General features: G+C 35.9%; 4 protein-coding genes across 5 annotated transcripts; 2 read left to right on the top strand and 2 right to left on the bottom strand.

Annotated features, from left to right (window-relative positions):
* The first annotated feature begins 283 nt into the window (after positions 1-283).
* arhgef16 (Rho guanine nucleotide exchange factor (GEF) 16) lies at positions 284-49,672 on the top strand. Of its 2 annotated transcripts, XM_056463114.1 has the most exons (16): positions 284-451; positions 3,041-3,098; positions 3,190-3,771; positions 11,439-11,490; positions 12,872-13,032; positions 14,895-14,951; positions 24,539-24,699; positions 33,794-33,946; positions 34,047-34,176; positions 35,357-35,431; positions 36,119-36,211; positions 39,749-39,903; positions 41,529-41,678; positions 45,070-45,137; positions 47,193-47,294; positions 49,359-49,672. In XM_056463114.1, exons 3-16 carry the CDS (start codon positions 3,280-3,282, stop codon positions 49,496-49,498), a joined length of 1,989 nt encoding a protein of 662 aa, XP_056319089.1. In that variant the 5' UTR covers positions 284-451; positions 3,041-3,098; positions 3,190-3,279; the 3' UTR covers positions 49,499-49,672. The 2 variants fall into 2 exon arrangements, with proteins under 2 accessions (XP_056319089.1, XP_056319088.1); XM_056463113.1 differs by lacking the exon at positions 3,041-3,098.
* On the bottom strand, positions 49,592-56,913 carry ybx1 (Y box binding protein 1). The gene is given in 9 exon segments (XM_056463115.1): positions 49,592-49,937; positions 50,535-50,803; positions 52,212-52,297; positions 52,416-52,736; positions 53,973-54,062; positions 54,171-54,204; positions 54,417-54,480; positions 56,534-56,555; positions 56,557-56,913. Coding segments are annotated over 8 exon segments (1,200 nt in total). The 5' UTR covers positions 56,908-56,913; the 3' UTR covers positions 49,592-49,937; positions 50,535-50,571.
* A 10,023-nt stretch (positions 56,914-66,936) lies between these two features.
* Positions 66,937-117,524, bottom strand: ppih (peptidylprolyl isomerase H (cyclophilin H)). The gene is made up of 9 exons (XM_056463112.1): positions 117,353-117,524; positions 82,955-83,019; positions 79,425-79,448; positions 78,854-78,898; positions 73,787-73,829; positions 69,505-69,597; positions 68,443-68,530; positions 68,290-68,330; positions 66,937-67,296 (listed from the first exon to the last, which is right to left on the bottom strand). The coding sequence occupies exons 1-9, from the start codon at positions 117,416-117,418 to the stop codon at positions 67,228-67,230; spliced, it is 534 nt and encodes a 177-aa protein (XP_056319087.1). The 5' UTR covers positions 117,419-117,524; the 3' UTR covers positions 66,937-67,227.
* Positions 91,916-102,066, top strand: si:dkeyp-100a1.6 (probable G-protein coupled receptor 160). Its single transcript, XM_056463111.1, has 2 exons — positions 91,916-92,007; positions 100,525-102,066. The coding sequence occupies exon 2, from the start codon at positions 100,541-100,543 to the stop codon at positions 101,579-101,581; it is 1,041 nt and encodes a 346-aa protein (XP_056319086.1). The 5' UTR covers positions 91,916-92,007; positions 100,525-100,540; the 3' UTR covers positions 101,582-102,066.
* Positions 117,525-121,979: the final 4,455 nt, after the last annotated feature.

Genomic DNA, 121,979 nt, shown 5'->3' with positions numbered 1-121,979 from the left:
AAAGTTTGGGAGTAAATGGGTTCAAGTTTAAAAGATTTAACAGTTAGTAACTGTACATAAAGTGTCAAAACTCACCAGCAGATGGCGCAAACTGCACAAATCTCACAATGTCAATACTTAACAACAGTGAAAACTATAACAAAATAGACCTATATCCTCTCGTTTGGTCACTACTGCAAAAATCAACATAGCCTAACATTTGCATGACAGAAAACCGAAATGTTTACAAGAACGCGTCAGAGTTTGAGGAAGTAGTAAAAGCGTAATCACCGGTGGGTGTGGCTCCGCTCACCTGGAGTGACGTGTGGCGCTGAGGTACAGAAGCGGCGAAGGTGCAGGAATGTTTTGAAGTTTTGCTTAAAACTGTATTTGTGTAATATGTTTAGCGTCCGTGCAGGGAAATCTGAGGCCGGCACACTTTCAGAATCACAGTGCACGTGAAACTAACAGGGTAAGTCGACCCCAGTGTTTGTTTAACCTTTGGACGGACTGAAAATGCTGTTGTTTTGATCGCTAGTCAATCTGGGCGTGAAATGCTGTTACTGTAAATTGTTTATTCCACCTGACTGGAATTATTGTTGGCATGTTATTATGTTTTCACGGTGTGTAGGCGATGTACAACAGTTGTATGTCAAGAAAAACGAAAGTAGCTTTACACAAAATATGAATTTCTTATATTAAATGGTTCTTTTTAATAACTATTCGCGCTAAAACATACTTTGGGGAACTCAAAATGACTGTTCAGTGAAATTCCCTTTTGGAATCTTCGATGAGATGACTGTTAATCAAAGTTTACTATTGTTTTCCGTGATTTGTGAATGATTGCACCTGCTTCTGTGATCAAGGGTCAATCCACTGAGCTTCTGGAAAATGACTAGCAATTGTTATTTGCTGAATGCTGCTGAAATATGCATTACAGGAACCTAAAATACTTACCATAAAAATGGACACTTTTATGTGTTAACGTTATTAATAACTAAAATTACTAAATATATAATTCAATAAGTAATATAATTAGTCATATAAATAATAACATTAGATTAGGTTTAACTTTATTGTCATTACACATGTACAAGGCAACGAATATAGGCAATGTATTTTGGTGCATTTAAACAAAACAGATTTATTAAACTGATGTATTTATTAAAGTAATATTTTAGTCACCATATTTAGAAATTGAAAGCTAATGCGATTAACTTCAAGCTAAATATTGCAAAACAATTACAACCTACAAAATTTCAACTAAAATGTTCAATATTTTTGCTCTTCAATTTTGTGTTTAATATTTTTCTATAACATTTTAATTTGGGTGTACTAGCTTTTGGACCGTTATCATAAGTTATTTTGTTGGATAAGCTCCAGATTTGGCTTCAGTACTGACTAATCTTAAGTATTTGCACAAATATAATATTGTATAGCTTCCTATTATAAAAATGAATTTAAAAGATAGATTTGTGAGGGGTGTACTTACAGTTGAAGTCAGAATTATTAGCCCCGTTTATTTTTTTCCCCCCAATTTCTGTTTAACAGAGAGAGATTTTTTTTCAACACTTTTCTAAACATAATAGTTTTAATAACTCCATTCTAAAACAGATTTATTTCATCTTCACCATGATGACAGGAAATAATATTTTACTAGATATTTTTTAAGACACTTCTGTGCAGCTTAAAGTGACCTTTAAAGGCTTAACTAGATTAATTAGGTTAACTAAGCAGATTAGGGTAATTAGGCAAGTTATTGTATAATGATGGTTTGTTCTGTAGACTATCGAAAAAAATATAGCCTAAAGGGGCTAATAATTTTGACTTTTAAAATGTTTTTTAAAAGATTAAAAACTGCTTTTATTCTAGCCGAAATAAAACAAATAAGACTTTCTCCAGAAGAAAAAATATTATCAGACATACTGTGAAAATTTCCTTACTCTGTTAAACAACATTTGGGAATTATTTAAAAAGAAAGTAAAATCAAAGGGGGGCTAATGATTCTGACTTCAACTGTATATGCTGAGCACTGTAATTAATTAAATAATATAATATAGTTATTTTTTATTAATTTAAATGTTAATTAAGTTATATTTAATACATTTTAATAATTGATACTTTAAAAAAATGCTAATTTACATTTTTAGATGAAAACAACATTTGAAGCTGGATAATGATATTATTAGAGCTTTCTGTATGTATACTTTTCAGCTGAAATGTAATCATTTATAGCTGAATAATAACATTAACATTGCATAAAGCACTGCATAAATATATGTTGCTAAATGTATACAGTTACGGTGCTGTTTATGATTTATAATCATTTTAATTTAAAAATGTGCATCCAATGTAAAAAGTATTGCATGCAAATCAACAAACTGATGTCTTCAAGTGCAAATACAGTAAATAAATACTCTGATACAGTAATGGGAATCTAATAACAGTGCCTATTGGAAATACAGGTATTCAGCTGACACAAGAAAACAACGTATTTTATTGTTAATAAACAAATCATTTTTATTTTTTGTGTAATAAAAAAAAACCTTAAAATTCTGTCAGAAGTGTCAATTTTACAACTAATCTAAAAATCTGGCATGTGAGGTTTCAAAAAAATAAAATCTAAATAATGAGAATGTGACAAAAATGAAATAAAAATAGTCAAAATTAAGTTCTCAGTAGTTCACATTGCCAATCAAAAATGTTGTATCATGGAACATGATCATTACTTTATATTCAGATGATGTTTGACATAAAAGAAAAATCTACAATTTTGACCCATACAGTGTCAATATAATTAGCCCCCTTAAGCAACAGTTTTCGATTGTCTACAGAACAAACCATCGTTATACAATAACTCGCTTAATTACCCTAACCTGCCTATTTAACCTAGTTCAGCCATTAAATGTCACTTTAAGCTGGAAACAAGTGTCTAGAAAATATCTAATAAAATATTATGTTCTGTCATCATGGCAAAGAAAAAACAAGTCAGTTGTTAGAAATTAGTTATTAAACCTATTGTTTAAAATTTTGTTGAATATACTGTGTGTTTTTTCCACAGTAGAACAATATACAGGGAGGCTAAAAATTCAGGAGGGCTAATAATTCTGACTTCAACTGTATGTTACATTTACTATTATCATGATAACGATAAATTAACAATATATTGTAGCAAGATATTGACAATCATCTACCCTAACGTCTCTACAGGTTAAAGCGGGGGTCTGCTGGTGACCCTAATCAGATGTTCAACAAGTGACGCGCACTTCACCAGCCAATCAGAAAACCAATAAAACTGCCATGTCTCACAGAAAGTCTGATGGCTCCACATATGACCAGTCTCTTCTTGTTCCGGAGAGCCGATTCAACACAGTCCTTCAGCTGGACCAGTCGTCAGGAAAGTCAGCGTCCAGCATCAACCTGTCCAGATTGGATTCTCCAGAGGATGAGCGCAGGACGGTAGTGCTCAGCACCCAGAGCGAAGCGGCCCGAAAACGGGGCACTCAGCAACTCATTCCAAAGAGCTTGGCTGTGACCAGCCGCCCCAAAAACCGCCACCACACCACTGTAGTGACACTACCCGTGCCCCTACAGGCCTCGGAAATTGCCTGGGAGGACTATGACAGTGATGCTGGCGATGGCGTTTCACTCAGGAGAAATCGCAGGAATAAATCATATCGTGCTGCGATCACTAGTCTGCATCTTGACGGTGATTTTCAACCGGAAAGTCTGTCGCCGGTCAGCGACGAGAAAGTGGTCAGCCCAAAGCAAGCGAACAAATCAGGACGCAAGGCAAGTGATTTAATAGTTTTTGACAAATGCACAATTTTGATAGAAGGTAAACTCTGCTTTGGGATATTTATTATGTTTTTAATTTGCGGACCTAAAAATCACTTCAAGTGCTATAATGCCATTTAGGGATGCTCCAATCAGGATTTTCACAGCCGATATAGAATACCGGTTCCTTGTCATGGTGATCGGTCGATACTAAGTACCGATTCTGATGCTTCAAGCTTTATAATGCATTCAGCACATTTTCCCTCAAAGTATGATACTTAAAGCCCTGGTTAGATCACATGAATTTGTCACGATTTCGGGACAATTTCTTTGATGTAGGGTGTCGTGGGGATTCGTAAATGACAAATGGGTGTCGTGAAAAGATTCAATCGTTTCTTCTCGTGTAATGTGGCGTAGTTCACAACAACCAATACTATGTCTGCGACGCCTCACAACACCATCGCAGAAAGTCTAGCATGTTTACATTTTTTTTCTCGTACTTCACGATGAGTTCGTCACGTGGGTGACACTATGCAATAGGAGCACATCATTTCTCTGTTATATCAGTGGGCAATGGCGTTTCACTCAGGAGAAATCGCTGGAATAAATCATATAGTGCTGCGATCACTAGTCTGCATCTTGATGGTGAACTTCAACCGGAAAGTCTGTCACCGGTCAGCGACGAGAAAGTGGTTTTGTCCAAAGCAAGCAAACAAATCAGGACGCAAGGCAAGTGATTTAATAGTTTTTGACAAATGTACAATATTGATAGAAGGTAAACTCTGCTTTGGGGTATTTATTATGTTTTAATAAGCGGGCCTAGAAATCACCTCAAGTGCTATAATGCCATTTAGGAATGCTCCAATCAGAATTTTGCAGCCGATATAGAATACCGATTCCTTGTCATGGTGATCGGTCGATACCAAGTACCGATTCTGATGCTTCAAGCTTTATAATGCATTAAGCACATTTCCCGCAAAGTATGATACTTAAAGCCCAGGGGTCTCATGTATCATCACTTCGTACGCACAAAAACTTTGCGTACGCCAGATTTCACGCTTAGATTGACTAACGATGAAATGAACGTGAGAATGTGTGTTGGTCCACGCCAACTTTATGCCTGGCGTACGTGCATTTCTTGTGTGTGTTTGTTTTATTTCCATTGGCGACTCCTAGAGGCAATTATGTTAAATTACACACTACAAAGTATCTTTGAGCCGTGCAATGGCAGCTGCATGGGACGGGATCATCCACATGTCTAGCAGGTAAATAAGGTTTCCATAACATGCAGTTGACCAGCCAAATATTTAAGTGCAATTTGCAGCTATCGCCGGTTTTCCCAATGGATAGGAGCGATCGACTGCACACACATTGCTATAAAGGCACCATCTGAAGACGAATTTGCATACATGAATCAGAAACATTTCCATTCAATAAATGTGCAAATAAAATATGACGCTCAAATGCGCGTAACATAATACACACACTTCTTAATGATTCCTACTTTTTTTCCTCGTGATGAAGAGTATGCAAAATCTGATATGTAGTGGGGGAGTTCATCAGATGCTGGATTCGAACCGAGTTCATGCTCGAACGCGTCAAAACATGTTGCCATGCGCTTTATGAGCTACGCTACAATAGACACTACAAAATTTTACACCTTTACATGGGACCATTTCTTTTTTTATTTTCACTCACAGTGCAATGTTCAGAACCCACTTAGTTAACAACGTCAGCTAAACTCCCACTCTATTTTTTTCTTTTCTTATTAATTCCATATGACAAACTTGCAAATAACACAGTTTTTCTCCAGTCTACCTCCGAAAGGAGCACCTCCAATTCACATTCTGTTCAAAGTTTCTCTTCTTGTTTGCTTGCTTTTGCCATTTCTTTTCATTTGGTTTTGCCAAAGTAGAGTCATTACCATATTCATACGGGGGAGGTGGCAGGGAGGGGTTTTGCGCTCGTGCATGTGCGCTCAGTTTCACGTGAATTCTGATGTACAAAGAGAATATGCTTGGGATTCGGCGCACAAATAAATGTGCTGTAAATAAATTTAAATGCTGTAGATGTGCGTACGCAGTAAAAAATTCAGATGTATGAAACACTGCGTACGCACATCTACAGCATTTAAATTTATTTACAGCACATTTATTTGTGCGTACGCAATGTTTTAGTATGATTTCAACGCAAGTCTTCGTACTTGAGGCCCCTGGTCAGATCACATGAATTTGTCACTATTTTGGCACAATTTCTTTGATGTAGGGTGTTTTGTGGATTCGTAAATGACAAATGGGTGTTGCGAAAAGATTCAATCGTTTCTTCTTGTGTAATGTGGCATTGTTCATGACAACCAATACCATGCCTGCGACGCCTCATGACACAATTGCAGAAAGTCTAGCATGTTTTATTATTTTTTTTTTTCTGAGTTCTCTCATCCTTCCAACAGAGTTTGTTCTTCTGAGGTAATCTGGAAACACGTTCAGTGCTGCGAATACATTGGAAAAGCATGTTCTGCTTATTCAAATTTGTCATTATTAGTAAAAACAGTTTAATATAGGCTTCTCTGAAACTGTGAATATTTCACTTTAATTTTATTTAGGCTAGATTATTATTTTATTTAACAAACCAACACAATCCCACAGCAATTTGTGTTTTGGTGCATATAGCGGAATTGTTTTGAAGCGCTTCACTTGAAATGTTATTCGTTATTCTTGTTTATAGATAACTGACCAACAAAAGAAACATTAACATTAAGATAAGAATTATAGCAAATGAAATCCATGCATCCTCTCGGTAGTAAACAAACAGTGTGTCAACTTATGTGTGATTTCGCGGTCGTGGATACATCCTTACATTAAGACAGAAATTAAATTTTTGGGTGAATTATACCTTATAAATACAGTATGTGACACTTTTAACACCATTTGGAGGTGTCCATATTGCTGAGCAACGAATATAAAACGTGAAGACTTGTGCATCTGTATTTACGTTTCTTTCCTTACCCTGAAAATATAATCGGCTGAATAGTAGAAAAGCTGAATTAAGATTGTGTGTAGGGTTGAATCAATATTGCAATCTTTTTTTTCATTAATCATGCAGCCCTACTTATAGCAACACTTGTGACTGCTTTGGGAAATAACACTCGTCGTAGATGTCACAGGATGACTGATCGTGAAGGAACGTGTAGTCTGGCACATTTGTTACCCATGACAAGTTAAGATTTTATCCCCCCAAAAATTTGCATAATCTGACATAGTGATTTTCGTACGCGACAATAAAAATCGTGTGATCTGACCGTGGCTTAAGTGGAGATCTCTCCTTACCGAAGAGAACAAATGAAGGATGTTGCATATAATCCCCTATGTCTCTCTTATATCCATTTAGTGTGAACGTATCACAGTCAGAGGCAGCTTTACAGAAAAAAAAAAATTAATTAAAAGATTGGTAAGAAAAGTTGCTAACAAAGCAATTTAGAAACACTGCAAATGATGGAAAAAAGAATTAAACATCTCAATCAAGAAAAAGTTTGCAGCGCATATTTGCAAACGAAGTTAAAATGCACAGCTTTAAATCCATATTTTTTTTATTGCAATGAAAAGATTACAAAATGGTATATTATTAAATATTTATATTAAATGTAAAGTAAAAAAATATTTCAATTTTTTTTTTTTATTTATTTAATTAAAATGTTCAGCCAGGATTTAGTGAACTTGCAATATTGTCAAAAAACACAGAACTTTCAGTTCTTTTACATGTAAAAAGGCCTAAAAAAATTATCACAATATAATTTTTTATATCATTCAGTATCGATAATTATTGAATATTTTTTAACAATCCATTTAGAAATATTAAGATTTTTTTTTTATTTAACCACTTTATTTTAATTTACCAACATTACTTAGACAAATAGTTTTAATAGTCAAAAAAAATGTGTAAACTAAAATCTCATCTCTTATTTCTTATAATAAGATAAACGTGTTAAAGAGACTCTTAAACTTGATAAAATATTTAATAAGTGTAAACGCTGAACAATCAAAACAAACTTCTAGGTGTCAATAGCCATTTTTATGCACATTTTGCATATGTGAATAAAAAACGGTTGATAGAAACACCAAGATGCGCATAAATTTTGAAAATGCGCATAAAAAAACATGCGCATAACTGAGTAGGATAAGCTTTTTATTTGATAAGAAAAGATGCACATAAACAACAATGGAAACACTTTTACCAAACAAATTCCAGTGTGCACATGAAAGTCATGTAATTTTTTTTTTTTTTTTTTTTTTATAAGAGATCATGTGATAAATTAAATTCATCTTTATTTGTATAGCACTTTTGCAATGTAGATTGTGTCAAAGCAGCTTCACATTGAAGATTATAGTGAAATGAAACTGTGTCAGTTCAGTTTTAAGAGTTGAAGTTCAGTTTAGATTAGTTCAGTTCAGTGTGGTTTAATATTCACTGTTGAGAGTCTAAACACTGAAGAGCAATCCATCGATCGAAGTCCTGAACTATGCAAGCCAGTGGCAACAGCGGCGAGGAAAAACTTCACCAATTGGCGAAAGTGAAGGATAAAAAACCTAGAGAGAAACTGGGCTCAGTTGGGCATGACCATTTCTCCTATGGCTAAACGTCTTGTGCAGAGCTGCTGTCTAGGCGCCTGAGGCTAGAGAACGCTGGGCGTCAGCGAAGACTTCTTTGTCCCTGGAGTCTCACAGGAGTCAGATGCATGCTCTCTACTCCTCCATGACCACCACAGCAGCTGCTCAGGATACAGCCTGGTCCGGGATTGTGGAAACCTTGGGATCAAGGTCTTTGATCGCATCAGTGGCACTGCATAATCTCTGGTGGAAATAGAGGATGAAGAGAATAATTAGCGTAGCTGCTGTTCATAGTGTACATAAACGAGATGCGTGGAGCTCATTGATTCGTTGAGTGTATGCTTTACTAATAAAAATGTGTGAGAATGGAGAAAGCAGCAGGCTGAGCACATTGTAAAACATCTGAAATGTTGTTTTGGTCATTCTAAAACACCTTAACCGTTTTCGTATTAGTGTTATTATACTATTAATGACCTCCAAAATCAAGAGCATCTGTGCTCCGCGTCTCACGACTTCAAACGCCACCGCACGTTCACCGTGTGTCAAGATTGTCTTCTGAGGCGCAAATCATTTATTAAATAAAGAAAAGATTCACACAGCTTCTCCTACCACAGCAAATTCAAATTCACTGTTGCTATTTGGCACCAATTAATCAGGAAATGACGATTTTGTTGGCTTTGACTCGTTAGACGCTGCTTTATTCGCACGTCTTTTATGCGATATTCCAGTTTTGTGCGTGAAGTTAATTCGCATTTTGGATGAAAACATTGCTAGTAATAATGATAAAGTAAACCTCAAACTCTGTAAACAAAACAAATTATGATAATCAAATCTGAGCTTTCAAGTAAAAGAACTAATCATCATTATTCGAATACATACTGCAACATTACAAATTGTGAAGTTGGATGACGACATTACCCCTTTGCTAAGAAATCTTTCAGATGGGGTGCTGGTGGCTGAGATGCACAAGAAAAGAAACCAAAATCCACTCTGGAGACATCCTTGCATCCTTTTTTATTTACAATCTCCTCACTGCTGCTCTATGGCACTCATTTTCGCATGTGTTGTTCTGACCTGAAGTGGCAATGACAAAACCCAAAACTCACACGAGAAAAGTGTGTCTGTAACTAGGTGACCATCAACCGTTTTCTCAGAGAATGACAAACGGACCATTGCTGCAGTCCTTATACAAGTTTATGAAGACAATAAAAAAAACTGCAGTGTTTGTGTGCGCTGTGTTCGTCTACCGTTATTAATGAAATCTGTATATTCCATACAAAATGTGAAGCAGATTGGTTAGTTCTACTTGCATAAATCACGTTGTGCTTGCGGCATTTGGAATAGTTTAGCTTATTGGCACTGCTTTCAAGGCACGCTTTCAGCAGCCACATTTTAATAAAACTAAAGCGCATCGTAGCGAAGCTTAATACCAAACTTTTTTTTTATTGTTATTTACAGTGATGTTCAATCATAAAATACTGATAACGTTTTTATCGCCCAGCCCTCACAGCAGCTCAATCGCTCTGAGAGAGACTGGAATGTGCACTTGAGATATCGTTACTGTGCTATTTATTCATATTTTATTAAATATAAATAATTGTATTAAATAAATTTTTATTAATTTGTGCAATTTTTATTTATTCATCAGAACTATTTATTTATTTATTTATTTATTTAACGATGCAAGTGTTACCAAATCTCTTATTTCTTGAAGCTCAAAAATGTTGTTGTTGGCTTTTAAATGAACATTATGTCCGATTTTTTTTTCTTCTTTAAAATATCTAAAGAATCACTACATTATATATTTTGCTGATTTATGTACATTATCCCAAAAGATTCATGACGTCACAAGCCCTCAATTTCTAGTTTGGTATTTTAGAAAACAGTAAAACGCCAAAGACCGTTTGACTGTGAAGTGTATTTTACTACACAGAGCAGCACTATAGCCGCCACGGTGGCTCAGTGTAGCCTGTCTTTTAGCAAAAAGGTCACTGGTTCGATTCCCAGCCTGGTCAGTTGGCATTTCTGTGTGGAGTTTGCATGTTCTCCCTGTGTTAGCGTGGGTTTCCTCTGGGTGCTCCGGTTTCCCCCACAGTCCAAAGACAAGCGCTATAGGTGAATTGAATAAACTAAATTGTTCGTAGTATATGAGTGTGTGTGTGAATGAGAGTGTGTATGGGTGTACATGGGAGTTTCAAGCGGACTTTAACCATTAAAAACAATTGCAAATAAATACAATACTGATTATGCTGTTTTTCGTAGGCCACTATTCTGAAGTTTAAAACCTAATGTAAACCAACATTATATTTGTTTGAGTATTATAAAGGGTTCTTTAGGAAGGAAAAAAATTGTGATTTAATTTATACTTGGATGTTCATGAGCAAAATAAGCAAGCTAACATACTATAAAATCAATTTATTAACTTCTAAACATAGATTAATTCTGCTTCTCTTAGTTCAAGTGAATCATTATATAATTAAAGCACTGATTTAGAGTGTTGCTGGGAAAATTGGAAGTGATGTATAGTGGAAGCCACATAAGATAGCAAATTAGCAAAGAACAAAAATAGTTTAGCAGATTTACCGTAATACGTCACAACTAAATAGTTTTTCAACAGTGTATTAAAATGAATGGTAGTTTAGCAGTGAGTTACATCATTGGGGAAACATGAGCCAGAACAACAGTGGCAAACTACAGGACAGCTCTGCTCACGATTCTATGACATTGCCATCTACTGGTGTGGCATGCATGATGCATGGTTCATAGTTGTTTTTTCGTAGATCTAGGTGATTGGGGTTCATTTTGACAACATTGTCCTCTTTATGCAAAAGTTAATACACTGTTTTCCAATAAATACCCTTAAACAGCATTATAACAATCTGAAATATTTCTTTAAATGCATTTATGTAAATCCATCAGTAATAGAGAAGCTGGGTATTCATTGCATATTCCAGTATTATGTTGATTCGTGACCCTAATCGCGCATGATGGGGTATTTAAAAAAAATATTAAGTGCTCACATATAAACTCTGTCATCTTTCATGTTGCTAATTGTGTTTAATCTCGTTTTCTTTTCAGAGAACATTGGGAAGGATCAGGAACAGGAAACACGCCGGCTCTTTTAAAGATGGTAAAGATTTACTAGTCAACCAAAATAAAGTTGTCAAAGCAACATTCCAGATTTTCCTTGGCTTCAACTATCTTGTTGAACTGTAAATGAAGTTGTGAGCTCTACATTACATTTTTACTTTCATTTAATTTAATGAGCTAATTTAGTAGCTAACATGTATTCACAAAGAGCATTTTATTATTATTATTGTTTGTTAACATTAACTAGAAAGTTCACCAAGTTTAACTTGCATTTCTTACATTATTTAAAGGTCCCATGAAATTTAAAAAAAGAGTTTTTTAGATGTTAGTATTAGTATTGCTAGTTTATTTGGATATCAATGAGCTAGTGTGCTCTAAAACGGTGACAATTCAAGACTAAAAGAAATAAAACTGATATAAACAGCTAAAACTTGTAGTTTGACACTTCCAACTAAATGGATCAATGGTAGATAGAGATAGATGAGATAGACGAGATAACACATTACTGTTGTGGTTTCCAAATCAAGTTTTACAGCTGGAAAAACACTGCGCTGCCAATAGCTAAAAATGCTTTGGTGGACACATTTAACAAATATTTATGTTGAGTATTTATGGGACACTATAGGACCATGCTTGCGTCACTTCATACTTCAGTTTCTCATCAAGTCATGACCAATCAAATGCTCTCTAGTGTCTCACATGCCCCGCCCCCTTCAAGATGCTTTACATTTGATGCGCTTGAGCTCAGCCACTCACACTGGCAGAGTGGTGATAAAACAAAACGCTATTGGCTGTTTTTCAAAAAAAAAATACAGTAATTGAATAATCAAATATAAAATAATGTTGTTGTATAAAAAAATCTAAATAATTATTTATGTTCAGTATTTATGGGACACTATAGGACCATGCTTGCGTCACTTCATACTTCAGTTTCTCATCAAGTCATGACCAATCAAATGCTCTCTAGTGTCTCACATGCCCCACCCCCTTCAAGATGCTTTACATTTGATGCGCTTGAGCTCAACCACTCACACTGGCAGAGTGGTGATAAAACAAAACGCTATTGGCTGTTTTTCAAAAAAAAAATACAGTAATTGAATAATCAAATATAAAATAATGTTGTATAAAAAAATCTAAATAATTAATTATTATTGAAGTTAAAAACTGTACAATTTCCTATGCATGAATGCTTTTAAATTCATCATACAGTCAAAGGCCTTAAAAAAACTACAAATAATACAATTATAATCCAGCCTCAACATCGCTTATGCTCGTGATGTGACTAGTAAATGTTCATATTTCATTATCGATGCTGAAATCATATATTGTGTAGCCCTAATGCCAACTAATGGTAATAAAACCACAGTTTTAAAGTGTTTTGCTAAGTTTTGAGTTGTAAGTTATACACAATCTACTTCCAGAGCCGAGGTTTTATCAGGAAATAAAGGAGCGAGGCCTTAACGCCAGCAGCCTGAGCACAGAGGAAGAGGAGCTTTCACCGGTGGGGCCACCAGGGGAAGATCAGGGCATAGTGGTGAAGAACTACAGGGCAGCGTACATCACATGGAGTCAACTACCACAGGTAATGCTGCCACTCTTTGGATCATGTTGTGGTTGATGCCTCTGTCAGAGGAGAAACATCAGATTTGAAATACTCCTAATAACATACTAAACTTTAAGACTGCTTTGAAGGGCACCTATTTTACCCCTTTTACGAGACACGAGATAAGCCTTCGGTTTCTACAGAATGTCTCTGTAAAGTTGCAGCTCAAAATACCCTTTATATTATTTATTATAGCCTCCTTTTTGTAGCCTGTGGCTTTAAATGTAAATGAGCTGCTTCTCCCCGCCCACTGTTCCCTTGTTCGTGTCTGCTTCTCCAGCCTTACATCAGATAAACAGCAGTCAGGGATAGACACAAACTATACAGCCCTTTAGTCAAAAATACCAAGTTTATTTTATGTATTTGTGGTGGAGGTTATTCAAGCCTTTCTGAAATAATGAGTTACACACAAATGCCGTTTGCAGTACACACACACACACATATATTAGCATTTACTGACACCATGCGGCTGTGGTAACTATAGCAGTTAAGATTTACAGCAATTTTACCGTCTTTATTACAAACAGGCTGTGTTTTAAAAACGTTTTAAACCTATATAAATGTTCTGTGGACTATGCTTAGGCGGTAATATGGTATACCGCGGGATCTAAAAATAGCAACGGTATCAGTTTCAATACTGTTATATCATCATAAAAAACAATGCACTTATATAGGAGACAAGTATTAATTATCATTTATTTAATGCCTAAAAATGCGCATGCGTGATTGTCATCATGGGACAGTGTGGAGAAGAGCGAGAGGTGAGGTAAGATGGCGAAAATAAAGTTTTTTCAAAAAAAAAGTGACCTGGTCTCGAAAAAAAAAACGCAACCTCTTCAGTTTGGCAGTATTTCGGGTTTCGACCGAACGAGAAGGGGGATGTGGTAAATGCAAACTAGAGGTCTGCACTCCCACGGCACCTGACCAGATTTCCTGCGGTACAGGAATAAACTTCCGAATAAAGCGCGGAAGCGGTCAGTAACTCCGGTGTAATTTGAACGGGAGCGGGAGGTCGCGTGCGTGTGTGCGTGCGTGCGTGTGTGTGTCAGTATGTATGTGTGAATTAGAGAATGAGTGATGCTGTGTGTCGCTTGTTTGGTACTGTGTATGTATGTATGGGAATGAGAGAGAGAGTGTGGTGCTGTGTGTCTACATGTGTATGTGTGTTTTTATACAGACAGCTTGTTATAGGATGTCTGGACTCTGTATCATCTAGCTGGGTGTTTTTTGGTTGTGCTCTTCTGTTCACGAAAACATCATCCCCCCCAAAAAAAATTTAGTCCCGCGCAGATCTCTAATACGAATAAGACAAACAGGTGACCATGGACCTAAAATCGCATATACGTTATTCAGTTTCTGAATGATTTAGGCACAAGCCAACAGTTTGGTAACGCTGTCTGAGCGAAAAAATTTGGATACCGCCCAAGCCTACTGTGGACATGTGTTTACATGTTATTATAGAAACATGGCACTTGTCAATCAATTCGGTGGGTGGGGAAAGCTGCATTTCTACGTCAAGTTTGTTGTGGGCCTCAAAATGACTGGGATTTGGATCCTATTTTAACGACAGGAAATTAAAAAAAAAGAGACTTATTGTATTTATATCACTCCAATATGACAGTTGACACACTATACCCACACACAGTTCTGTCCTAACAGCTTACAAAAGTTATAGGCGTCATAGGTGCCCTTTAATGGATTTTTAATGTGTGTCTTTTATTACTTTAATATGTATTTTGTGAACTTTGCTGCTTTTGTTTGTAATGAGGCAACTAAGTAAAATTTCTGTTTGTAGGTTTTACCGATTCTTAAGTACTTTCACTGTTTTATTTCATACTTAGGTGAAGGATTTGGGTATTTTGGATTTCATCACACCCGAAGAACGCAAAAGACAAGAAGTGAGTCTGTTAAAATACTACTACTCCTGAGGTGATTTATTTTTCATTTATTTTTTATTATGTTATTGAAACAAGTCTCTTATTCTCACCAAAGCTGCATTTACAAAAGTATTTTTGATAAAAACAGAACACTATTGGCTGTTTTTAAAAAAGAGGAGGGGCTACACTATGTCCCACCCTTTCCTCGTGTTACGGTTGAGATATCGTCAAACATCGAATAAAAATGCATAGTTAGAAATAATTTTTGGATGTATATACATTTTAATTGTAATATTTCACAATATTACAGATTTTTTAATTAAATATTTAAAGAAAATCAGGTCCAGTTTTACTAAAAGATTGCACCAGCACAAACATTCTTTTGGTGTGAACCTTGTTTACTCTTGAGGACACTGATGTGTGCTTCACCAGGGAGCTGACGGGGATTAAACAACATGCATAAATACTCAAAAATAGAGCTATGATGCTGTGTTCGCACCAGACGTAGAAGACGCGTCAAGCACGAGTGATTTACATGTTAAGTCAATGCAGGGTGGATAATACATTTCCATGTACACAAACACGTGCTCTTTGTCCGCAAAGTCCATGCGGTCACTCATCCATCGATGTAGAAAAGTGATGTAAAATGATAATTTTCGAAATGTTAAAAAAATATTTGCATATACTGACACCCGGAAAAACTCCCGATCATACACTGTTAAACCCAAAAAGTAAAGGTAACTCAAACCGTTTAAGGAAACCGATTGCAACAAACCATTTAAGTTCAAAAACTAATCCTAATGAGTACTGTGAACTTGCTCTGAGTAAATGAAGCAATTTGAGCACAGTTAAACCCAATAAATGAAGAGAACTCAAACCAACTGAGTACTGTAAAACCCAATAAGTTAAGGCAACTCAAACCGTTTAAGGAAACCTATAGCTACAAACCATTTCAGTTAAAAAAATAATCTAGATGTGTACTGTGAACTTACTCCATTTATGTTGAAGTAATGAAGTATTTAATTAACTCATTACCTTCAACACTGAGTTCAAAACTCTTTTCAAATGAGTAGAATTAACTTTCAGTACATTTTGAGTTAACTACACTCATTTCATTGGATAAAGTTGACTGTTGGGTTTTACAGTGTAGATATATGCATATATGTGTATATATCTCTGGCTCCGGATGGCCAGTTTTCAACTGCACCTTGGTTCCACATTCATTTTAAAGGAGCACTACCCTGTACCAAAATGGTGGCTCTATTGACTCATTCCTTCCAATAGACAACAATAGCGTAGGCAACATCTAATGTAAATATCTATGAATGATTAGTACTCAAGTTGATACTATTGACAACCCTACCCTAAACCCCCTGTACTTCGCACCCTGGTCTTAACCCATTTTGACATGGAGGAAGTAGCTGTTGGCATGGAGGAGTCACCACACACAACAAAGAATTTCACAACCAATCTCTCAGGAAATCCTAACTATTTTAAGCTCTTGCAAAATAGTGGCTTGTAGTGATTTATATAAATGTCACTTGTACGAAATATTCTAAAGAAATGGCACTACGGACTTGGTAGACATCTCTGAAACATTCTTTAATTATACAAATGAGATCATACAAGTTCTTACGAGTATTCAACAAAAACATAAAATCATTACCATGAATGATAAATTGTTGTGATTTCTCGACTTAACTTCATGTATTTGAACATCTAGATAAACAAACTACATTATTTGTAATTTGCTCAGCTAGTAGTGTTCTTCAGTCATTATGGAAATGAGCTAGCTGTGTCTGTGTTCTTTAAAGTCTGTGTGAAGTTCTGTTCCTGGTGATTTTACTACAGTATTAGGAAGTATTTCGAACTGAGGGCAGTTTTATTTATTATCTCACTCACAGCAGTCTAGCAATCTATCAGAAATTGAATGGCTCTTAATTTTCAGATTTTGATCAAAGTTGACCAAAACAACCCCCCCCCCCCACACCCCCCACCCCCGAGTGATTTATTTTTAAGATTAATAGTTCATCTCAAGAACAGCAGCATGTGCTAACAAAGTAGTTTCACTTTTGTTTTCATGACAGTTGTTATTTGCACGCTCGCAGAACTCTACACTCCTATCTGTGCTTTTATGGGATTATCTATATTACATAATGCAATAAAAAATTACAAGTGAAATGATAAACCATCAATATTTTAAATTATTTTAATACTTTGCTTGTCAAATAATGTGAACAATCAATGTAAAGTAATTTAATTAGTTCCAAGAAGCTCAATTTATAGTATTTTATTATAAAATACTAAATATATATAGCTTTGCTGTACTGATAAGCAGATCTTAAAAGGTTGGTTCACCCAAAAATGAGTTTACTCACTAATTTCTCGCCCTCAAGTGGTTCCAAACCTTTGAGTGTTGAACACAAGAGAAGATATTTTAAAGAATGCTGAAAGCCTGTGACCATTGACTTCCATCAACAAATACCATGAAAGTCAATAGTTACAGGTTTCCAGCATTCTTCAATATAACTTATTTTGTGTTCAAAAAAAGGAAAAAACCCATAAAGGTTTGGAACAAGTACACTACCTGACAAAAGTTGTCGTGGAACCCAGTTGTAAGAGCAACAAATAATAACTTGACTTCTAGTTGATCATTTGGAAAAGCAGCAGATGGTCGAATTTTTTATTTTATTTATTTATTTTTTACCCCCCCCCACACACACACACTAAATCATCTGTTGAACTGCATCCCAGTCATCACAAATACTGCAGAAGATCTATTGGAACCCGCATGGACCCAATATTCTCAAAGAAATCAGTCAGGTTTGGTGAAGGAAAAATCATGGTTTGGGGTAACATTCAGTATGAGGGCGTGAGAGAGATCTGCGAAGTGGATGGCAACATTAACAGCTTGAGGTATCAAGACATTTGTGCTGCCCATTACATTACAAACCACAGGAGAGGGCAAATTCTTCAGCAGGATAGCACTTCCTTCTCATATTTTAGCCTCCACAAGTTCTTGAAAGCAAAGAAGGTCAAGGTGCTCCAGGATTGGCCAGCCCAGTCACCAGAAATGAACATTATTGAGCATGGAAAAAAATAAAGGAGAAGGCATTGAAGATTAATCCAAAGAATCTTGATGAAGTCATACACAATATTAATTATTTTTCCACTGCACCATGACTTTATATTCTATATTTTATACTCAGCAAAGTCAGACCTTACTGTCCTAATTAAATAATTAAAAATCAAGGCATGATCATATTTTATTTTGGTAAAATAAGCGTTATCTAGAGTCATTTGCCTTTCATATAAGCCACCTCTCATTCCAAATGATCAACTAGAAGTCAAGTTATTATTTGTTGTTCCTAAAGCTTGGATAGGCGACAAGACTTTTGTCAGGTAGTGTGAAGGGTGAGTAAATAACAGAATAAAATTTTTGGCTGTAATACTATGACACATTTTAGTGTTTACATATATTATGGCAACAATATATGTCAAATTAGCACAAGTACATTATGATGTCCTTTCATGTAGTCATTGTTGGTTGGCTGTTGTGTTTATATGAGTTCACCCACTTGGCTCTGTGTACATACTAAAGTTCACTTGGTGTGCTCAACACAGACACACCCAGACACCTGACTCTTACCTATACACTTTTGTTCCACCTGCTGCTTAAAACGAGGCAGTATTGTGATTTCTTTTCTCTTTCAGTCCTTTTTGGGCATGTTTGGGCCAGGAACCACGTGAAACCTGCTTTACTGACACAGAATACGTCGTTTTTGTATGTAATGATTAGCCCTCCTGTGAATTGTTTTTCCTTTTCAAATGTTTTCCAAATTATGTAGATTGAAATGACAGTATTTCCTATAATATTTTTACTTCTGGAGAAAGTCTTATTTGTTTGATTTCAGCTAGAATAAAAGCAGTTTTTAATTGGTTAAATTTTAATTAAAAATAAATGTAAAATATCTGTTTAAGGTAAAATTATTAGCCACCTTAAGCAATATTTTTTCGGTTGTCTACAGAACAAACCACCGTTATACAATGATTTGCTTATAATTACACTAACTTGCCTAATTATCCTAGTTAAGCCTTTAAATGTCACTTTAAGCTGAATACTAATATTTTATTAATAAACTGAATATTTTTCCCTCTCTTGAAAAATATCTAATAAAATATTATGTGCTGTCATCATGGCAAATGTAAAAGAAATCAGATATTAGAAATGAGTTAATAAAATATTATGTTTAGAAATGTGTTAAAAAAAATCTTCATTCCGGGGAATGAAATATACAGGGGGGCTAATAATCTAGGTGGGCTAATAATTCTGACTTCAGCTGTATGGTTATGTATGATTCTGATTGGCTGCAAGATGTACAATGAATTTGATTAATGGACATGTAGTTCTAGTCAATTTTGATCACAGTTCAAAATAAATGTGCTTCTCTCAAACATTGGTTGTAACCGTAGCAGTGGCAAATGACGGAATCTTCACATCGATCACATTTAATCTCGAGGACACTGATATGCGTTTCAACAGGGAGTTAACCAACACTCAAAAGTACTTCAACAAAATTGCGAAGAGGTAGCTAACGCATGTTACTATGAGCTATTAGATTAACCCATGTCATTCACACGCTATCTCTCTCTTCAAGTTTAAGTTCAATTTGCTTTATTGGAATGACATTTTGTACAGTATTGGCAAGCATTTATAGGTAATATATTAATATCAAATTAATTAAATATACTGTAAATAAACAAAATTAAAACTAGAATTTTAAAAAGTGTAGATTATTTAAATAAGATACATGGATTTAGATTAACTATCTAACTATTTATTACGGTGTGGATGGTATATGTATATTTTGCAGCCAGTTTAGATGTCACTTCATCCTCTCTGAGTACATGGTAAAGCCATTTTAATTAAAACAAATGAATTAAAGTTTCAAATTGGGGAAAAAAAATGTTCTCTAGTTCTGGTGTATTTGGGGCAGAAAATAAGGAAGTGTGTCTCATCCTCTATTTGAATTGTCACAAAAAAAAAATAAAACACTCCCTTTCTCTCTTTGAATTCAGGTCAATTCAATAATTGCTTTTGCATTTATAAGTGTTATAAATGTATTGCCAAAGCATTCAGAAAGTTTACATTAAAAAGAACATGCATATACATGTATATATTAAAAAAAAATATTGTAAACAGAGTAATAGTAAACAAAGAACTTACCATGGAATAAGCAGGATAATCAACAGCTTAAGTTGTAAGTATTTAAAATATAGTCATTTTATGTATTATTTAATTAAGTTTTTACATTTTATATATATATACAGCACATAATATTGTCAGAATACAGTATAGTTGGGTTCTTCCTACATAAATCTGATTGTTAAGTAACAGCACTTCACCTTAAGACACATGACCCGAGGTGCATTGAAGTCTGCAGCACAAATGAAGTGGAACTGGTTACATGCCAAATATTAACTGTTTAAATAGCTAACGTTATGCATGGGGAGGAATGGTAATAGTTGCTTTGGAAAGCACCTCTAATGTAACCGCACATTAGCACAATCTTATCCTAAGTTTTGGAAATAAACAGGTGGGACTTTTTTTATTTATCTCTGCATTTAAAGTTGGGAGGCTTCAAATATCAAATTTGACTGCGTAATGTTGATTTGTTTTTGTTTCGAGTCAGATTATTGTATATTCAAATCTGTTGCTGCAGTTTCAGTACATACTTTGTTTGTGTGAATTTGAGTACTTTAAATAATAGACTACATAATAAAATAAAAATGTAAATAAACATAAAAATACAGAATACATATAATATATGCATTTGCAAAATAGTGGAGAATAATATACATTTGGACAGAAGAAGTTTGTTTTTTCCCCCAATGACTTCAGTTTATTCCAGGTTTAGCATAACAAATGTAAAACAAAGAAACAAACAAATAAATTAATTAATTAATTTAATTAAATAACTTTTGAACAACCCCCGTTCTTGTTTTAAGACAATTTTATTAACTTTTTTTGATCCACTTCAAATGTTGGCTGCTGCAGTGTTTCTCAACCACCTTCCTGGAGGACCACCAACACTGCATGTTTTGGATGTCTCCTTTGTCTGTCACACCCATTACAAGTCTTTTAGTCTCTGCTAATGAGCTGATGATCTGAATCAGGTGTGTTTGGTTAGGGAGACATGGAAATGTCCAGAGCTGGCAGTCCTCCTGGAACATGGTTGAGAAACTCTGGGCTACTGTATACTGTGATACAAAAATGATTCAAACACCAGATATAATTTTTAATCATTATTTTTATTAGTCAGTGTCCTGTCACTGTAGTTCATTTATGTAAATGAAAATAGCAGAATACTGTAATTTGTGGCATATTATACCGAAAAAAAGTCTTCATACTTTGTACTAGAACCCAGCAGGAATTGAAGATTCTGTAATCCAGCCTAATTCAGAGGTTTGGCTATCATCAGAGACTGCTGGCTAATGTTAAGGATAAGGTTGGACAACTAAGTATTGATAGTTGTGTAAATATTGACATACTAACAGTTGTCTGTATGTTTTTTGGTTGATTTTAATACATGCCGTACCATTCCATTTAAAGCATAGGTCTCAAACTCGATTCCTGGATAGCCGCAGCTCTGAACAGTTATGCTCCAACCCTGATGAAACACAGCTGATCTAACCAATGAAGGTGTTCATGACTCTTTTGAACACTGATTATTTGGATCAGCCTTGTTTGATAGGGTTGGAGCTAAACTGTGCAGAGCTGCGGCTATCCAGGAATCAAGCTTGAGACCTATGCTTTAAGGCAAGTAATTTCACTCGGCGGACATATTCGAAAGACCTCTCGGGCAGTATGCTCAGGCATCAAATTTTCCTGTTAGCTAAGCTTACGATTGCATTACATATTTGGAATCACCAATGAAATTAGACAACTGTCTCATGAGTTTTGTTTCTAAAAGTCTGAATCAAACAAAATCAGCAATTTTTTCAGGTTGTGTGAGCTAATGCGCATCCGCACTCGAAAGGAACGAGATCACGACACCAACCTCATTTATCGTCAGATCGCATTGGTCTTCTGAAGTAATTCACAGCTTGGTCTTGATGGCGAATCTCCTTTAGAAATGACAACGACTCTGTGTTTACAATTTTGTGGGTGTTTGAGTAGTTCTTTCATGTGATGTGTGTTTAAAAGGACAGACTGTACCTCACATTCATTTCATACGTATTACAAAACCAAAAAACTTTTGTTTTCAAGTGTAGTTGGTTCATTTAAAAGTAGAGATTTCAAGCTTTATGTGGATATATTTCTTATGTCTGTGAAGCAAGTATTCACTTCCAGATTCCAGTGTGTTTGTTGACCACAAAAACTGTCATCAAACCACACGTCTGGTCTGAGCTTCTTCCCCCGGAGGAACATCAGTCTATAGCAGGGGTGGGCAAACTCGCTCCTGGAGGGCCGGTGTCCTGCATAGTTTAGCTGCAACTCTAATCAAACACACCTGAACATGCTAATCAGTGTCTTCAAGATCACTAGAAATCTATAAACAGGTGTGTGTGATTAGAGTTGAAGCTAAACTGTGCAGGACACCGGCCCTCCTGGACCGAGTTTGCCCACCCCTGGTCTATAGGGATTGATGATTGGCTCCTGTACTAGTAGGCAGGGCTTCATTTGCCATATAGGTTGGTTGCAATCACGTGGTTCTGGTGATGCGCGAAATTCTAATCGAGGGCGAAGTAAAAGACACAATTTGAGACATAGAAGAAAGTCTGTATTTTTGCGATTTAAACCAAATTTCAAAAGAGATATAAAAAGAAAATAACCACTTATGTTGGGCATGATCCTTATATCTTGAAGAGGACCGAGTTTTCTACTGAACTAAACTATATTTGCTTGCCATCGAGGCAGTAGATAGCTATTATAGTAAGTACTATAGTGTTTTGAAGCATACTCTAATTAAACTGTCGTAGCAATTATATTGTTATGGCACAACACCACTGCAGTAATAAATTACCCAATAAGCTACATTTTTAATAATAATAATAATAATAATAATAATAATCTAATTATAAACCATCACAATACACCATTTTTTACACTAATGTTACAGTATTTATTACAGTTGATCAGTTTACCAGTATTCTGTAGCGTTCGTTAACAATGAGCTGTACTATACATTATACACTTTACTATAGTGTGGTTCAAAAACATATTATAAATTACTATAGTTTTTTTCCATGCGGTTAACGTTATATCATCCAAACATATACACGAAAAACCAGCATACAAAAGCATTGAAGCATAGTCATCATTATTAATTTTATCATCCTTGTTATATATGTATTTATTTTTTAGTGGGTGGTAAACGATGCTCCACAATAATAGCAGTCTATTTTGCTCACAAGAGTTGCATTTCTTTTTTTTTGTTCGGTCGATGAACTTGCCATCAAACATTCAACGCTGCTGCACATGTAGATGTTAACGTTGCGGTTGTTTATTACGCCAAAATGCCATTAAAGACATGGATTATTGCAAAAAAATACAGAGATTTCATTGCAGCGATTACATGGCAGGGTACATTATTTATGTTCTTCTGGATTTTGTATATGTGTGGTGGTGTTTGTATCTGATTTTATATAACACTATAACACATTAATATATTTATACACATAGCCAGGCCTGTATATAATCTTTATTAGTGTTGTCAAACAAATTATCGCGTTCAAAAAAAGTTTGTACACATGGTATGTACTGTATTAAATGAATGTCCATTACATGCCGCCTTTTCTTCCGTTTTTCAGCCAGTTTCTTGGACTTTCCCCTGCTTTATGAGCAAAAACTTTTGGAAGTCTGTAAAAGCTGTTCGGCATTTGTTATTTTGACCGATTTAAACAATTATAAACAAAGTAAAACATAAACATTTCGGTGTTCTGATAGAATCACTTCCTGAGTTCTTGTCATATTTTAGTACCATTTTCTAAACTATTATAAATAAACTGATAATGTGAGAAATGTTGACGTTGTCTGAATAATTTAAGCGTTTTTAGCTGTTTAGGCTTTTTAAGTTACTGTATTGGGGCAGCATGGTGGCGCAGCGGGTAGTACTTTCATCTTAGCAAGAAGGTCGCTGGTTCGTGCCTCGGTCAGTTGGCGTTTCTGTGGGGAGTTTGCATGTTCTCCCCGTGTTCGTGTGGGTTTCCTCCGGGTGCTCCGGTTTCCCCCACAAGTCCAAAAACATGTGGTATTGGTGAATTGGGTAAGCTAAATTACCCGTGAATGAGTGTGTATGGGTGTTTCCCATTAATGGGTTGCAGCTGAAAGGGGATCCGCTGTGTAAAACATATGCTGGATAAGTTGGCGGTTCATTCCGCTGTGGCGACCCCAGATTATTAAAGGGACTAACCCAAAAAGAAAATGAATGAATGAATGAATGAATGAGTTGCTGTATTTTCATTTTTTTGTATGCTACTAGAAAAGTTCTCGATGTTGCTACAACCTCTGTGTATCTGGCATCCTTTTTTGTAGTTGAATGAATAATATGTTGCTAGAAATGAATATAAATGAAGTAATTCGTTGCAATTTTGTATTTGTGCAGGTCATCTTTGAAATTATCACATCAGAATATTCCTACCAGCACAGTTTGAGCATCCTGGTGCGTCATTTTAAAGACAGCGTGGATTTGAGAAAGACCATGACAGCAACAGAACACCATCACCTGTTCTCCAACATATCCGTGATCCAGGATGTCAGCAAACGGTACAGGCATCCTCTTATGTTCTCGTCCCCCTTTTTTTTTTTTTTTTAATAAATGTAAATAAAGAAATTGGGTTTAATCAGGACAAGACACTACTGAATTTGTCTAAAATAGATTTAAACAATGACTCTTTCCAGAATTGCAGGTACGTTTTGAGCATTTTTTCATTCATTTATCCTTGAACTGGAATGATATACAACCAGTGTATCATTTACAGTAAGCTCAATCCATTATTAATGTAAAATTAAGATGCGGTGTGATGGAGAACATTCGATTCTGTTACTAAGTGTTGTTTTACTTGTTGTTAAACTTGAAGGGCATCCGCTGCATAAAGCATATGCTGGAATAGTTGGAGGTTTATTCTGCTGTGGTGACCTCTGAAGTAAAGACTAAGCCGAAGCAAAATTAATGAATTAATTAGTGTATCCTAAACATTTCGTACAAATTATTGAGAGAACTATGATGCCGCAATGCCTTCCAGAGTTTCCCGCCAGAAGAAGTGACACTACTTGGAGAAAGTTGCATGCTTTTTTCTGTCAGTGCTTTACATATTGTTCTGCCTTTTTATAACTGATGTAACAGTTGACCAGAACATAAGGACAGACAAAGAAATTACAAATAATACACACATTAAAGGTTTCATTTAAATGTATATTTAACCTTCTAGAGTAAACACAAAAATATTATGACAATCAGACTATTTCATGCTAATTAAAGCTTAATTTATGATTCGGCATGCAGCGATAGTCAAAAATAGTTATAGTGTGTGTGAGTCTATATATTAATATTTTCCCCATTTGCATGCAAGTGTATATATATGAATACATACAGACCGGTCACTTTATTAGGTACACCTTACTAGTACCGGGTTGGACCCCCTTCACTGCAGAGATTCAACAAGGTGCTGGAAATATTCCTCAGCGATTTTGGTCCATATTGACATGATAGCATCATGCAGTTGCTGCAGATTTGTCGGCTGCACATACATAATGCGAATCTCCCGTTCCACCACATCCCAAAGGTGCTCTATTGGATTGAGATCTGGTGACTGTGGAGGCCATTTGAGTACAGTGAACTCATTGTCATGTTCAAGAAACGAGTCTAAGATGATTCACGCTTTATGACATGGGACATTATCTTGCTGGAAGTAACCATCAGAAGATGTGTACACTATGGTCATAAAGGGATGGACCTGGTCAGCAACAATACTCAGGTAGGCTGTGGCGTTGACACAATGCTCAATGAGTACTAGTGGGCCCAAAGTGTGCCAAGAAAATATCCCCCACACCATTACACCAACACCGCCGCAAGCCTGATCCGTTGATACAAGGCAAAATGGATCCTTTAATGTTGTTGTCCAAAATTCTGACCCTACAATGTTGCAGCAGAAATCGAGACTCATTAGACCAGGCAACGTTTTTCCAATCATCTATTGTCCAATTTTAGTGAGCCTGTGAGAATTGTAGCCTCAGTTTCCTGTCGTTAGCTTACAGGAGTGGCACCCTATGTGGTCTTCTGCTGCTGTAGCCCATCCGCCTGAAAGTTGGACGTGTTGTGCATTCAGAGATGCTCTTCTGCATACCTTGATTGTAACGAGTGGTTATTTAAGTTACTGTTGCCTTTCTATCAGCTGGAACCAGTCTGGCCATTCTCCTCTGACCTCTGGCATCAACAAGGCATTTGCGCCCACAGAACTGCCACTCACTGGATATCTTCTCTTTTTCAGACCATTCTCTGTAAACCCTAGAGATGGTTGTGCGTGTAAAGTAGATTATCAGTAGATTATCAGTTTCTGAAATACTCAGATCAGCCCATCTGGCACCAATAATCATACCACGTTCAAAATCACCTTTCTTCCTCATTCTGATGCTCGGTTTGAACTGCAGCAGATCGTGTTGACCATGTCTACATGCTTAAATGCATTGAGTTGCTGCCATGTGATTGGCTGATTAGAAATTTGCGTTAACCAGCTGTTGGACAGGCGTACCTAATAAAATGGCCAGTGAGTGTATTATTGAAGAAAACTGGAAACATTAGCTTCCATAGTAGAAAAAAAGGTTACAGATTTCCAACATTTTTCAAAATAACTTCTTTTTTGTTTAACAGAAGAAATAAAGGATTAAGGTTTGAAACAAGTAGATGGTTTGTAAACCATGACCGAATTTTTCTTTTTGGGTGAACTATCCCCTTAATCGTTCATGATCACACAAAACTACCGTATTATATACTTTGTGATTACTAGTGGAATATCCGGATTTTAATCTGGGTTTTTAAAAAAGCTGGATGCAGGGGTTGAGTTCAGTGGACGTGTTTCAACATGCTGGTTTAACTGGTTAAGCAGCTTGTCGCCGCCTGGATTCATGTTTCTAAAAACAGGGTCTTTCACACATTCACAATGAAACGTAATACCCGTTTCACAGAAACTCTGTGTGTGTGTGTGTGAACCATTCTGCTTTAGACACTGAATGCTGCAGCTCTGAAGCAGCGACTATCATATATGCTAAAGCTTTCGAGACATGTTTCATCACGTTGTTTGCTCCTGTTTATGAAAGAAGCACACTCAATTAGTTGGACTGTGGGAGTGAGAGGTTCCAGTCTGGGAGTTGCCTTTCAGGTTGGGAAAGAAAAGGCTAAAGATGTTTTGTTTGTATACAGCTGTAAGTTATTTAGCATAATGAAACATGGAGGATCACAACTGCGTTGTGGTTCATGTTTTGGATGATGCCTCTAGCGCTAATCCAGGAAATGATAGATTATTTGCTTACTGATATGTATCTGTTTATTACTTTTACATTAAAAAATACAAAAAAATAATCAGGGTTCCTACGCTTTTTGAAAGTACTTGAGTTTCAGACATGAATTTAAGCCCTGGAAAGTGCTTAAAAACAAACACAAGTCCTTGGAAGTGCTTGAATTGAAGGTTTACAGTGTTATTTCAACCATTATGCTGTGCTGTGGTCAAAAACTGAATGAAAAAACTAAGAAATTCTGAATTTAAAACACTTAAATTAAAATCTTAAACAAGAACTATGACCAAAAATGCATGTTTGATAAATATTTCAGGAGACCAGTATTGAATTCAACAAATTGTATTCACCTTCTGTAAACATGACATGACAATTTCTGACATTTTAATATAAATATTAAATGTAAGTGAAATGTTAAGTACAAGAAGGCAGTGGTTCCCAAAGTGGGGGTAGGGAGACAATTGCCCCTTTCACACATACAGACCTTTCCGGAAAAATACCGGTAATTTTCCAGAAAGGTCTGTATGTGTGAACAGGCCCTTTTTGAAAACATTTCATTCGATTGAGGTCATTATCGACCTAAACAGAAATCGAATTAAAACATGAGGAGTATTTTGGTCGTGTTATTGAAGTGCAGTACAAACCTAATCAAACTGTTACTCTCTTGTAGGGTTTTTGTTGCATATTGCGACAGGATAGTCTAAACATACATTGCTGTTTGACACTATTTTGTGACACTATACCTGTACATATTCACTATTCTACACCTACTGAGTCAGAGAAGGACCACAGACGGTTGAACATTTATAAACACCTTGGGGGTTGCGAGTCATTGGCATTGTAATTTTTGGGGTCATAGGCTAAAAAGTTTGGGAACCTCTGCAATAAGGATTTTCATGGGGGTGAGAGTTACAAAGGTGCTTGATTTAAATTAATTAGTGATTTTAAAAGTTCTTGAATTTGGTCTCCATGAAAGAGTGGGAACCCTGAAATAATATAAAAATGAAGTTTTTGGCTTATTAGCTTAATATAATAACATTTGTAAAATGTGGAACTCCTACTTGAAATATAAACCCCAATCGCTAGTTTTATTTTAAGGCTTCAAAAAACATGCAATAAGGTGTAGTTAATTAGATTGTAAACAGATTGTGAAGAAATAAAAAAAATGTTTATATTATGCAATTAGTTCAACTGTAAATTGTTTGACGTTTAGCCAAATCTCTAAACAAACAGAATGTGAGAAGTTAGATGATGGTTAGATGATGTATTTGCGCCGCCTGGTGGTTAAATTGTAGACACGCCGGAATTATGACCCTCAATTTAATATTTCATAAAGACTTGTATTCTATATATTTTTTATATTTTCTATATTATATTCTATATTATATTTAAAAATAATAATAACTTTAGTAACCAAGGGCCACTCCAGGCCTTTTGTGCAAATTCTGTTGACCCATCTTACGCCAAAGGTTGATGTTTTTTTTTTCTGCAATCAAACAAACAATTTAATAAAACAAGATTGTCTCAAATAAATATTTACTTAGTCTTTTTCTGTTTTTTTTTATATGTTTGTAATGTAATTAATAGAAATATGTAACATTAACCATGTTGATTATAGCAAATATTGCATGTATAAAACAATAACTTTAGTAACATAGTGCCACTCCAGGCCTTCTATACAAATTCTGGTGACCCATCTTACCCCTAAGATTGATTTATATATATTTTTTACTATATAAACAAACAAGCAAATAAATAAAACTACATTGTTATGCATTCCCTTTTTTAACACTGCATAATCACAGTTAAATCCTATATTTTAAATTTGCGATTAATCTACATTAATCTCATGACTATGAATCAATGCGTATATGTTTTTAATTGATCAACAGCCCACACACATATTTAGGATTTGCATGTAGTTACTCATGATTACAAATTCCATGACAAAAATTATAGTCCGTTAAATAATCACTATAGATTACACACTTAGGTAATTTGGAAATATGGAAATATGACTACATTTAGATTACATTACATTTTAATACTTGTGCTATTTTGACATATATCCATTCTTTATTATCAACAGGAACCTCAACATCTTCCTTTTAAAGTGCAATAATGAGCAGTTATTACTTCAAATTCAAAATACTAACACCAATATACCTTTATATTGCAATTAGACAATCAACTTGATTTTTGGGAACTGGAATATTACTGAAAAGCTGTATGGAGAGAGAGAGAATTTTTTTTTTGTTAGTCATTTATTTTGTAACCTCGCTTGTTTTATATGCTCTTTTCCTGTAAATTATTAAATTTTGTGTGTTTAGAATTTAGTAATCTGTGAGTAATCTGTGAGTAATCTCACAGTGTCAGTACTCAGTACACTGCTTCAGTCTTTCGCTTTCAAGCTACTTAGTCATTTTATTGAAAACCTCAGATACTGTTGGTTGGTTCCTGTTGTTTCTGCACTTTTTTTACCAACCAAGTTTGTCGACGCCATTATAAGGACACAGATCACTCTGCCTATTCATGCCAGAGTCCTGCGGAAAAAGTAATTGACGGGTGGTAATTTGTGTGTAACTTATCTTTATTTATTTATGATTTGGTTATGGTAAAACAAAGACCATGTGGGTCAGGTAGTTGAAATGGTAGGCTCCAAATAATTAATTTGTTATGAATTAACTAATTATTTATAAATAATTAATTCTCCGCCACCTACGACAATGATGCCATCGTCGATCGCGATGTTTCACGTTAGACATCTTACGATGCCAAATTGGTCGACATCGCCCAACCCTATTATTGATATGTTTTTAATATTTGGAACGTTATTGCTAGTGATATTATTTTGATTGTAATTAGCAAGAAGAATTAACAATGGTTATTATTCAGAATGGCGGTTCATTCCGCTGTGGCGACCCCAGCTAATTAAAGTGACTAAACCGAAAAGAAAAGAATGAATGAATTATTCAGAATTCCCATTACTTACTTGTACATTTTAGATTTCTTTTTCATTTGGTTTGATTGTTCTGCTATTAAGATGTTAAGATTTCCTTCAGCTAAAGCATGGTCCATTAAATATATCAATATTCATCTCTTTTAAATGCAATTCAGCTTTTTTCCTGACATCGATTATTAATCGTGCCTCTAAAATGCCAAAAGCTGAATTTTAAATAGAATATCTGATTTGGTACAGTGCAATAATGACATGCATAAAGGAATTTCTAATTTCTCCAAAACGGTTTGCCAAGTGTACAATTAAATTTCATATTAGAAATCACCAATAAAATTAAACGAGTGTCTCTTTAGTTTCATTTCGAAACATTCGAATCACACAAAATCTGCAGCAAATCACGTTTGATCAGATCGCCTCCCCCGGAGAAACGTCAGTCTATAGTAATGGCTGATTGGCTCCTGTACTAGAAGCTTCATTCGCCATATTGACCGTTCCCCATTCAAAACTATACAAGTGACCCGTCTTGTGTATTCTATAGAATTTGCTGATACTCAGACTCTATCATCGCATTTGGGGAAACTAAAATTGCAACAAGGTGCCATAACACAGGCCAAGTTTCATGTACTCATTACTGCGTTTTTACTATAAAACACAATAAATTCATTATCAGATACTTTTCCTTCTTTGCTGGACTCATTTAATAACCTAAAGGTAAATCAATGGTAACCATAATAAAAGAATTTCTAATTCTATTTATCCTGCATATACTTACTTACTTCCTCCCAGGGCCATCTATATTTAGCCGCACCATGTTGGTGTTTCGTAACATCTCGTTGCATCGTAACATCCCCCAACCTGGAAGACCAGGACATACACACATACACTACGGACAATTTAGCTTACCCACTTCACCTATAGCGCATGTCTTTGGACTTTGGACACTGAAGCACCTGCAGGAAACCCACGCGAGCATGGGGAGAACATGCAAACTCCATACAGAAATGCCAACTGACCCAGACAGGGCTCAAACCAGCGACCTTCTTGCTGTGAGGTGGCAGCTCTAATCACAGTGCCAACTTGCCGCCCTGTCCTACATATAGGAACTCTAAAACGACGTCCTGATGGCAACAACAGAAACACAGAATACAACTGGGGTGCATAAGATAACCTGGGCTCTCTTTAAGATATAATTTTGGTAAATTACTATTGGCCCAATTTGGTTAAAACCAGTAATCTTAGCTGCCACCTTCCCAAGGCTGCTCATCCTGTTTTTTTGATAGACTGTACTAAGATTATTGTACTAAGTTACAATGCAGAAAGATAAAACCGATTCAATAAATTTCACTCTGAGGTGTTGTGTGCGTCTGTGGTGTTTACTGACGCGGTAGGTGCAGAGAATCCGCTTGTTAAGTCGTGATGTATGGAATACTGTTTCCGGGTCCAAGCCGCTACTCATTTGAATTGAGAAAATGTTTGTTTATAATCACGTTTTAGTCATATCACACATTACAGTGAATTTTATATAAAAATCATGGTGTATTCAACAGTCCCTGGGCTTGCTGCATCACAAATACCAACATTTTTACAATTTCTAAAAAAATTGTCTCTTTCTTTCCATTGGATATTAGGCATGGATATATATATATATATATATATATATATGGGTCATATATGTGTATATATTGCGATCATAATTTTCGAAAGTATTTCAGTGTTCTCATTTATTCATTTTCTTTTCGGTTTAGTCCCTTTATTAATCTGGGGTTGCCACAGGGGAATGAACCACCAACTTATCCAGCATATTTTTTAGCCAGCGCATGTTCTTCTAGCTGAAACCTATCAGTGGGAAACACCCATACACTCCCATTCACACACAAACACTAGGGGTAATTTAGCTAACCCAATTCACTTATACCACATGTTTTTGGACATGTGGGGGAAACCGGAGCACCCGGAGGAAACCCAAGCGATCATGGGGAGAACATGCAAACTACACACAGAAATGCCAACTGACCCAACCGAGGCTCGAACCAGCGTCCTTCTTGCTGTGAGGTGATCGTGCTACCCACTGTGCCACCGTGACGCCCATTTCATCGCTTTGTAAACGTTTATTATTGCCATTTGATGAGTCTCCCCATACAGTTTGATATAGCTCTTGGACCCATGACGCTTCACGTGACGTAACACTTAACAAGAGGATAGTGTCAAACAGCCATGCGTGTATGGCTTATTCTGTCGTAAAATGCGGCTCAAAGTCCTACACGATGGTAATAGTTTGATTACAGCGCTTGCATGTCTGTACAGCACTTTGATAATGCGACTAAAATAGGAATTTTTCATGTCTTAATTTGATTTGTGTTTACGACGACTATGGTTTTAAGCATATCTAAAGTGCTATTCCATTGCATGGTTAATTTGTGTGATGGCAGTTGGAGCAGCCTTTGCATTTGGACACAGCAACCTTTGAACTCCGGTGAAAAAAACGGTTATGTCACACACGCCCAAGCAAATGAGTGACACACAACACTAAAGCAGCCTGGGTTTCCAGGTGTGTGCAAAGCACTTGTTTTGTAGTTCTAGTGCAATCCTGCCTCCAATCTTCAGTGCTAAATTCACCCGACACTCCATCATAACATCACAACTCATGAGACAACTTTACACCTCGATGAGAAATCTTGTTGCAATTTAGTCTCGTGAGATCTCGTAACACAAGATCTCGTCACACTCCTACTATAAAGTATATTTTGTTATGTGATGATGAGTAAATAAGAAACTGCTTCTACTATCAGTTAGAAAATGTATTACTCACAATTATATCCACAAAGGGGCAACATTCAAATATAAACTAAAGTTAACATTTTGATCTTGCCCTTTTTATGTTAATAATCCAGAAAGTAGATTGAGGAAAACATTGGTCAGCATTATCTAATATGAGGATGTGCAGTGCAGGAGATTTTATATAAACAGGTTTCATGTTGTATTTGTTAAGTCAGTGAGGCTGCCACTGCAAACATTAACTCAGGGTTTATAACACGCAGTGTAAGACGTTAACAGATGATGAATATTAAGTATTAACACTATGCACTGTTAACCATGAAGCAAGATAACCCAGTATTTAGGTTTTTAATAACTTTTTTTTGTGGGGGGGGGGGGGGGGGGGGGGTTCACCTTTAATGTATAGGACAGTAGAGATTATTGACAGGAAAGCATTGGGAGCAGAGAGAGGGGAAGAATCGGCATAGGACCACAAGGCGGGAATCGAACTCTGGTCGCCGTGAGCACCGCAGTGCACGTGTCGACACACTAACCACTACAACACTGCCGCCAACGTATTTTTGTTTTGTAAATGTAAATGGCCTTATCTTCTCTACTATGTCTGTTGCTTCTCAGGTTTTTTGAAGATCTGGATAAGCGTCACCAAGCAAACCCTGTGATCGAGCGAATCAGTGATATAGTGGCAACTTACGCGACTAAGCACTTTGAACCATACATCGTGTACTGCTCCAACGAGACCTTCCAGCAGAGAACCCTCCAGAAACTACTGTAAGCACCAGTGCCATGTAGAAAACGATGAGTGTTTCTGATATGGAAACAACATTCACAAGGAGTTCGACCTGCCATGTGGTGTGTTTTTGGGTTTCAGGTCGAGTAACAGTGCGTTTCGAGAGACTCTGAAGCAGATCGAAACCAGTGAGGATTGTGGAGGTTTACCCATGCTCTCCTTCCTCATCTTACCCATGCAGAGAGTCACCCGTCTCCCGCTTCTGATGGATGTAAGTATACAGTCCTTTTGTTACCTACAGCTTTCTGTTGAACATCATTGGCATGAGGGCTTATGCCTGACCCAGAGAAATTAGGAATGGCGAGATGCTAATGGTCTAATCAGATACAATGATTTATGCTAAGCTAAGCTAAAAATGCACCCTCCAGGCCCATCGATGGGCTAAATGGATTTAAACTGGTTTAACTCTTGGTGTTGTATACATTACCTGACAAAAGTCTTGTCATGGATCCCAGTTGTAAGAGCAACAAATAATAACTTGACTTCTAGTTGATCATTTGGAAAAGTGGCAGAAGTAGATTTTTCTGACGAATCATCTGTTGAACTGCATCCCAATCATCACAAATACTGCAGAAGACCTACTGAAACCAGCATGGACCAAGATTCTTACAGAAATTAGTCAAGTTTGGGGAAGGAAAAATCATGGTTTGGGGTTACATTCAGTATGGGGGCATGTGGATGGCAGCATCAACAGCCTAAGGTATCAAGACATATGTGCTGCCCATTACATTACAAACCACAGGAGAGGGCAAAATCTTCAGCAGGATAGTGCTCCTTCTCATACTTCAGCCTCCACATCAAAGTTCCTGCAAATAAAGAAGGTCAAGGTGCTCCAGGATTGGCCAGTCCTGTCACCAGATATGAACCTTATTAAGCATGTCTGGGGTAAGATGGAGGAGGCATTGAAGATGAATCCAAAGAATCTTGATGAACTCTGGGAGTCCTGCAAGAACGCTTTCTTTGTCATTCCAGATGACTTTATTAATAAGTGATTTGAGTCATTGGAGAAATGTAGGGATGCAGTCCTTCCAAGCTCATGGGAGTCAAACACAATATTAATTCTTTTTCCATTGCAACATTGCAAAGTCAGACCTTACTGTCCTAATTAAATAATTAAAAATCAAGGCATGATCATATTTTATTTTGGTATAATAAGCATAATCTAGAGGCCTTCGCCTTTCATATAAGCCACTTCTGATTCCAAATGATCAACTAAAAGTCAAGTTATTATTTGTTGTTCCTAAAACTTGGGTAGGCGGTGACAAGATTTTTGTCAGGTAGAGTATATGCCAAAAAAAAGTGTTTGAGCAGAGTTGGAGCTAAAATAAGCATCTTGGAAACTGATTTTCAGAACTTATATTGAACTTGTTTGTCTTTCCATATCTCCACAGACCATCTGTGAGAAGACCACTAAAGAGACGGCTGAATATTATAAAGCCTGCTGGGCTTTTAAAGCTATCAGTAAGGTACAGTCTTACTCTATTTACATCAAGTGTTAATGTGAGAATCCACCTTAATGTGAGAATATCCACCAAAATTGTAATAGCTGTGTATTTGGTAAGTGTTAAAACCCTGCAAGTAGTTTTGCTTAGTTTTTAGTCATGTTCACAAGATAAATTACATAAAAGAAGTACTACATTGAGACACAATCTATTATAAGTGCAAGTTGTGGCAAGTTTGTATTATAATTGCCTTAAATATGACAGTATTTCATGCGGCTAGGTGGCACAATGGTTACCACTGTTGCCTCGCAGCAAGAGGGTTGCTGATTTGAGTCCTGACTGGACCAGTTGGCATTTCTGTGAGAAGTTTGCATGTTCTCCTCATGTTTGCATGGGTTCCTTCCAGGTGCTCCGGTTTCCCCCACAGTTCAAAGACATGCACTATAAGTGAATTGAATAAACTAATGTGTACGTAGTGTAAATGAGTGTGTATGGGTGTTTCCCATTACTGGGTTGCGGCTGGAAGAGCATCCGCTACATAAAACATATGCCGGAATAGTTGGCGGTACTTTCCGCTGTGGCGACCTCTGAAAAAGAGACTGAAGGAAAATGAATGACTGACTGAATGAATGAATGAATGAATGAATGAATGAATGAATGCAGTATTTCAGAAATGTAATCATAGCACAACCTCTGTACTTCTCTTTTCAGCTGGTGAAGAGCTGTAATGATGGAGCTCGGCGGATGGAGCGGACGGAGCAGATGTACACCATCCAGAAACAGATGGAGTTTGGCAAAATCAAGGTACATGTTTGCATAGGTAGCTGAGAAAGGATTCAGGTTACTTTCAAGAGGAAAGACTTTTTTTAAAAAGGCAAAGGCAAAAATACACACACTAGTGTTTACACAGTTACCAGATTTAAGATATGCCACAGTAAATAGTGTGACTGTTAGTATTGCCATTTCAAATGTTCGTTGTAATTAAAACTGTCGTTGATTATCGCTGTTTTGAAAACTAACTGTAAATTCTGCTAATGGTCTAATCTGATTCAATGATTTATGCTAAGCTAAGCTAAAAGTGAGACTGCCAGACCCAGAGATTGGCTGAATGGATAAAAAAATGGTCAAACTCAACTGTTTAACTCCAGGGGGTCTGCATGTTTATATACTGTATATTAAAATATGTTGTATTGCTTTCATTTAAATTTTATTGAGATAAATGAGCTAAATCAAATCGCAAAATCAGTCAGAGAAATCGCAATGGATTAAAAAATGGTAAAACTCAACTCTTTAACTCGGGTGTCTCAAACTCAGGTACTGACAAATTATAGGAGGGCCGTTTAAGCATTCAAGCACAAGAAAAAAGTGGAAACCTGACATAATTGATGCAATTTAGGACAACAGATATGACATTTATATTTCAAGCATTACCTATCACCAGTGATACCGTTTATCGTGTCACATCAGCTGCTGAAATATATCTGTGGTTGTGTGTATTGCCGACACACTCAGTCCAAGCCGACTCAGTCAGCTTTTTGTTTCTTGTTGTACATATTGAGGGGGGGGGGGGGGTTAAATTGCTATGAAAATACTACAAAATAATAATTATTATTCTGTCCCAACCGGTTGTATTGTCCCAATAATGTAAAAACAGCACAGCAGTTTGGGTAACTTTAGTGACTTTATTGGCAATTGTTCTTCTCAATATCTTTCTTTTTTTGTAAAACTACAACAAAGAGGGTAAAAGTATGTACATATTCACGTTTACTTACCCAAGTTAAATTCAACCAGCAGTGCATTTTTTTATATATATATATATATAATTGTTTTTATATGGAGTTTTCACCTTTATTTGATAGGACAGTGGAGATTTTACAGACAGGAAAGTATGGTGAGCAGAGAGAGGGGAAGGTTCGGCAAAGGGCCTCGAGTCGGGAATCGAACTCGGGTTGCCGCGAGCACCTGGGTGCTATATGTCGACGCACTAACCACTAGGCTATAGGCGCCGACAGCAGTGCAATTTTACTAATGTACATAGTTTTTATGCAGATCTTAATAAACATATGAGGAAAATCTATTAATGAGACCATTTGAATCCAATATTAGCAAAATTATCTAACGCCACCAGCATAACGTGTAAGGCATGAAGATGTATTTGTTCAACAAAATACAAGTGGAATAAAACTGATAATAATCCAACAACCACCGAAATCCACACCGAAAGCGGTGAGAGCTTCCAAGGTCACTCTAGCCGCCTTGTCGACAACGCTGTCTGCCTTCAGCTCCGGCGGCGAGAGCGTCAAAATTGTTCAACATTGTCTACAGCGTCAACATTGATCTCGTATTTAAAGGGGCCGTTGCAGCATTTCAGTAACATTCCTGCATAAAACATGCTTTCTAGCGTGAAAATGTTGCGCACTTCTTATCAAACTCATTTAACAATGAAATATCAAGTTGCATGTGGTGTAGCTTTATTCAACTTATTTATCCAATGTATGTCTGAAATATCCTGACGCAGCAATACGATTTTGTACTGTCGCATGAGATTTCCGCTTTTTAAAGATAAGTATGTACAACATTAAAGCACATCAGTAACTTATTTAATGCATGTTCCTGTAAGAAAACATTGTAAATAATTGAAAATCCGTCGACCGTAATAATCAAACCCTTGGAGACAACTGTGTTACCATAAAGTTGACTTGATTTCAACTCTCCTCGACGCTCACACACGCAAATATGCGCCGCGCTGCTCCTCGCCGCATATCGCCGCAGGCTCTCATTGAAAATGAATGACTTCCGACGACTTTGACGCTCTCGCCACTTTCGGTGTCAACGCATGGTTAGATTTATTAATCCAAAAGGGAAATTCACGTCACAGCAGAGCTCTCCATACTAAAGATAGATCAAATAAATGACATGTATATGTACAGTCATACTGCACACCTTAGTTTCAAACAACGGGTAGACATCTTGTCCATATCTAATACTATTGCAATTCAGCATACTTCATCTTTTATGACTGTGGTTATACAATCTGATCACCGCTGGTAAAAATGATTCCTGTATCTTTAAGTTATTCTTGCACTAAAAGAGCTTGCACACGCTTAAACTGTATCAAAAAGGGGTCGACTATCACGGTTCATCATACTGACAAATTTGTCCAACATTCGATCATCTGCAATCTCTTCTATAGTGGGTAGTACACACCCCACAACACAACCTGCCCTTTTTATAAGCTTATTTAGTTTGTTTTTCTCCTTCTCCAACAGTCCCCCTCCCCAGCAGGTTACAGCATACAGGATCATAGAAGACACCATAGAATCATAAAACATCTTTAACAGTGATCATTTGATTAACAGTTAATATTTTGTTAATATTCTGAATTCCAATTTTATTGTTTTGTTTTTTTTTAAATAAAATGTTTAAAGAATTTTTTTTTTAAGTGTTTAAAGGGACAGCCCATGTTAAATTGGTTGTAAATCATGCTTAGTGATTTTACTAGAAGTTGATCAATATTACTTTAATAATATATTAAATATGATCAAAAACTGTTATTATACACTGAAGCTTTAAAGAGGTTTCCTTTAAGGGCTTTTTGTAAGGGCTTGTTTCCCTCCTCTTCTTTGTTTTACAGATGATTTCAGGATATTTATGTTACTGTGCATTAGAGGACAACTCAATATGATAAAACTGAATTTACTTATTTTTTTATTTTATTTTTTACATTTACTCAAGTATATTTCCCGCCAAAAACTTTCAAATGTTTCAAATGTTCACTCTGAATCTGTACTTTTACTTTGGTGTCTTATTTTTTGCTACTTTCCATTCCTCTGTATTCTCAATTCAATTCAATTCACCTTTATTTGTATAGCGCTTTTACAATTTAGATTGTGTCAAAGCAGCTTAACATAGAAGTTCTAGTAAATTGAAACTGTGTCAGTCCAGTTTTCAGAGTTGAAGTTCAGTTTAGATTAGTTCAGTTCAGTGTGGTTTAATTTTCACTGCTGAAAGTCCAAACACTGAAGAGCAAATCCATCGATGCACAGCTCCACAAGTCCCAAACCAAGCAAGACAGTGGCGACAGTGGCGAGGAACAAACTTCACCAATTGACGAAAGTGGAGGAAAAAATAAATGTACTTAAAGCACAATCCACTACTCCGGAATGATTTTAAAAAAGCCATTACAATCTAAGAGTGTTGGAAAAGTAAGGGTTTAATAATTAAGTTTGAGATCAGCTGGAAAAGAAAAGCATTTCTGAAGGAGTGTCATTGATGACATCCTCATAAGAAAACAAGGAGTGTTCTGAATAAACCACACTGTGTTTTTACGCATGTGTTTAGCCTTTCCCTCTGGTGTCGTCTTCTCGCTGGCTGAAGAAAAGCGGTGAGCTGGCTGTGTACACCGACGATCTCAGCATTTTCCGGAAGGCATTCAGCTTCAAGAGCTACTACCTGTTCCTCTTCAATGATGTGCTCATCGTCACCAAGAAAAAGAGGTGCTGATTCTGTAAAGTCTGATTCTGTACCTGCTGATTCTGTACAGTCCTGTAACAAATCACTTCACTTTCATAGCACTTCACCACACTGTTTACTAGTGCTGCGTCTCAATCAGCACCCTAGTTCCCTTGTTCATTTAACAGAATATTTTTAGAAAAACTTTTCTCGTTTCTCACACGTGATTCATATTTTGCGCTTCCGAACGTCCGCATATCGATATATAAGGGTCACGCTACTCGTAATTGACACAAAAATCGTTACAAAATTTACAATAAATACATTATTTTTAGGAAAACTTCTCGTCATTACACTTAGTCATAATCACAAAATTGATACACAAATTGTTAGAAAATGTACAAAAAATAAGTAAACAACATTATTTTTAGAAAAACTTCTATCGTTTGTCATTCCGCTTGATGATTTAGGTGACGTAATTCAAATTTCACACTTACGAACTTTCGCATAGTGCACACTGATTTATAAATGTGCCGCGCTACTTGTGATCATCACAAAATTGACACACAAGTTGTTAGAAAATGTACAAAAAATAAGTAAATAACATTATTTTTAGAAAAACTTCTCTCGTTTGTCATTCCGCTTGATGATTTAGGTCACGTGATTCATATTTCGTGCTTCCGAACTTTCGCATAGTGCGTATCAATAGATAAATGTGTCACGCTACTCGTAATCATCACACAATTGACACAAAATCTTTACAAAATGTACAATAAATAAGTAACATTATTTTTAGAAAAACTTTTCTTGTTTGTTATTCCGCTTGATGATTTGGGTCACATGATTTCGCGCTTCTGTGCGCTTCCGTATGCACAGTGCGTATCAATGTATAAATGCATCATGCTACCAGTAATCATAAAATTTACACAATTTGCACAAAAATTGTTACGAAATGTACAAAAAATAAATAAATAACAGATTATTTTTAGAAAAACCTTTCTTGTTAGTCATTACGCTTGATGATTTGGGTCACGTTATTCATATAATACGTATTGATGTATAAATGTGTCGCGCTACTCACAATCGTCAAGGACCAATTATAGCTCAAAGTTGTTTAGACGTAAAACAAAAAAAAATCTGAATTTCCGCATAGTTTGTGGTGCATTGTGGGACATTTTTTAGGGTGTGAACGTTTCAGTACACTGGAAGAATTTTGCACTAGAAATGGCTGGTCGACCTGATTAGTGCACTGACTAGTGAACATGGGGCTGATTGAGATGCATCCCTAGGTATTAATGGTAAATTAGGGAGTTTTAAAACCATTCTCTGAGACCTTCGTTAATCTTTGAAACACAAATGAAGATATTTTAGATGAAATCCTGGAGGTCTTTGACCCTTCAAAGACCACAATCGTCCTGAGAAGTTCAAAAAAGGAACCAAATCATTGTCAAAACATCCCATGTGACTTCAATGGTTCATTTGTAATCAAAAAAAGCACTAAGAACAATTTTATGCACATTCACCTGTGTCTTCCGCATCAGATCAGTGTGTTGTGCATTTACTACCCTTATATTAGTCTGGTCATCATGTCAATGTTGTGATATCAAAGGTTGTGGTTAGGTGATGCTGGTCTGTCAGTAACACTAAAATTTGTGCTAACTTTGTCCAGTGAGGAGAGTTATGTGGTGTTGGACTACGCCACTGTGGAGAAGGTGGAGGTGGAGGAAGAAATAAGTGACTCCAAACTCAATCTCAAACTGATGATGAATCCCAACAGTGATGGCCGGAGTGAACAGTTGGTACTAGTTGCAGAAAACAAGTAAGTTGCATGTTTGTCAGCATTAGAGCTCTCCAACATCAGTTTAAAGGAAAGTTCCATGTGTTTTTTTCTTAAGGCGAAAGTTTCTTACAATGGTTTCACATGGAGTAGCAGGGTGACTAATGGCATAGTTTCAATAGAGAACCAACAATGTATGTGATATTAATATTAAACATGGTAAACCCACCCAATGAAGCATGATAGAATTTTAGAATTTAAAAGTTTCTTAAACTTAAATAACTTAATAGCTTAAATTATTTATTTATTTATATATATATAAATACACACTAATAATATTTTATCTTACGTTTTATCTCACAGTAAAATGACTTGGCAATATAATGTTACTCATTTAGTTTTATGATCAAATGTTTGTATGTATTTTTTATTAAAGAGCCCATATTATGGGTTTTTGAAAATGCCCTTCCATGTAGTGTGTAACACAGCTCTAAGTGAAGTGAAATATCCAGCTAAGGCTTAAATCTGTAAGTGTACAGTGTTTAAAACTATTGATTCATCTATAAAAGAGTCGACTCATAGTGCTTCAAACGAGTCGCCTTGATAACGAGTCATTAGGTGTTTCGCGATGACGCAGCCACGAAACACAAGCCTCGCCAGTAGTTACGCGCGCAAACCAGGGAGATTTGAAACCTACGGCCCCGCCCACTAACACAGAAAAAACACTAGACACACACACACAGACGCCGCCGGTCGAATGAAGTCACGCTGTGCTCAGATGGATAATATTGACAGTCTCTACCCAAAGATGAGTTGTTAACCTGGTACAGTACACGCGGTTACTCTTTATATTCTCTTATCACGTGTAAGCCACGTTAAAAACGCGACGCGTGCCGCTTTGTTTACGGGTTTAACGTTAAAGGCTTTTGTGAGCTCGCGTTCCACTGCCGTTTGTCGTTGCTATGGCGACCGATCGTAAGCTAGGAGACAGGAGACTTGTGTCACTTTCCCTAGTTCTTCTGAGGAGCGTTGTGTGTGTGTTGTGTGTGTGTGTGTGTGTGTGTGTGTGAGAGAGAGAGAGACTCGCGTCGCTTTCCCTAGTTCTCCTGAGGAGCGTTGTGTGTGTGTGTGAGAGAGAGAGAGAGAGAGAGAGAGACTCGCGTCGCTTTCCCTAGTTCTTCTGAGGAGCGTTGTGTGTGTGTGTGTGAGAGAGAGAGAGAGAGAGAGAGAGAGAGACTCGCGTCGCTTTCCCTAGTTCTTCTGAGGAGCGTTGTGTGTGTGTGTGTGAGAGAGAGAGAGAGAGAGAGAGAGAGGGAGAGAGAGACTCGCGTCGCTTTCCCTAGTTTTTCTGAGGAGCGTTGTGTGTGTGTGTGTGTGTGTGTGTGTGTGTGTGTGTGTGTGTGTGTGTGTGTGTGTGTGTGTGTGTGTGTGTGTGTGTGTGTGTGTGTGTGTGTGTGTGTGTGAGAGAGAGAGAGAGAGAGAGAGAGAGACTCGCGTCGCTTTCCCTAGTTCTTCTGAGGAGCGTTGTGTGTGTGTGTGAGAGAGAGAGAGAGAGAGGGAGGGAGAGGGAGAGGGAGAGAGAGAGACTCGCGTCGATCTCCCCAGTTCTTCTGAGGAGGGTTGTGTGTGTGTGTGAAAAAAGCCTTACACTATGAAGCGCGTGTGCACTGTGACTACTTTTATATAGTTGATTACCAGCTGGGCATTTCACTCTGTCTCGTGCTGAAGCCTGTCACTGTCGACCAATCGCAGCAGGCTGTCATCGGTCCAATCAGCGCAGATTAGCTTCGCGCTGAGGAGGGGGTTGGGAACAAATGAATCGCTGAACGATTCATATGGGAGTCGTTGGGATAATTAGGTAAAAATAAATGCAGGTTATAAGACCATCAAAGTGTTTTATGACCTTGCATGCATATTAGACTGTTGTTGGAGACCCTTACAACCTAAATATGACCCTATTTCATGTATAATATGGGCTCTTTAATGTGGGCTTTTATTCAGTAAATGCACACAATTCTTGATATTAATAATTACTAATAATACAAAAAAAAACTCCCATTATATCAATATCACTAATGCTTTCACAATTAAATGTGTGCCGCAACCTGATGAGGGACATTTTTTGATCAAACTAAAAGGCATTTAAGTGTAAATTAACAATCAGATAAGAGAAGGAATGTGGAAGATTATGTACAACAGGTTTTTTAACAGCTTCAGAAGCCTTAGAAATTTGATACAGTAGTATTGGGTTGATCATATGACAAAAAACTGATGCAATATAACTCTTTTGTAAGGATGTGGTTATGATTTCATGACCATATACAGTCAAAATTATTAACCCTCCTGTGAAATTCTTCATTAATTCTTTTATTCTTTTGGAAATATTTCAGAAATGCTGTTAACAGAAATTTTTTCAACATTTTTTTAAACAGCAGATTTAATGACTGATTTGTAGTCTTGTGTAGTCTTTGCCATTATCAAACTGCAGAATATTTCACTAGATATTTTTCAAGATACTAATTTTCTGCTTAAAGTGCAAGTTAAAGGCTTTACTAGATTAATTAGGTTAACTAGGCATGTTGGGCTCATTAGGCATTATTGCAGTGGTTCTCAAGCTTTTCTTACCAAGTACCACCTCAGAAAAAAAATGTCTCTCCAAATGTCTCTCCAAGTACCACTATAATGACGAGGCAGATGAATTCCTATTATTGAGAATAGTTGTTATTGTCAGCCTCTTTAAACATTATAAATAGTTTGAACATTAACACTGTACTGTGCTTATAGGTAAATAAAATTAAAAGTCAAGATTTAAAATGTGCTTTTAAAAATAGTTGGCCACTGTTCTGGAAGTAAAAAGAAAACTGCTGTAAATGTAAAGTATTAACAAATAGCAACCTATTCATCAAAACCTGGAAATGGACCTCTTGGACTTAATATAGGGTATATGTAGGCCCACACTGTTTATTTACTTGTGTAAATGTGTGTACATTTATATTTATTCAGTTTTTAAATTAATTTCAGTAATATTATTGACTAATGTGAAAATGTTCATCTGATTTATGTACAATGCAGTTTGTATGTTAATGTTCTCTGTCTTTTAGTAGAGATCTTATATGAGAGACTTGTTTTGTTTACCAAATAAAGTGAATCTAATTGGATTTGCATTTTAAACATTAAATAAAAGATATTATCTTTTATTTCACATATTGAGGTTTTAGTTATGATACTCCCAAAATAATTCTCAGCAGAAATAGCAAAAAACGTCCGCAGATCCTGTCTGGCCCTAGCTATATGTCATTATATTCATGTATAAACCATTTTGCATACATTTTGAAATATGTTGCATGTACACATGACATATTTGTAAATCTCTTTACCTTTACAGTAAGTTGTAGTTTTTTGACCTAATTACTGGATTATGAAATGTGTTCAGGCTGGTCAGAGCGCAGTGGGTCACAGCTCTCCGTGATGTCAAGCAAACCAGCAGCATCGATAATGATGGTGAGTCTGATTATTAAAACTAATGTAACATTGTTGACCACTTAAAAAAAATGTTGCTTCATCTCAGCATGCTGACAAAAGAGAATGGGAATCTACATCATGGCAAGTTGTGGTCCGCCATGTTCTTTAACCCGGTGAAGAGCGCACAATGTAAACCAATACAGAAAAAGCTGTTTTTTACCATAATACCTTTTGAAAAACATCTTGCAAACACTCAAAATGAAATGGACTAACATGTAGATACCTTTATAAATGCTCTTTGAGTGTCTAACACCTACATGCGGTGCCATGACATGCAATAGATGCTATCTTTTTCATGTTAATAGTAGTACAGAAATAATGTTCAGTATAGAATATAAAGTCATGCTGCAGTGGAAAATATATGAATATTGTGTATGACTCCCATGAGCTTGGAGGACTGCATCCATACATCTCTGCAATGACTCAAATAAATTATTAATAAAGTCATCTGGAATGGCAAAGAAAGCGTTCTTGCAAAACTCCCAGAGTTCAAGATCCTTTGGAATCTCCCTTCATCGTACTACAGACATGCTCAATAATGTTCATCTCTGGTGACTGGTCTGGCCAATCCTGGAGCACCTTGACTTGCTTTGCTTTCAGGAACTTTGATGTGGAGGCTGGAGTATGAGAAGGAGTGCTATCCTGCTGAAGAATTTGCCCTCTCCTGTGGTTTGCAATGTAATGGGCAGCACAAATGTCTTGATACCTCAGGCTGTTGATGTTGCCATCCACTCTGCAGATCTCTCGCACGTCCCCATACTGAATGTAACCCCAAACCATGATTTTTCCTTTACCAAACTTGACTGATTTCTGTGAGAATCTTGGGTCCATGCTGGTTCCAATAGGTCTTCTGCAGTATTTGTGATGATTGAGATGCAGTTCAAAATTGACCTTCTGCCATTTTTCCAAATGGGTTGATCAATGAGATGTTTCTAGAGAAGTTATTATTTGTTGCTCTTACAACTGGGATCGATGACAAGACTTTTGTCAGGTAGAGTTAGAGAATAATAGTTATAAGATACGTGTTTAAGAGATTATATGCAACATCATTTGTTCTCTTAGGTAAGGAGAAATCTCCACTTAAGTATCATACTTAAAGGGAATATGTGCTTTACGCAATGGCATATTTATATAAGCTTGAAGCATCATAATCGGTACTGGGTATCGGCCGATCACCCTGACAAGAAACCGGTAATTAGTATCACAGCCATATCACCCTGCAGCCCAAGACCGCTTACTCACTGAAGCTAAGCAGGGCTGAGCCTGGTCACTACATGGATGGGAGACCACATGGGAAAACTAGGTTGCTGTTGGAAGTGGTGTTAGTGAGGCCACACAGTGTCTGTGTGAGTCCTAATGCCCCAGTATAGTGATGGGGACACTATACTGGCAGTGGATGAGATGTTAATCTGAGGTCCTGACTCTCTGTGGTCATTAAAAATCACATGGCAAGAGTAGGGGTGTAACCCCGGTGTCCTGGCCAAATTCCCTCCATCGGCCCATACCCATCATAGCGTCTGAATCATCCCCATCCACTGAATTGGCTCTATCACTGACTCTATACTCCACCAATAGCTGGTGTGTGGTGAGCGCACTGGCGCCGTTGTCCTGTGGCTGCCGTCGTATCATGCAATCGGATGCTGCACACTGGTGGTGGTGTGGAAAGACCCCCCTCATGACTGTGAAGTGCTTTGGGTGTATGGCCATACACAATAAATGCACTATATAAATACACTTGACATTACATCAGCTGCAGAAATCCTGATCTGAACATCCCTAATTTCCATATATGTTTTTGTTATTTCTATAATGAGTGTATATATATATATATATATATATATATATATATATATATATATATATATATATATATATATATATATATATATATATATATATACAGTAAATCAGTAGAGATCAATAAAATTCACGATTCTGTATCCTAAATACCCAGAATGCTTTGCGCTGTGACAACACATTCTCATTCTCTGTCTAATCCTCTAATCTGATCTCTTTGGCTTTTTATATTGAAAGATTTGCCTCAGTATGAAGCTACCAAAGCCTACCTGCCAAAAGCACCAGACGAGCTGAGCCTGCAGCAGGCCGAAGTGGTCATCGTTTTACAGGAAGTGGAAGGTAATCATGAACTGTCTTGATGTCATGTAATATAGACTAAGCAGACCACTATGATAGGAGAAACGGTTTTCAAAGCTTCAACAATTCAAAAATGCTGTGGTCAATTGTGAATGCAAAAAAAAAAGCTCCCGAAAAACGTGCATTAGAATTAATTTTTTACATTTTATTCACTCAAATGTTTTAATGAATCTTAATTTTGTTTCTTTTGCTAACCTAATTATTTTATTCTATTGTTTAATATAACTACTGTTATTATTTCTGTGTTTTTTTCCCTGACTTTTGCTGCTAGTTCAAACTACTTATTTAAAGTTGAGTTGAAGAAACACATTTCCTAGGTTTTTTTCCCCTAGGTTTTCTAACGAATTAATAGTTAGGTTGTTCAATCCACTTAAATCTGTGCGGTTTGTGTTGGGACAGCATTAAGGAGCTGTGTGGAACTCCGCATTTTTTTTTTTTTACTGTATCTGCTAATTCTTAAGCATAGAAATGCAGATATTGGTGCGTGCTATTTTATGTGGTAATGATATGGACCCTTTCCATACGACTGTTATGACACGTTCACGGTCATCATAATCTTAAATCCTTTATCGTTTTTAATATTATGATTTATGAATGTATTCTAGCATCTTTGCGTCAAAACGAATTATCGCTTATGCGAGGTGTTCGTAACGCAGTTATTGGGGCCGAGAGTAAATTTGACGTTAGTCTCTCAGTATTTGTTCCTTTTCTGAAAGTCTTGATAACGCCATCGTGGAGTTTTTCTTTTATTATTAAAGCAAATAGGATTGTAAAAAAATAAATAATACATTTGTTGTACTCTCTCATTCACTGCACTTTACGTCTACCCAACTATAACAACTGCTGCTGAGAAACCTGAAAATGTGATAAGGGTCTATTAATAAGGGGGCGTTTACAAAATGGAGATCTGACATCTTCCTCCGAAATTGCCTACTCAGTAGATTTTACATTTGAATATACTACACCACCGTTCTCACATTCTATATAGTATGAAAGGAACTCATCCGCTATTTGTCATCATCACGTTACCTACCCACATCAGTTGCGTCGCTTCAGTCTCATTCATGAATTCTCTCCTGTGGCATCATAGGAAATTGTAGTGATAGGGCTGGGCCGATAAACGATATATCGTATCGCGATAAAACTGTCAATAACAATGATAAGCACTGGATTTTTTTGCTCTATATTGATCTAAGAGCTAATCACGCAGCAGAAATATACAACAATGGGAATCTAAGTGTCTAATTAGAGATTAATTGAATTTTCAGTCGCCGAAAAGTATGTTACTTTATTTAATGAGCCCTCTAATTTTTGTGGCTTCATTATTGGGGTACACTTATAAATCTGGAACTGGAAGCATCAACCGCTAATATGGAAATATATATCATTATGGTTCAATATGGAAAATAATTGATTATCGAGGTTGCATTTTTTCATATCACCCAGCGTAAGCGTGCATTGGACACACACACACACTTCAGAATCTTGACAGAAATGGTAGGTGATCCAGGTACCTCTCGCATACTTTTTTAAATTTAGACATGCATGTATGTTTTTTGTATTCGGACATAGCTCACATACTGTTTTCAGTGTATAGTATGGAAGTATACGATTTTGAGCACAGCACAGATCATTTACAGTTCACTTTCTCTTAAGCGCAGTTTTGCAAAATGATCTTAGATTAAATTTAGAATAATTTCTTCATGTTTTATAAATAAGGCCCATGATCAAAGTTCAGGAAAAATGGCTAAACTGGTTCAGTGATTCACCATTGAGGGGCATTCTGAGCGAATCATGCAGATTTTATGGTACTCGGACCACTACAAGCCACAAATCATGTGACTGATAATTTGATAAGCCAATCAAATCAAAGGATTTAGAAATGTTTCAAAGGTTCATGAAGCACCACCCTCATCCTGCAAATACCCCATTTGTGTGTCATGGTAACAAATAGGATATGATGACATCCTCTGACTCAGTGTTCCCACATCAACTCCCATAATGCTTTGGAATGGAGATTCAAATGTTTGTATGACTCTGTTGTAGATTGGTGTTATGGAGAGCGCATGAGAGATGGCGAGAGAGGCTGGTTTCCTGCTAGTTGTGCCACTCAGATCACCAACCGCACCGCCATGGAGAACAACATCCAGCGCATGGAGCGACTCCGCAAAGAGACCAACGTTTAAACCGAACACCAGCCGCAGGACAGCGTTTGTAGAGCTGAATCTTTAGACTAGCGTGAATCATGAATTGTTAACAAACACCACTCGTACGACATGAACTGTTTCTGGTTTTATTTCAGCTTGCCTTTTGTTAAAATTCATGTTTGGATACATAAAAAGTTATTTAAAAATGTCAAACTGACCAGATATCAAATTACATTTAAAAACCATTTGGTGTAAAAACTTAAGACCGATTTAGAAAAACATCTGCTGTTTCCCCAAAAGTTTTAGCTGTCACAAAAATAATGGAAAAACAAAACAAACAAAAAAAAAAGGTCTGCATAGAGTCTGCAGGCAATCGGTGGTAATCTGGTCGAAATGCATTTTTGCAAGCTTTAGACGATCGATCGAAGTCATATCTGTTTCTTATTGCTCAGATCTTGGATGATGTTTCTTGACAAAACTGTAAAAGCAAAACACACACACATACAAAAAGTCAGCATGCTTGTAGCAACTCAGTAACAGCACAAAAGTGTGTCTATGTATCAGGACAAAAGCAGACAGTCTGCTAAATCAAATCCACTCCATTATCATCAGCCTTCCCTCAATGAAAAGTGCAAGCTAAAGCTAAATCATCATCTGTTATCTGGAGTTTATCCGTCCAGGCTACTGGAGCTAGTAAAACATTAAGTCAGTCCCACACCACTTTCATGACATTTAAGCACAAATCACAAGAAAATGACAACACATTTTAGAATCAGCTTGGCCAAGATTGCAGCTAAAGTATTTAAAACATTTTCCAAAAGAAGTTATGCTTAATTGTCATGAAATAACACAAACATCTTTCTGCTTCAAATATTCTTTATTTCCTTTAGGCAACAACATAACATTTATTAAGCAAAAGGTGCCTTTTAGAGCTTTCATGAGATTCTTTCCCAACAAAAACAATCTTAAGAAAAAACAAAACAAAAGAATGCTACTGTACAAATTACAACACACTTGAAGATCAAGTATGTTCAAGTACATGCAGTACTAGCTGAATTGAAACGGCGTCACCCACCCGGCCGGATGGTCTGGATGTTTAAGCCGGTGGCGGTTTAATCTGCTCCGCCCTGTTCGGCTTCGGGAGCGGCTGATTTGTCGGCTGATGCGTCGGCTGCCTTGCTGTCCTTGCCGTCCTGAGGCTTGGTTGTCTGGGGGCGTCTGCGGCGGTAGTTGAAGTTGCGGCGGTAGCGGCGCTGACGAGGTTCCTGGTTCTGTCCGCTCTCACTCTGGTTCTCCTTATCCTCCTCTCCGTCCCGCACCGGCCGGGGACGTGGGGGACCCCTGCTGGAAACAAAAACAGTGATGCTAGAAACCTGGTGAACACTGATCATCTAAGACAGTTTCTCAACCACGTTCCTGGAGGACCTCCAGCTCTGCACATGATCCATGTCTCCTTAACCAAATACCTGATTCAGATTATCAGCACAAAGTAAAGACTGAAATGGGTTTGACAGTATAAGGAGACTTCTAAAACATGCAGTGCTGGTGGTCCTTTAGGACTGTGGTTGGGAAACACTGATCTAAGGCACTTTAAAATGCTCAAACTACTTTGCAGTTCCAACCAATGTAAAAGCACCAGAGCAGCTATAGGTTTTATGGTAACACTTTACAATAGAAGACACGGTACATGTTAGTAAATAGATTAATAATTGTTTAGTTCATAGTTGGTGTGTTTGTTAGCAGTTAAATGAAAATAGAGGTTATGGTTAACTTGAAGTGGATTAAAAAGTTAACAGTTCTTTTAGTTAAAGAACATTACAAATGTACATTGTTAGTTTAAGAGAGTAAATACACCAACATTAACACGTAGTTAAGTTTTACAATGGGAAGTCTATTTAAAGATCAATAGAAGAAAGTTTAATGAATATTTTAGGAGATGGGAGGTAAAGACTTTAATATAAAGATATTGCATTACACTGATTCATTTCAAGCTTATTCTGTGTAACTTCCAGTATTATTCAGCATGTCTCCTGCAGAGTTTAGCTTTGGCTCTGCAGGATGATATGTAAACAGGCCTGATATAAAAATTCACACAAAATTTAGCTAAAAAGGAGAAAGAAAAAAAAACAAAAGATACCAAGTCATCTACATCTTGGATGTAGTCCTGTCACAATATCTATTTTTTTTTAAGAACACAATATTTTATTCTTAAATGTTAAAATGACTAAATAAATCTTAAGAATTGGCACTGGAATCAAAATGTGAAAACGCATATCTTAGATGTTAACAAAAGTGCAAGGTAATAAACGGAGGCTGCGACATCAGCTACCAGATCTATTTTCAGTCACACACACGCATGAAAATAAACTGTAGTAATTTATAGTAAATACTAGTGTTTTTAACCATACTGACACCTCCAACAGAGATAGAGGTTGCAGTCAGTTAAAATGTTGCTAGAATTAGTTATGTATGGGTGATATATAATGACCTCAATCGGTTTTGATGATGCATGTACATGTGTTGTGCGAGAAGTCTATATATTGATTGTGACAAGCCTACTTGGATGACCTAGTGATTCCCCTCAAACAGAGTTGGACCATCCCATAAAAAAAAAAAAAAAAAAAAAAAAAAAAAAAAAAAAACTACATTATAAATACTGTAAAGTAATAAAAACATTAACAACAGAAGTTATGAATATCTGAAAGATCTCTCAAATCCAGCAACAGTATTGTTCCTCTTTCCACATACAAACCTTGGTCGGAAGCCTCTGTAGTAGTTCTGCCTCATTGGTTTGTTGCCCTGGTCTGGACCACCTTGGTTCTCCTCACCTTCACCACCCTAAAATTCAAAGAAAAAGCATCAAAATCAGTCAAAAAAAAAAAAAAAAAAAAAAACCACCCTTTTAATTCTATTTACAGAGTGATGCACAAAGTCATGTTCATCACCAAAAGCATACCTCTGTCATTTCTCCTCTCTGTGTGTTGGTGTAGGGGGGGCGTCTGCCATAACGCCTCCGCACGAAGTATGGTGGGTAGCGCCGTCTGCCGGGATAAGTGGGTCTGCGCTGCTGCTGCTGCATCTCACCCTCGGGGGCGCTCTCTGCCCCCTCTCTCTTCTCCCGGGGCTCTGCCTCAGGGTCGCTCTGATAGTTGTCCTGGTAGTCGCGAGGTGGGGCCCTCCTGCGTGGGTACCGCCTGTAGCGGTTCCTGTCAGCTGCATACTTACTACCCTGCACAGGAACGCCACCCGGGCCGGTAACATTTGCTGCCTCAGCCCCCTAACAGAATGAAGACAATATAGATCAAATGTCTGCTAATTTAATAGATGTGCTGTTGGTTTAGATAATGGATGCAGAATTTTCCAGTAAGTCATTCTGAACTGCACTGTAGTCTGGCCAGAAATATGATACTTAATCAATATCAGCTTCAAAGCATTTTTATTCAGGATGCGCAGAGATTTTAGTACTTCTGATGACATTACCTCCTGCTCAATTAGAGTTCTGCATTTTTTTTTAATTAGTTCTTATTTGATCTTTTCAATTTTAACTCATTTCAGTTTAGTTTGTCATTTTCATTAACGGCTGTTAGGTTTTACTGTGGGTTTTTATTAATTTTGTGAACATTTCATTATTATACATTTAGTTTCAGTTTTAGTAATTCTAACACACTAAAATAAAAAAAAAAACAGCTGGTGTCAAGCAAATGCTTACATTAGTAAAGTTTGATTATTAAAATCAAACTTTAATAAAATGATGTTTCACACTTTCATGTCAACATGTATAGTTTAAAAATTGGCAGATGAAAAATTTAATCGGTTGTATTCGTTTGTTTTTAATACACCATGCACTTGACAATCATCTACAGGTATTTCACTAAATAGCTGCAGCTCAGACACACTTCACCAAAAAAAACGAATGATTAGTTCTGAAAAATAAAAATCAATTTTTCCGAATTATTTTCAGTTTCCGTTAGTTTTAGTGACTTAAATGTTATTTAGTTTTACTTTCATTTATAGTGAAAAACGTACTTCAGTCAAATCAAAATAGGTTTACCCAATAGCTTTGGTCTTTGTTGGAAGCAGTTATTTTAGTAAACAAACTGAGTATAAAACTAACAGGGTTTAAAATTATGAAGTGCTCTAGTAAATGTCTCATAAATAACTGCTTGAGTGAACATTTATGAAATGGCGACTGACCAAATATTATAACAAAGACTCCGCTTACAGTCAAGAAGATTCCACATTTTCAGTTAAGATTCTAAAGAAATTCAGATTAGACTGTGCAGTGCTGCAACCCTCCATGAATTGAGTCTGACCTGTTTTAAGCTAGGAGTTTAGATCAAAATGCATTAAACTACACAAAATAATGACTGGTACTACATAAAAGCAAGAAAGAAATAAAACATCAAGTCATTAGTACTTGATGTTTGATTAAATAAAGTCCTCAACCCTAATATTTCCAACTGTATGGTGAAACTTTCATTTCAGTGAAACTAAACCAAGACTAAAAGCTCACCTTCTCCCCTTCTACCACGTCGAACTCCACAGTCTCTCCGTCCCCAACACTACGGAGATATTTCCTGGGGTTGTTCTTTTTAATGGCGGTCTAGAGAGACAAAAAAAAAAAAAGTGATCAGGGGGAGAGGAAAAAAAAAAATAAATAAACCACCATCTACACAAACAAATATAGCAAAAAACTGGAGCAAATAATCACCTGGTGCACAAAGACATCTTCCTTTGTGTCATTCCTGCAAAAATACAGAAAGTGAAAACATTAATAACTGAGGACAGAGTATACACAAGCATGTTTGGTTGAGCAGCAAGTTAAATATTTGAATAAATATTAACATGCTAGTGCATGCCAGGTCTTGCTTTGTAAGCAAGGCTGTAATAGGATTGTGAATGTTCCCTGACCCACATATTATACTAGATAGCTCTTCAGAAGCTGAATGTCATTTACCTGTTGATGAAACCATAGCCGTTCCTTACATTGAACCATTTCACTGTCCCCAAAACTTTTGTTGCTGCAAAGAAAAAAGAAAAAAGTTGGAAACAAATTCAACATTTAACAATTTGTAGTTTTAAAAACATTATTTTCAAGAGCCAAGTTAATGTCACCTGATAACGAAAGATGCATTAAAGAAGCAAAGCGGTTTATTTTACCGCCATCCTGTCTAGTTGAGTTCATTTTGTGTGCTCTATTTATAGCCTCCAACTGTAGAGCTTTTAATAGACTGTGATGCAAAGGCAGCTGTTCTTATCACAAGAGCCTCCATCACCATGAAAGGCCCTGACCCATGCAGTTCAAATTATTACCTCTTATTTTTGTGTTTAGATCACTTTTGGGTGATAATTCAAATCAAGTCAGGTTACAGTCTAAACTCTAATGGAATCAAAACAATGATAATTCTTTAAAAACCTCACACCTTTCCCCCAGGAGAGACGTCCCAAGGATTAGTGGAAAAGTTACTTAATATAGAAATAAAAAAAAATTAATAAAACTTCTAACGGTTGGAGTGAGCGAGATGAAGGGTTTAGAAGCCAAAACTGACGCATTGTGTAAACTGGGTTTTTGTAGACAAATACGCAAGTACCTTTAAATTTGACAACAGGGAAGTCCACGTGAAGGGGATCGGGGATCAATGTTAAAGTTTGGAAGAAATGCTTGTTCTTAGAGGTAGACTCATAGAAAGACTTTTAAAAGAGGTTTGTTTCTTTAAAAGGCCAAATAAGATTAATAAGATTTTGCTTAGTGGCATAACGACAAACTTGAAACACTAACGTTCACAAAAAAAAAATAAACGAGAATACAATAAAACATACTTATTAATAACAAAACTGTCGAAATAAAAATTTAAATGGATATTACATTTTAGATTTGCCTAAACAGAAATAACGCAATACATTTCGCGAAATGTGGTTTTGAAGTAGGAAGTGATGCTTAAAATGCTAACTGCAGTTAGCACACTAGCCTCAGCCATGTGGCCGGACCGAAGCCAAACATTACCGACACGGCATCCTCGCTTAAGGACACGATGTTACCCAACATAATATATTTGTGTCGGGATCGCGACAAACAAACGCCGTGGGCTCGTAGTTAAAGGCCCGAGGCGCTCTGTGCTTGTAGCAGGAGAGCAGACAAAAGAACCGTCCATCATCCAAACACCGTGGCGGACATTTTCTAAAGGGGTGGCGAGACACGGCAGCTTATCTTTATCTATGCGGCTCTTATACAATCTGCGCTATAAACCGTACGTACTTTGGATGATAAAATCTTGAATAAGCGACGTTTCTGCGGTTAATGGAGATGAGGACACGTATGCGCGACGCGTCAATCTCATCAAGCGAACAAAGAGAAAGAGCTTAGCATGGCTAGTTTTCGCTTTCACAAGAAACTGGCTATCAAAGTTAGCGATTGTGTTTTAAACCGACTCTGTTCGCGCTGATCACTACAATTAGAAACGTATAATCGGAAGGTTTGCGCGTTTCACGCGAACAGCTATGGTCAATGATCTGGGTCATCATGTCACGATCAAGGCCAAGCTCAAAGATCTGCTTCACACCGAGTCAACATCGACCAGTAAACAAATAAGCGCAGTGATATTGTACAAGAAAACGATAAAGGTTTCTGGTGCTGTTATTAACGACAATTAGCATGTAAATGCAAGCAACACGCCGTAGCTGGTGTTTGCTGAAGCAGGCCGCGGGCTCGAGCACGCGTCATGGCGGTCTTCAATCCGCACGCGGATGTGATGGAACGCGACACGCGAGTTAACATTCAAACGGAGTGAAACCGTTTAACGTCTCGAGTGTAACGTGCATAAATCTTAACATGGAGTAAATAAACGGACAGCTCCAAAACAAAAACACTAGGCAGACCGCCATGGGGACAGAACAAAAATAAAGTTGGTGACGGAATAACGACAGCACACAGTCGCAGACAGCGTGGCCTTTCTTGAACGCAAGTAAAAATTGCAACATAACTATAATAAACACTGAAGCGTTTAAGAAAATATATTATTCCGAAACAAACACGACCGCAGGCCAAAGGAGCCGAGGTTCCGCCGACAAGCTTACCGATGACCTTCTTATCCCCCGCGGTAGCTGCGGCTGCCGGGCTGGACGGGCTCTCCGCGTCGGCGGCAGGCTGCGGCGGCTGTTGTGTCTCGGCCTCGCTGCTCATGTTGTTTTCTTGTTGGTAAAGCCGGCGGTGGCTCTCTAGTGTGTTTTCCCGGTGCTAGATGGTAACCTGGGCCGGCGGTGGTGGGGGCTGCTGCCTTCGGGCTCTCCGCTTTCCTTTCTCCGCTCCCGTTGCCGATCGAACTGGACGGACTGAGTAAAAATGCCGGACGATATTCTGTCACATCTCTCCACCCATCCCCCAATCTAATTGGTCGGCGAACTTGCGATAAGTCAACGTCTGCTTTTTCGCCGACGCCCATTGGACACATTTGCTGCCAATCACATGAGAATAATTGTAGGTCTGACCGGGATTGGTTAAACAAATAATTAGCACCGCCTGCAAATCAAGACCCCATTTAACCTTCCAGACATACCGGCAGATATATAATACACGCTTAGTGGAAACAAACATTGACCAGAACAAGAGCTTGGGTTCCAGATTTATTACAGACGCACATTTATATGTGTCTAAGGGTAGGCTTATGCATGTAAAATAAAGCGAAATATACATGTAAATATAAATTAGATATATAGAAAGTCAGTAATTTGTGTGTATACTTGATAGATAGATGGATAGTTAGAATTTTACCTCAGATAGATACTATTTAGCTATATATAATTACTTCTATACATCGTGCGTGTCTTGAACAAATATTCATCAAAGTATCATATAATAAACATTGTCTCCCCCGCACTATTATAAAGCAGAACAAATTATTAATGGAAATTATAATATAAATGATTGACTATCAATTAAGAGCAGAAATCATATTAGCATCATTTCTGAATTATCATGTGGCACTGAAGACTGGAGTAACGGATTGAGGTAAAGTTAGTTTTATATTTAGCAAATTCATTCACTGACAACTTGTAACATGCTCCCTATATTGTTTACCATGGTACTTTGAATATTCGGTCTGAAATCACATTTAAGCATGACTTGAACACAACATTTGCACTATTTATTTGACTGTCAACAATGTTGTGCTTTGATAGTCAATGGCTGCTAACAAGATTTCACTATTTAGAATGTGCAAATAATGCTTTTCTGAAATTATATTAGTAAGGAGAAAATTTGATTGTGTAAATATAAAACCAATTTGACCTCAATGAGTAAAATATGTAAAAAATTCAACTTTGAATCACTAAAATATTGAAAAATATTGGTATTAGAAAACATTTTCATAATACAATATATATTTCACAACATTACACAATGTGTTCTGATCAAACAGATGCAGCCTTGGTGAACACGTTTGACTAGTAGTGTAGGTTATTAAAATACTTTTCCATCACGTAACACTACGTAACAATGCTTTGCTGGTTTTAGTTATTACAACCCCTGGCAAAACGTATGGAATCACAACTCTTGGAATATGTCCATTCAAATGTTTCATTGTGTAGAAAAAAAAACCCAAACACATACATGCCACAAAACTGTTTCCATTCAACAATCCAACCTTCTGGCTGTATGAAACACTTAACAAAAGAAAGGAAAGAACACTAGTCAATTACAACTGTCTTTACAGATCAAACAGAGGAACAAGTTATGAAATCACACAAACTCTGAGGAAAATTGTATGGAATCACCAAATAAAAACACCGCTAGTACTTTATTGCACCATTACAGAATAATCTGAGGCATGGATTAACAGTATTCTTCATCGATCTGTCTCCAACTTTGTCTTATTGCAGTTGCCAGATTAGCTTTGCAGGTTGGAGCTTTGTCATGGACCCCTTTCTTTAATTTCCACCACAGATTTTCAATTGGGTTGAGGTCTGGACTACTTGCTGGACATTCCATTGACATTATATGTCTTTCCTGTAGGAAAGATTTTACAGACTTTGCCCTATGCACGATGCATTAGCGAGCAAAATGATGTCATTATCACCAAACATGCTCTAAGTTGATGGAATAAGAAAATGTATTTGCATTTTTAAAACAAACAACTGTATCTGATTACAACTGCTAATTAGTCTGCAGTTAAAATAAAGAGTGCTTGCACACCTCAGTGAGGTGTTGAACCAAGCTGATTGACATAACACGAAAGATGTCAGTTGAAACAAAGGAGAGGATTATCAAACTTCTCAAAGGTAAATCTTTACAGAATGCTGCAAAAGATGTTGGTTGTTCCCCGTCAGCTGTGTCTAAAATCTGTACAAATCAAATGGGAAGGTTATAGAAGAAGCGTACTTGTGGACGAAGACAGACATCAAAGCATCAAGACAGAAAACTTAAAGCAAATGCCCTTAAAAACAGAAACAGCACAACAAAGCAAATGAGAAACGAGTCAATGAGTCGATGTCTGTGACCAGACTGTAAGAAATCGCCTAAAAGAAATGGGATTTACATACAGAAAGTCAAGCGAAAACCATCACTAACATGTAAACAGAAAAGTTCAAGGTTTCAGTGGGGTAAAGAAAGACAATCGGACTGTGGATGACTGGACATGAGTGATATTCAGTGATGAATCAGAAATCTGCATTGCGCAGGGTGATGAAGCTGAAACTTTTGTTTGGTGCTGTTCCAGTTAAGTTTATGAACTGCCTGAAGAAAATATGCACTTTCCACAATTGTTAATGATATGACGTTGTATGTCAGGTAAAGGTATGGGAAAAATGACAGTCATTACATCCTTTATGAATACACACGTTTATATTGAGATTTTGTACACTTTTCTTATTTCTTATAAGTTGAGAGGATGTTTAGTGATGATGACGACCTAATTTCTCAGTATGATAATGCATCATGCCATAGGGCAAAATCTATAAAAACTTTCCAACAGGAAAGACTTATAATATTAATGGAATGGCCTGCAAATAGTCCAGACCTCAATCCAATTGAAAATCTGTGGTGGAAATGAAAAAGTAGTTCATGACGAGGCTCCAACCTGCAAAGCTGATCTGGCAACTGCAATAAGACAAAGTTGGAGACAGATTGATGAAGAATACTTGGGATGTGACGTTTTGCGCAGAGGCTTCGAAGCATCAATAAAAAAACGATACATCTCGCAGGGAAGCAGTGTACCAGAGCTTGATTCTTTTAGCCATCATCACGTGATCAATGACGTCTGAAGCTTCACTTTCACCTATACCCAAGGATTAAACACCCCATGGGTTAGTAAAGTGTATAGCGAGAGATTAGGCGTAGATTACATACGTTTCTACTGTTTCAAAGCACTGCATCTGTCCCACACACAAGTAATTAAACTAAAATACAAATGTAATTTATAGTAAAAAGGTTTTGAATCATACTAAAGTGTATTAGCATATTTTTTACAACTATCTTTAAAGAAAACCACCGCATATCGTAGTATAGTGTTTAACCGAGACCAGCTGGCGAGCGCAGCCCGAAAGCTTCCCTTACACAGCCTCCTCCTTAGGGCATTCGCCTCCCATGCAGGCAGTTCGATCCCCGGTTGGAACGAGTGGGTGGGTGAATGACTAGTTGGAATAAGATGTAAATGCTTTTGAATACCTTGGATTTTACTACAGTCATCTGTGGTGTAATGTAATATACCCTATGTGTAAAAACTACAGTAATTGAGTTATTTGTTTATATTACTGTTGTTGTATTACTACATGAATGAGTTAGTTGTGAACATTTGACATTATTGCAACACAGTGCTTTCCCACACTTTAAACAGAAGAGGTCCTCATCGAGCTCTGATTTAGAAAGCTTCGAGTAACGAACCTTTTTCCAATAAAATTGAGTCGAGCGCTTCACTGGTTCAGAAAGCTTCATTTCACCATCACTAAAGAATACTGTTAAAAGAGTGGTCCACAGTCTATTTTTAAGGCTTGGTTGTGTTTATAAACAAAGCAATATGTGCTAATGCTTCATCTGTAGAAAACCACTGTCATATTTCCTAGTTTCCACCCTCAAGAGGCTCTGATTGGTCAGCTAACTTAATGTGCTCCACATCACGCCCCTAAAAGCACACACTTTTGCGCTGTATAAACAGTCCAGGCAGAGCAGCTGTTAGCTGCCTCAATCAGACAGAAAATGAAGAGCACACGGCTAAACCTCACGTCTGCTCTCTAAAATATAATCTGACAAGCGTCTTTCACATATATTTGGAATAAGCATGTGTAAGTAATATGAAACCTTCACATTTCTTTTGCGAGTTTGTTATTTAAGATGTAGAACACAGGGAAAGCGTCCCCATAGAGAGACACTGCAGCGCTGGTAAAGATTGTGGGTGTTTCACAGATACATATGAATTTGTAGCTAAATTGTTAGCTCTGCCAAACAGCATTTCCTGTTGTTGACATCCTTGTTTACATCCTCGCTACAAAATACTGTTAACGCTAGAAACTGTGCATGTAGTTGATAAATTTAAACAAATAAAAATACTTCCAGGTTGTGGCTCACAATCTACAGCTTCGTCAAATGGAGAAGTTTTTAACCGAATCCAGCGCTGAACTGGGAGAGATTCTGTAAGCTGTCCTTTGTCAAATGCTAGATATATCTTTTTTTATATAATTCTCTGGAACATAATTAAAATTAAACTGTAAGCACTTCTCTCTTTGTGTCTTCTGGAAGCTCGGTGCAAATAGCAGCGTTTGGACGGCATTTTAGCTTTCTCTGCGATAACATTACAGCGTCTCTGGCCACGCCCCTTTGCTGCGCAAGATGTGCGTGGTGAATGCGAGTAACCAGAAGCCCTTGTGATCTCACTAGCCCGAATGTTTTATTTGTAGTCCCCAAACTTCGTTCATTGTAGGCTTTACTAAAATCTTTTAAGCTTTTGCATTGAACTTTGAGCATATTTGTTTATGTTCACACAGCTACATTACACACCAACTAAAGTTTAAAGTATGATATCGTAGTGTACCACCCCTTTAAAACCATGCTTCAGATAATTCAAGCTGTTAAAAGCCAGAGGTGGCGTTTTAATTTGGTGATTCCATATTTTTCCCCCCTGTTTGATCTGTAAATACAGTTGTAATTGACCACAGTGTTATTTCTTTTATTAAGTGTTTGGTACAGCCAGAAAGTTGGATTGCTAAACAGAAATAGTTTTGTGGCATGTATACATTTGTTTTTTTTCCATGTGAATGAACATCTTCCAAGAGTGATGAGTCCATACTTCTTTACCAGGGGTAGTACAATACATTTGTCAGTATTTGTTGTATATTTCGCCGTAATGTACTTAAAAAATTGAGAAATGATTAAAACCAGTTGTAGGGAATTGGTTTATACGCAAATAAAAAGCATATCCATTAGCCTTTAAATATCCAATAATGTACAGACACCATTTTAGATTAGCTGTCCCTCCAGATCATCTCTCATAGAAATGATATAACCAATACTAAACGGACAATCGACAAACAGCAGGATATAGATATCACTAGTTTCAGTGAGAAAATCCCATCATTGACTTCTCCCACAGCATTATAAAAAGCAAGCACTCACCGACCAGAGACGAGACAGACCCAAACGACCCCCTTTTTCCCTCCTCTCCCTTTTGTCATGTAAATATGTTTTTGGCACTGTGGAGGAGACCTGGTTGAAGTGTGATTTTATTGTTAATGGTGGTCCCTGTTGTCCCACACAAAGACGGGCTTTAACATTGACCCCAGAAGCCTCCCGCCGAGCCCAAAACTCTTCCTGCACTTCAGCTGAAAGAGGCCTTTTGTGTGCGCGGGACATCATCCAAGAGCGGGAGGGGGTGGGGAGGGGTTTCTGGGTTAGGATGTGGGTTTGAGTAAAAGACAAAGGGAGATCAGCTCATAAGGAATTTGCATTGAGTGGCGAGGGATTGAAGGTGTTGGTTTAGTATCGTCAACTCAAAGCCATTGATGAGTCAGGAAATGTCTCTCGATTTCAATTCTCCGCCAATCTGAAGGGTAATAAAGAGGGTTGCCAAATGCATGAAAAAAATTGGGTCAATATTTATTCAAGTTTAAAAAAACCAAATGTAATTAGGAATTTAAGTCAGGAAATATCTTTTGATTTCAATTTTCCATCAAACTAAAAGTTATTAAAGAAGGTTGCCAAATGTTTAAAAATGGGTCATTATTTATTTAAGTATAAAAAAACACAATAGAATGTATTTAAGTATACAAGTGAGAAAATGTCTCTTGATTTCAATTCTTCGTCAATGTAAAGGGTTATAAATAGGGTTGCCAAATGCTTAAAAAACGAGTCAATATTTATTTAAGTATTTAGAAACAACTTTGTTTAGGAATGTAAGTCAGCAAATGTCTCTTGATTTCAATTCTCCGTCAGTCTGAAGGTCAATAAAGAGGGTTGCCAAATGATTAAAAACCGGGTCAATATTTATTTGAGTATAAAAGAACATATTTGGGAATGTAAGTCGTGAAATATCTCTCGATTTTAATTCTCCGTCAATCTGAAGGGTAATAAAGAGGGTTGCCAAATGCTTAAAAACCAGGTCAATATTTATTTGAGTATAAAAGAATGTATTTAGGAAAGTCAGGAAAAATCTCTCGATTACAATTCTCAATCTGAAGTCAATCTGAAGGGTAATAAAGAGGGTTGCCAAATGCTTAAAAACTGGGTCAATTATTATTTGAGTATAAAAGAACATATTTAGGAATGTAAGTCGTGAAATATCTCTCGATTTTAATTCTCCATCAATCTGAAGAGTAATGAATAAGGTTGCCAAATGCTTGAATAAATATTGACCCTTTTTTGAGTATAAAAACAACAACAAAATTAGGAACACAAGTCAGATAATGTCCCTCGATTTTAATTCACCATTAATCTGAAGAGTAATAAGAGGGTTGCCAAATGCTTAAAAAAATGGGTAAATATTTATTCAAGTATTTAAAAAACCACCCAACAAACTATATTTAGGCACGTAAATCGGGAAATTTCTGTCGACTTCAATTCTCTGTAAATCTGAAGGGTAATAAAGAGGGTTGCCAAACGCTTAAAAAAACGGGTCAATATTTATTCGAGTATTTGCAAAAAATCTATTTAGGAGTGTAAGTCAGGAAATGTCTCTCGATTTCAATTCTCCGTCAATCTAAAGGGTAATAAAGAAGGTTGCCAAATGTTTAAAAACCGGGTCAATATTTATTTGGGTATAAAAGAATGTATTTAGGAATGTAAATCAGGAAAAATCTCAATTACAATTCTCAAGCTGAAGTCAATCTGAAGGGTAATAAAGAGGGTTTCCAAATGCTTAAAAACCGGGTCAATATTTATTTGAGTATAAAAGAACATATTTAGGAATGTAAGTCGTGAAATATCTCTCGATTTTAATTCTCCATCAATCTGAAGAGTAATGAAGAAGGTTGCCAAATGCTTGAATAAATATTGACCCTTTTTTGAGTATAAAAACAACAACAAAATTAGGAACACAAGTCAGATAATGTCCCTCGATTTTAATTCACCATTAATCTGAAGAGTAATAAGAGGGTTGCCAAATGCATAAAAAATGGGTCAATATTTAATCAAGTATTTAAAAAACCACCCAACAAACTATATTTAGGCACGTAAATCAGGAAATTTCTGTCGACTTCAATTCTCTGTAAATCTGAAGGGTAATAAAGAGGGTTGCCAAACGCTTAAAAAAACGGGTCAATATTTATTCGAGTATTTGCAAAAAATCTATTTAGGAGTGTAAGTCAGGAAATGTCTCTCGATTTCAATTCTCCGTCAATCTAAAGGGTAATAAAGAAGGTTGCCAAATGTTTAAAAACCGGGTCAATATTTATTTGAGTATAAAAGAACATATTTGGAAATGTAAGTTGTGAAATATCTCTCAATTTTAATTCTCCGTCAATCTGAAGGGTATTAAAGAGGGTTGCCAAATGCTTAAAAACCAGGTCAATATTTATTTGAGTATAAAAGAATGTATTTAGGAATGTAAGTCAGGAAAAATCTCTCGATTACAATTCTCAATCTGAAGTCAATCTGAAGGGTAATAAAGAGGGTTGCCAAATGCTTAAAAACTGGGTCAATATTTATTTGAGTTTAAAAGAACATATTTAGGAATATAAGTCGTGAAATATCTCTCGATTTTAATTCTCCGTCAATCTGAAGAGTAATAAAGAGGGTTGCCAAATGTATAAAAAAAGGGTTAATATTTACATGAGTATTTAAAAAAAAATTTACTTAGGAATTTAAACCAGGAAATTTCAATTTTAATTCTCTGTCAATCTAAAGAGTAATGAAGAAGGTTGCCAAATGCTTGAATAAATATGGACCCTTTTTTTGAGTATAAAAACCACAACAAAATTAGGAACGCAAGTCAGATAATGTCCTTCGATTTTAATTCATCATTAATCTAAAGAGTAATAAGAGGGTTGCCAAATGTTAAAAAAATTAGTCAATCTTTATTTGAGTATAAAAAAAGCCCAATAAAATGTAATTAGGATTGTAACTCTGGAAGTATTACTCAATTTTAATTCTCTGTCAATCTAAACAGTAATGATGGGGGTTGCCGAATGCTTAAAAAATAGGTCAATATTTATCAGAGTATAAAACCCCCCCAACAATATGTATATAGGAATATAAGAAGGTTGCCAAATGCTTAACAAATTGTGTCAATATTTATTAGAGTATTTAAAAAACAAAATGTATTTTGGAAAGTCAATAATTGTTTCTCGATTTCAATTCTCCGCCAATCTGAAGGGTAAAAATGAGGGTGTGCCAAATGCTTAAAAAATAGGTAAATATTTATTAGAGTATTAATAAAAATAATTTAGGGATGTAAGTCAGGAAATGTCTCTTGATTTCAATTCTCGGTCAATTTGAAAAGTAATAAAGAAGGTTGCCAAATGCTTAAAAATCTATATTTATTCAAGTATAAAAAAAACACACCCAACAAAATGCATATAAGAATGCAAGTCAGGAAATGCCACTCGATCTAAATTCACCATTAATCTGAAGGTTCATTAAAAGAGTTGCCAAATGCTTAAAATGGGTCAATATTTATTGAAGTATATAAAAAAATATATTTAGGAATTAAATCAGGAAATGTCTCTCGATTTCATTAATCTGAAGGGTAATAAGGGTTGCCAAATGCTTAAAAAAATGGGTCAATATTTATTCAAGTATTTAAAAAACGACAACAAAATTAGGAATGTAATGCTTTAAAAATGGGTCAATATTTATTCAAGTATTTAAAAAAACACCCAACAAAATATAATTAGGCACATAAATCAGGAAATGTCTATCGACTTCTCTGTAAGTCTGAAGGGTAATAAAGAAGGTTGCCAAACGCTTTAAAAAACTGGTCAATATTTATTCGAGTATTTGAAAAAAATCTATTTAGGAGTATAAGTCAGGAAATGTCTCTCGATTTCAATTCTCCTTCAATCTGAAGGGGTAATAAAGAAGGTTGCCAAATGCTTCAAAACCGGGTCAATATTTATTAGAGTATTTAAAAAAAAACTGTTTAGGAATTTAGGTCAGCAAATTTCTCTTGATTTCAATTTTATAGTAAATTAAGAAAATATAGTAAAAAATAGTAAATATAGTAAAAAAAAGTTTAAAAATATGGTAAATTTAATTTGTAATAAAGAGGGTTGCCAAATGCTTAAAAACCAGGTCAATATTTGAGTATATAAGAACATATTTGATAATGTAAGTCGTGAAATATCTCTTGATTTTAATTCTTCGTCAATCTGAAGGGTAATAAAGAGAGTTGCCAAATGCTTAAAAAGATGGGTAAATATTTATTTGTGTATAAAAAATGTATTTAGGAATGTAAGCCAGGAACAGTCTCTTGATTTCAATTCTTAATCTGAAGTCAATCTGAAGGGTAATAAAGAGGGTTGCCAAATGCTTGAAAACCAGGTCAATATCTATTTGAGTATAAAAGAACATATTTATGAATGTAAGTCGTGAAATATCTCTCGATTTTAATTCTCCGTCAATCTGAAGGGTAATAAAGAGGGTTGCCAAATGCTTAAAAACCAGGTCAATATTTATTTGAGTATAAAAGAACATATTTAGGAATGTAAGTCAGGAACAGTCTCTTGATTTCAATTCTCAGTCAATCTAAAGGGTAATAAAGAGGGTTGCCAAATGCTTAAAAAATGAGTCAATATATATTTTTATATAAAAAACCAACAACAAAATTCGAAACGCAAGTCATGGAAATGCAATTCAGATGAGTTAACCATGAAACGCTTTTGAAGCGGAAAATGTATCTTCAGTGTCACATCATTCTTCAGAACTTTTTCAGAGTGATCATTTGTAGCTGAAGAAACATTTCTTATTATTATTACAAATGTTGAAAACCGTTGTGCTGCTAATCCTATAAAACAAATGAACATTTTCCCATTTTCATAAAGATGAAGAGAGTTCCATGAGCTTAAAAAATGGGTCAATATTTATTTGAATATAAAAAAAACAAAACAAAATGTGTTTCTGATCAAAATAAAAGGCCTTGACTTTCAGAATGTACATTGAATGCTTGTTGGTTTGTAAATATGGAAATGTGGGTCAGATCATCTAATTATCAAATGCTTTTGAAGCAGAAAATATGTATTAATAAGAATTTTACGTTTGAAAATGATGCGATTTTCAACGGAAGTGAGTAGTAGTTAGCCATTCAAAATGAATTGTAAAGGTCGTTTTTTGTTTAAACACATCATAAAAGACGTCACATTTCCCCACACTGGGACACGACGATGGGCAGCTTCGGCTTGTTGTTGGGTCCTGTAGGTACATTCTGTATAAGAGATTTGAAAAGAATTAAAAATAACATCTGGGGGGAGGAGTGTATACAGAATCTAACATTACATATTTATTTGATTCAGTCTTTCATCAGAAATGCAGAATACCCCATAATCTACTCACCCTCAAGCCATCCTCTGTGTATTTGAGTTTATAATTTAAAAATTAGAAATAGTTTTGATACAGAAACATATTTATTTCAGTTTTAAGACAGATTTATGCGCCTTTGGAAGCCACTGCCCGACACCATTAAAGAGCCAGGACTAAATGTAAAACGGTTCCGACTGTTTTCATCTGACAGAAGAGTCAAAAGTCTAAATTATTATTAAAATATACAATTTTGTTTTCTTTTTCAAATATTTGCAAAATGATGTTTAACAGAGCAAGGAATTCTTCACAGTATTTCCTATAATATTTCTTCTTCCGGAGAAAGTCTTATTTGTTTTATTTTGGCTACAATAAAAGCAGTTTTAACAATTGTATGGTCAATATTATTAGCCCCCTCAAAAAAAAATGTTTTTTCGACGGTCTACAGAACAAACCATTGTTATACAGTGACATGACGAATTACCATATCTTGCCTAATTACCTAGTTACGCCTTCAATTGTCAATTTAAGCTGAATGCTAGTGTCTTGAAAATATCTAGTCAAATGTTTTTTACTGTCATCATGGCAAAAATAAAATAAATCAGTTATTAGAAATGAGTTATTAAAACTATTATGTTTAGAAATGTGTTAAAAAATCTGTTAAACAAAAACCGGAGTGCTAATAATTCTGACTTTAACTGTATATACCGAGGATGGCTTGAAGCTATGAATACTGGGTAATTTTCATTTTCGGGTGAACTGTTCCTTTAAGGGAAGTACTACAAATACAAAATTTCAAACACTGCCTATAATATAAAGTGCACAACATCTTCAGCTTTCCACATTTGAAACTGAGGGATTATCAGTAATGTCAGAAATAAATGTACTTTTAAAAGCTCACCTCAATTTTTCGCATGACAAGTAAACCGTCTACTACTTTTCCTGGAAAATAAATAAATAAATAAATAAATAAATAAATAAATAAATAAATAAAGTGAAGGATCTATTTGGTATCTGGCAGTACAGAATGAATACAGGATTTCGTCAGCCTTACCAAATACCACATGTTTTCCATCCAACCAGTCACACTTTGTGCAGGTAATAAAAAACTGACAGCCATTTGTTCCTGGTCCACTGTTGGCCTGTTGGGGGAAAAACACATTTCGTTTTTGTTTTATTATTTATTTATTGTATCAAGAACAAAGAATAAACATCTAATAGCCAGATAATCAAATGCCAGAAATCAACATGACAATCAACATCAACATCAAATCAACATGATCCCAAAACAAAAATAAATAAATAAATAAAACAAATAAATAAAATCACAATTTCAAAAGTCAAAAAGTAAAAAAAATAAAATAAAATTACTTTTTTAATTAACAAAACAGAATAAACTATAAACATCTAATGTGCAAATGAAGTGGGCATGACCCCAAAACAAAACAGAACAAAATAAAGAACATAAAATAAAAAATTCTAAAGTTTGAAAAAAATAAATGAATAAATACAACTTTATTTTAATCAACAACAAAGAATAAACATCTAATGGGCAAATAAAGTGAGCATGACTCCAAAATTAAATTAAATTAAATTAAATTAAATTAAATTAAATTAAATTAAATTAAATTAAATTAAATTAAATTAAATTAAATTAAATTAAATTAAATTAAATTAAATTAAATTAAATTAAATTAAATTGTGTTCTAAAGTTTAAAAACAAACATTAATATTAATGTTTTAAAAGAAGACTCTCCCGCATTTATCTGAACAAAAGTATAATAAAAAAGTTACAAAAATAAATAAATAAAACAGTATAAACCTGGAATTAGTTTTAAGTGAATTTAACTTCAAATGTAATTAGTTCTGATTCAAAGCTGCATATAAAGCATCATAACTCCAGTCTTCAGTCTCACATGATTCAGAACTCTGTGTGATGATTTGTTGCTGAAGAAGCATTTCTCATTATTATCACAAATGTTATAATCCGTTGTGCTGCTTTAAATTTTAGTGGAAAATGTGACCTAATCCTTTATCAATCAAGGGCATCAAACTGTTTAACAATGACAGTAAAGCCACTTGGTTCCTGTAATAACTAACAGTTGACAATAACTACCATTGACAAGAGTCCTGGACCAGAGTGTTTCATTCTGAAGTTCTCATCTGCAAATGGTCCCCTGTAGATGCTGCAGATTCCAGTGCCGTCACCCTAATGGGCAAAAAATAATGTTTAAAAAAATAAAAATAAAAAATATCACTCAAAATCTTTTAAAATGCATACTAGCTCCTGTATGAAAATACTGTATACAGCAGAGGAAGCTAAAATGAACACATTATCTTTGTTGTGTCTGTTTGTCTGCCTCTAGTGGTCATTTAACGCTACTGCAAATACATAAACAAGAACTCCTGTTAAAGGTTTTTTTGTAAACAGACTCATTTTACAGGTCCTTTAGAGTTAAACAGTTGAGTTGGACCATTTTGAATCCATTTAGCCAATCTCCTGGTGGGAGCACTTTTAGCTTAGCATAAATCATTAAATCAGGTTAGACCATTAGCATTTAAAACAAAAATAATAAAAACGGTTTTAATAATTGTTCTAATTAAAGCTTGACCCTTCTGTAGTTACAATATGTAGTAAAGCCAACAGAAAATTAAACATTGCTATTTCATTTTAGCGCTTCTAGATCAATATGGCTAGGAACTATACTCACATTCTGGCGTAAAAATGAAGGAACTTTGCTGCTGTATCATGGCTGTTGATATTATACAACGATGTAACCTAGTTAGCTGGCTACGGACTATTTTCAGGTGCTGCATAATATCATTTCACCTGCTGCAGCCATGGTACAGCTCAAGTTCCTTGAGTATTATGGCAGAATGATACTAGAAATCCTAGCCTTATCGGCCAAGAAAATACCAAGCTTTCATTATCAGTTATTAGTACACAATGTAACAACAGAAGAGTCAAGCTCTTAAATAAGAAAATTATTAAAACTCTTGACTTTTTGATGCTAATGGTTTTAATAGCAGAAATCTGATTTAATGATTTCTGCTAAGATAAGCCAAAAAATGCTACCGCCAGACCTGGAGATCAGCTGAATGGAATAAAAAACTGTGTAACACTAGGGGACTTGGGTGTACTGTTCCTTCAACAGGAATTATTGTTTATTAAATGCTATAGTTTATAATATGTTTAACAGGGCTACAACAATATAGGTTTATTCTATATATATATATATATATATATATATATATATATATATATATATATATATAAAATCTTTATTGTTGTAGCACTGTTAAACATATTATATATATATATATATATATATATATATATATATATATATATATATATATATATATATATATATATATATATATACATATATATATATATATATATATATATATATACACACACACACACATACATATACATGTATATTAGGGGTGTAACGGATCACAACCCATGATCCACAGATTAATACATTTATTTACTGGTAGATTAATCCTAAATTTGTAATGATCACAGAGAGATCACCTCTCGCGTCGTTTAAGTCACATGTATGAAAACATTTAGGTTTTCCTGTAAAACATAATGATGACGGAAGAAGTTGGGTTATTCAGGATGTGGTGGGTTTCTTAGGTTATTAAAGGTGTTTTCTGTCATTACTTGTTTAGCCTGCGTTAATGCATTCAGTGCAAGCTGCACGAATAATAATCAAAAGATCGGGATCTCAAAACCCACGCAACAAATGATAAATGATGATGATTTGCATGTGTTTATTAATCCTTAAATCGCTGCATTCAAATCTGTTTGAAAAACTCAAACATCAAGAAAGAGCTTCAGTCCCCCTTTACACTAATACGTTTTAGCTTTAAAACAACGTTTTGGAATGAAAACGATCCACGTTCACACTGGTGTTTCACCTAGTGTTTCTGAACAGCTCTCCGTCCACACTACACTGCTGAAAACGCACATCACGTGACCACACACACACTCTGGCATGCACTGCAGTGATAAGACACGTCGTACTGCTCATCAAGGATCTACCGCTGGATTTAATCTCACTATATTTGTTAAACATGATCATTAATTCATCTTGTTGTCTATATCTAATGACATATCTCAGAGTCTGGTCTTTTTAATATATTACTTGTTGCAGGTAACGAGTTTTGGCTGAGCGCAAAGATAAGTTAATATGTTTCTGCACATTTGACTGATTGCTTGCCTTTATTTCCTATATTGTATAAGCTTATTGTACGTTATACTTTTATAATGGCCATTATTGAATATTAAAACTGATATTCAGCAAAAGAGAGGGTATGAATCGTATTTTCATTGAAAATGAAAGGGGGCAGTAATGTGATAGGCTCGGTTTTGTTATAAATATGCATACAGTGAAGATGACGGTCATATAAATATGTAGCTACACGACGCCTCAACATTTTTGGTGTCTGTTAAGTTGTTAATATCAAAATGACAATTGACAGTTTCTCATACAATGTTTTCATTTAATTGTTAAGATACTGAAACTACATAGCCAGGGTGATGCGAATGACGTTATAAAGTACACCATTCCCTTTGAAGATTTCCCCGACGTGTCATCGGGAGTTTGTTTTCCAAAGTCTGAACTTAAGAAAAGTATGCAGGACTGAACTGTGTGTAGACTATTTAATATTGAGGCAAAAGCCACAATCAGATCAAAAGCCCCGCCTCCATTTTCAGATGTCTCTGTTTCCCCCCCCATCCACACTGACACGGAGCAGAAAACGCTCCATTTTCAGCGCTTGAAAACTCCGGCGTAGTGTGGACGGATGGCGTAATCGTAGCAAAACTTATGCGTTTTAAAACTAAAAAGTATTAGTGTAAACGAGGCCTCAGTCTTTAGTCTTTTGAGTTAGTTGCGAAGTTACAAACAGTCAAATAACATAGAGGTACTGGGAACTCGGATAACGGATTATAGTTTAGGTAAAACCACTGATGTTTATGGTAAAGATTAAAATCACCATCATATGCGTTTAACTTGATGCTCAAAAATGAAAGTTGTAGGCAGCAGTTACATTATTAACCAGTAGGTGGCGACAACCAGCCATCAAAAATATGCCACTGAATAATTCTTCAAAAATGATCATCTAGCAATGAAACATGAAGTTTTATGAGTGAATACCTGAATCATTTATTGAAAATGAGGCTAAAATAAATATGGGTTGTACAAATAATAATGTTAGATTAATCCATTTAGCGTAATCAGCGACAGTAGTAACAGTGAATATTTCACAGTACACAATATTTTATAATTTATTTTTATTCAGCTGAATATTTCTTAATTTTATTGTTAATATAATTACAGCTTTAAGTTCTGTTTGTTAAAACTAAAAGTGTAGTGCAGTACTGTTTTTGTAATAAATAGAAAGCAAATTACATTTGTAATTTGTACTTTTTTTAGGCTGATCCAAAAAACATAATGTGACTAAAAAAACATAATGTGATCCAAACTGTGAGATTTGTGATCCGTTACACCACTTTTAGTTTAGTTTGATGATTTATAACATTACAAAATGTGACAAACATGCAAAAAAAAGAAAAAAAAAAAAAGAAAATCAGTAAAAACATTGTTGGCATGAATATGGATGGTGGTCTGGATCTAGTAGGCTAAAACGTGTGTGAGAAATCTCCCATTGTTCTACAAACATTATAGTAATAAATAAAAATCCAGAAAAAAGATTACAGTAGGACTTGCATTTTATAAAATCACAGAGAATCCTGGAAGATTAAGATTAAGAAATATATAAAAAATAATAAATTGGAAAAATTAACATCAATTTTGTGTGAACTATCCCTTTAACTGTGCAGTGCTAGCTCAGGCATCAAGCAGTGTATTCCTCTGGAGGGAGCTCTCCACACATCTCTTTCATGCTTTACAGCGGTTGTAATTCTGGACTTGTAGAACCACCAGCACTGCACTTTAGTAATCAAACACACCTGATTAAACAAGTCGGCTCATTAATAATAGTCTACAAAATCCTGTCAAATAAGCGAGGCATCCATAACATGCAGTTTTGTTGGCTCAGGAAAAACAGTACCATAATACATCATGTGTAAACCTTAATCTTGCGTAAAGTACTTGGGTAAAGACTGACATCTGATTCCTAAAACTAAATAAGCACTCTGAAAATATACTGCAAATTAAATGACCTGCTCTCTGCCATTCTAAATAGCACACCCTTATTTGCTTTCATTTTCTATTTCTAATAGCACACCCTTATTTAAAGATAAATGTTGTGTATGTACGCACAGAGTGCCCAAACACATTTTTTAAGTCTGAATAAACATCTTAAACATGGAACATGAATTTTGAACTCTATTGTCAGGATCCCAAAGCAAAACTTACATTGACAAAATCGCCACCCTGGATCATGAAGTCCTTTATAACCCTACCAGAGGAACAGAACACACGTTAGGACAATGCATGCACAATCATTAGAAATCACTAGTAACCTTAAGATTAAAAGTTGAGCTTTTTTTATTTGGGTTTTCCCAATAGCAATTTTGTGATCTTATTAAAAATGTGTAACAAAGACCTTACAGGAATATGTTGAGAACTATGTATAATGTCTAGCAAACACATGGAGAGTTTATTTATAGCTAAATTTCTAATTGAATTAAAAAGTATCTATAAAAATACCTTTTACATTTGTTAGCTATTTTGAAAGATGTTAGTATTCAGTTTAAAGTCTAATTTAAAGGCTTTAATAGAATAATTAGGTTAACTAGGAAAGTTAGGTTAATTAGTCAAGTCATTAGAAAACTGGTTTGTTCTGTAGCCAATCGAAAGTAATAGTTTTTAAGACGGCTAATGATATTGACCTTAAAAAATGTTAAAAACTGCTTTTATTCTAGTCAAACTAAACAAAATAACACTTTTTATTTTCAGAAGAAATCAATTTATAGAAAAATATGCTCTGTTAAACGTCACTTAAGAAATATTTTTAAAAGAATGAGATTTTATTCATTTTGCATATTGTAGATTGTCATCATTGTATTAAATGCACAGTGCATCCCACAGACATAAGAACATAAAAGGAAATCTGTAATTATTATAAGGTACAATACCTAAATGACGTCCTAAATTAATTTAAGACTTGCAACTTTGATTCAAATGCCTCAACTCACAAAAAAAGTCATTTAAAACTTTAAGAGGTCCTATCATGCCCGTTTTAACAAGATGTAAATTAAGTCTCTGAAGTCCCTAAAGTGTGTATGTGAAGTTTCAGCTCAAAATACCCTACAAATAAGGTTTTATAAATCTGTAAAACTGCCCCAATTAGGCATTTATTCAAATCATGTCGTTTTGGTGACTGTCGCTTTAAATTCAAATGAGATCAAAAGCAGTTGGAGCTATAAACGCCTATGTGTCTGCATAGTGGCAGATTCAAAACTCTAATGGTGGACGGCTGCTTCTCCCTCAGGGTTTTTTCTGCTGATAAGGGAGAGATCGTCACTAATGGGTGGGGCTTTCCCCCTCTGATGACACGTACAAAAGGAGAATGTCAATCAAAGTGTTTATTGAGAATGATTATAAATAACAGGTTTAATTATTTTTTTAGCATTAAGCTGGTTATATGCACACATGGTTGCCACACAACTGTTTTTAAACGCCTTATAAAAGGTGATTTTTGCATAATAGTTCGCTTTTAAGATGGACGGAAAAACTTTGTGATATCTGAAAGTGCAGCCCCAATTTGTATAGATATAAAGTGCTGTTATTCAGTAACATTATTAGTGCTGCTTTGCATTGCAAAGCTTGTATTTGCATTGATTCTTGGATTGATGAACATTTGAATGCGGCCGGATGAACTTGTACAGTTGAAGTCACAGACCTCCTGTGAATTTTCATTGACATTGCAAAAAAAAAAAAAAATGATCACAATATCATGTTTCATATAATTCAATATGGATAATTATTGAATTTTTTTAAACAATACATTTAGGAATATTAGGATTTTTATTTATTTAACCACTTTATTTTAATTTACCAACATTACTAAGGCAAATAGTTTTAATAGTCAAAAACAAAAATATTTAAATAAAATATCTGATCTCTTCATAATAAAATAAACATAAGTGTTAAAGAGAGTCTTAAACTTAATAAATTACAAATAAATAATAAATATATGTTACAAAGTGTGTGCAATGGTAAAGTGTAAATGCTGAACAATCAAAGCAAACTTTAAGGTACAGTGCATGCAGGAAAGTATTCATAGCGCTTCACTTTTTCCACATTTTTTATGTTAGCCTTATTCCAAAATGGATTAAATTCATTTATTTCTACACACAATACCCCATAATGATAATGTGAAAAAATTGTTTTTGAAATTGTTGCAAATTTATAAAAATAAAATACCTGAGAAATCACATGTACATCAGTATTTACAGCCTTTGCTCAATACTTTGTTGATGCACCTTTGGCAGCAATTACAACCTTAAGTCTTTTTGAATATGATTCCACAAGCTTGGCACACCTGTCTTTGGGAATTTTTGCCTATTAAAGCTCTATTTGGTTGGATGGGAAGCGATGTACAGCCATTTTCAGATCTCTCCAAAGATGATCAATAGGATTTAGGTCTGGGCTCTGGCTGGGTCACTCAAGGACATTCACGGAGTTGTTGTGAAGCCACTCCATTGATATTTTGACTGTGTGCTTTGGGTCATTGTTCTGCTGGAAGATAAACCGTCGTTCCAGTCTGAGGTCAAGAGCACTCTGAAGCAGGTTTTTCATTCAGGATGTCTCTGTACATTGTTGATTTCATCTTTCCCTCTATCCTGACTAGTCTTCCAGTTCATGCTGCTGAAAAACATCCCCATAGCATCATGCTGCCACCACCACGCTTCACTGTAGGGATGGTATTAGCCTGGTGATGAGCGGTGCCTGGTTTTCTCTAAACGTATTACCTGGCATTCACTCCAAAGAGTTAAATTTTAGTCTCATCAGACCAGAGATTTAAGTTTCTTATGGTCTGAGAGTCCTTCAGATGCCTTTTGGCAAATTCCAGGCAGGGAGTGGCTTCTGTCTGGCCGCTCTACCATACCTTTCCTTCTGTAAGGTTCTCCTCTCCCCACAGAAGAACGCTGGAGCTCAGACAGAGTGACCATCAGGTTATTAATCACCTCCCTGACTAAGGCCCTTCTCCCCTGATCACGCAGCTTAGATGGCCGGCCAGCTCTAGAAAGAGTCCTGGTAATTCCAAACATCTTCCACTTGCAGATGATGGAGGCCACTGTGCTCATTGGAACTTTCAAAGCAGCAGAAATTGTCTGTAACCTTCCCCAGCTTTGTGCCTCGAGACAATCCTGTCTCTGAGGTCTACAGACAATTCCTTTGTCTTCATCCTTGGTTTGTGCTTTGACATGCACTGTCAACCCTGGGACCTCATAAAGACAGGTGTATGCCTTTTCAAATCATGTCCAATCAACTGAATTTACCACAGGTGAACTTCAATTAAGCTGCTGAAACATCTCAAGAATGATCAGTGGAAACAGAATTTACCTGAGCTCAATTTAGAGCTTTACAGCAAAGGCTGTGAATGCTTATGTACAACAATTTATGTGCAACAATTTCATAAAGTTATTATGGGGTATTGTGTGTAAAATTTTAAGGAAATAAATAAATTTTATCTCCTCACAGCTGCTATACGCCAATAATTTTCGCATTTGTTGTTATTCTGATCTGGGGTCTGTTCTTCGTACCTCGCTTAAATGATCTAAGATGATTTGACAGATCCTGGATCTTCTGATCTTGATAACTGATCTCTAGCTAATTTGGTTCTTCAAACAAGTTCACGAATTAAATGAAAATGTCTGGATGAACTGATCTGAGATCGCTGCGTGTGTTGTGAAGGACAGATCTATCGATCCACTAAATCATGATCAGCCATCTAATGATTGGCTAACGGCACAGCAGCGTAATGACATCATCTGATTAATATTCAATTATCCATGTGAGCAAAATTATATAATATTCATAGTAAATGGTTTGTTAAATAAGATAATAACTTGACACATTTGCTGTAGGCTGCAGGCTTCACACGTTCATGTTTCAAGAGTATTAAACAATTTACTTAGTTTTACATTTAGAGCGGATTTACTTCATTATAGTAGCCTAGGCCTATTCAAGTTTCTTAATTACTGGATATTTAAATTAATTTTGCATCCAAAAAAGCATTTTGATATCGGTAAAGGTGTCTGCTACTTTAGCGAAGCATCAAATCACCGTCATGATAGCTGTCAAAACATGTATGTTGACTGCATAAATGATAATTCCTTTAAAAAAAAAGGCAAATATTGTGCGTGTCTATTATCATACACAAACTGTACTACTAAAGCTGGGTCGGTACCTTAAAATAGTACACGTTTGCATCTAAAAAGTCCATATTAATAATTCTCTTTGAACCCCCTTGGGGAGAACCACTCCGTGACAGTTTTTGTACTTTTATTTTGGAGTGTCAGTTATATATATATATATATATATATATATATATATATATATATATATATATATATATATATATATATATATATATATATATATATATATATATATATATATATATATATATATATATATTTTTTTTTTTTACTAAACCATATTTTTTATTTACTATTTTACAGTTTTCCTAAGTGTATATAATTAGTACTGTAAATAAAAATCAACATTTGGTACACACTTTCAATGTTACTTGAAAAAACCCAATCTAATCCCGTTTACGTGAAAGAAGCCTGCTCTGGAGCAGGTTTGAGCTACTAGAACTGTTGTTATGACAACAACCCTTAGACGAGTTTTGAAGAACGAACCGATCCTGGATCGTGTCAAATAGTCAATAACCATTGCCGTTTAAACGCATCTTTTCTTATAGAATAAAGTTTATCCTACTCAGCATGTTTTTTATGCACATTTTCAAAATTTATGCGCATCTTGGCGTTTCCATCAACCGTATTTTTATACGCATCTCCAAAATGCACATAAAAATAGGTGGATGGAAACATAATGACTTTCCTAATTACCCTAACTTACATAATTAACCTAGTTAAGCCTTTAAATGTCACTTTAAGCTAAATACTAGTATCTTGAAAAATATCTAGTCAAATATTATTTATTTTTATCATGGCAAAGATAAAAAATGCATTATTAGACATTAGTTATTAAAACTATTATATTTTTAAAAATCTATATTTAATTAAATAATCTTATCTCCGTTAAACAGAAATTTAGGGGAGGAAATACGTTCAAGCTACTTGTAAAAACTAACAGGTTAACTTAATTCCTTAATGTTGTCGCAACACAAATCAATTGTGTGCTATCAGGCAAGTTTTACAGTGTAGGTTTATCAAAGCAAAAACATTAACTCGACAACGTTTTACAACATAACATCAATGAACAACACTGACTCAAGTATCTCACCGGTGAAATGTGCAGCCTTTATATCCCACAGGAACACCATCCTTCCTGTATTGAATACAAGCAGCACATGAACAACACATGCAAATAAACAAGACTAGAAAGAACGAGCTGAGCAAACAACATGTGTGCGTGGAGTTAGAGCTGCGTACAGAGCATCAGTCACAATAATTAGTTTATTCAAATGCTATCCAAATAATGTTATTATAGGTTCAGTCATGTGGTTGAAATAGTAAAGCGGTTTGAAGGGATAGTTCCCCCGTAACTAAAAATTGTATCATCATTTATTTACGCTTCACTTGTTCCAAACTATTATTTTCTTCAGTTGAACACAATTAGATATTTTGAAGAATGTTGGACACCGGTAACCATTGACTTCCACTGCATTTTTTTAAACTATGGAAGTCAATGGTAGCAGGTGTTCAGCTTTCTTTAAAATATCTTTTTTGGTGTTCAACAGAAATAAACTTTTTGTTTGGAACCAGTCGAAAGTGAAAATTCACTAAGTAGATTTTCATTTTTGGCCTGAAATATCTTTCTAATAATAACCCAGGATAATCTGAAAGTCACTTACTTGAATTCTCCAGTGCAGAATTGCCTGAAAGATGCAAAAAAGAACAACAAATTATTTGTATTTTATCAAAATCTACAATTGTAATGCAAGTAGTGAAAAAAAAGCATAATTTTGCATAACATACATATAAAAAAAAAATGTTCAAACTACTTATTCAAAATGAGCTGAAACAACACTATCCTTGAGATCTTTTTAGGGACAACTTAAATGTTTAATGTTCAATGCACTTAAATAAAAAAAAAAATACTAGGGTATAGGGGAGTAATCCGTGATTCGTATGGATCACAACTCATGGTTTGGAACACACGTGACTTGCAGATTTAATTTTTTTTACTGGTAGATTAATGCTAAATTTATAACGATCACAGAGAGATCGTCTCTCGTGTCATTTAAATAACACGTGAAAGCATTAAGTCTTTCCTGCACAATATAATGATGACGGAAAAAAGTTGTGGTAGGTTATTCTTGATATTCTTGGTGGGTTTCTCAGGTTATTAAAAGTGTTACTGTCATTACTTATTTAGCCTGCATTAATGCATTCAGTGTAAGCTGCACAATTAATCACTGAATGATCTGGATCTTAACACCATGCAACAAAAATTATAAATGATGATGATTTGGATATGTTTATTAATCCTTCGAATCGCTGCTTTCAAATCTGAAAACGCAAAAATCAAGAGATTCAGTCTTTAATCTTTTGAGTTAGTTATGAAGTTACAAACAGTCAAAAACACAGAAGTACTGGGATAACAGTTTAAAGTTTAGATATAACCACTGATGTTTATGGTAAAAGATTAAAATCACCATCATTTGCGTTTAACTTGATGCTCAAAAATGAAAGTTGTAGGCAGCAGTTACAGTATGTCACAAAAGTGAGTACACCCCTCACATTTCTGCAAATATTTATTTATATCTTTTCATAGGACAACAGTGCAGAAATGACTCTTTGACACAATGAAAAGTAGTCACTGTAAAGTTTGTATAACAGTGTCAATTTATTGTTCTCTCAAAATAACTAAAAATACAGCCAATAATAGCTGAACCCCTGGCAACAAAAGTGAGTACACCCCTAAGAAAAAATGTGAAATGTCAATATTTTGTTTGGCCACTATCATTTTCTAGAACGGTTTTAATTCTCTTGGGCATGGAGTTGACCAGAGCTTCACAGGTTGCCACTGGAATTCTCTTGCACTCCTCCATAACAATTTAATATAGGTGGTGGACATCTGACACCTTGTGCTTCTCCAGCTTCCTTTTCAGCATGCCCTAGAGATGTTCTATGGGGTTTAGGTCTGGAGACATGCTTGGCCAGTCCATCACCTTTGCCCTCAGCCTCTTTAGCAAGCCAGTGGTCATCTTGGAGGTGTGTTTGGGGTTATTATCATGCTAGAACACTGCTCTGCAGCCCAGTTTCCTAAGGGAACTGCTTCAGTATGTCACAGTACATGTTAGAATTCATGTTTTCCTCAATGAAATGTAGCTCCCCAATGCCAGCAGCACTCATGCAGCCCCACATCATGACACTCCCACCACCATGTTTGACGGTAAGCAGGACACACTTGTCTTTGAACTTCTCACCTGGTTGCCGCCACACATGCTTGACACCATTTTAACCAAACGGGTTTATCTTGGTTATCAGACCACAGGACATGGTTCCAGTAATCCTGGTCCCTAGTTTGCATGTCTGCAGCAAATTGTTTGCTAGCTTTCTTGTGCATCATCTTTAGAACAGGTTTCCTTCTAGGATGACAACCATGAAGACCAATTTAATGCCGTGTGCAGCGTATGGTCTAAGCACTGACAGGCTGACCTCCCATCCCTTCAATCTCTGCCACAATACAGGAAGCACTCATCTATCTGTTTTTCAAAGACAATCTTTGGATGTGACGCTGAGAACGTGCACTCAGCTTCTTGGGCCGACCATGGAAAACCCTTTTCTATGAAGAACCTGTCCTCTTAAAGTGCTGGATGGTCTTGGCCACTGTGTTGCAACATAGTTTCAGAGTGTTGGCTATCTTCTTATAGCCTAGGCCATCTTTAGGCAATGCAAGAATTTGTTTTTTCAGGTCTTCTGAGAGATGCTTGCCATGAGGTGCCTAGTTGAACTTTCAGTGGCCAAATTGAGAGAGTGGAAGAGCTTTTATACCAAATTTAACTCAGCTGCTATCTGGTGACACTTGAGACAGTGTAACACTAATAAATCTCATGGCATAGGGGAAGGAAAATTAGTAATTGTGAGCAATTTGTACATTTTTTTCTTAGGGGTGTACTCACTTTTGTTGCCAGGGGTTCAGCTATTATTGGCTGTATTTTTAGTTATTTTGAGAGGACAATAAATTGACACTGTTATACAAACTTTACAGTGACTACTTTTCATTGTGTCAAAGAGTCATTTCTGCACTGTTGTCCTATGAAAAGATATAAATAAATATTTGCAGAAATGTGAGGGGTGTACTCACTTTTGTGACATACTGTACATTATTTAACCAGTAGGTGGCGACAACCAGCCATCAAAAATATGCCACTGAATAATTCTTCAAAAATGATCATCTAGCAATGAAACATTAAGTTTTATGAGTGAATACCTGAATCATTTATTGAAAATAAGACTAAAAATAAATATGGGTTGTACAAATAATAATGTTAGATCAATACATTTAGCGTTATCAGTGACATGTCGTGCAGTACTGTTTTTGTGATAAATGGAAAGCAAATTACATTTGTTGTCTCCTCTTTTTGGCTGATCCAAAAAATGGTCTGATCCGTGACTAAAAAACCATTATGTGATCTGGACAGTGAGATTAGTGATCCGTTACACCACTACTAGGTTAACTTAATTCCATCATGTTGTCCCAACACAAACTGAACCTGTGTGGAAGCAAATAGCTCTGCAAATCTGATATTGCAATATTTCGTTTTTCTGTGATACTTATTGCGATATCAATACAATTTCACTAGATGGCTTAAATAGCTCAATTTGGAAGACAATTTATAATTTTGAATTGGTTAGGATTCTGGATGGGATTGAATAATGTTTTAAATATATTAAAACAAATTACAAGCGCATATAAATACAATATAGCAAGGATAAAAGTGAAATTAACTCTGCCGTATGGGTTTCTAGGGGGTCTAACAGCAGTCAGGTACACAAACTTAATAAGCAAATGTAAAATAACATTATATCATACTATATATAATTCAAAAAAATCTTTATTAAAAGTTACAAATGGTTAAATGTCTTCTGACCGAATGCTTTAAACTCCTTTAAACACAGTCACAGTCACATTAAAACATATGCATATAAGAAACTTTCACTCCATTATGGACAAATTTTGAGGTGGCTGCACAAATCCCTTGTGCTGGTCAACTATAGTCCAAACATATGAACTTAACATTGCACATCCTGCAATGTGACTATTGCAGATGGGCACATTGCGATGTTGACGTTGAAATGATATATTGTGCAGCCCTAGAACCAAGCATTTTTTTACCTTTACACGCACATTGATTTACGCATGAGAGAGTCTTACCGAAAATTTTCAGCAGTCTTTGGAACAATGTCGGCAAAAAGCTCTATCTTCATTCTGCCCACTTCCTAAAAATAAAAGTTAAATAATTAATAAAACAACAGATGATTGCAAACAAACAGTCACATTCAAACAGCCAACTCAAAGTTGAAATGGAACTTAATACTATTTTCAATAATCACAGTTCATATAAACAGTCGGTTGCTAGATTAGCATTCTCCCTTTGTACATGTCATCGGAAGTGTCTATTGGTGACAGTCTCTCCCTTAATAGAATAGACAGTCCTGAGTGAGAAGCAGCCGTCCACCAGTAGAGTTTCGAATCTGCCACTATGCTGACACATAGGCATTTAAAGCTCCACCCCCTTTTGAAAAGAGGGCTGGGAGTACAATCTCATTTGAATTTAAAGAAACAGGGTTTTTATATATCTGGTAAAAAGCACCAAAAATAACTAAGTATAGTAAGTAAATAATGTGTATTTATATAGCGCATTTATCATGTCCATACACCCAAAGCACTTCACAATTATGAGGGTTTGTCTCCATACCACCACCAGTGTGCAGCATCCACTTGAATGATGCGATGGCAGCCACAATACAACGCCGCCAGTGCGCTCACCACACACCAGCTATAGGTGGAGTGGAGAGACAATGATAGAGGCAATATGTTGGATGGGGATGATTGGGAAAGGGCTAATAGAGCGAATTTGGTCAGAACACTGGGGTAACACCCCTACTCTTTACGAGTAGTGCCATGGGATTTTTAATGACCACAGAGAGTCAGGACCTCAGTTTAACGTATCATCCGAAAGAGTATATGGAGCATTTACCATGTACACTGTAAAAAATTATTAGTTGACAAAATAAGTGAGCAAACCGGTTGCATTGTAAACGATTAGTTGGATTTACTTAAAGTGAGAAAACCTGTTGCGTTTTTAAAGGATTAGTTGACGTTGCCTAAAAAGTAAGTAAACCTGTTGCGTTTTTTTAAAGGATTAGTTGATGTTACTTAAGTAAACCTGTTGCGTTTTTAAAGGATTAGTTGACGTTACCGAAGTAAACCGGTTGCATTTTTAAATGATTAGTTGACTTTAAAAAAGTGAGTAAACCTATCGCGTTTTTAAATAATTAGTTGACTTTACTTAAAGTTCGTAAACTTGTTGCAATTTTAAATGATTAGTTGACGTTACTTAAAAAAGTGAGTAAACCTGTTGCATTTTTAAATGATTAGTTGACGTTACTTAAAGTAAACCTGTTGCATTTTTATATGATTAGTTGACTTAAAAATTTAGCAAACCTGTTGCGTTTTTAAATAATTAGTTGACATTACCTAAAAAGTGAGTAAACCTGTTGCGTTTTTAAATGATTAGTTGGATTTACTTAAAGTGAGTAAACCTGTTGCGTTTTTAAAGGATTAGTTGACGTTACTGAAGTAAACTGGTTGCATTTTTAAATGATTAGTTGACGTTACTTAAAAAAGTAAGTAAACCTGTTGCGTTTTTAAATGATTAGTTGACGTTGCCTAAAAAGTAAGTAAACCTGTTGCGTTTTTTAAAGAATTAGTTGATGTTACTTAAGTAAACCTGTTGCGTTTTTAAAGGATTAGTTGATGTTACTTCAGTAAACCTGTTGCGTTTTTAAAGGATTAGTTGACATTACTTTAGTAAACCTGTTGCGTTTTTAAACGATTAGTTGACGTTACTTAAAGTTAGTAAACTTGTTGCGTTTATTTAAATGATTAGTTGACTTTAAAAATGTGAGCTAACCTGTTGCTTTTTAAAACTATTAGTAGCCTTTACTTAAAGTGAGAAAACTTGTTTCAGCGTTTTTAAATGATTAATTCACTTAAAAAGGTGGGTAAACCTGTAGCGTTTTTAAACGATTAGTTGACTTTAAAAAAGTGAGTAAACCTGTTGCCTTTTTTTAACTTTTTATTATCCTAAAAATTAAGTTAAAACAACTTAACAGTTCCAAGTCAGGTTTATTCAATTTAAGTCAAATTGTCACTTTTAAGGCAACATGTTTACTCAGTTCAGCAAATAATCACTTTTTTACAGTGTATCAATAAATGGTTGTGTACTTGTAGAATGAATGAATGAGTGAGTTTAAGTTGTGGTTGTTGTCCCACACAACAAATGAGGCTTGTGAGTTGTGAGCGGTTGGTCACTATCCCATGTGTGCTGTTCTCCGAGCCCTAAAAGAGCTGCTTGTTTAATTCTGTGTTAGTACAGCAGTAACATATTCAGTGGAGGTCTGAGACAGACGCGGAGACGTCGTTTCCAACAGTCTAACAAGAAGGATTTCATCATAAACATGTCCAATCAGGAGCAGTAACAGGTATGACTACTAAACACTAGCTTTGTAGTAACAGAAATGTCAGTGCAGTGGTAAATGACTAATTGATTTGAGCTGGTAATTTGAAGAGAATCTAAATTATGCTAAATATTACTTGCGGAGAAAATGTAATACACTGTAAAAAATGCAGGGTTCCACACAATTCATTCATGTTGTCCCAACACAAATCGATTAAGTTAACTTTACACTTTTAACAAATTTATGTAGATTGAACATAAAATCAAGTTGTCCCAATGAAAGCTTAAGAATTGTGTTAATTCAGCTTATTTCAGATAAGTAGTTTGAACAAGTAAAAAAAGAAAAGCCATTTGTGGAAGAATAGACACTAATACTAACACATATTATAGTAATAATGATGGGTTTGTGGTTTCTGGGTGCCAAGATAATGTCATGCAGTTGCTAGGGTCTGGATTGGTTGCTGGTTTTTGTGAAAATAGCAATTCTCCACCCAGCATTTGTATATTTTATTGACCTGGGATCTGTATCATGAAGCTGGTTGAGCTGGTTCAGCTGGTTACCCAAATTAGTTTCAGTAGCACCAGCTCTGGGTTTGGGACCATGGAAGTGCTTTGGTGTTTTTGAGCGGTGTCCAGTGTAACACACATACATAAAAAAATTATATGATCAATTAGTCATGACAACATATGTTTTTAGTTCATTGTAACTTATTAAACTAAGTTAATCATGTTCAAAAATAATTTTATAAGTCACACAAGCTATTTTAATATAAGTTCAAAGCACTCATTAAGTTAATTTGACCAGCTTAAAAATTTAAGACAACCAGTATTTTTTTTTTTTACAGTGTAGGCGCATGCATATATACACAAACATACATATATAATGCATATCGCACCTCCAGCTGACCGTGTATCTAGACTTTACCGTTTTTCAACTAGGTGACACCTGGGTTTAGGGTGGGGTTAGGTGCCATGCCTCCTTTTTAAAATGGTACAATTTCGAACGACTGAACTCGTACGAATCAGCCACTAAACTGGCAAAACGTAAAATACTTACGTTTTCTCGTGAGATCAGGCTGGACTGTCCCTTACTGAGAGCTGTGCTCAGCGCGAGCTCTCTCTGCCTCAGCGCCAGATACCGCGCCAAAGCTTAGTTTGATTTTCTCAGTTAGAACACTAATTTGTCATGCTTGTCAAGCTGGATAACAAATAAAACATCAGCACCAGGGACTTTACGGTCCTCACTTCAAAACGGAACAAAAGTAGGATTCTGTAGTGTTTTACCCAGCTGTTGAACTCCCTTCCTCCTCATCCCTGTCTATGAGGTGGCGAACTCTGCATCAGTTTGCGAGAGAGACCGTGTTCACTCCGCTCCGCGCTCAACTAAAGTGTTTTTTAATAATTAAACTTCCCTGTGTTGCGCTTATGAATCGATTATGAAATTCGTTGCCACACTGTAAAAAATGGCCGTGATTTCAACGGTAAAAAACTGTAAAAATGTTACAGTACAAATCCGTAACCTGGTTAACGGTATATTTCCTTAATATATACGGCAAATAACCCGTAAATTGACTTTCCCAGAATTCCCTGCATGGCACATCACCTTTTATGCTTTTTGTTGACATTACTATGGATCTTTTTAGTTGTTTCCCCATCAGTTATGTACATTAGAGATTTATGTTACATCTAATGTTGATAAACAATGTTTATTTCATGACTTTTAATTTTATGCATGTTACCATACTAGTGTTTAGTAGCTGTGTGAACGACACTGAGCACCTTCTACACACTGATACACTTTTCTGCTTGTGGGAAAAGTCTTTTGTTATGAGTATTGGTTCATTATGTAACTTTCTCATCACCACCGACATGTAGATGTTGGTAATTCAAAATACAGACATATTACATCTATAAATTAAATACAGTAGTTTACCGTAAAAATAATAAATTACTTTTACGGTTTGTTCCTTATTTTTAATGCTAAAGTACTGGCAACCACAGCTGCCGTTTTTTTACCGTAAATTTTACGGATTTATTTTTTACAGTGCAACACTTTTAGTAATCGATTTTTATCGATTTAATTGATTCGTTGTTGCAGCCCTGATATTTTATATATCAGCGAAATTTTACACGCCGTATGATTATGAACTCAGTACTTTTCGGGGTATATAATTTTTCGTTTTTATAGTTTTCCCCCAAAATAACTTAACTATTGTGTTGTTTATTTTAAATAAGCAGTCCAAACAAGCAGCAAAAGTCATTTTTTCAGTGTCTGTTTTTATATTTTAAAATAAAGTCATATATATGAAATGAAAATACAACAGATAAGAGTTATTTAAAATTTTATTTAAAAGTTATTTATAATAAACGAAAAAAGTTTGTGTTAAGATGTTAAAGTACAATAACACAATAAAATCAACATAACACATCATAATATGGAACCCTTTTTATAAACTCATAACCAAAAATGCTGTTGTCATGAAATAAATAGCCAAGATGCATAAAAAAAAGCTTATTCATTGTCACTCACATTTTAGCATTATAAATACGTCATATTTTCTGCACAACCATGCAAAGGAGTAACTGGACTATGCTTTTTTGTTCTTAATAATATAGCTCCAGTGTAAAAGCAGCATCACATTTCCATATCATTTTAGCAGGATTTTTTTTAAGCATATTAAGGAGCCATTGTAAGGAGCCAAATAGCCTAAAGCAGACACGCACACCACTCAGTTCTTGGAAAATAATGTACACCCCAGGTTTAATTCGCACTTGAACCACATCCCCACCTCTGAATCTTGCATGGCGCTTTTTAAAAATTCAACTGATCCCCTAATGAAACTCGATATGCTTTAGGAATAACAGTGTTGTAGCATGGTAGAGTATATGGTAGAGTCTCCTTTTTAATTATATCCCTAAAAATCCCCAAGCTCCCACCCTTTTAAGACAGTAAACACAAAGTCATTGGTGCATTCTTAAGCAATTACCTAAACAAACAGTGGCTAGCATTTCACAATTTAGGCATTAAAATAGAAGAAAAACAACAAGCTTAAAGGGATAGTTCACCTATAAATTAAAATTGGCTCACTATTTACTCACTGAAATGGTTCCAAAGCTTTATGAGTTTCTTTAATACACTCAAAAAATGTTTTTGCTGCTTATTATATAAAATGAGGTGAAACATCACAATTCTTTAAGTTTTTAGAGGACAACTTAATTGGTTTATGTTCAGTTTCAATTCAGCTTCAATTTGTATATTCAATTGGATATTTTACCGTTTTACATTGTAAACAATGCTGAGTTCCACACAATTCCTTCATGTTGTTCCAACACAAATCGATTAAGTTAACTTTAGTTGGTTGAACAAAAAAATTTAGGTTGTCTCAAAAAAAAAAAACCTTAAGAATTCTGTTGGTTCAACTGCATTTAAATAAGTGGTTTAAACAGTCTGAAGGAATTGTGTAGAACCCGGCATTAATTACACTGTAAAAAATAAATCCGTAAAATTTACAGTAAAAAAACGGCAGCTGTGCACTGAAAAAAAGTGTTGCTTGCAAAACTGTTGAATTTAAACAAATTAAATTTAATAATGTTCAACTTAATTTGTTTGTTTAAATTCAGCTCAAATAAATTGTTCACAACCACCCAACATAAAAATTTTTTGTGAATCCAAGGAATCATCTTTGAATACATTTTTTCAGTGTGGTTGAAATAAAAATACGGTTCAAACCGTAAAAGTAATTTCTCTTTTTTACAGTAAAGTACCACTTTTTCATTAATTTATAGATGTAATATGTCTGTATTTTGAATTACCAACATCTACACATCTTTTGTTACACAGTTAGGTTAACACAGCCATATGCAGGTGGTGATGAAAAAGTTACATAATGAACCAATGCTCATCACAAACAACTTTTCCCACAAGTAGAAAAGTGTATCAATATATAGAAGGTGCTCAGTGTCATTCACACAGCTACTAAACACCAGTATGGTAACATGCATGAAATTAAAGTCATGAAATAAACATTGTTTATCAACATTAGATGTAACATTTATCTCTAATGTACATCACTGATGAGAAAAACAACTAAAACGATCCATTATCATGTCAACAAAAAGCATAACAGGAGATGTGCCATGCAGGGAATTCTGGGAAAGTCAATTTACGGGTTATTCGCCGTATATATTAAGGAAACATACTGTTAACCAGGTTACGGTTGTTTACTGTAACATTTTTACAATTTTTTATTGTTGAAATCACGGCCATTTTTTACAGTGTAGTGTACACTTAAAAAAATGCAGCTTGTTCAAACAGCTTTGAGCTGAAGCATGACTATTCCTGACGTTTTTAGGGGAAAACTTAATTGTTTTACGTTTAATCCACAATTTGTAAAAGCAATTATGTTGACTTAATCATAGAAGGAAATTCATTACAGGCTGATAGCCTTCGCAAATTTACTGGAAAGATGACTTATTCTTATGAATTCAGTCAGCAATTATTTTCGGCAATAGGTTTTAGATTTTTTACATGCTCTTAGAAGATTCGGTTCGCAATAAAACTAAAGTTCCAGAAAGTCTGGAGCCCTTTACTAAACATTTTTAAGGAAACACCTAAATCTTAATTTTATTTTTTTTTCATTTGTGTTGTTTCAACTCATTTTAAATAATAGTTTTTTATACAAATAATAGTGAACAAGTAGCAAAATTCCATTTTTGAGTGTATTTATATACTTATTTAGTGTATAATTATGTTTTTCTGCTTATTTCTTGTTTGATGAATTGTATCAGTGCGTGATTTTTATGGCAATATTATATATTCAATATTATTATTAATATTGTATTCACAGTGTTATTTACTATCTGACCCAAGATGAAAAGTTAACTTAATTGAATTGTGTTGGGACAACCTAAAGAACATGTGTGGAACCCAGCATTGATTACAGTGTACACTTAAAAAAAAATGCAGTTTGTTCAAACAACTTATTTTAAATGAGCTGAAACATCACTATTCCTCATGTTTTTAGGGGACAACTTAATTGTTTTAGGTTCAATCCACTTCAATTTGTAAAAACAATTATGTTGACTTAATCATTGAAGGAAATTCATTACAGGCTGATAGTGTAGCCTTCGCAAATTTACTGGAAAGATGACTTATTCTTAAGGAGACATTTTTAAGGAGACACTTTTAAGGAGACACAAATATATTATAATTTTTTTTATTATTATTGTTGTTGTTTCAACTCATTTTAAATAATAGTTTGAACAAGTAGCAAAAATAAATTGAGTGTATTTATAAACTTATTTTAAAATTTATTTGAAAATCTTAAAATTACAGCTTGTTCAAACAACTTGTTCAAAACAACAAGTTTTTAGGGGGCAACTTAATTGTTTTAAGTTCAATCCACTTCAATTTGTAAAAACAATTAAGTTGACTTAATCATTGAAGGAAATTTATTACAGGCTAATAGTGTAGCCTTTGCAGCTTTACTGGCAAGACGACTTATTCTTATGAATTCAGTCAGTTAATCTTATTGGCAATAGGTTTTTGGATTTTTTACATGCCCTTAGAATGGAAAAGATTCGGTTCGCAATAAAACTAAAGATCCAGTAAGTCTGAAGCCCTTTAAGGAGACACCTATCTTATTTTTTATTTTCTTTTATGTAGAAATGTTTTAGTTTTTATTTATTTCTAATTATCCTATAGTTTTATTATTATTATTATTATTATTATTATTATTATTATTATTATTATTTTCATGTTATCTTAAGCACGTTTGTTTTTGTGTATACTGTGTCCCTTGTTAAACGTTAAAAGTTACATTCGAAAAACAACCCCCAATATCCGCAAAGTAGTCAGCTTTATTTTTAACAATTATTATAGATGTTTTAAGGCTGTAAAACCCCTCACTACACACTTAATACACTTTTCTCAGACAGGCATTAACATTTTCACACTTTCTCTCATTTAAACACTTTCAAAGTTCAAACTTTCTATAAAGCAAAAAAATGTGATATATTATATAAAATAATTTATTATATAATAATAAATAAGTATAATAAAGTTATATAATAATAATAATAATTTAATCAAATTGTGTTGGGACAACATGAAGGAATTGTGTTAAACCCACTTGAGTGGAAAGATCAGAATTCTGATCAAAAGTGTTTTGGGGGGCAACTTAATAGTTTTATGTTCAATCCACTTCAATTTGTAAAAACAATGAAGCTAACTTATTTGGTTCATGTTCCAAACTGAAGGAAACCGAAAACCTGTAACCGTTGACTTCCATAGGGAAAAAAAACAGACGTCAATGGTTACAGGTCTGCAGCTTTCTTCGAAAGAGCTTCTTTTGTGTTCAACAAAAGAAAGTCAAACAGGTTTGCGACAAGGGAGTGTAAATGATGACAGAAGTTTCTGTTTTGGGTGAACAAGAACACCATAACATAGATGCGGTACAAAATCGCATTTCTATTATATCACTTGAAATAAATGGTGTAAAAAGAGTTTTAAACAAAAGGAGGCCACATGGGCAGAGTCCACAAAAAGCAGGACCGCCTTGTTATTGTCCAGAGAAAGAACATGTTTACAGGTAAATAGGTGTGGTTTAAATACTGTATGTACTATGACAGAAACCAAGCACACACCTCTCCATTTGCTCTCCAACAAGATACGGTTACAGATGCTCCTGATATTGATGAAGCTCCGGAGGACTGTGTAGGATCACAACATCTACAGTTTCAGAAGGTATTTCGCTGGATTTTATTAATACTGTTGTCATATGAACATCTTATGACTGTGTTAACCTGGAGTATGCTTCTTTTCATTTTAGTCTTCACTCACTCTTGTTTCAAACCTTTACGAGTTTTTTTTTTTTTGTCGAACACAAAAGAAGATATTTTGAAGAATGTTAGAAACCTGCAACCATTAGTATTTGTCAAGTGGAAGTCAACTTTTGTGATCGACAGAAAAAAAAACCTCATAAATGTTTGAAACCACTTGAGGGCGAGTAAATATTGTCATTTTTTGAGTGAATATCCCTTTAACGCTAATTTAATTTAGTTGCATATCATTAAAGTAATCCTATTAGAATTTTCGGTTTTAAATTCTAGCTTGTTATAAATTTAGTTTAGTTCTACATACATGCGGACGCTTCTCCCACGTGCATAGAAATAATGCAACATGTGTACCGCACTGCTGAAAGGGTTAACTCTCTATTTGGCAAGCTTACAGCGAGAAACACGCCTTTAAACAAATGTCTTTTCATTCTTCTTTTAAAGAAGCACTTCTGTTTGACATTTATGAGCAGGAATGATAGGAACTAAAAGGACAAACCACAAAATCCTGCTTGTCAGGTTTGCACAATAGAAAAATGGCACTTTCATTTTATCCTTCATTTGCAAGGGCGCTAGTACCTGCAGGCATCTTTAAAATATGGCTGCACGATATTGTAAAAATCTGACATTGCCATATTTTGTATTTTTGCAATATTACTATTTTCACTAGATGATTAAACAGCAAACAGATGATTAACAGATGTTTAAAATTCTCATTTTAAACGGATTGGGGTGATTTTGTACACTGTAAAACCCAAAAAGTTAAGGTAACTCAAACCGTTTGAGGAAACCGATTGCAACAAACCATTTAAGTTCTAATCCTAATGAGTACTGTGAACTTAATCCATTTGAGTAAATGAAGTTATTTGAGCAGAGTAAACCCTAATAAATGAAGAGGACTCAAACCAACTGAGTATTGTAAAACCCAATAAGTTAAGTCAACTCAAATCGTTTGAAACCGATTGCTACAAACCATTTGAGTTAAAAAAAAAAACTAATCTATATGAGTACTGTGAACTTAGTTGAAGTAATGAGGTATTTAATTAACTCATTACCTTTAACACTGAGTTCAAAACTCTTTACAAATGAGTAGAATTAACTCTCAGTCAATTTTGAGTTAACTACACTCATTTCATTTGATAAATTGGACTGTTGGGTTTTACAGTGTAGGGGAGTGAATCTCGAAAATATAGAACAAATAACGTACAAGCATAGATCAATAAAATATGGCAAAAATCTAAGTAAGTTATACAGTAGCTTTCTGGAGAGTCTAACAATGATCAGGTACAGATATTGAACAACAACACTGCATAGCCTTCATTATATATCATGTAATCATGACACAATATTGAAATGTTCACCCAGTCACAGGCTTAAAAAGGATAGTTCACTCACACTTGAAAATGTACTCACTATTTACTCACCCTTGACTTGTTTGAAATGTATACGAGTTATTAAATGATCTTCTTTTTGTGTTCAACGTAAAAAAAGAGACTCACTTATGAGTTTCATGCACAAAGTCACAATAATGAAATGATATTACTCTGAACTGAATTAGAAATGGCCTAATATGTCAATAGATGTCAAAATTTTAAATGTAAGTTTTACATAGAAATTTTGAGGTAAAAAGATAATTAATCCATATGCCTTCGTTTACTGGCTTCCAGTTCCAACTCGAAAATAACCTCGTATCTCCTTGAAGTACAAATTTTTTTTTAGCATTTGAGCCACACAGCACAGCTCGGATAAATAGTAGAATTTTAATTACGCTAAAGTTTAATACAGTTCATTTCTGCTTTTTACCTCCAATCCCAAAGTTCCTAGACTTACAAAAAAAAGAAAAGAATATAAAGTATTAGCATCAATATCGTAATGTGTATTTTCGCAATTGTCACATGGCAGGATGGTCAATGCCATGTAGAATAATGGGAGCCACAGTTTGGAATGCATGTTATTTTTTACACTACCTGACAAAATTCTTGTCGCTGATCCCAGTTGTAAGAGTAACAAATAATAACTTAACTTCTAGTTGATCATTTGGAAAAGTTGCAGAAGGTAGATTTTTCTGACGAATCATCTGTTAAACTGCATCCCAATCATCACAAATACTGCAGAAGACCTACTGGAACCCGCATGGATCCAAGATTCTCATAGAAATCAGTCAAGTTTGGTGAAGGAAAAATCACGGTTTGGGGTTACATTCAGTATGAGGGCACGTGAGAGATCTGCAGAGTGGATGGCAACATCAACAGCCTGAGGTATCAAGACATTTGTGTTGCCCATTACATTACAAATCACAGGGAAGGGCAAATTCTTCAGCAGGATAACGCTCCTCATACTTTTGCCTCCACGTCAAAGTTCCTGAAGCAAAGAAGGTCAAGGTGCTCCAAGATTGGCCAGCCCAGTCAGCAGACATAAACATTATTGAGCATGTCTAGACTAAGAAGAGGGAGGAGGCACTGAGCATGAATCCTAAGAATCTTAATGAACTCTGGGAGTCCTGCAAGAACGCCTTCTTTGTCATTCCAGATGACTTTATTAATAAGTGATTTGAGTCATTGCAGAGATGTATGAATGCAGTCCTCCAAGCTCATGGGTGTCATACACAATATTAATTCTGTTCCCATTGCACCATGATTATTCTATACTGTACATTATTTCTGCTAAGTGACAAGACTTTTGTCTAAGCAAAGTCAGACCTTACTGTCCTAATTAAATAATTAAAAATCAAATCATGATCATATTTTATTTTGGTAAAATTATCTAGAGGTCTTTGCTTTTGCCAATTCGAATACAAAATGATCAACTAGAAGTCAAGTTATTATTAGTTGTTCCTAAAACTTGGATAGTAGTGCAGATTAAATGCAAAGTTTAGCCGTTGTGGAATTATTAAACTTTGCATGCTTGTTTTTTGTTGTTAAACATACACTGTAAAAAATACTGGGTTCCAAACAATTGATTTGTGTTGGGATAACATAAAGGAATTAAGTTAACATACTAGTTTTTACAAGTTAACTGAACATAAATCAATTACGCTGTAACCTTTGTAGCTCTAACAAAGTTGAATTACAATTTTTTGTATAGTGAACACTGCAAAAAGTGTCATTTTACATTTGATTTTTCAATATTTGCATCTCTACCTTTAAGACTTTCTAGGAAAAATATAAAACCCTATTTTGTTTCCTCATTTGTATCCAGTTTATAGTTAAATTTAACTCATTCAAATATGCTGTGGTTTTGTAACCAAACTGGTTTTGTATCCCAATGGTAGCACAGTTTATGATTTTTGTAAATGACACAGTATTTAACTCTAATATGGACTGTATTTTACTGTAAGACAGTTATGCAGTATGTTACTATATTGTAAAGTTGTGTAAATTACTGTATATTTTACAGTAAAGATTTACATACAATTGTGTAAATACATATACAGCAAGATAAACAGTGCTGTGAATGTAAATATAGTATTTTAGCTGTAATTGATTTACGGCTCTCTGTCCCGCCCACACTGGTCACAGCTGCCAAGCCGACCAATCACAGAGCTTGCACTACATGTTGTCGCGACGTGTAGTTAAATTTTTTGAAAGATGCACATCAGCGTTGGCGTCAGCCATGGCAAGGGCTATGCGATCGCTCGAAGGCTGCGCCGGAGCATACATGAGCGCTTGACGCAGAAGTATAAATCAGCCTCAACTTGAGGCCTGTTGCACAAAAGGAGATGATCAAACTCCGGTTTGCAGTTTACAATTCAGAAACAAATAAATCTAACCAGTTTAAGATTAAGAAGGTTAAGTGCATTAACAATGCTTGATATAAGCTTTCTCTTTTAATCAGGTCCTCACGCAACTGAATGCGTCATACAAGTAACAAATAGCTAATCACACAAGTGTCAGGAAATCATTTCTCTGTTGAAGATTAAAGGGGACCCATCATGCCCTCTTTTTTACAAGACTTATTTTTAAAACAAGTCTCTGATGTCCCTAAAGTGTGTATGTGAGTTTCAGCTCAAAGTGCCACACAAATAAAGCTTTATAACGTCGCAGTGCGATTGAAGCACTTATCGCGCATTTCGCACGAATCACTCGCATTGGTAAATCTGAACTTTGACATTCGCGCCACGTTAACCAATCAGAAGCTTTCTCAAACACGACTCCAAATGAATCAACGCTATTTATTTATCTTCCTAAAGCACAAACACAGCTATTCTCGTATTAATATCAATGTTAGCCATTTAGCAACGAAGCTACAGTCATAGGGCAGACAGAAGCCCTACGCCTTTTGGTGGCTGTGCCTTTAAATTCAAATGAGATTGCGCTCTTTTTCATAAGAGGGCGGAGCTACAAATGCAAAGACACAAATGTGTCAGTGCAGATTCAAAAACAAGACTATCGTTCTATGCTAACGAGGGAGAGATCATCAATAATGGACGGGGCTTTCCTCATGCGATGACATGTACAATGTGAAAATGTCAATCGAAGTGTTTCTACAGACTGATTTTATCAAGTGTGACTATAAAAAAAGAAAACGTATATATTTTTTACTGTTAGAAGCTGGTTATATTCACAGACTGCTGCCACACAAATGTGTTTCAACCCCATATAAAAGTGATTTTTGCATAATAAAAATCATTAGAAATATAATTCATTTAAAAACACTTAGAAGGCAGAAATAAACACTGCTGATGAAGAGAAACTTTAAGGCAGCAATACAGGATATACAGATATACAGAAAAACAAGCTTGAATAACCTTATCTAATAAATAACTTTTCACCAACCAAACATTCCACTGCAAATATGCAGACATCTTATCAGAACGAGAGAAGGTCATCTTTAAATAGGCTGAATTTGTTAAGGCTAGACATCGATATTAAATTTAAATTAATATTTTGCATTTCATTTTAATTGAATATACAATTTTGTGTTTAAAATATAAAAACTGTCTGCTTATATTTGCAGAATTCCATTTAGTTCTATTCTGAATACTCATCTGCTTGTTAAATCATAATGTATCTTGACGTATAAAGTACCGTTTCCGGGTGCAAGCCGCTACTCATTTGAATTGAGAAACTTATATCATATTACAATCAGCATTTGATGCCAGTGGCCAGTCCCCCGGAGAGGGCTATTGACCACCTCTGTACACACTGCTCTCTGGTTTAGGAAAGGCTTTTCTTTCCACACAAGCCATCTCAGTCTCCAGTGAACGTTTTTTCATCAGCAGGCGACATTTTAAATGTGCAATGATCTCAGCTTATGCCAGAAAACAGAGATCTGCTGATATTTCTTTTTTTAAATATTTAAATCCCAGCACGGTCACAGTTTTAGTTTGTTTGTATTATTTATTTTTGATTTGGAATTCAATTACAATGTGTAAATTAGCTGCACAGTCAAAAAGTTTTAGTTTGTTTATTTTAAAGAGTCATATTTAGTTTGAATTATTCACTTTTTTTATTTGGGTTTTGTTTTAAAAATGAAATTTAATAATTGCAGATTTTATTTTGTAAAAAAAGTAAAAAACTGAGCAGCATTTGAGAAAAATGAAAGGGCTCTTCACCTTAATCTAGCCTCAAATAATTGTGTTGAAAAATCGTGCTAAGTTGTGTATCGTGAGATTAGTATGGGGAATCGTATCACATTGTGAGTCAGGTGAATTGTTCATCCCTAGCCAGGGGATACGACAATGACTCGACGCAGAAGAGTAGATCAGGTTTAATGATATGCATCCTTAAGCGTAATTTGAAAAATGATTATGTATGCTAGGTGACCTGTAAATAGGCACAGGCCGGTATTAGATAACCTTGGATAAAAATATCACAGATTCACGGTTTGGTGGTATTGTGATTACTGCTCTAAAATATATTCTTTTTAAATGTCTGGTAAAAACAAAAAGTTTTTTCACTTTTGAACACAATATATTTTATTTTGAGAAATGTTTAAAATATTTTTTTAAAAGTAAACATGCCAGGCTAAATAATTAAAATAAATCATTGATTCCTGCTGTTTTCATTAGTTTCAAAATCACAGATTGCTTTACCATTTTTGGATATCTTTTCTGCTGGAGATACCATTGTCCTAAAAAACTAAGAAACAAAATGTAAAAAAAATAAAATAAAATAAATAAATAAATAAATAAAAAAAATAAAAATCGAACATATACCGTAGGTACGATATAGCAGAAAATTTTGGTGGTTTTAGAACTATGACTTTTCCAAACTGCAGTACACCTTGAAAACAGTCATTGTCTCATGCCTACCAGTAAATATAGGAGGGAAAAAAAGTTTCCATTGAAGTTGTGTGACATATTCCTTTTTTTTAGATTGCCTGATAAACCACCACATACACCTCACACACTTTTTAGCTGAATATGGCAAAGGGCAATATGCCCAGCTAGTGTTTTTCAGCCAACGATAAACATCCTGTAAAAAGCTTTGTGACTATTTTCAATTTCTTAAAGTTCCTGTTACAGCATCGATGTTGTAATGTAATTAAAATATAACCAGTTAAACAGACTTAAGCATTTATTAGTTGTTCAAGCATAAAACGAAATGAAAGACCAATTAAACGCAAGCGCCGTCAGGAGCTAGCGCAGAAACTCTATTGAAAATATTGTGCTAAAATAAATGCCCATATTTTAATGACTTGGCGGGAAAAATTGGAATTTAATGCAGTGCTTTCTGTCTGTTTTGATACCCACTTTATATTATATCTCAGTCAAGATCACTGATTTGAAAAGAAATCTGATTTTAAATGAGGTGATTTTGTATGGGATGACAGTTCACCAGAAGCACTTTGGCTGGCTGACTGAAAATTAAAAGTCTGTGTGCATACACCCCATTGTACTGTTGTCACGATACTGAATTTCGGTAGCAATCAGACCATTTCCCGCTAACATTTGAGCGCTGTTGAGCACGTTCTTAAACACAGCTGATTGGCCATTGTGTTCAACAGAAATAACTGTGATTGGCCATGAGTTCACTGCACTTCACCTCTGTTTACCGAGTGCAAACACAGATACAGGGACACTGGGCCATTTTAAAGCCATGAAGATCAGCTAGGGCATGACATACGAGCAATTCACTGATGAATCGCAGCTTTTAAACGCTCCAGTGTCCATGTCTGTGTCTGCAAACAGAGATGAAGTGCTATGAACTGATGACCTTCACGCCCAATCATAGTCATTTCTGTTGAGCACTTAACGTTAAAAGAACGTTTTTATAATTGGTCAATCATTGGTACCAAAATTCAGTATTGTGACTTCCCCATTGCTAAAAAATGGATGCATTTCCATTAAAACAGTGGTCCTCGTCGGTGCCAGTGGTGTAGTGGTTAGTGCGTCGACACATGCACTCCGGTGCTCACGGTGACCTGAGTTCAATTACCGCCTTGTGGTCCTGTGCCGATCCTTCCCCTCTCTCTGCTCCCAATACTTTCCTATCAATACACCTGTTTCCTGTCTACTGTCCTATCCAATAGGTGAAAACCCCAAAGGTGAAAACCCCGAAAAAATAAATATTAAATAAAAAAAAATAATAATAAAAAACAGTGGTCCTCAACCATGAGGCGAGGACCGGTTCTAGTCTGTGGATCAATTGGTACTGGGTTGCACAAGAAATCATTAATTGTTTCAGTTTTATTTATTATCTGAGTCTTTTAACGATCTTTTATTTTGAAAAATTACCATATTCTCTCGGTCACTTGAGCGCCCAAATTTTAACCCACACGCAGCAAAATGAGTAGGAAACAGTGTCTTTGGAAAATTTCTTTGCTAAGACCAAAGGCCCTGTGAACGACCCCACAAACTGCCAAGGAAAAGATCCATAACCCATTTGTCAACAAATCAGGTGAATTCACCATGGCTGTGCCAGATCAACTGATGGAGATCGCAAATGACAGCGGCTTTTTAGGGGCATTTGCATAACATGTCTTTTCCAGAGTTCCCATAAGTTAGTTGTTTCCAATGGAGGTACGTGGCGTGAAGCGCTCGCACCTTCCAGACCAGACGCACAAAGTTGAATGAATCCCACGAGCTCACCGCGAGTCACGTGACAACAACTAACTGATCGGCTTCAGGTAGTATGGAATATACACATTTCCGTAACACAAATTATCCTAGACCAACACAATACACCAAAACACTGCAGTGCTTAGTAAATAAAACTTAAATAAATAAAACTTGTATCTAAGTTACAGTGGTCGCCTAGCAACCTACGAAACAACGCCCCCCCATTGCACCCCCCAACCGCCGTCTGTGGTAAAACTGTCAAGCATTGACCATTCTGTGGCCATAAAAAAGGTTGAGGACCACTGTGTTAAAAGATTACAATTTCACAATTTCTTTTGGCACAACTTGAGGAGGAACCTACTGTTAGACAGAGGAAATAAAGTACACATCCCTTCCACTAATCATTTGATTATTCTGTGTTTTCAGGCGGAACCGAGACCAAATGTTGAATCAGCACAAGCCACCAGCCGTGATGATGGCTATTGTCTGGTCACCAGGGACAAATGATAACTTTCACCATGACGAGACCCTGCAGTACCTCCTCATTCTGTGCACCAAAGTGGCTTTAAACACGTTTGTGTTGTACTTCTGGAGGAGAAGCATTCTCAAGTCTCTCCTGGGGATCTGCAGTGTCTCCATGTACGTGGCGGACGTCCTGCTGGTCTGCGCCGTCTCCAGCGCATGGATCCTCAGAGAGAACCTACCCACGTCCACTTCAATGTGCTTCATCCTTGCTCACGGATCCACCATCTATGCCTTGCTCCCTCTACCAATTCTCATCGCCGGGGTGTTTGACTATGCCAGTTACCCAAACCTAGACAAAACCCACTGCAGTCGACGCAGAGTTGTCAGTTACTGTTTGTTTGCTGTGCTTTTGTGGGTATCAGTGATCATCTACACGTACCACAGCACCAACACGCAACCTACAGAGATTTACAAAGACAATTTGAAGCTAATAGTGTGTCGTGTTCACGGATCTACTGTAGTGTTTCAGTTTAGCATGTACGTATTAACTGTGATGATCCTCATACTTCTGCTTCATCTGAAAAAGCTGACTGGATGGGTCAGTAGAGCCAAGAAACTGGCGAAGCTGGAAAACCTAACATTTCTCTCAGATCAAGACTATAGCCAGATTGAGGAAAGTGGAAATTCGGAAATTCCAGAAAGTTCCCCTCCTCTCTTTGTGAGTCTAACTCTAGGATTTGCAATGAACTGGGTGCCGTACTTGTTAATATCTGTGACTTGTGTACTGGTGGATTTCGCAGTGCCAGCTTATGCCAGCGTCAACCTTCTATGGATGGCTTGTGCCAATAGTCTAATGGTTGGTATTGCATTTTGGTTGAAGAGTGACAAGATTGGACCGTTCACCAAATTCCCAGATGACACTTGTTTTTGGAAAGTTTACTGGCACTTAAGCAATGAATCGCCAATAACTGTGGACAAAACAAGTTTATATGTAACTATACCTATCCAAAAGGTCTAGTCGAAAGCAATTTAAGGCTTGCATGACTACACTTTAAGTGGGCCCCTCAAGTCATTGTCAAAGATGAAGACCGGAGGGGTGGGGGTGGGTGGTAATGGGCATTGATGATCGTCGAAAGTGAAGAGCGGGGAAGGAGGACATTGACGATTGTCGAAAGTGAAGAGCGGGGAAGGAGGCGTTGACGATCGGCAAAAGTGAAGAACGGGGAAGGGGGGCGATGACGATTGTCGAAAGTGAAGAGCGAGGAAGGGGCGTTGACGATTGTCGAAAGTGAAGAACAGGGAAGGGGGGCATTGACGATCGTTGAACGTGAAGAACGGGAAAGGGAGGCCCTGACGATCGTTGAAAGTGAGGAGCAGGAAAGGGGGGCATTGACGACCATCAAAAGTGAAGAGCAGGGAGGGGAGGCATTCACGATTGTCGAAAGGGAAGAGCTGGGAAGGGGGCGTTACCATTCATCGAAAGTGAAAAGCGGGGAAGGGGGACGTTGACGATCGTCAAAAGTGAAGTGCGGGGAGGGGGGCGTTGATGATCGTCAAAAGTGAAGTGCGGGGAGGGGGGCGTTGACGATCGTCGAAACTGAAGAGCGGGGAGGGGCGTTGACGATCGTCAAAACAGAAGTGCGCGGAGGGGGGCGTTGACGATCGTCGAAATTGAAGAGCGGGGAGGGGGCGTTGACGACTGTCAAAAGTGAAGAGTGGAGAAGGGGGCATTGACGATCGTTGAAAGTGAAGAGCGGGGAGGGGAACGATGAAGATCGTCGAAAGTGAAGTGCTCCGTCCCCTGCTTGTTTCTAAAAATGTTTTATTTAGGGTATATTAAAGGAATAGTTCACCCAAAATTAAAACTGATGTCATCATTTACTCATCGTCCGCTTTATTCAAACATGTTTACATTTTTTTTTCTCGTTGAACTCAAGGGAAGATATATTGAAGAGTGTAGGAAAGTGGAAGCCATTTAGATACAGTATTTTTTGTTTCTATTATAAATGTCAATGGCTGTTTTTTCTCAATATTCAGAATATCTTTTTATCATTTTGAGTTTAACAGAAGAAAGAAATCAGCAAACGTTTAGAACCACTCGAGTGTGAGTAAATGGTGAGAAAATATTCATTTTGGGTAAATAATCCTGCAATGTTTGTACCTTTTTTTAAAAAAAAAAAAAATGTTTAAATCGAATTGTAAGCGAGTTTGTTTACTTCATGTAGGATGTAATCCCAGAAAGTGCTGCTATAGGTAACATATACATATATATACACACCTAAGTGTTTGTTTGTTTTCATGCTCAACTTTCATGCTGTATACAATTGACGCAAACCATGTGGTGCAAAATGCCAAAATATATATTCTGCAGTGTAAAAAATAAAACAGATGTGAACCTGCACATGCACTTGTCCTACTTTTAAAAATTGAGATGTCAGACAAAATGCAGTCTAAATAAAGTAATGAACTTGTGAAACTTTTCCCAAATATGCTCAAGCTCGGCTCTAAATTGTATAGTGAGCAGTCAAGCTGTCTACTGATAACAAAGACAGCATCTTAAAGTATTCATTCACTCAAAAATGTCAATTATGCCATTAATTACTCACCTTCATGTCATTCAAAACCCCTGAGACTTTTATTCGTCTTTAGAATACAAACCGAGATATTTCAGGTGAAATCTGAGAGCTCCTTCTTCCTCCACAGACAGAAGAGTTCCCACCATCCAGACCATATGCTTTTATTGGTTCACTTACAATATTATCGAGCATAATAATACCTTTGAGCGCACATTAAACAAATATAACCACTTAATTCAACAGTTTCTTCTCCTCAGTGTCAGTATATTGTGCACATTTATAAGCACCATGCGGTGACATACACAACCAACCCTACCCCCAACCCCTGGATGAATCGCCCGACTGTTTCAAACAAACACAGTTGGTGCATCATAAGCAATGTGTCAGAGGCGTGGCCAAGTGCGGCACTTGAATGCGTACCCTATATTGACACTGGGGAGAAGAAACTGTTGAATAAAGTTGTAATTTTTTTTTATGCGGCCACAAAAGTATTCTCATAGCGTGATGATATTTTGATTGAACCACTGAAGGTATATGGTCGGTTTTGAGGATGTTTTTGGTATCTTTCTAGACGAGAAGGGAACCTTGCTGTCTATGGAGATTTCCAATTTCACCTAAAATATCTAAAACAAAGGCTTTAATAGTTTGGAATTACATGAGGGCAAGTAATTAATAACGGAATAGTAAGGCCCAATGCCAATTCTATTTTTTATCCCATCCCCTTGGCCCTTGATACAGATAGTGAAAGGGGAGTGCTTCAACGTTACCCCCAAGAAATGGGACAGTACTACAACACCCACTAGGGGTGTAAATCTACTCACGATTCGGTTTGGATACAATTATCATGCCATTGATTTGGTTCAATTCGATATCTCGGTCCATCACAGTGCATTGACGATACTTTCCATCCACAATTTTATACATCACAAAACAACAATTGTTCTTTTAAAATTTATAATTTATATATACACGTTTATATTTAGGCCTTTATATTATTTGTAATACAATATTGTCCTTTAATACAAGCAGTCAAAAACGGCTCCTTTAGTTTTAAATGCTCAAAGAAAACAAGAATGTACCAAACAAAACTCAAGTACATACAGAACAACATGACCATTTATAGAAAATAAACAAATGTAAATATTATTCCGCTTGCTTTTTGAGCAATGATGAGCAGTCACTGTGTTGTTGTGATTGTTCATTGTGTTCAATCGCTCAAATTGTCAGCGTCTATGTGCATCGAAGAAAGAATACATTTTGACACCCTAACACGTCATCACGGCATCACGAGTTCTTACATTATACGCAGTCGATTGTGGTGCCTGCTGTAGTTATTGTAGTTCTATTTTTTAGTTATTTTTTGGTATTTATCTTTTAACTACGGTTCAAAAACAATATTAACATTAAACCAGACACTGTAAAACGCCAATTCCCAGACACTAGACATTTCTGACAGGGTATTGTAACTGGTGGTCCTAGAAAATGTTTAAGGGCTATCTGTCCCGTCCCCTTAGCCTAATGCTGCGTTCACACCAGACGCGGAAGAAGCATCAAGCGTGAGTGTTTTACATGTAAAGTCAATGCAAGGGTGCTAATATATATCCTGCGGCGCGATATGCGCGAATGACGCGATTCGTGTGAATGTAGCGGCGTGAGTTGAGCGTTTTGCATGATTGACGCGCTTATCACGTGTTTTGCATGAAACGCTCGAGTTCGAAAATCTGAACTTCAGCAGACATTCGCGCCACGTTAACCAATCAGCGCCTGTTGTTGGTGTCTTGGGGGAAAATCTTCCTGTCTACACTGACAACAGTTCATGAAACTGTGCTTGGCTCAGTCAGAAGCACCACTGAAAGCTTCCATCATCCAGGTTAAGTTTCTGGAGGAGTTTATGAGCTCACAGAGCTGGGTGCACCTCTGCAAGGATCTAGTGGACTCAGACACAACTCCAAACGAATCAATGCCATTTTTCAGCCTTCATAAAAACACATAAACACAGTTATTTTCTCAAAAAATCCATGTTAGCCATTTAGCAACGAAGCTACAGTCACCGAGCAGACAAAAGCCCTGCCCATGACATAAATCTGCGTCTGTTCTGAAGTGAATTGGCCGCGTGAAGATAACTTAAAATGTTCACGCATCTATTTACGCGCAAATAGCACAATTTATCCGTGCGTTCCGCGTTTGGTGAGAACAGCATTATGCAGCGTTCACACCAGACGCAGAAGAAGTGTCAAGCTCAAGTGATTTACATGTTAAGTCAATAAAAAGGTGCGAATAGACATCCTGCTGCACGATGAAGCGGCAAGAGTTGAGCCTTTTGCGCGATTGACACGCTTAACACGCATATCGCATATTTCACGCAAATCGCTTGAGTTAGAAAATCTGAACTTCAGCGGACATTTGCGCCACGTTAACCAATCAGGAACTTGCTCTTGTGGGGGCGTGATTATGACGTAGTGCCTGTTGTTGGAGTCATGAGCTCATAGAACTGGGTGCACCTCAGAATGACACTAGTGGACTCTAGGCACGGCTCCAAACGAATCAATGCTGTTTTTCAGCCTTCATAAAGCACATAAACACAGCTTTTTTTCTCAATAAAATCCATGTTAGCCATTTAGCAACGAAGCTAGTCACCGGGCAGACAGAAGCTCTGCCCATCATGCGAATCAGCGTCTTGCTCAGTGAATCTGATGTGCGTAATAAAGCGGATTTAACACCCGAATGAAGCAAGTAAACTCAAAATATTCACACGTCTATTTACGTGCAAATAGCACGATTTATCTGTGCGTTCTGCGTCTGGTGTGAACACAGCATTACGCCTTCAAGCTAAAAAAATTGGGACACCCCAAGGGATGCAACAATTAACCGATTTCACTATTAACCGTCCTTTAATTCCTCTTGGTTAATTAATTGTAAAAGCTACTCGACACTGTGTTTCTGCACTGAACAAAACTGCTGCAACTAAAAGTTACGGCAACTGTGCACTAGTTAAAAGTTCCAAGCTTGTAGACCATGACTAATACGCATACACACTGGAGTCTGACTTTAACTATGGCAGAAGCTCTTATCTAAGGGCCGTTCACATATCTTGCTTTTGTATGAGTAAGTTCGTTATTTCCAATGGAGGCGCACGACAAGAACTGGACCGGTCAGCTTCATACTTTTCTTGGAATATACACACGTTTCTACTCCAAAGAGAAAAAAAAACTAAGGAAAATACCAAAGAATTTTGTAATATAGTTGATCAAAAATGCCTTTCAAACAGTGGTTCAGCAGCTTTTTACTACATTTGTTCTCATTAAAAGAAAAATTATTTAATAAATACTTTAAAAACTACATTATACAAAAAAAATTTAAATTATTTATTATTTTTATTTCTGTATTTATTTATTTATTGTTCTGTCATTTATTTTCACTGTAAAATTTTAACTTGTTTAAATGCCAAGACCTTTTTTCAGGAATTGACTTTTGTTTGTTTTTATTTATTATTTTTTTTGTGCTGTATTAATTAGTTACTGAGCAGCAATAAGTGTTTTGAAATTAATAAATGCATAATAATCGTGAAAATCGTGATTATTCCTCAGACTATAATCATACAACCAAAATCTTTAATCGTTGCAGACACCCCTTCACGTGAATGAGCAAAACGAGGGAACGAGGAAAAGGGTTAAGGGCTAGAATTGGGATTGGATCTAATTTTTGGGTGAACTAACACTTTAAAAGGTAGGGTGGACAAATTGGGAGAGGATAGCAAAAGCTAGTTAGCATTGAAAGCCAAAAATCCTGCTCTCCCTGCATGACTACTCTGTAAAGCATCCTCCAAACACATTAACACACACATACAGACAGACCTGATCTTCAAACGTCAACAAAAGAGAGGGGGGAAAAAGAAGTGTCCGATTACTCTTTGTTTTATAATGCTCTTGCCTCTGGCATTTGCTGAAGGAATGTTTGGTTGTTGTTGTTGTTCGCCTTGTTCGATGACATATCCATGTCTGTGTAAACAAGATCAGCAGAGATATATGCAAATACATATTTTGGCAGTGAGCAAAGACGTTTGGATTGGACAAATGATTTTTTGGTCCCAATCTTCAACAGGGCTGCACGATTTGGAGGAAAAAAATTTAATTGCAATTTATCTGATCAAAATTTTCGGTTTAAAATGTGATATACTACAATTTCATTAAAGAGCTTCAGGTTTAATGTGATAGTTTCAACAGCACCAAAAAAAGACAAATTTTTTTTCCATTAAAGTTGTCGGTTGTCATGACAAAGAAAATAACTACAGTATTTTAAATTAAATTATAATCTTATATATAAAATAGCAACTGAAATGATGATTTTTTTTTACCGATTAACGGTATCAGTTAAACAGTTAAAATAATAATTATTTTATATCTTTTAAGTTTTGCTGCATAAATATGCAACACCTAACGTATTTGTTAACTTGCTGGGCGTTAACACGTGCAACCACACATGCCTGACATATTTTGCACAAGTGGAGAAAGAAGCCACAAAAGCAAAACTTTCTGTAATGTGCTCTGCTTTGGAAATACATTGGGGTTTCTCTTGCTCCAAGCATGCTCCGGCACCGCTCATCATACACACAACAGATACTGTAACTATATTGTTTTGATAATCGAGTTTTTTTTTGGTGAATTACAGTTATTAATAGTTCTTATAAATACCCATTTATAAAATATCCGTAATAAAATAGCCTACAAATCAAGCAAATCCAATGAATTATCTCAATGATTTCTGCATGATGATAACTCCACACATCAAACTGAGACGTTCATTTTTTTTACGTATGAAAATTAATGTGCTACTAGGCTATATGTAAAAAAACACAATGATTATGTCCAGGTTCTGTTGTTAACATGTTCGCATGTTAAAATAAATCCATATTTTAAAATCCAATATTTAATGTGTCAGACACAAAAAAAGACCATTATTATTATTATTATTATTAAATGATCATTTAATATTAATCTAAACGGTTAATTCGGTTAACAAGCAACAGCTGACAGTTGGGAAAATTACCATTTTTAATATAGCAAATCGAAATAATCGCAGCTTTCATTTCAAATTACAATTTCAGTTTAAAAAGGATTAATAATGCAGGCCTACCCCAAGACTTCCAAAGTGGATCTAAATACATATGACGTCTTATCTTAATCAGATGTGAAGTGATTTTCAATTAAAAACAAAAAGCCCTCTCATAATCAACTGCATCAGATATTAAAAGTTAATAAATGCTCCTAGATGGGTTGAGTATGACTTGCACTTTGAAAATGGATGAAAATTTCATAGAAATCTGTTTTGCGCATGAGTTTTGAGATTTTCTAACATACTGAAAATAAAGCATCCGGACTGCAAATTATCATGAAACAAGAATAATAAAGGCATAGTTCACCGTTCATTTTAATTCAGCCATCATTTACTCACCCTTCGTATTTTTCCAAACCAATTGAACACAATAAGATGTTCTGAAGACAGCTGAAAACTTGTAGCATTGAATTCCATAGGAAAAGCAAATACTATGGAAGTCAATGGTTACACGTTCACAACATTATTCAAAATTTAACAGAAAACTGTTTTTTAAGTGGAGAATGATTACATGATGGCAGAATTTTCATTTTTGCATGAATATCCCTTTTAGGGGAAATTCTCTTTTTGATTTTTTAAATTATTTTTTATGTAATCTACCCTCAAAAAAACTTTTTAAACGTTCCTTAAGAGCACAAACACAAAGTGATGTTTTATAAACAAATTTCGGGAGGAGCATGCGCAGAAGTTTCAGTATCAAATACGTCATTGACAATTATTCTATTATCCAATCAGTTCATGACCAAACCCCTATATATACCAAAGCTGTCTTACCTGCAGCATTTCACGACTTTAGCATCCCTCTACCACCCCGTCACCTCACCTCTTAAGCATTACAATCCCAGGAGGAGCGTTCTGGGGCCGGGCTAGATACTTGGCTCGAATCCCAATTCCTCTCTGTTTCCTGATAAGAGGAATAACTCGAGTTTGGGTGTCTTCCCCGAGCTCAGAGCCCTCTCCCCGGACAGCACGCCAAATACGCTTTATTCTGAAACTATTGCAAGTGTGAACTCGTGAAAGAACATTAATTGACTGCCTAAAACAGGTAAGACAATCAACACCGAACACAACCAGCATTCATGTGACAAGCAACTAGGGCTGCACGATTCTGGCAAAAATGTGAATCACAATTTTTTTTGCTTAAAATCAAGATCTTTATTTTACATTTACAGAATCGTGAGAAAAATCGTGGTTAATACGATTGATTAGCCTATTATTATTGTTAATTCTCAAACATATGGTAAAACAACAATAACATTAGGCCTGTGTGTAGCTCTACTGTTGCTTAAAATGCAAAATTTTGTAAAGTCATTATGGTGGACTTGAACAGACTTTCAATATGTCCTGTTTGTTAATTCACAGTAGAATAATGACATCAGAATATAACTGTTCATAATTATAAAGTTGATTTATTATGTTTAAGACATGTGCTTGTCATCTGCCATTGACAACATTATTAGACCATTATATTTCACTTATATATAGGCTAGGGTTATTATACTGACACAGTAAACATTTATTTACATGCAAATCAAACCTCCCGCCCTTAAGGGACAGATGACATTTATACAATGTTAACCTAATCAACAAAACAACATTTCACAAATGCTTATTACTATTGCTTATCTGAGCAAACCTAAGCATGCAACTTGTCCCCCACATTGTCATAAAAACATAAATGACATTTCAAATCAAATTGATTTTGACCTCATTTAGGATTACAAAACCCTTTGCTTTGAAACATCCAATCAATATAAATAAATCTAAATTAATTATATACTATAGTTAAATTAAAATAATAATATTACACCAGCTCTTCAAACTAAAATATTCTTACTAAGGTTGATTATCTCATTTCAGAAAATGGTTACTGTAACTGAGGGAGCATTAATATATACAGTAGAAGTCAGAATTATTAGCCCCCCTGAATTATTAGCCCCCTGTTTATTTTTTTCCCAATTTCTGTTTAACAGAGAGAAGATTTTTTTCAACACATTTCTAAACATAATAGTTTTATTAACTCATTTCTAATAACTGATTTATTTTATCTTTGTCATGATGACAGTAAATAATATTTGACTAGATATTTTTCAAGACACTTCTATACAGCTTAAAGTTACGTTTAAAGGCTTAACTAGGTTAATTAGGTTAACTAGGCAGGTTAGGGTATTTGGGCAAATCATTGTATAACGATGGTTTGTTCTGTAGACAGTCGAAAAAATATGTAGCTTAAAGGGGCTAATAATTTTGACCGTAAAATGTTATTTAAAAAATTAAAAACTGCTTTTATTCTAGCCGAAATAAAACAAATAAGACTTTCTCCAGACGAAAAAAATATTATCAGATATACTGTGAAAAATCTGTTAAATAGCATTTGGGAAATATTTAAAAAAGAAACAAAATTCAAAGGGGGGCTAATAATTCTGACTTCAACTATATCTATCTGTGGTTTTGGTCAGAGAATAACACCAAACAGAAGAATGTTCCTCTCAACAAAAAAACACCAGTAGTTTATGTTACACAAGCAAGTTTGAGACATGATCAAAATTGATTCCTAGATCAGGAATAATGAAATTTTGCAAATTTACCCTACTATACTCCATATAGAATGCAGAAAATAAGCTTTTTTGGGGGACAGTAACTGATGATCAGCAGTAAAAATCATAAATTGTACCTCTTCCCAACAGGCAATTCCACCAACAATCAAGAATGCATGATTATATGGTGCCATGGCTTTTCAATCCAAACATGTCAATATAATGAAAGTCAATGGGGCAAAAACAGCCCCGAACATAAGAAAGTCAATTTGTCCATAGTGTATTGTTGAGTTTTTGAAAAATTCCAAAGTATTTCCTTAAAATATGTATCAAAATAAGATTCGCCACCAAAAATCATCCTATTTGCTGAAACACAGAGAAAGGTATGACCAAGTTTAGACTCAAAATCACCTCAGAGGGGATGAAAATATCCCCAACTGTGAGTCAAATTGAATTTACACTAAATTAAAGTCTTTTTATGAAGGTTCACCACAAGCACTTTTAAAACTCCTTGACAAACATTAGATTTATTTATTCATTCATTCATTCATTTTCTTTTTTGGCTTAGTCCCTTTATAAATCAGGGGTCACCACAGTGGAATGAACCACCAACTTATCCAGCATATGTTTTACGCAGCGGATGCCCTTCCAGCCACAACCCAACACTGGGCAACACCCATACACTCCCACACATTTATCACAGCCAATTTAGTTTATTCAATTCACCTATAGCGCAAGTCTTTGGACTGTGGGGGAAACCGGAGCACCCGGAGAAAACCCGTGCCAACACGAGGAAAACATGCAAACTCCACACAGAAATGCCAATTGACCCAGCAGGGCAAACATAAGATGTTAATCATAAATATGTATCATTTATGTAATAATATAATGTACATTTTAAATAGGGCTGCACGATACTTGATATTGTTGAGAATGACATTTCTTACGTTATAACTTATTGTAATATGTTATTTTGTCAGCATTTCTAATAATATTTTTTTACTTATGCTATGATCATACTCAAATAAACATGTAATATATGTTTTTTCTGAGCTAATTAAATTAAAAAGGTATGTCAATGTGCAAAGATTTAGATTTTAAAACACCACTTGTTGGCTGTTGTAATTTTCCTCTCTTATCTCTCAGTATTAATTTTCAGTTCTAGGTTCAACTAGCAGCACCTACTGGAGAGATGGGGGATGAAGAGAGTAAAGGACACCTATGCATCATGCAGAACACAAATGCTTGGCACAAAAAAATATTAAAGAGCCCATATTATGGGTTTTTGAAAATGCCCTTCCATGTAGTGTGTAACACAGCTCTAAGTGAAGTGAAATATCCAGCTAAGGCTTAAATCTGTAAGTGTACAGTGTTTAAAACTATTGATTCATCTATAAAAGAGTCGACTCAGAGTGCTTCAAACGAGTCGTCTTGATAACGAGTCATTAGGTGTTTCGCGATGACGCAGCCACGAAACACAAGCCTCGCCAGTAGTTACGCGCGCAAACCAGGGAGATTTGAAACCTGCGGCCCCGCCCACTAACACAGAAAAAAACACTAGACACACACCTACAGACGCCGCCGGTCGAATGAAGTCACGCTGTGCTCAGATGGATAATATTGACAGTCTCTACCCAAAGATGAAATGTGAACTGTGAAGAGTCAGTGGTTGAGGTTTATTCACTAGTGTAAGTAAGTGCGATTAAAATTGTTGCCTCGTTTAACTTGCAAATTATGTATTTATTGTGTTTTGTTACTTGTTAACCTGGTACAGTACACGCGGTTACTCTTTAGTAGAGAGAGAGAGAAAAAGAACAGGTCGAGTTTGTGACGCCTAGGGGCTAGGAGACAGGAGACTCGCGTCGCTTTCGCTAGTTCTTCTGAGGAGCGTTGTGTGTGTGTGTGTGTGTGTGTGTGTGTGAGAGCGAGAGAGAGAGAGAGAGAGAGAGAGACTCGCGTCGCTTTCCCTAGTTTTTCTGAGGAGCGTTGTATGTGTGTGTGTGTGTGAGAGAGAGAGAGAGAGAGAGAGACTCGCGTCGCTTTCCCTAGTTCTTCTGAGGAGCGTTGTGTGTGTGTGTGAGAGAGGGAGAGGGAGAGACTCGCGTCGCTTTCCCTAGTTCTCCTGAGGAGCGTTGTGTGTGTGTGTGTGAGAGAGGGAGAGGGAGAGACTCGCGTCGCTTTCCCTAGTTCTTCTGAGGAGCGTTGTGTGTGTGTGTGAGAGAGGGAGAGGGAGAGACTCGCGTCGCTTTCCCTAGTTCTCCTGAGGAGCGTTGTGTGTGTGTGTGAGAGAGAGAGAGAGAGAGAGAGAGAGAGACTCGCGTCGCTTTCCCTAGTTCTTCTGAGGAGCGTTGTGTGTGAGAGAGAGAGAGAGAGAGAGAGGGAGAGGCTAGGAGACTCGCGTCGATCTCCCCAGTTCTTCTGAGGAGGGTTGTGTGTGTGTGTGAAAAAAGCCTTACACTATGAAGCGCGTGTGCACTGTGACTACTTTTATATAGTTGATTACCAGCTGGGCATTTCACTCTGTCTCGTGCTGAAGCCTGTCACTGTCGACCAATCGCAGCAGGCTGTCATCGGTCCAATCAGCGCAGATTAGCTTCGCGCTGAGGAGGGGGTTGGGAACAAATGAATCGCTGAACGATTCATATGGGAGTCGCTGGGATAATTAGGTAAAAATAAATGCAGATTATAAGACCATAAAAGTGTTTTATGACCTTGCATGCATATTAGACTGTTGTTGGAGACCCTTACAACCTAAATATGACCCTATTTCATGTATAATATGGGCTCTTTAAATAATTTATTGCACTTCTTGCATATATTATTATTATTATTATTATTGAGATAACAATCTTTCGATATACTGTACCTGTAGCCCTAATTTAAATATAAATATATATTATTTTACTTTTGTATTAATAATTTTTTGGATTATATATTTTGTATTTAGGCGTCATGGTGGCTCAGGGCTTAGCACTGTCGACTCACAGCAAGAAGATCGCTGGTTCGAGTCACAGCGGTGTCAGTTGGCATTTCCATGTGGAGTTTGCATGTTCTCCCTGTGTTTGTGTGGGTTTCCTCCGGGTGCTCCGGTTTCCCCCACAGATATGCAGTATAGATGAATTGAATAAACTAAATCGGCCGTAGTGGCCCACTGAAATAGAGACTAAGCCGAAGGAAAATAAATGAATGAATTTTGTATTAACTTATAGGGCTGGGCTGATAAAAAATATTATATTGAATCGTGATAAAATTTGTCAATAACAATGATAAGCTCTGGACTTTTTTACTCTATATTGATCTAAGAGCCAATCACATTACAGAAATGTGCAACAATGGGAATCTTGAAGTGTGTTGATATCAGAGATCCACTGAATTTTCGTCCACCACTAAATGTTCTCCATAGACACTAATGTTATATTTATAATAAAGGTTAAGGTATAGGCCCACACGGAATCTGCGCGAGCAGAATTCTGCAGATTTTTAGCCCATCGATTCTGTTTATTTACTTGAATAAATGTGTGTACATTTATATTTATTCAGTTTTTAAATTAATTTCAGCATGACGTTCATATGCTTTATGTACAATACAGTTTGTAAAGTAATATTTTCTGTCTTTTAGTAGATATATTATGAGAGACTTGCTTTGTTTACCAAATAAAGTGGATCTAATTGGATTTGCATTGTTAACATTAAATAAAAGTTTAAAAAGGCATTATTTTGTACTTATTATATTAATTTTTTAGTTATGATACTCCCACAATCATTCCGCAGTTTTTTAAACTCAATTCTTCGCAAAAATAGCAAAAAATTTCCACAGATTGTGTTTGGCTCTAGGTATAACTGATAAAGTAATGAGTAATTAGTTCATTCATTCATTCATTTTCGGCTCAGTGCCTTTATTAATCAGGGGTCGCCACAGTGGAATGAACCGCCAACTTATCGAGCACATGTTTTACACAGCGGATGCCCTTCCAGCTGCAACCCATCACTGGGAACAACCACACACACATTCACACACATACACTACAGACAAGTTAGCTTACCCAATTCACCTGTACCACATGTTTTTAGACTGTGGTGAAAACCGGAGCACCCGGAGGAAACCCAGGCAAACTCCACACAGAAACGCCAACTGACCCAGCCGAGGCTCGAACCAGCAACCTTCTTGCTGTGAGGTGACAGCTCTATCTACTGCACCACCGCGTCGCCTTGAGTAATTAGTTCATAATAATTATTAGTTACTAATAAAGTTGTTAACTAATAACCTTTTGATTTTGATTGTAATACAATAATATATTGAGGGAAAGTTGGTTTTATATTCGCACATTCATCCATTTTTGAAGCGGCAACTTTTGACAAGGTGCCTATATTCAGGGTTCAAACTGAAATTCCATCACTTTTCCATGACTTTTCCAAAACTTGAAGGTATATTGATGATTTTTTTCTGTGCTTCATGTAATGTCTACGTACACGTGGTAAATAAGAAAAAAGGCACGTTCAAATTTATTACAGCATATTAAAAAATGTGACACGTTTATATTTATATCTGTAAAACAGTTTTTAGAAAGTATCTTGCTGTCTGCGTGAAAATTTTTTGATGTTGGCTTGTGTTTTCACAAGATTTAGGATTAGTACATATTAGCCTTTAGCACCCACAGTATCTTACCTCTGCAGTTAGAGATTGTATCTGGACACGACTCTCAAAATGCATCTTGAATTACGATGAAAGCAAGTGAAAGAGAGGAGAAGCTAGAATTGCTTTTGGATTTTTTAGGTTATTGCTTTTTTTTTTTTACCCATTTTATTTTTTTGGAAGTTTCAAGTTCATCATTCAAAGTCAAGTTCATCTCAAATATATTAAAGTACACAGACAATTGTTCAACAAATTTTCATGCCTTTTTTAAAACAATTAGGGTTTATTTGTTTTTCCAAAACTTTTCCAGGCCTGGAAAATGTCTTTTCGAAATTTCATGACTTTTCCGAGCGTATGATCCCTGTATATTAGTGTACTTTGAATATTCATTTTGAAATCACATGGAAGTATGGCTTCAAAACAACACAAGGACTATTGAACAGTGTATTGGCTGATAATATGATTTCCCTACTAAGAATTTGCAATAATTATTTTCTAAAATTATATTATTAAGTTTGAATGTGCCAATAAAAAAGCAACTTTACCTCAGTCAATAATGTGCACCTTTTCACCTGCTTTGAAACTATAATTATTGTGAAAAGCGCCACACAAATAAACTTAAATTGAACTGACAAATTTAATATTTAACTAGGTCTCCTTTAAAAACCTCTTTCGGTTGACTTTGATATAAACTGACACTAAAAATAGAAACACTGACCATTACAGAAAGCTTTTTTTGAAGCGCTCTAAACCATTATTTATTAAAATATGCAATGGTCAAGCAGCCAGCTTTGTATAATTGAGGTAAAGTTGGTTTTATATTTAGCATATTCATTTAGTGACAACTTGTGCACGTTACTATATTGTTTACCATAGTACTTTGAATATTCGGTGTGAATTTACATGTAAGCATGAATTGAACACAACATTAGCACTATTTATTTGACCGTCAACAATGATACACTTTGACATTCATTGGCTGCTAATATTACTTCACTATTTAAAATTTGCAAATAATACTTTTCTGAATATTATATACAGTTGAAGCCAGAATTATAAGCCCCCCTGGTTATTTTTTTCCCCCCTGATTTCTGTTTAACGAAGAGAAGATTTTTTTGTCAGCACATTTCTAAACATAATAGTTTTAATTACTCATTCCTAATAACTGTTTTTTTTCTTTGCCATGATGACAGTAAATAATATTTGACTAGATATTTTTCCAGACACTTCTATACCACTTAAAGTGACGTTTAACTAGGTTAATTAGGTTAACTAGGCAGGTTAGGGTAAATAGGTAAGTTATTTTCTAGCGATGGTTTGTTCTGTAGACTATCGATAAAAAATTGCTTAAAGGGGCTAATAATTTTGACCTTAAAATTGTGTTAAAAAAATTTAAAAGTGCTTTTATTCTAGCCAAAATAAAACAAATAAGACTTTCTCCAAAAGAAAAAAATATTATCATACATACTGTGAAAATTTTCTTGCCCTGTTAAACATCATTTGGGAAATATTCAAAAAAGAAAGAAAAATTCAAAGGGGGGCTAATAATTCTGACTTCACCTGTATGTGTGTATATATGTATATGTATGTATGTATGTATGCATGCATGTATGTATATATATATATATATATATATATATATATATATATATATATATATATATATATATATATATATATATATATATAATTAAAGAGAGTCCAAATGCGAGAATTTAAAACCAACTTTACCTCACTCTTTACATATATTGGACCTCTCTCGAAGAAATAAATTATATTTTTTAAATCTCTTATAAAAAAAAGACTGTTTTGAAGAAAGTAAAGTTAATTTGTCCAGACTTTCCATTTCTTTAAACCATGGGCAAGCGTTCAGTGTGTCAATTAACGTTAGCAGATGAGCTAATCAATAAATCAGAGGCATTTAAACTTACTTGCCCTCCGATGCCGACGTCGAAGAACACAATGGGATTATTGGGATTTGACGGCTGAACGTTCATGGCTGTTTCAGGTTTTTATCGCTTCAGACAGCAGAAATGTTCGCTTTGAATATGTCCAATTTCCACAGCATGAGTTTCATACAACGATTCAAAACTGCTCGACCATGACGTCACAACGGCAAGCAGGAGGACTTTCTACAGATACAACCGAGGGACAATTACGACTCAGAAACTATCATTTTGAAACCATAACAAGGTATTGTTTACGCCTGTTAGTTAAAACAATTGCTATGTGTATTATAAAACGCTCTCCCGATTTTTTTATACAGTCAACAGCCTTATATTCATTCAAATAATGTTAGTAAAGTACGTTAATAACACGTGACACTGTCTCTTCATCTTGAAACATGTAACGTTACGTTATTCTAGTAAGTTCGTAGTCATTCATTTATTCTCCTTCGGCTTACTCCCTTTATTAATCAGGGGTCACCACAGCGGAATGAACCGCTAACTTATCCAGCATATGTTTTACGAAGCGGATGCCCATTCATATGCAACCAAATACGGGGAAACACCCATACACACTAACATTCACACACACTTTGGACAATTTAGTTTATTCAATTCACCTATAGCGCATGTCTTTGGACTGTGGGGGACACTGCTAGCCTCTGTGTCGCCATAAGTTCGTCGTTCTTAGAGAAATAGTGCTACATTGAACTGCACATTGTTGTCTTTTATGATATTGGGATAATTTCCAGAAGTCAGCGTGAGTTTACATTTTTCCATTAAGGTCTCATGGTTTGCTACAAAACAAACAGAAAAGGTATGTGCACTGAAATTAATTGTAATTAAGTGTCGACACCTCAATTTATTATTATTATTATTATTATTATTATTATTATTATTATTATTATTATTATTATTAATAATATTATTATTATAACATTTTAACGGTACAAAAATATGCGTGCCGGGGGTAAGTATAAATCAAATACAAATATACAGAATGTACAATATAATAATCAAATCAATACATTGTAGAATTCACAAATTTTTTAAGTGCGTAGGGCTTTCTTATTTAGAGATACCACTAATAAATATATAAGCATAATTCAGTCATCAATACCTTAACAATCGGTTTCTTATTAGTAAATTTACATTTATGAATGTACAATTTTGTTAGCAAAATAAGTAAATTAATTAAATAAATAAAAATATTTTTTCCTCTTGACTAGGGTACATAAAGTGACACCTCAAATTAGTAGTGTGCTAATCTTACTAAAGCTTGAGAGGATGATAAAATGGAAATTACTGCAAAAACTTAAAAATGGCAAACACTGAAAAAGGTTTGAGTGACCAAAAACAAGGATGTTGGGGTCAGAAAATGATAAAAATTACAATAGCCTGTTGTTTGAAAGGGTTTCAAGAATTTTTTTTGCAACTTTCATACAAAACAAAATCAAACTCTCTTCGTTCATTCATTCATTTTTTTTTTGGCTTAGTGCCTTTATTAATCTGGGGTCGCCACAGAGTAATGAATCGCCAACCAGCATCCAGCATATATCCAGCATATGTTTACGCAGCGGATGCCCTTCCAGCTGTAACCCAACACTGGGAAAGACCCATTTACTTTTGAGTTCACACTCATACACTACGGCCAATTAAGCTTATTCAGTTCAGCTATAGCGCATGTCTGGACTGGGTCTTTGGACTGCCAAATGCCAACTGGCCCTGCTGGGACTCAAACCAGCGACCTTCTTGTTGTGAGGCGATCGTGCTACTTACTGCACCCCATGACACCCATATATATTTGTATATATATATATATATATATATATATATATATATATATATATATATATATATATATATATGTGTATATATGTATGTTGGCTTGCACTGAGTTACAGTTCTAAAGTTAAATTTCAAATGCTTTATTTTATTTTCAAGATCTGAGGTGAACTATCTGCTGCTGCATTCAGTGGTATGGCAATAAATGTCGCATTAAAGGGCATTCAAACTACGGCCGGGCGATAATCGGTATCGGTATTTATTGACCGAACACCATTGTCAGTATCGATAAAAAAATATTCGGTTTAAATCGCTATAGTTTTATTAAAATGGGGCTGTTGAGTGCGCGCCTTGGAGGCAATGCCAATGAGCTTTGGGTGTAAGTGTGTTCACGAGCGCACCACGAATCATGTAAGCAGAACTAACCAATCTGCTTCACACTTTGTATGGAATACACACACTTCAGTAATAGCGGTAGACTAATTACCTCAGACAAACACAGTGCGCTCAAACACTGCAGTGCTTTTTACTTTTCTCCATAAACTTGCATCGGAGCGGCAGCAATAGATGTCCGTTTGATATCCTTTGAGGAAACGCTTGATGGTACGAGAGATGCCAGGGGAGCGCGAGCGCAAAACTTATGGTCAAGGAAACCACGCACTCACGCTTGTCTTTTCGGGTCAGAATAACAGCACATGCGAAAATGAGTGCCGTATAGCAGCAGTGAGGAATCGCCAGAGTGGCTTTTGGTCTCTTTTCTTGTGCATCCCAGCCACTAGCACCCCATCTGAAAGATTTTTTTTTTTAGCATAGGGGTAATGTAATCATTGAACTTCACAATTTGTGATGTTGCAGTATGTATTTGAATAATGATGGTTATTTCCTTTTTTATTATCAAATTTAAGAGTCTCTTTAACACTTATCTTCTTTTAATTATAAAGAGATCAGATATTTTGTTTAAATATTTTTGCTTTTGACAATTAAAACTATTCACCTTAGTAATGTTGGTAAATTAAAATAAAGTTAAATAAATCCTAATATTCCTAAATGAATTGTTAAAAAATATTCATTAATTATCAAATATCGAATAATATGAAACACGATATGGTGATGTTTTGGCAATATCGCCCAGCCGTAATTCAAACTCACATTATTAGCATTTAACACCGAATAAATCACATGAGCTGTACCTGAGGTGATCATTGTTTACCTGTGAGAAATAGAAGCCTAAAAGTTTCTAAAGTAGAAATTTCAGGTGTTGGTTAGGATAAAAACTGCTTTTAGTATGGAAAATTTGTGCTTTTTAGATGTCAGATGTCTCACCTTGAATGCAGAAAACAGCCATAGTCACCATCTGGACCATGTGTAGTGGACATTTCAAAAGTGGGGCGGACAGCTGTATGAAATCCAATGGTTTACATTCTTAATCACCTGTTTCTAAAAGGTCTGTCTCAAAAAGTAAGGGGGACGTATGCCTCCGGTTGCTACGCCCCTACTGCTGACTGGGTGAGTTCTCTATGGGGAGTTCTGTGTAGGCCAAAGTAAAAATACACTGCATGGTGTCAAACTGGACACATGACGTCATGTGAAAATGATTTATTGGTGAAGTTTGTTCCTCGCCATTGTCGCCACTGTCATGCTTGGTTTGGGACTTGTGGAGCTGCGCGTCGTTGGATTTGCTCTTCAGTGTTTTGGCTTTCAGCAGTGACATTTACATTACACTGAACAAAACTGAACTTCAACTGTGACAACTGGACTGAAGCAGACTAATTTACTAGCGGGTTAATCTGTTTGACACAATCTACATAGTAAAACGTGCTATAAAAGTACAAATGAATGGAATAAGTTGTGAAGTATACAGGCATCACTATCCCATTTTGTAAAACCTGAAACAATGTCGCCATTGTTTTGCAACCTCAGCTGCTAGATGAAGACAGGACAGTTCAACACTTTAAATATAGGAGTGCATTAAGTTAATATTGAATAAAATAAAAACACTTTATATTCGAAATGAACTCATTTTTATTCATTACAGAGCAAGCGTTTATTTACAATCTCAAAAAAAAAAAAAAATCTTCTCTTCATCCAGACACAACGCTGGCCCCATTCAGCTCCTCTTCTTCGTCAAACCACAAACACCAGCCTCAAACGGCTCCTCCTTTTCCTGCAACCACAAACATCGGCTCCATTCAGCTCCTTCTCTTTGTGAAACCACAAACACCAGCCCCATTTAGCTCCTCCTTTTCCTGCAACCACAAACACCAGCCCCATTCAGCTTTTTCTTCCGTCAAAGCCACAAACTGCCCCATGTTTGTGTCTTGACGGAATTTTGTGGCTGAATATAGAGGTGGAGCTTGGTGTTAGTGGCTGGATGAAGAGGAGGAGCTTGGTGTTAGTGGCTGGATGAAGAGGAGGAGTTTGGTGTTAGTGGCTGGATGAAGAGGAGGAGTTTGGTGTTAATGGCTTGATGAAGAGGAAGAGCAAGGCGTTGGTCTTTTTTAGGTGCTTGGATCTTCTTCAGCTGTGCTCTTATCTGGTGAAAATGACCAAATGTGCAATATTAGTTTCATGTAAGATGAACATTTTAACACAAAAACTGAAACAAGACTTGCTTAAGAAGTCCAGTTTCAATTTGTCCAGTTCACAGATGAACAGTTAAGTGCAATTGGTGAATCAAGTGAACAGGTTAACTACAAGAATTAATTAATTCTTTCATGTCTATAAAGAAGTGAAGATTTGTGACAAACATTTAATAGAGTAAAAAGACGAATATTTTGTGCATTTCATGAGTCATGTTAGGGCTTTTGTTATTAAACTGACCTGAATG

The sequence above is a fragment of the Danio aesculapii genome, chromosome 8 (assembly GCF_903798145.1).
Source record: "Danio aesculapii chromosome 8, fDanAes4.1, whole genome shotgun sequence".
Classification (NCBI taxonomy): Eukaryota; Metazoa; Chordata; class Actinopteri; order Cypriniformes; family Danionidae; genus Danio; species Danio aesculapii.
Note: the sequence above shows the minus strand (reverse complement) of the source record. Positions and strands in the feature narration are given on the sequence as shown.

Bases quoted from the DNA above. Each gene is read 5' to 3' on its own strand.
- arhgef16 (XM_056463113.1), top strand. From the start codon at position 3,280: ATGTCTCACAGAAAGTCTGATGGCTCCACATATGACCAGTCTCTTCTT. The intron at 14,952-24,538 runs GTGAGTCTGTTA...GTATTTGTGCAG, and splicing joins AAGAACGCAAAAGACAAGAA to GTCATCTTTGAAATTATCAC. The intron at 35,432-36,118 runs GTACAGTCTTAC...TTCTCTTTTCAG, and splicing joins CTTTTAAAGCTATCAGTAAG to CTGGTGAAGAGCTGTAATGA.
- si:dkeyp-100a1.6 (XM_056463111.1), top strand. From the start codon at position 100,541: ATGTTGAATCAGCACAAGCCACCAGCCGTGATGATGGCTATTGTCTGG.
- ppih (XM_056463112.1), bottom strand. From the start codon at position 117,418: ATGAACGTTCAGCCGTCAAATCCCAATAATCCCATTGTGTTCTTCGAC. The intron at 68,331-68,442 runs GTAAGGCTGACG...TTTATTTTCCAG, and splicing joins TGGAAAACATGTGGTATTTG to GAAAAGTAGTAGACGGTTTA. The intron at 67,297-68,289 runs GTGAGCTTTTAA...TCTCTTATACAG, and splicing joins TTGTCATGCGAAAAATTGAG to AATGTACCTACAGGACCCAA.